The 143,156-nt window shown below is 39.0% G+C and overlaps 9 protein-coding genes across 10 annotated transcripts in view; 4 read left to right on the top strand and 5 right to left on the bottom strand.

Annotated features, from left to right (window-relative positions):
- Positions 1-25,088: 25,088 nt before the first annotated feature.
- Positions 25,089-31,350, bottom strand: mis18bp1 (MIS18 binding protein 1). Its single transcript, XM_054613722.1, is given in 17 exon segments — positions 25,089-25,343; positions 25,645-25,699; positions 25,804-25,891; positions 25,966-26,105; positions 26,199-26,332; positions 27,051-27,238; positions 27,322-28,051; positions 28,135-28,201; positions 28,328-28,488; positions 28,631-28,696; positions 28,699-28,751; positions 28,899-28,989; positions 29,104-29,225; positions 29,417-29,490; positions 29,734-30,038; positions 30,188-30,325; positions 30,424-31,350. Coding segments are annotated over 17 exon segments (3,336 nt in total). The 5' UTR covers positions 31,247-31,350; the 3' UTR covers positions 25,089-25,242.
- Positions 31,351-31,767: 417 nt separating this feature from the next.
- LOC129103317 (serine protease HTRA2, mitochondrial-like) lies at positions 31,768-35,736 on the top strand. Its single transcript, XM_054613724.1, has 8 exons — positions 31,768-32,426; positions 32,834-33,038; positions 34,018-34,212; positions 34,420-34,452; positions 34,678-34,786; positions 34,894-34,963; positions 35,075-35,170; positions 35,358-35,736. The coding sequence occupies exons 1-8, from the start codon at positions 31,978-31,980 to the stop codon at positions 35,521-35,523; spliced, it is 1,323 nt and encodes a 440-aa protein (XP_054469699.1). The 5' UTR covers positions 31,768-31,977; the 3' UTR covers positions 35,524-35,736.
- An 85-nt stretch (positions 35,737-35,821) lies between these two features.
- On the bottom strand, positions 35,822-49,975 carry hif1aa (hypoxia inducible factor 1 subunit alpha a). Its single transcript, XM_054613723.1, has 15 exons — positions 49,653-49,975; positions 42,520-42,710; positions 41,839-41,990; positions 41,544-41,628; positions 40,749-40,858; positions 39,464-39,669; positions 39,214-39,320; positions 38,934-39,081; positions 38,404-38,705; positions 38,115-38,317; positions 37,895-38,017; positions 37,528-37,775; positions 37,348-37,447; positions 37,165-37,255; positions 35,822-37,073 (listed from the first exon to the last, which is right to left on the bottom strand). Exons 1-15 carry the CDS (start codon positions 49,682-49,684, stop codon positions 36,904-36,906), a joined length of 2,268 nt encoding a protein of 755 aa, XP_054469698.1. The 5' UTR covers positions 49,685-49,975; the 3' UTR covers positions 35,822-36,903.
- Positions 49,976-53,022: 3,047 nt separating this feature from the next.
- prkcha (protein kinase C, eta, a) lies at positions 53,023-74,158 on the bottom strand. 2 transcript variants are annotated; one of them, XM_054613390.1, is made up of 15 exons: positions 74,049-74,158; positions 73,455-73,825; positions 69,145-69,208; positions 66,062-66,218; positions 65,937-65,971; positions 65,768-65,850; positions 65,032-65,161; positions 64,796-64,929; positions 64,568-64,696; positions 64,086-64,259; positions 61,562-61,716; positions 57,851-57,989; positions 56,994-57,182; positions 54,304-54,450; positions 53,023-54,139 (listed from the first exon to the last, which is right to left on the bottom strand). In XM_054613390.1, the coding sequence occupies exons 2-15, from the start codon at positions 73,803-73,805 to the stop codon at positions 53,990-53,992; spliced, it is 2,037 nt and encodes a 678-aa protein (XP_054469365.1). In that variant the 5' UTR covers positions 73,806-73,825; positions 74,049-74,158; the 3' UTR covers positions 53,023-53,989. The 2 variants fall into 2 exon arrangements, with proteins under 2 accessions (XP_054469365.1, XP_054469364.1); XM_054613389.1 differs by lacking the exon at positions 74,049-74,158 and having other exon boundaries at positions 73,455-73,860.
- A 6,454-nt stretch (positions 74,159-80,612) lies between these two features.
- Positions 80,613-92,145, bottom strand: slc38a6 (solute carrier family 38 member 6). Its single transcript, XM_054613979.1, has 16 exons — positions 91,804-92,145; positions 90,055-90,185; positions 89,860-89,933; positions 88,974-89,026; positions 88,811-88,850; positions 86,698-86,776; positions 84,654-84,739; positions 84,508-84,566; positions 84,357-84,428; positions 83,892-83,948; positions 83,291-83,370; positions 83,080-83,180; positions 82,843-82,967; positions 82,198-82,342; positions 81,749-81,843; positions 80,613-81,467 (listed from the first exon to the last, which is right to left on the bottom strand). Exons 1-16 carry the CDS (start codon positions 91,894-91,896, stop codon positions 81,384-81,386), a joined length of 1,374 nt encoding a protein of 457 aa, XP_054469954.1. The 5' UTR covers positions 91,897-92,145; the 3' UTR covers positions 80,613-81,383.
- Positions 92,137-95,544, top strand: trmt5 (tRNA methyltransferase 5). The gene is made up of 5 exons (XM_054613977.1): positions 92,137-92,212; positions 92,371-92,945; positions 93,648-93,772; positions 93,912-94,551; positions 95,272-95,544. The coding sequence occupies exons 1-5, from the start codon at positions 92,205-92,207 to the stop codon at positions 95,331-95,333; spliced, it is 1,410 nt and encodes a 469-aa protein (XP_054469952.1). The 5' UTR covers positions 92,137-92,204; the 3' UTR covers positions 95,334-95,544.
- Positions 95,545-95,621: 77 nt separating this feature from the next.
- Positions 95,622-128,550, bottom strand: mnat1 (MNAT1 component of CDK activating kinase). The gene is made up of 8 exons (XM_054613980.1): positions 128,362-128,550; positions 122,344-122,496; positions 121,891-121,964; positions 120,339-120,442; positions 119,975-120,115; positions 118,591-118,722; positions 107,871-107,992; positions 95,622-95,878 (listed from the first exon to the last, which is right to left on the bottom strand). Exons 1-8 carry the CDS (start codon positions 128,448-128,450, stop codon positions 95,758-95,760), a joined length of 936 nt encoding a protein of 311 aa, XP_054469955.1. The 5' UTR covers positions 128,451-128,550; the 3' UTR covers positions 95,622-95,757.
- Positions 128,551-130,144: 1,594 nt separating this feature from the next.
- Positions 130,145-135,035, top strand: six4a (SIX homeobox 4a). The gene is made up of 3 exons (XM_054613862.1): positions 130,145-130,998; positions 132,618-133,318; positions 134,180-135,035. Exons 1-3 carry the CDS (start codon positions 130,289-130,291, stop codon positions 134,779-134,781), a joined length of 2,013 nt encoding a protein of 670 aa, XP_054469837.1. The 5' UTR covers positions 130,145-130,288; the 3' UTR covers positions 134,782-135,035.
- Positions 135,036-142,826: 7,791 nt separating this feature from the next.
- The window catches only part of LOC129103574 (homeobox protein six1b), a 1,614-nt gene continuing 1,284 nt past the window's right edge, over positions 142,827-143,156 (top strand). The window contains exon 1 of the mRNA XM_054614102.1: positions 142,827-143,156. This exon is cut by the window's right edge and continues 230 nt beyond it. Coding sequence (XP_054470077.1) covers positions 142,827-143,156 — 330 coding nt within the window.

Genomic DNA, 143,156 nt, shown 5'->3' with positions numbered 1-143,156 from the left:
AAAGTCATACTATTGTATGTCGAAAAAAGTCATACTATTGTATGTCGAATTTTTTAAAAAAAAGTCATACTATTGTATGTCGAAAAAAGTCATAGTATAGTATGTCGATAAAAGTTAAAAAAGTCATAGTATAGTATGTCGATAAAAGTAATAGTATAGTATGTCATAAAAAGTCATAGTATAGTATGTCGAAAAAAATCAAAAAAGTCATAGTATAGTATGTCGAAAAAAGTCATAGTATAGTATGTCGAAGTTTTTTTGAAAAAAGTCATACTATTGTATGTCGAAAAAAAGTTAAAAAAGTCATCGTATAGTATGCCGATAAAAGTAATAGTATAGTATGTCATAAAAAGTCATAGTATAGTATGTCGAAAAAAATCGAAAGAAGTCATAGTATAGTATGTTGAAAAAGTTGAAAAAAAGTAATTGTGTAGGATGTGGAAAACCGTCCATAAAAAGCCATAGCTCCGTATGTGGAAAAAGACACAGTATAGTATGTCGAAAAAAGTCGAAAAAAAGTCATATGTCCAATTTTTTTTGAAAAAAGTCATACTATTGTATGTCGAGAAAAGTTAAAAAAGTCAAAATATAGTATGTCGATAAAAGTAATAGTATAGTATGTCATAAAAAGTCATAGTATAGTATGTCGAAAAAAGTTGAAAAAAAGTAATTGTGTAGGATGTGGAAAACCGTCCATAAAAAGCCATAGCTCCGTATGTGGAAAAAGACATAGTATAGTATGTCGAAAAAAGTCAAAAACAAGTCATACTATTGTATGTCAAATTTTTTTTTGAAAAAAGTCATACTATTTATTGTATGTCGAGAAAAGTTAAAAAAGTCATAATATAGTATGTCGATAAAAGTAATAGTATAGTATGTCGAAAAAAGTCATAGTATAGTATGTCGTAAAAAAAAAAATCAAAAAAGTCATAGTATAGTATGTCGATAAAAGTAATAGTATAGTAGGCCTATGTCATAAAAAGTCATAGTATAGTATGTCGAAAAAAATCAAAAAAAGTCATACTATTGTATGTCGAATTTTTTTTTTTTTTTGAAAAAAGTCATATTATTGTATGTCGAGAAAAGTTAAAAAAGTCATAATATAGTATGTCGAGAAAAGTAATAGTATAGTATGGCATAAAAAGTCATAGTATAGTATGTCGAAAAAAATCAAAAAAAGTCATACTATTGTATGTCGAATCTTTTTTGAAAAAAGTCATACTATTGTATGTCGAAAAAAGTCATAGTATAGTATGTCGAGAAAAGTTAAAAAAGTCATAGTATAGTATATCGAAAAAAGTAATAGTATAGTATGTCATAAAAAGTCATAGTATAGTATGTCGAAAAAAATCAAAAAAAGTCATACTATTGTATGTCGAATTTTTTGAAAAAAGTCATACTATTGTATGTCGAAAAAAGTCATATTATAGTATGTCGAGAAAAGTTAAAAAAGTCATAGTATAGTATGTCGATAAAAGTAATAGTATAGTATGTCATAAAAAGTCATAGTATAGTATGTCGAAAAAAATCAAAAAAAGTCATACTATTGTATGTCGAAAAAAATCAAAAAAAGTCATATTATTGTATGTCGAGAAAAGTTAAAAAAGTCATAATATAGTATGTCGAGAAAAGTAATAGTATAGTATGTCATAAAAAGTCATAGTATAGTATGTCGAAAAAAATCAAAAAAAGTCATACTATTGTATGTCGAATTTTTTTTGAAAAAAGTCATACTATTGTATGTCGAAAAAAGTCATAGTATAGTATGTCGAGAAAAGTTAAAAAAGTCATAGTATAGTATGTCGATAAAAGTAATAGTATAGTATGTCATAAAAAGTCATAGTATAGTATGTCGAAAAAAATCAAAAAAAGTCATAGTATAGTATGTCGAAAAAAGTCATAGTATAGTATGTTGAAAAAAGTTGAAAAAAGGTAATTGTGTAGGATGTGGAAAACCGTCCATAAAAAGCCATAGCTCCGTATGTGGAAAAAGACATAGTATAGTATGTCGAAAAAAGTCAAAAAAAAGTCATACTATTGTATGTCGAAAAAAGTCATAGTATAGTATGTCGAAAAAAATCAAAAAAGTCATAGTATAGTATGTCGAAAAAAGTCATAGTATAGTATGTCGAGAAAAGTTAAAAAAGTCATAGTATAGTATGTCGATAAAAGTAATAGTATAGTATGTCATAAAAAGTCATAGTATAGTATGTCGAAAAAAATCAAAAAAAGTCATACTATTGTATGTCGAATTATTTTTGAAAAAAGTCATACTATTGTATGTCGAAAAAAGTCATAGTATAGTATGTTGAAAAAAGTTGAAAAAAAGTAATTGTGTAGGATGTGGAAAACCGTCCATAAAAAGCCATAGCTCCGTATGTGGAAAAAGACACAGTATAGTATGTCGAAAAAAGTCGAAAAAAAGTAATACTATTGTATGTCGAATTTTTTTTGAAAAAAGTCATATTATTGTATGTCGAAAAAAGTCATAGTATAGTATGTCGAGAAAAGTTAAAAAAGTCATAGTATAGTATGTCGATAAAAGTAATAGTATAGTATGTCATAAAAAGTCATAGTATAGTATGTCGAAAAAAATCAAAAAAAGTCATACTATTGTATGTCGAATTTTTTTTGAAAAAAGTCATACTATTGTATGTCGAAAAAAGTCATAGTATAGTATGTCGAGAAAAGTTAAAAAAGTCATAGTATAGTATGTCGATAAAAGTAATAGTATAGTATGTCATAAAAAGTCATAGTATAGTATGTCGAAAAAAATCAAAAAAAGTCATACTATTGTATGTCGAATTGTTTTTGAAAAAAGTCATATTATTGTATGTCGAAAAAAGTCATAGTATAGTATGTCGAGAAAAGTTAAAAAAGTCATAGTATAGTATGTCGATAAAAGTAATAGTATAGTATGTCATAAAAAGTCATAGTATAGTATGTCGAAAAAAAATCAAAAAAAGTCATACTATTGTATGTCGAATTTTTTTTTGAAAAAAGTCATACTATTGTATGTCGAAAAAAGTCATAGTATAGTATGTCGAGAAAAGTTAAAAAAGTCATAGTATAGTATGTCGATAAAAGTAATAGTATAGTATGTCATAAAAAGTCATAGTATAGTATGTCGAAAAAAATCAAAAAAAGTCATACTATTGTATGTCGAATTTTTTTTGAAAAAAGTCATATTATTGTATGTCGAGAAAAGTTAAAAAAGTCATAATATAGTATGTCGAGAAAAGTAATAGTATAGTATGTCATAAAAAGTCATAGTATAGTATGTCGAAAAAAATCAAAAAAAGTCATACTATTGTATGTCGAATTTTTTTTGAAAAAAGTCATACTATTGTATGTCGAAAAAAGTCATAGTATAGTATGTCGAGAAAAGTTAAAAAAGTCATAGTATAGTATGTCGATAAAAGTAATAGTATAGTATGTCATAAAAAGTCATGGTATAGTATGTCGAAAAAAATCAAAAAAAGTCATACTATTGTATGTCGAATTTATTTTGAAAAAAGTCATACTATTGTATGTCGAAAAAAGTCATAGTATAGTATGTCGAGAAAAGTTAAAAAAGTCATAGTATAGTATGTCGATAAAAGTAATAGTATAGTATGTCATAAAAAGTCATAGTATAGTATGTCGAAAAAAATCAAAAAAAGTCATACTATTGTATGTCGAATTGTTTTTGAAAAAAGTCATATTATTGTATGTCGAAAAAAGTCATAGTATAGTATGTCGAGAAAAGTTAAAAAAGTCATAGTATAGTATGTCGATAAAAGTAATAGTATAGTATGTCATAAAAAGTCATAGTATAGTATGTCGAAAAAAATCAAAAAAAGTCATAGTATAGTATGTCGATAAAAGTAATAGTATAGTATGTCATAAAAAGTCATAGTATAGTATGTCGAAAAAAAATCATAGTATAGTATGTCGAGAAAAGTTAAAAAAGTCATAGTATAGTATGTCGATAAAAGTAATAGTATAGTATGTCATAAAAAGTCATAGTATAGTATGTCGAAAAAAATCAAAAAAAGTCATACTATTGTATGTCGAATTTTTTTTTTTGAAAAAAGTCATTATTGTATGTCGAAAAAAAGTCATAGTATAGTATGTCGAGAAAAGTTAAAAAAGTCATAGTATTGTATGTCGATAAAAGTCATAGTATAGTATGTCATAAAAAGTCATAATATAGTATGTTGAAAAAAATCAAAAAAGTCATACTATTGTATGTCGAATTTTTTTGAAAAAAGTCATACTATTGTATGTCGAAAAAAGTCATAGTATAGTATGTCGAGAAAAGTTAAAAAAGTCATAGTATAGTATGTCGATAAAAGTAATAGTATAGTATGTCATAAAAAGTCATAGTATAGTATGTCGAAAAAAATCCAAAAAAGTCATACTATTGTATGTCGAATTTTTTTGAAAAAAGTCATACTATTGTATGTCGAAAAAAGTCATAGTATAGTATGTCGATAAAAGTTAAAAAAGTCATAGTATAGTATGTCGATAAAAGTAATAGTATAGTATGTCATAAAAAGTCACAGTATAGTATGTCGAAAAAAATCAAAAAAAGTCATACTATTGTATGTCGAGAAAAGTTAAAAAAGTCATAATATAGTATGTCGAGAAAAGTAATAGTATAGTATGTCATAAAAAGTCATAGTATAGTATGTCGAGAAAAGTTAAAAAAGTCATAATATAGTATGTCGAGAAAAGTAATAGTATAGTATGTCATAAAAAGTCATAGTATAGTATGTCGAAAAAAAAATCAAAAAAAGTCATACTATTGTATGTCGAATTTTTTGAAAAAAGTCATACTATAGTATGTCGAGAAAAGTAATAGTATAGTATGTCGATAAAAGTTAAAAAAGTCATAGTATAGTATGTCGATAAAAGTAATAGTATAGTATGTCATAAAAAGTCATAGTATAGTATGTCGAAAAAAATCAAAAAAAGTCATACTATTGTATGTCGAATTTTTTTTGAAAAAAGTCATACTATTGTATTTCGAAAAAAGTCATAGTATAGTATGTCGAGAAAAGTTAAAAAAGTCATAGTATAGTATGTCGATAAAAGTAATAGTATAGTATGTCATAAAAAGTCATAGTATAGTATGTCGAAAAAAATCAAAAAAAGTCATACTATTGTATGTCGAATTTTTTTTTTGAAAAAAGTCATATTATTGTATGTCGAAAAAAGTCATAGTATAGTATGTCGAGAAAAGTTAAAAAAGTCATAGTATAGTATGTCGATAAAAGTAATAGTATAGTATGTCATAAAAAGTCATAGTATAGTATGTCGAAAAAAATCAAAAAAAGTCATACTATTGTATGTCGATTTTTTTTTGAAAAAAGTCATATTATTGTATGTCGAGAAAAGTTAAAAAAGTCATAATATAGTATGTCGAGAAAAGTAATAGTATAGTATGTCATAAAAAGTCATAGTATAGTATGTCGAAAAAATCAAAAAAAGTCATACTATTGTATGTCGAATTTATTTTGAAAAAAGTCATACTATTGTATGTCGAAAAAAGTCATAGTATAGTATGTCGAGAAAAGTTAAAAAAGTCATAGTATAGTATGTCGATAAAAGTAATAGTATAGTATGTCATAAAAAGTCATAGTATAGTATGTTGAAAAAAATCAAAAAAGTCATACTATTGTATGTCGAATTTTTTTTGAAAAAAGTCATATTATTGTATGTCGAGAAAAGTTAAAAAAGTCATAATATAGTATGTCGAGAAAAGTAATAGTATAGTATGGCATAAAAAGTCATAGTATAGTATGTCGAAAAAATCAAAAAAAGTCATACTATTGTATGTCGAATTTTTTTTTGAAAAAAGTCATACTATTGTATGTCGAAAAAAGTCATATTATAGTATGTCGAGAAAAGTTAAAAAAGTCATAGTATAGTATGTCGATAAAAGTAATAGTATAGTATGTCATAAAAAGTCATAGTATAGTATGTCGAAAAAAATCAAAAAAAGTCATACTATTGTATGTCGAAAAAAATCAAAAAAAGTCATATTATTGTATGTCGAGAAAAGTTAAAAAAGTCATAATATAGTATGTCGAGAAAAGTAATAGTATAGTATGTCATAAAAAGTCATAGTATAGTATGTCGAAAAAAATCAAAAAAAAGTCATACTATTGTATGTCGAATTTTTTTGAAAAAGGTCATACTATTGTATGTCGAAAAAAGTCATAGTATAGTATGTCGAGAAAAGTTAAAAAAGTCATAGTATAGTATGTCGATAAAAGTAATAGTATAGTATGTCATAAAAAGTCATAGTATAGTATGTCGAAAAAAATCAAAAAAGTCATAGTATAGTATGTCGAAAAAAGTCATAGTATAGTATGTTGAAAAAAGTTGAAAAAAGGTAATTGTGTAGGATGTGGAAAACCGTCCATAAAAAGCCATAGCTCCGTATGTGGAAAAAGACACAGTATAGTATGTCGAAAAAAGTCGAAAAAAAGTCATACTATTGTATGTCGAAAAAAGTCATAGTATAGTATGTCGAAAAAAATCAAAAAAGTCATAGTATAGTATGTCGAAAAAAGTCATAGTATAGTATGTCGAGAAAAGTTAAAAAAGTCATAGTATAGTATGTCGATAAAAGTAATAGTATAGTATGTCATAAAAAGTCATAGTATAGTATGTCGAAAAAAATCAAAAAAAAAGTCATACTATTGTATGTCGAATTATTTTTGAAAAAAGTCATACTATTGTATGTCGAAAAAAGTCATAGTATAGTATGTTGAAAAAGTTGAAAAAAAGTAATTGTGTAGGATGTGGAAAACCGTCCATAAAAAGCCATAGCTCCGTATGTGGAAAAAGACACAGTATAGTATGTCGAAAAAAGTCGAAAAAAAAGTAATACTATTGTATGTCGATTTTTTTTTTTGAAAAAAGTCATATTATTGTATGTCGAAAAAAGTCATAGTATAGTATGTCGAGAAAAGTTAAAAAAGTCATAGTATAGTATGTCGATAAAAGTAATAGTATAGTATGTCATAAAAAGTCATAGTATAGTATGTCGAAAAAAGTCATAGTATAGTATGTCGAGAAAAGTTAAAAAAGTCATAGTATAGTATGTCGAAAAAAGTCATAGTATAGTATGTCATAAAAAGTCATAGTATAGTATGTCGAGTAAAAAATCAAAAAAAAGTCATACTATTGTATGTCGAATTTTTTGAAAAAAAAGTCATATTACTATTGTATGTAGAATTTTTTGAAAAAAGTCATACTATTTGTATGTCGAAAAATGTCATAGTATAGTATGTCGAGAAAAGTTAAAAAAGTCATAGTATAGTATGTCGATAAAAGTAATAGTATAGTATGTCATAAAAAGTCATAGTATAGTATGTCGAAAAAAAAATCAAAAAAAAGTCATACTATTGTATGTCGAATTTTTTTTGAAAAAAGTCATACTATTGTATGTCGAAAAAAGTCATAGTATAGTATGTCGAGAAAAGTTAAAAAAGTCATAGTATAGTATGTCGATAAAAGTAATAGTATAGTATGTCATAAAAAGTCATAGTATAGTATGTCGAAAAAAATCAAAAAAAGTCATACTATTGTATGTCGAATTTTTTTGAAAAAAGTCATATTATTGTATGTCGAGAAAAGTTAAAAAAGTCATAATATAGTATGTCGAGAAAAGTAATAGTATAGTATGTCATAAAAAGTCATAGTATAGTATGTCGAAAAAAATCAAAAAAAGTCATACTATTGTATGTCGAATTTTTTTTGAAAAAAGTCATACTATTGTATGTCGAAAAAAGTCATAGTATAGTATGTCGAGAAAAGTTAAAAAAGTCATAGTATAGTATGTCGATAAAAGTAATAGTATAGTATGTCATAAAAAGTCATAGTATAGTATGTCGAAAAAAATCAAAAAAAGTCATACTATTGTATGTCGAATTTTTTTGAAAAAAGTCATACTATTGTATGTCGAAAAAAGTCATAGTATAGTATGTCGAGAAAAGTTAAAAAAGTCATAGTATAGTATGTCGATAAAAGTAATAGTATAGTATGTCATAAAAAGTCATAGTACAGTATGTCGAAAAAAATCAAAAAAAGTCATACTATTGTATGTCGAATTGTTTTTGAAAAAAGTCATATTATTGTATGTCGAAAAAAGTCATAGTATAGTATGTCGAGAAAAGTTAAAAAAGTCATAGTATAGTATGTCGATAAAAGTAATAGTATAGTATGTCATAAAAAGTCATAGTATAGTATGTCGAAAAAAATCTAAAAAAGTCATACTATTGTATGTCGAATTTTTTTTGAAAAAAGTCATATTATTGTATGTCGAGAAAAGTTAAAAAAGTCATAATATAGTATGTCGAGAAAAGTAATAGTATAGTATGTCATAAAAAGTCATAGTATAGTATGTCGAAAAAAATCAAAAAAAGTCATACTATTGTATGTCGAATTTTTTTGAAAAAAGTCATACTATTGTATGTCGAAAAAAGTCATAGTATAGTATGTCGAGAAAAGTTAAAAAAGTCATAGTATAGTATGTCGATAAAAGTAATAGTATAGTATGTCATAAAAAGTCATAGTATAGTATGTCGAAAAAAGTCATAGTATAGTATGTCGAGAAAAGTTAAAAAAGTCATAGTATAGTATGTCGATAAAAGTAATAGTATAGTATGTCATAAAAAGTCATAGTATAGTATGTCGAAAAAAATCAAAAAAAGTCATACTATTGTATGTCGAATTTTTTTTGAAAAAAGTCATACTATTGTATGTCGAAAAAAGTCATAGTATAGTATGTCGAGAAAAGTTAAAAAAGTCATAGTATAGTATGTCGATAAAAGTAATAGTATAGTATGTCATAAAAAGTCATAGTATAGTATGTCGAAAAAAGTCATAGTATAGTATGTCGAGAAAAGTTAAAAAAGTCATAGTATAGTATGTCGATAAAAGTAATAGTATAGTATGTCATAAAAAGTCATAGTATAGTATGTCGAAAAAATCAAAAAAAGTCATACTATTGTATGTCGAATTTTTTTTGAAAAAAGTCATATTATTGTATGTCGAAAAAAGTCATAGTATAGTATGTCGAGAAAAGTTAAAAAAGTCATAGTATAGTATGTCGATAAAAGTAATAGTATAGTATGTCATAAAAAGTCATAGTATAGTATGTCGAAAAAAATCAAAAAAAGTCATACTATTGTATGTCGAATTTTTTTTGAAAAAAGTCATACTATTGTATGTCGAAAAAAGTCATAGTATAGTATGTCGAGAAAAGTTAAAAAAGTCATAGTATAGTATGTCGATAAAAGTAATAGTATAGTATGTCATAAAAAGTCATAGTATAGTATGTCGAAAAAAATCTAAAAAAGTCATACTATTGTATGTCGAATTTTTTTGAAAAAAAAAGTCATACTATTGTATGTCGAAAAAAAAAGTCATAGTATAGTATGTCGAGAAAAGTTAAAAAAGTCATAGTATAGTATGTCGATAAAAGTAATACTATTGTATGTCGAAAAAAGTCATAGTATAGTATGTCGAAAAAAATCAAAAAAAGTCATACTATTGTATGTCGAGAAAAGTTAAAAAAGTCATAATATAGTATGTCGAGAAAAGTAATAGTATAGTATGTCATAAAAAGTCATAGTATAGTATGTCGAAAAAAATCAAAAAAAGTCATACTATTGTATGTCGAATTTTTTTTGAAAAAAGTCATACTATTGTATGTCGAAAAAAGTCATAGTATAGTATGTCGAGAAAAGTTAAAAAAGTCATAGTATAGTATGTCGATAAAAGTAATAGTATAGTATGTCATAAAAAGTCATAGTATAGTATGTCGAAAAAAAAAATCAAAAAAAGTCATACTATTGTATGTCGAATTTATTTTGAAAAAAGTCATACTATTGTATGTCGAAAAAAGTCATAGTATAGTATGTCGAGAAAAGTTAAAAAAGTCATAGTATAGTATGTCGATAAAAGTAATAGTATAGTATGTCATAAAAAGTCATAGTATAGTATGTCGAAAAAAATCAAAAAAAGTCATACTATTGTATGTCGAATTTATTTTGAAAAAAGTCATAGTATAGTATGTCGAGAAAAGTTAAAAAAGTCATAGTATAGTATGTCATAAAAAGTCATAGTATAGTATGTCGAAAAAAATCAAAAAAAGTCATACTATTGTATGTCGAATTTTTTTGAAAAAAGTCATACTATTGTATGTCGAAAAAAGTCATAGTATAGTATGTCGAGAAAAGTTAAAAAAGTCATAGTATAGTATGTCGATAAAAGTAATAGTATAGTATGTCATAAAAAGTCATAGTATAGTATGTCGAAAAAATCAAAAAAAGTCATACTATTGTATGTCGAATTTTTTTTTGAAAAAAGTCATACTATTGTATGTCGAAAAAGTCATAGTATAGTATGTCGAGAAAAGTTAAAAAAGTCATAGTATAGTATGTCGATAAAAGTAATAGTATAGTATGTCATAAAAAGTCATAGTATAGTATGTCGAAAAAAATCAAAAAAAGTCATACTATTGTATGTCGAATTTTTTTTGAAAAAAGTCATACTATTGTATGTCGAGAAAAGTTAAAAAAGTCATAATATAGTATGTCGAGAAAAGTAATAGTATAGTATGTCATAAAAAGTCATAGTATAGTATGTCGAAAAAAATCAAAAAAAGTCATACTATTGTATGTCGAATTTATTTTGAAAAAAGTCATACTATTGTATGTCGAAAAAAGTCATAGTATAGTATGTCGAGAAAAGTTAAAAAAGTCATAGTATAGTATGTCGATAAAAGTAATAGTATAGTATGTCATAAAAAGTCATAGTATAGTATGTTGAAAAAAATCAAAAGAAGTCATACTATTGTATGTCGAATTTTTTTTGAAAAAAGTCATATTATTGTATGTCGAGAAAAGTTAAAAAAGTCATAATATAGTATGTCGAGAAAAGTAATAGTATAGTATGTCATAAAAAGTCATAGTATAGTATGTCGAAAAAATCAAAAAAAGTCATACTATTGTATGTCGATTTTTTTTTTTGAAAAAAGTCATATTATTGTATGTCGAAAAAAGTCATAGTATAGTATGTCGAGAAAAGTTAAAAAAGTCATAGTATAGTATATCGAAAAAAGTAATAGTATAGTATGTCATAAAAAGTCATAGTATAGTATGTCGAAAAAAATCAAAAAAAGTCATACTATTGTATGTCGAATTTATTTTGAAAAAAGTCATACTATTGTATGTCGAAAAAAGTCATAGTATAGTATGTCGAGAAAAGTTAAAAAAGTCATAGTATAGTATGTCGATAAAAGTAATAGTATAGTATGTCATAAAAAGTCATAGTATAGTATGTCGAAAAAAATCAAAAAAAGTCATACTATTGTATGTCGAAAAAAAATCTATTGTAAAAAAAGTCATATTATTGTATGTCGAGAAAAGTTAAAAAAGTCATAATATAGTATGTCGAGAAAAGTAATAGTATAGTATGTCATAAAAAGTCATAGTATAGTATGTCGAAAAAAAAATCAAAAAAAGTCATACTATTGTATGTCGAATTTTTTTTGAAAAAAGTCATACTATTGTATGTCGAAAAAAGTCATAGTATAGTATGTCGAGAAAAGTTAAAAAAGTCATAGTATAGTATGTCGATAAAAGTAATAGTATAGTATGTCATAAAAAGTCATAGTATAGTATGTTGAAAAAAATCAAAAGAAGTCATACTATTGTATGTCGAATCTTTTTTGAAAAAAGTCATATTATTGTATGTCGAGAAAAGTTAAAAAAGTCATAATATAGTATGTCGAGAAAAGTAATAGTATAGTATGTCATAAAAAGTCATAGTATAGTATGTCGAAAAAATCAAAAAAAAGTCATACTATTGTATGTCGAAATTTTTTGAAAAAAGTCATACTATTGTATGTCGAAAAAAGTCATAGTATAGTATGTCGAGAAAAGTTAAAAAAGTCATAGTATAGTATGTCGATAAAAGTAATAGTATGTCATAAAAAGTCATAGTATAGTAAGTCGAAAAAAATCAAAAAAAGTCATACTATTGTATGTCGAATTTTTTTTGAAAAAAGTCATATTATTGTATGTCGAGAAAAGTTAAAAAAGTCATAATATAGTATGTCGAGAAAAGTAATAGTATAGTATGTCATAAAAAGTCATAGTATAGTATGTCGAGAAAAGTTAAAAAAGTCATAGTATAGTATGTCGATAAAAGTAATACTATTGTATGTCGAAAAAAGTCATAGTATAGTATGTCGAAAAAAGTCATAGAATAGCATGTCGAAAGATGTCATAGTATAGCATGTCGAAAAAAGTCATACTATAGCATGTCAAAAAAGTCATAAAAAAGTCATAGTATAGCATGTCGAAAATGTCATAGAATAGCATGTCGAAAAAAGTCATAGTATAGCATGTCGAAAAAAGTCATAAAAAAGTCATGGTATAGTATGTCGAAAAAGTCATGGAATAGCATGTCGATAAAAGTCATAAAAAAGTCATAGTATGGCATGTCGAAAAAAGGTCATATGTCCAATTTTTTTTGAAAAAAGTCATACTATTGTATGCTGAGAAAAGTTAAAAAAGTCAAAATATAGTATGTCGATAAAAGTAATAGTATAGTATGTCATAAAAAGTCATAGTATAGTATGTCGAAAAAAGTCATAGAATAGCATGTCGAAAAAGGTCATAGTATAGCATGTCGAAAAAAGTCATAGTGTAGCATGTTGAAAAAGTTACATAAAAAACACATAGTATAGCATGGAAAGATGTCATAGAATAGCATGTCGAAAAAAGTCATAGTATAGCATGTCGAAAAAAGTCATAAAAAACTCATAGTATAGCATGTCGAAAAGTCATAAAAAAGTCATAGTATAGTATGTCGAAAAAAAAATTCATAAAAAAGTCATAGTATAGCATGTCGAAAAAATTCATAAAGAAGTCATAGTATAGCATGTCGAAGAAAGTCATAAAAAACTCATAGTATAGCATGTCGAAAAGTCATAAAAAAGTCATAAAAAAGTCATAGTATAGCATGTCGAAAAAAGTCATAAAAAAGTCATAGTATAGCATGTCGAAAAAAGTCATAAAAAAGTCATAGAATAGCATGTCGAAAAAAGTCATAGTATAGCATGTCGAAAAATGTCATAGTATAGCATGTTTAAAAAAGTCATAGTATTGTATGTCGAAAATAGTCATAGTATAGTATGTCGATAAAAGTCATAAAGAAGTCATAGTATAGTATGTCGAAAAAAGTTGAAAATTGTCAGTGTCGAAAAAAGTCATAGTATAGTATTTCTATAACATAGTCGAAAAATAACTCATGCCGTAGTATATTGCAAAAAAAAATCATACTGCGGCTTGTTGCAAAAAAATCAAACCATTGCATGACAAAAAACAGTCATAGTATAGTATGACTACATTTAACTCACCACTTGGCCGTCCATGAACACAAACAATGTCTATCTGATTTAACTATTACCTTCATACAGTCAAATATTTCTGTGATTGATTAATATGAATGGACAGAGACAACCATTTAGTTCAGTTGTAGTCATATTTATTTTGAACATATAACATATAAATAAAAAACAGAACAGGAATAATAACTAAAATGAACAGTGAATATGGTAAACTGCAAATTAACATTTTCTTATAGACAACAAATAAATATTACATCTCTCAAACGGAGTAAAAAGAAATACACACATATACCCCTTCTCTATAACTCAAACAATTACCTGAATATTTATAACATAAACCTTTGTGATTGGTAGCCTATATTCCTTCTTTAATTGTATTTCCAACATTGATAAGAGGTTATATTTTTTCCTTGGTTCTTCACGTTTAATATGAGATCATTTTTTATTTGTCCCACAACGGTGAAATGACAGGAGCAAAGGTAATAGTGCAATTACAAGAAATATCAGAAAAAAAAAGATGAGCATGGGTTTAATAAACAGTAAAATGACAAATATAACTGAATGGTTGAATTAATATTACTACGCATACATTATATTGATATGAACACTTTATTGCACATAAGTGAATTGTCAGCTTCGATATGTGCAATCTAGTGAGAGCAGTAGGATTGTTAGGTGTAAAAGCAGCAGGAAGGAAGGATCGGTGGTATCTCTACTTCACACACCTCGATCAAAGCAGCCAGTCACTGAAGGAGATGTTTGAAAAGCCTGCACATGAACAATGACATAAACATTTGGACAAAATGGAGTATTGAGCTTTGTGTAGTCCATCTTCTTTGTAGTTTCTCCATGGCAGATCCACATTTTTAAAATCTACCGTCACATCATAATGCGGAAACTAAGTTGACGTGAAGTCAAATTCTCAAAGAACAAATCCTTATGATTCTTCCTCAAATCTTTCCTTGACCTCGTGACGTTTTGCAGTGAGGTCTTGGAAAAGGAGTTAGGAGAGGGTTACTTTAGGAGGATATTTGCCTTTTGCCAAAAAAGTAATACTATAGTAGATCATAAATGGTGATAGAAAAGTCATAACATTAAAAAAAAGTTATAAAAGGTCATAATATAGCAAGTTGAAAAATGTCATAGTATAGCATGTCGAAAAAGGTCATAAAAAAGTCATAGTATAGCATGTCGAAAAAAGTCATAGTATAGTATGTTGAAAAACGTTGAAAAAAAGTAATTGTGTAGGATGTGGAAAACCGTCCATAAAAAGCCATAGCTCCGTATGTGGAAAAAGACACAGTATAGTATGTCGAAAAAAGTCGAAAAAAAGTCATACTATTGTATGTCGAAAAAAGTCATACTATTGTATGTCGAATTTTTTTTTGAAAAAAGTCATATTATTGTATGTCGAGAAAAGTTAAAAAAGTCACAGTATAGTATGTCGATAAAAGTAATAGTATAGTATGTCATAAAAAGTCATAGTATAGTATGTCGAAAAAAATCAAAAAAAGTCATACTATTGTATGTCGAATTTTTTTTGAAAAAAGTCATACTATTGTATGTCGAAAAAAGTCATAGTATAGTATGTCGAGAAAAGTTAAAAAAGTCATAGTATAGTATGTCATAAAAAGTAATAGTATAGTATGTCGAAAAAAGTCATAGTATAGTATGTTGAAAAAAGTTGAAAAAAAGTAATTGTGTAGGATGTGGAAAACCGTCCATAAAAAGCCATAGCTCCGTATGTGGAAAAAGACACAGTATAGTATGTCGAAAAAAGTCGAAAAAAAGTCATACTATTGTATGTCGAAAAAAGTCATACTATTGTATGTCCAATTTTTTTTTAAAAGTCATACTATTGTATGTCGAAAAAAGTCATACTATTGTATGTCGATTTTTTTTTTTGAAAAAAAGTCATATTATTGTATGTCGAGAAAAGTTAAAAAAGTCATAATATAGTATGTCGAGAAAAGTAATAGTATAGTATGTCATAAAAAGTCATAGTATAGTATGTCGAAAAAAATCAAAAAAAGTCATACTATTGTATGTCGATTTTTTTTGAAAAAAGTCATACTATTGTATGTCGAAAAAAGTCATAGTATTGTATGTCGAGAAAAGTTAAAAAAGTCATAATATAGTATGTCGAGAAAAGTAATAGTATAGTATGGCATAAAAAGTCATAGTATAGTATGTCGATAAAAAAAAAATCAAAAAGTCATACTATTGTATGTCGAAGTTTTTTTGAAAAAAGTCATATTATTGTATGTCGAGAAAAGTATTAAAAAAGTCATAATATAGTATGTCGAGTAAAGTAATAGTATAGTATGGCATAAAAAGTCATAGTATAGTATGTCATAAAAAAAAAATCAAAAAAAGTCATACTATTGTATGTCGAATTTTTTTGAAAAAAGTCATACTATTGTATGTCGAAAAAAGTCATAGTATTGTATGTCGAAAAAAGTTAAAAAAGTCATCGTATAGTATGCCGAAAAAAGTAATAGTATAGTATGTCATAAAAAGTCATAGTATAGTATGTCGAAAAAAATCGAAAAAAGTCATACTATTGTATGTCGAATTTATTTTGAAAAAAGTCATACTATTGTATGTCGAAAAAAGTCATAGTATAGTATGTCGAGAAAAGTTAAAAAAGTCATAGTATAGTATGTCGATAAAAGTAATAGTATAGTATGTCATAAAAAGTCACAGTATAGTATGTCGAAAAAAATCAAAAAAAGTCATACTATTGTATGAATTTTTTCGAAAAAAATCTAAAAAAAAGTCATATTATTGTATGTCGAGAAAAGTTAAAAAAGTCATAATATAGTATGTCGAGAAAAGTAATAGTATAGTATGTCATAAAAAGTCATAGTATAGTATGTCGAAAAAAATCAAAAAAAGTCATACTATTGTATGTCGAAATTTTTGAAAAAAGTCATACTATTGTATGTCGAAAAAAGTCATAGTATAGTATGTCGATAAAAGTTAAAAAAGTCATAGTATAGTATGTCGATAAAAGTTAAAAAAGTCATAGTATAGTATGTCGAAAAAAATCAAAAAAAGTCATAGTATAGTATGTCATAAAAAGTAATAGTATAGTATGTCGAAAAAAGTCATAGTATAGTATGTTGAAAAAAGTTGAAAAAAAGTAATTGTGTAGGATGTGGAAAACCGTCCATAAAAAGCCATAGCTCCGTATGTGGAAAAAGACAGTATAGTATGTCGAAAAAAGTCGAAAAAAAGTCATACTATTGTATGTCGAAAAAAGTCATACTATTGTATGTCCAATTTTTTTTTTAAAAGTCATACTATTGTATGTCGAAAAAAGTCATACTATTGTATGTCCAATTTTTTTTGAAAAAAGTCATATTATTGTATGTCGAGAAAAGTTAAAAAAGTCATAATATAGTATGTCGAGAAAAGTAATAGTATAGTATGTCATAAAAAGTCATAGTATAGTATGTCAAAAAAATCAAAAAAGTCATACTATTGTATGTCGATTTTTTTTGAAAAAAGTCATACTATTGTATGTCGAAAAAAGTCATAGTATAGTATGTCGATAAAAGTTAAAAAAGTCATAGTATAGTATGTCGATAAAAGTAATAGTATAGTATGGCATAAAAAGTCATAGTATAGTATGTCGAAAAAATCAAAAAAAGTCATACTATTGTATGTCGAAGTAATTTATTTTTTTTGAAAAAAGTCATATTATTGTATGTCGTCATAAAGTATGTCGAGAAAAGTTAAAAAAGTCATAATATAGTATGTCGAGAAAAGTAATAGTATAGTATGTCATAAAAAGTCATAGTATAGTATGTCAAAAAAAATCAAAAAAAGTCATACTATTGTATGTCGAATTTTTTTTTGAAAAAAGTCATACTATTGTATGTCGAAAAAAGTCATAGTATAGTATGTCGAGAAAAGTTAAAAAAGTCATAATATAGTATGTCGAGAAAAGTAATAGTATAGTATGTCATAAAAAGTCATAGTATAGTATGTCGAAAAAAATCAAAAAAAGTCATACTATTGTATGTCGAATTTTTTTTTTTGAAAAAAGTCATATTATTGTATGTCGAGAAAAGTTAAAAAAGTCATAATATAGTATGTCGAGAAAAGTAATAGTATAGTATGTCATAAAAAGTCATAGTATAGTATGTCGAAAAAAATCAAAAAAAAGTCATACTATTGTATGTCGAATTTTTTTGAAAAAAGTCATACTATTGTATGTCGAAAAAAGTCATAGTATAGTATGTCGAGAAAAGTTAAAAAAGTCATAGTATAGTATATCGAAAAAAGTAATAGTATAGTATGTCATAAAAAGTCATAGTATAGTATGTCGAGAAAAAAAAAATCAAAAAAAGTCATACTATTGTATGTCATAAAAATTTATTTTGAAAAAAGTCATACTATTGTATGTCGTAAAAAAGTCATAGTATAGTATGTCGAGAAAAGTTAAAAAAGTCATAGTATAGTATGTCGATAAAAGTAATAGTATAGTATGTCATAAAAAGTCATAGTATAGTATGTCGAAAAAAATCAAAAAAAGTCATACTATTGTATGTCGAAAAAAATTTTTTTTTAAAAAAAAAATTAAAAAAAGTCATATTATTGTATGTCGAGAAAAGTTAAAAAAGTCATAATATAGTATGTCGAGAAAAGTAATAGTATAGTATGTCATAAAAAGTCATAGTATAGTATGTCGAAAAAAATCCAAAAAAGTCATACTATTGTATGTCGAATTTTTTTGAAAAAAGTCATACTATTGTATGTCGAAAAAAGTCATAGTATAGTATGTCGAGAAAAGTTAAAAAAGTCATAGTATAGTATGTCGATAAAAGTAATAGTATAGTATGTCATAAAAAGTCATAGTATAGTATGTCGAAAAAAATCAAAAAAAGTCATACTATTGTATGTCGAATTTATTTTGAAAAAAGTCATAGTATAGTATGTCGAGAAAAGTTAAAAAAGTCATAGTATAGTATGTCGATAAAAGTAATAGTATAGTATGTCATAAAAAGTCATAGTATAGTATGTCGAAAAAAGTAAAAAAAAAGTCATACTATTGTATGTCGAAATTTTTTGAAAAAAGTCATACTATTGTATGTCGAAAAAAGTCATAGTATAGTATGTCGAGAAAAGTTAAAAAAGTCATAGTATAGTATGTCGATAAAAGTAATAGTATAGTATGTCATAAAAAGTCATAGTATAGTATGTCGAAAAAAAAATCAAAAAAAAAAATGTCAAAAAAAGTCATACTATTGTATGTGTCATAATATGTTTTTGAAAAAAGTCATACTATTGTATGTCGAAAAAAGTCATAGTATAGTATGTCGAGAAAAGTTAAAAAAGTCATAGTATAGTATGTCGATAAAAGTAATAGTATAGTATGTCATAAAAAGTCATAGTATAGTATGTCGAAAAAAATCAAAAAAAGTCATAGTATAGTATGTCGAAAAAAAGTCATAGTATAGTATGTTGAAAAAAAGTAATTGTGTAGGATGTGGAAAACCGTCCATAAAAAGCCATAGCTCTATGTGGAAAAAGACATAGTATAGTATGAAAAAAAAAAAGTAAAAAAAAGTCATACTATTGTATGTCGATTTTTTTTTTTTTTTAAAAAAAGTCATATTATTGTATGTCGAGAAAAGTTAAAAAAGTCATAATATAGTATGTCGAGAAAAGTAATAGTATAGTATGTCATAAAAAGTCATAGTATAGTATGTCGAAAAAAAAGTAAGTAGTATAGTATGTCATAAAAAGTCATAGTATAGCATGTCGAAAAAAGACATAGTATAGTATGTCGAAAAAAGTCGAAAAAAAAGTCATACTATTGTATGTCGAAAAAAAAAAAGTTTTTTTTGAAAAAAGTCATATTATTGTATGTCGAGAAAAGTTAAAAAAGTCATAATATAGTATGTCGAGAAAAGTAATAGTATAGTATGTCATAAAAAGTCATAGTATAGTATGTCGAAAAAAATCAAAAAAAGTCATACTATTGTATGTCGAAATTTTTTGAAAAAAGTCATACTATTGTATGTCGAAAAAAGTCATAGTATAGTATGTCGAGAAAAGTTAAAAAAGTCATAGTATAGTATGTCGATAAAAGTAATAGTATAGTATGTCATAAAAAGTCATAGTATAGTATGTCGAAAAAAATCAAAAAAAGTCATACTATTGTATCTCAATTTTTTTTTTGAAAAAAGTCATATTATTGTATGTCGAGAAAAGTTAAAAAAGTCATAATATAGTATGTCGAGAAAAATAATAGTATAGTATGTCATAAAAAGTCATAGTATAGTATGTCGAAAAAAATCAAAAAAAAGTCATACTATTGTATGTCGATTTTTTTTTGAAAAAAGTCATACTATTGTAAGTCGAAAAAAGTCATAGTATAGTATGTCGAGAAAAGTTAAAAAAGTCATAGTATAGTATGTCGATAAAAGTAATAGTATAGTATGTCATAAAAAGTCATAGTATAGTATGTCGAAAAAAATCAAAAAAAGTCATACTATTGTATGTCGAATTTTTTTTGAAAAAAGTCATATTATTGTATGTCGAGAAAAGTTAAAAAAGTCATAATATAGTATGTCGAGAAAAGTAATAGTATAGTATGTCATAAAAAGTCATAGTATAGTATGTCGAAAAAAATCCAAAAAAGTCATACTATTGTATGTCGAATTTTTTTTGAAAAAAGTCATACTATTGTATGTCGAAAAAAGTCATAGTATAGTATGTCGATAAAAGTTAAAAAAGTCATAGTATAGTATGTCGATAAAAGTAATAGTATAGTATGTCATAAAAAGTAATAGTATAGTATGTCGAAAAAAGTCATAGTATAGTATGTTGAAAAAGTTGAAAAAAAAAAAGTAATTGTGTAGGATGTGGAAAACCGTCCATAAAAAGCCATAGCTCCGTATGTGGAAAAAGACACAGTATAGTATGTCGTTAAAAAAAAAAAGTCGAAAAAAAGTCATACTACTGTATGTCGTCGAAAAAAAAAAAAGTCATACTATTGTATGTCCATTTTTTTTTTTTTTTTTAAAAGTCATAGTATAGTATGTCGAGAAAAGTTAAAAAAGTCATAGTATAGTATGTCGATAAAAGTAATAGTATAGTATGTCATAAAAAGTCATAGTATAGTATGTCGAAAAAAATCAAAAAAAAAAAGTCATACTATTGTATGTCGAATTTTTTTTGAAAAAAGTCATATTATTGTATGTCGAGAAAAGTTAAAAAAGTCATAATATAGTATGTCGAGAAAAGTAATAGTATAGTATGTCATAAAAAGTCATAGTATAGTATGTCGAAAAAAATCAAAAAAAGTCATAGTATTGTATGTCGAAAAAAGTCATAAAAAAGTCATGGAATAGTATGTTGAAAAAAGTCATAAAAAAGTCATAGTATAGTAGGTCGATAAAAGTCATGGTATAGCATGTCGAAAAAAGTCTTAAAAAAGTCATAGTATAGTATGTCGATAAAAGTCATAATATGTATGAATTTTTTTTCGAAAAAAGTCATAGTATAGCATGTCGAAAAAGTTAAAAAAGTCATAGTATAGTATGTCGATAAAAGTAATAGTATAGTATGTCATAAAAAGTCATAGTATAGTATGTCGAAAAAAATCAAAAAAAGTCATACTATTGTATGTCGATTTTTTTTTTTTTTGAAAAAAGTCATATTATTGTATGTCGAGAAAAGTTAAAAAAGTCATAATATAGCATGTCGATAAAAAGTAATAGTATAGTATGTCATAAAAAAGTCATAGTATAGTATGTCGAAAAAGTAATAGTATAGTATGTCATAAAAAGTCATAGTATAGTATGTCGAAAAAAATCAAAAAAAGTCATACTATTGTATGTCGAATTTTTTTTGAAAAAAGTCATATTATTGTATGTCGAGAAAAGTTAAAAAAGTCATAATATAGTATGTCGAGAAAAGTAATAGTATAGTATGTCATAAAAAGTCATAGTATAGTATGTCGAAAAAAATAAAAAAAAGTCATACTATTGTATGTGAAAAAAAAAGTCATAAAAAAGTCATGGAATAGCATGTCGAAAAAAGTCATAGTATAGCAGGTCGATAAAAGTCATAATATAGTATGTCGAAAAAAAAGTCTTAAAAAAGTCATAGTATGTCGAAAAAAGTGATAAAAAAGTCTTAGCAGTCGTCGATAAAAGTCATAATATAGTATGTCGAAAAAAGTCATGGAATAGCATGTCGAAAAAAGTCATGGTATAGCATGTCGAAAAAAGTCATAAAAAAGTCATAGTATAGCATGTCGAAAAAAGTCATAAAAAAGTCATAGTATAGCATGTCGAAAAAAGTCATAGTATAGCATGTCGAAATAAGTCATAAAAAAGTCATAGTATAGTATGTTTAAAAAAAAAAAGTCATAGTATAAAAAAAAGTCAGTCTAGCATGTCTAAAAAAGTGATAAAAAAGACATAGTATAGCAAGTTGAAAAAAGTCATAGTATAGCATGTCGATGAAAGTCATAAAAAAGTCACAGTCTAGCATGTCTAAAAAAGTCATAAAAAAGACATAGTATAGCAAGTTGAAAAAAGTCACAGTATAGCATGTCGATGAAAGTCATAAAAAAGTCATAGTATAGAATGTCGAATAAAGTCGAAAAAAGTCATAAAAAAGTCATAGTATAGCACGTCGATAAAAGTCATAGTATAGCATGTTGAAAAAAGTCATAAAAAAGACATAAAAAAGACATAGTATAGCATGTCGAAAAAAGACATAGTATAGCATGTTGAAAAAAGTCATAAAAAAGTCACAGTATAGCATCTCGAAAGTATAGCATGTCGAAAAAAGTCATGGTATAGCATGTTGAAAAAAGTCAAGTATAGCATGTAAAAAAGTCATAGTATAGCATGTCGAAAAAAAAAGTCACAAAAAAGTCACAGTATAGCATGTCGAAAAAAGTCATAGTATAGCATGTCGAAAAAGGTCACAGTATAGCATCTCGAAAGTATAGCATGTCGAAAAAAGTCATGGAATAGCATGTCGAAAAAAGTCAAAGTATAGCATGTCGAAAAAAGTCATAAAAAAGTCACAGTATAGCATGTCGAAAAAGGTCATAGTATAGCATCGCATGTTAAAAAAGTCAGAGGTCCCTAGCGGCTCGTCCCTGCGGCCGATCCACCCGGTCACAGCTTTTTTCTGTCCTGGCCCCTCAGTGGTGGAATGAACTCCCCACTGACGTCAGGACAGCAGAGTCGCTGCCCATCTTTAGGCGCAGGCTGAAAACTCACCTCTTCAAGAAGCACTACCCTGAGCCTTCCTCGTAGCACTTATTGCATTCGTATTAGTTGTTGCACTTACTGTATTCGTATCAGTTCGCTGCACTTATTGAATTCGTATTCGTTTACTGCACTTATCCTATTCGTAGTAGTTTGTAGCACTTACTATATTCGTATTAGTCTGTTGCAATTATTGTTTTCGTAGTAATTTGCCTCTGCACTATACTTTTGCTCTGGTTTATGCTTTAAGATGCTTGTTTAAGAAAGGAGATGCACTTATGACTTCTGGTGACTAGTAGTTTTCTTGAATACCTATGTTGAATACACTTCCTGTAAATCGCTTTGGATAAAAGCGTCTGCTAAATGACGCTGAGTAATGTAATGCATGTTCAAAAAAGTCATAAAAAAGTCATAGTATAGCATGTCGATAAAGACATAGTATAGCATGTTGAAAAAAGTCATAGTATAGCATGTCGAAAAAAGTCACAGAGTAGCATGTCAAAAAAAGTCATAAAAAAGTCATAGTATAGTATGTCGAAAAAAGTCATAAAAAAGACAGTATAGCAAGTTGAAAAAAGTCATTAAAAAAGTCATAGTATAGCATGTCGAAAAAAGTCATAGTATAGTGAGTCAGAAAAAGTAATAAAAATGTCATACTATAGAATATGGAAAACAGAAATAAAGAGGTCATAGTATAGTGTGACAAAAAAGTAGTACTGTAAAATGTTTTAAAAAGTAATAAAAAGTCAAGGTATATTTAGTCAAAAAAAAGAAATGGTATAGCAAGTCAAAAAAAGTCATAGTATAGTATGACAAAAAAATCATACTTTGGCATGTTGAAAAAAGTTTTACTGAAGCGTGCCAAAAAAAGTCATTGGATAGTATGTCGAAAATAAATCACAGTATAGTATGACAAAAAGGTCAGACTATATTATGTTCCGTAAAAGTCATAAAAAAGCATGTCAAAAAAGTCATAGTATGTTGAAATTAAGTTATTCTAGAGCATTTCAAGAAAGTCATAGTATGTCGGAAAATGTTATAAAAAGGTCACTATAGTATGTTGAAAACGGTAATAAAGAGGTCATGTCTGACAAACAAGTAGAACTATAAACAAAAGACAAAAATCATAGTATAGTATGTCCAAATAAATATCAAAAAGTCATACCATAGCATGACAAAAAAAGTCATACTTTAGCATGTTGAAAAAAAGTCTTGCTAAACCCTGTTAAAAAAAGTATGTGGGAAAAAGTTATAAACAAGTCACACTATAGTATGTTGAGAACAGTAATAAAGAGGTCATAGTACAGTGTGACAAAAAAGTAGTACTTTAGCATGTTGAAAAAAAGTAATAAAAAAGCTCATAAAAGTCATAGTATAGTATGTTGGAAAAACAGTCATAGTGTAGCATTGCAAAAAAATGATACTAAAGCATGTCGAAATAAGTAATACGTTGTCATAGTATAATATGTCAATAAAGAAAATCACAGTATAGTAGATCTAAAAAAAAGTAATAAAAAGTAATACTACAGTATGTCGAAAGAAAATACTTCTCCAACAGGTCAAATTAAAATAAATTATATTAGCATGTCAGTTATAGGACAGCATGTTGAAAAACACTAATTGTATCGTATGTAAAAGAAAAAGGTGCATCGTAAGACGGCGTAAAGAATGCATAGCAAGTACAAAATAACATTTTAAAATCAAATTTCAATATCATATTGAAAAAAGTTAAAAAAAAAAAATTGTTTCCCGAATCTGGTCCTGTGCTCCAGTTGCCAATGTCCAGGCCTGAGCTGGTGCCAGCCATTGATCCTGATATCAAGACTGCCCATCTGAAAAGCTGTTCGTCTGTCCAGCGACCAGGCCACCAGCCTCAGATCTTTTGCTATGCCTCTGTCCAGCATCCCAGCCAACCCACTATTGAATCCCAGCTATGGATCTCCACCCACCCTGCTGAGCTTTTGACTAAATTTAAATCTTGCGGAAATGTCTGGGATCCGTCCCTTTAGAAGAAGGTTCTGTGTAGTATGGTCTTGTTGGGTTTTTTTAAGTTTACTTCTAATTTGTCATGTTTTGTCATAGTATAATTTCATAAAAAAGTAATAATATTGTATGGCATAAATCATCAGACTTTCCGCCCTATGATTTGTAAATGTATTGTTCATTTTTTGTGAAAGCTTTCAGAATGTACTTGTACTGTGTACTTATTAACACTTATATAAAGGGACAATTTGGAGGTGATTTTTATGGGGTTCATCTTATCAGAGGGAATTTCAGAAATTAGAAGTTTAATTTAAATTTAGTTTATTAGAAGATATTGCTTCATTTTGAGTGGTCACATGCCAGGAAGGTTGGGAACCATTTCCATAGATATTTCTTTTTAAAATATTTAATATACACAAAAAAAAACATAACTACACTACCAATTTAAGAATGTTTATTAAAAGAATAGTAGCAACTGAGTCTTGGGACTATGGCTTTAAAGAAAAACTATATTTACAGATACGCACTGTATTGATTTTAGTTATTGCAAACAATTTTACATTTTTTTTCTTAAATGATAGAACGTTTCAACTCTAATCAGTCGTTGTCTGAGAAGTAAAAATCTTCTTCTTCTTCGCTCTCAGACAGCACACCAGCGTTTCCTGGGAACATCTCCCAAACGAGAAAGGTGTCATTTTCTAGCAGAAAAAAGGGAAAGAAATGCACAGCTTTTGAAATGTGTTCAATCATTTCTGAGAATCTTACTTTAAAATACTTCTAAACACAACTACATACAATGGGGGACAGAAAAAGAGAACTCCTTCACATGTTAAATAACTACAGCCTTAATAATAGACATCAAGTTAGACAACTGTTCCTGGTTTATAAAAAAACAAGCATTATAAACTTCAAATTAGTATTAGATGTAGTGGTTTTGTTTGTATTGTGTAGTGTTTCTGTTATTTTGTCCCTCTCCTGCACATTTCTAAGAAATCCTACCTGTGTTACCACATCGTCTCATTGTTCGTTTAACGGACGGCGTGGGTGTGAAGCTCTGAAAAAAACAAAGGAGGAAATAAATATTTCTCAAATAAAAAATGTAATCCACATGCTTCAAGATAAGAGGAATCTCAGTAATGAATACCTATAAATAAGTACCTTTGAAGAAGGGGCCTGTTTGCAGACGTTAAACTGATTTTTTCTCATCCTCTTCTGGAGTTGATAGACGTACTTGTCATCATTGTTCCTTTGAAATCAAGACAGAGGTAAGTTAGTTATTGTACTGAGATGACTTCTTACAAGCTAGAACGCAGAAGTCACCTGTTTGGAGAACCCATCATGCCAGGAGTGATATGCAGACACTGAGGAGTCTTCACTTCGGGGAAACCTGACGTCATAGGTGTCCGTGGCTCCATTTCTGACAATGTGAAGTCGTGGTCACTCGGACACATGGATGGCATCTATGCATCAAAAAGGGAACAGCTCGGTATCATTTTGTGTGGTGTCATAATCACAAATTCTCTACTTTTTTGAAAGAACAGAAAGAAACAAACCTCAAAGCGTCTATTCTGCATGTACGCAGAGCTGAATACGTCCTCGACATCTTCACGGGGCATGGCATCCAGGAACTGACGCACCTGCTGCTTTCTCTTTAAGGTTCCCACTCGGGCAGATATCACCGGATGATCTGCAAAGATTACAGCTTGTCAAATCTCTGCATTTAACCATGTCCTCTCATTTACTAAAACAATAACATTTAGATCATTCTAGTTTAAGTAAAAAAAAGCACTATTAACAAAACACAAAAAGAAAAATAACTACCCAACTTACTACAATATAATGCAATACAATACAATAGAACCACAGTAACAAAACATAAGTAAAGATTACATCTGTCAGAGAAAAGTATAGTTTCAAACTAAATTTAGTCTTCAGACTGTTGTTTGGGTTGTTTTTAAGGAGTTCCTGCTATTTTGCATTTCTTCTCAATATCATATGTATGGGCCAAACCCTTTCCTTAATATTACGCACAAATAAACATGGAAGTTTACAAATTTTACAATCCACAAGTATGTTTACAAACATTATTAAAATAAAAAAATTGTTGGATTAAAAAAAACTGAAAAGACATTACTTAAATTGACATATATAAAATAATGTACTTCCCATGACAGTAAATTACATTTCAAAAGTAATTACATAAATAAACTAGAAAGGTGCACTAAGCAGAGTGAAGATTTGTCTGCAACGACCACTGATGAATTGTGTGATTGAATAAATACAACCCACAATTGGCTAACCCCCCTTGACTTGATAAAATTTCCTCAAGCAATGTCAACTGAATCAAATCTGGGGGGGGATTTAGAAAGAGTGAAATTACATCCCAAACTAAAAGCCTTCTCTACCTGGAACTTTTGGTGCTTCAATCTTCTCCTTTTTGGGTTTGTTGGGTTTCTTGGCTCTCTTAGCAGGAGTCTGGGAGGTTCTCTGGGATGTGTGCTGGAAGTGGCACTCTTCTGCAGAACGTGTCCCAACCATCCTCGCCACCTTTGCCCAGTAACCTGCCATGTGCTTAGGATAGTAGGACACAGCCCTGGAAAACACAAACACGCACATAAACACCAATGGGCCATGAGGTTATGATACTTTCTCATTCAGTAGGTTTACAAAACTTACTCTTGTAGCTTCACAAGCTCCGCCTCTGTCCACTCGTCGGCATCTTGCTCTTGTGGAATTGGTGCGTTGCCTTTGTTTGCTGTGTTTTTTTTCTTGCTGGACTGTGTCAACCTAGTCAAAGGCTTTGTTGGTGATGATGACTTGGTGCATTTGCTCTGTTTATGTTTTTTTGTTGTTACTCTGGTTCTCTTCCCCAGTTCCTTCTCAATCTCATCATCAGAGGACTTTGAGGAATCACTTGATGGAAACATGTAGCTTGGCCTTGACTTGTTAACAACTTTTCCGCCTCCCTTTCTGGGCACTTCTTTCCCCGACTTCTTTCTCCCACTGACCCCATCGTCTGAAGATGCTGATGTTCTATAATCATTAACAGATTCTGGGGGTGCTTGGACAGCCCGCTTGCTAGCCAAGACTCTCACTGAATGCCTTGTGGTGTTATGTGACTGTTTTTTCGACCTCTGTGTTGAGGACTTTTCGGGTTCCCTTTCCGTTTGAGGGAAAGTGTCCACACACAATGTTTTCTCTCTAGCTGTAAGCCTTTGGCTGGACCTTGTTTGTCTGCCAGACCACTCCTCAGGGCTGCTAAGTGTCTTCAAAGGAGGTTCAGTTGAATAAGAGGGCTTCTTTTCAGTCTGAATTTTGGCGCTATTGCGTTTGCGGAATGGAGCCTTGACCCTCCTCAGTGGTACTGATGCCTCTACGTTGCTGGCGGATTCACATTGCCGACGGTCTGGAAAACACAGAAGACAGTTTGTCTGCATGCAACTCGTATCTTATTTCACAATACTAAGACTACGGCGAAACTATTTTTACCTTCACTGCATGGCAGGAACACACGCGCAGGTTTCTGTGACGCCCTTGTAGACCCCGTTGAAGAGACCTCCAGTGAGATACAGAAAATTAAACAAGGTCACATTGATCCGAAATATCTGTTGTTTGTACATAGTCAAACAAATAGATAGCCTAGATTATTATGCAACTCATGAGCTCAACTTTGGGTGCTTACAGGGATGCAGATGGATGTATCATAACATTCATGGATGGTAACATTCATGTGTGCATCCACAATGACTCTCCCTCCTTTCCAGTACTCCAAAGGTGGCTTGATCAAACGACCACTTCGGGACACGTTTGGACGAGACGGGGAGGCAAGAAGACGGGAATCAGCTGGAGAAGGAGAGAGAAGAAGTGTATTTCAATACAACCAAAATTTGCAAATAATGCAAAACTGATAACATTCCATTTAACCTCAGCTATATTTTGTGTTTATTTGCTAGGCTGTTAGCTAAAGCATTTCATTTGTACTCACGGGTTTTCAAAGATTTTTGCCTGTGACGCTTCACCGTGCCGATGATGGAGGATGCCTCAGATTTTTCTTCGACATGACACTTCTCCCCTCACTGTTCCTCTCCGTTTCTCTGCTGGGGTCTCTGCCACACAAAAAATGTCAGCTCTTAAAAAAACAAAGCTGTGAATATGATTTTCATCCATGCTTTAAATTATTCAACATTCCCAGCACTAGACAAAACAATCTTGTATCTGTAACAGCACAAACAGAACAGTATTAGCATTCTTACTCTCTTGACTCTGACAGAGATTTCTCATAAAGGGCCTCCCAGTCTGGAGGAAACCCATTAGCAAACTTCTTCAAAAGCCACTTGGGTAACCCTGCAGGTAATAAGTGAGAGGTACATGAAAATAATATTAATCCACACAGTATTCACATTAACATACGTTTATGTTCTCATTGGTAAATATCTACCAACACATAATCTTTCTTACCAGAGTCAACACTCATTTTCATCTTATCAACCAAGATGTAAACCCTGCCGGAGACAGTCTTCACCACATTATTAGAAACCCTGTCCACAATGATGTTACTGTTCCAAGGTATGTTTTCTTCCCTGGGTTGAAGAAACAAGTAAAAAAAAAACAAAAAAAAACAGTGTTTGCATTAAACCACCCCAAAAACTTAAGGGGATTAAACCTAAAGCATGGACACGTCTGTCTCAGAGGACCGTAGCTGAGTAAGCAATCTGTTATAATGAACTTCGAACGCATTATTTTATTTCATGATCCCTCAAGAAACACTTACCGGTGGATTCCATCAACAAACAGGCCCTTGTGATTCTTCCTTAGGAACCACTTTTTGAGATAAATCACACTCTCCTGCCAAATAGGAAAATACACAAGCCCAATTAGGAACAACAGACAAAAGTATCATATAGAAGACAACTGTAATTGATTTCAATTTCCCATTAGATCAAATATGTACCTGTAAATCCAAACAATTAATTAGTGTTCTGATTTTGTATGATAAATCAACATAAAATACTCTTATTTTACCTAATACCACACTCTAATACCTCTTGCATTTAAGAGGTATTCATCTTTAAATAAGTTTCTACTCACACTTGGGAATTTTGTTTTCTGGGGCCACTGCTTTCGCTTGAACACAGCCTCTTGCTTTTTTGGTATGGAAATCCGTGGCGTATTGAGTACAAGTGGGTCTTCGAGCAAAACAGGTTGTGGAGACACAGCAGGGCTCAGGACATCCTCAGATGGATCTGAATCTGATTGGCTGTCAGCTGACTCTACTCTGGACCCATTGATACGAGCCACACTCTCTGGAACACCGCTAAAAGCAATGTCCTCCATCTCACCCATGTTGTGAACTGTGGAGCGAGGTGATGTGTCTCCAGACTCAGGGAATTTACCTATGGAGAAGAAAGTAGATGAAAACCTAAACAAAACTAAGCGACATAAAAACATGACGTAGAAAAACCTAAACTGAAACAATATCTACATACAAGCACAGTTAAAACATTTAGCTTTCCTGTGTATTTCAACTCCATAACATACTCACTTGTATCAAAGAGATCCCTTGTGCTGCTGCTGACTTTATTAACTTCCTGCTGCTTGGTTTTATTTCCCCTGTTCTTCATTAAAGCAAACATCTTAGCTGGAGACATTGGAGGAAATCTTTCCATAGGAACATAACAACCTGTTCAAAACAGCAAAGAGGAATCAGTCAATTAGTTCCCATTAATGATGACCATAAGAAAGAGTTTCACTTAGAATAAAACAGGAATACTATCTCACGTTTCATGGCGGTGGCTCTTGGTGATGGGAACACAGGTTCATGGGTGAATCGGTTCTCCTCTGATGGGTCGGCAGATAATCCTCTAACAGTACCCAAACCCTCAGTGCACCTGCTGTTATCCTCACAGAAAGCACTGGAGGTTTTCCTTTCTTGTGGCTGACTTATGGATTCATTGCTGACCATCTTTGTACTGCTGGTGACTTTGTTAAACCCCTGCGGCTCCCATGTTCTCTTTAACCTCTTCCTCATGGGGGAGAACATAAAGGCTGGAGACTGCAGTTTGTCAAGAGGAGCACACCCCTCCACAAACACACCGCCTTCATAGTCACTTTCCACGGGCTGGACCTTCACTGGAGTCCGGCTGATCACCTTGAAGCCACCAGAGTCCCTGATCTGAGGTGACTCCGTGGGGATCTGCTGTCTGCTGACCAAAGAGTGTCTTGACACCGCTGTTGACTCTAGGAAAGCTCTCTTTCTTGGTGTGCATCCAGAAGCCATTTCCTCCACATGTTTGCTGATGTTTGTATACCCGTGGGTTTTCTGAGGACTAGATATAGGCGACAGAGTCAAGGCCTGCGCTTCATTGCGATACGAACCAGACCTCCGAGTCTCCCTGAGCTCATCGGTCATCCAGGTGCTCTCTGCTCTCCCCCTCGGTGACTCAAACACAGCTCCATGCGTGTGTCTCACGCCACACAGCGGACCACTGCCTGTTAAAGTCTCCCCTTCTCTCTGCACTTTAGACTTCAGCTTGGCGAACACCTTGGCAGGAGATTCATACCGCGGTGTTGTGTGTTGTAATAAATGATGATACGACGCCATGGTTCATAGGAGAAAAGAAAAACGCTATGCTAGCAGCTAGCAGCTAGCCCGCAAATTTCAAATTCCGCATCCTCGCCGCGTTTGGATAGAACCCTGTGACGTAGCGCCAAAACAAACACGTCACTTCCGGACAGTACTTGACCCTTTCACACGACGCGGAAGGGAAATGTTAATTAATATTTTTGTAAACACATTTTAACTGGGAAACAAAAGATATGGAGCTTAGCTCATTAATAACTGATTTAAATAATTAAATATATTTTTTATACAAATATTAACCCACTAACGATGAAAATAAACTCAATAATAACAAAAGAGGTTGTACTTTCCAAAATGTTTTACCCTTACAAGTTGTTTTATGTATTTTTATTGACCGTATTGCCATTTATTATGAACTATTTTTACATTTTAATCTTTTTTTTTTTTTTTTTTTTTTTTTTAAACCTGTGGAGGGCAAGAATACAAAACGTAGAAGAAGAAGAAGAAGAAGAAGAAGCGTACTGCGCATGCGCGACTCAAAGTCACATTTCCTGGCTAAGGTTGATTTCTAAGCTGTCACTGTCTGTCTGGAAGGCACAGATAACACTGAGTTTCACAGGACATATTTGTACGGTATTGGTTTTATGTATATGAACAGTGCGACTGATATATTGAATGCACAACGGAACGGTTATTACTGTAAATATCTTTGGATTTAAAGTGTTGAACCTGTGTGACTGAAGTGATGCAACATGGCAGCAACTCCTCTCAATAGGTGTTTACTGTCGGCACTGAGGAGACACAGCCGTGGTCTTCACTCTTTGGCAGAGTGCACAGCCAGCCGGGGGTCCTCTGTTGTGATATGCAGCCACAGGAGAGCAGAGGGGAGCAGGGGCTTGGACAGGGTGCCCTCCGTGGAGTGGGACAGGAGCAGTGGTCGGGACAACAGCAGCTCCCCTCTGCTCAGGTCGGTGTCGGTGGGTTTGGGACTCTGGGCTGCGACACTTCTGGACAGTCAAAAAGATGAAAAAGAGGAGGACGAAAGAGCCTGGATATCCGGGCGGGTTTTTGAACTATTTCTGCCATCAGCTCAGTGTGCTTCTCCCTTTAAACCTGACAGCCCCCGGTATAAATACAACTTTATTGCAGATGTCGTCGAAAAGTCCACTCCAGCTGTCGTGTACATTGAAATCGTGGGGAGGTGAGTCGACTGAATACTTGCAAAATCATTTCATTTGAAGCATGTGTTACATCCAATTCTCAGCTATGTTACCACTGCAAATGTTTGTTTGCTTTTATCATACTTCCTATAGCATAGATTGTTATGATTAGTGTTACTCCCACAGTAAACAATTAAATCAGAGCAAGCAAACTGTGTGACTATCTAAATACCAATGTTTGTGCCTACATGAGTGTTCTCTACTAAAGCACGGTATCTAACAACATGATGAGGGCCTTAACGTGGGTCCTGTTTACTGGATCTTGTTAAAACGCCTGTTTGTCAATTGCTAAAACAATCATTATGGTTTTCCTATCTGTGCAGATTATCATTAAAAATACATTTTGCTTTCAGGGAGAATAAGATCAACTGCTTTTACTGTTTTACAGACACCCATTTTCAGGAAGAGAAGTCCCAGTTTCAAACGGCTCTGGTTTCATTATTAGCAGTGATGGTCTTATTGTCACCAATGCTCACGTTGTGGCCAACAAGAGAGGCGTCCGAGTGAAGCTCACCAACGGAGAGATGTACAATGCCACGGTGCAAGATGTTGATCCAGTGGCAGACATTGCTACCATCAAAATCTCTGCGAGGGTGAGCAACAATAATCTCTGCTCAAGGAACTGTATGTTTATTTGTTTTGGGCGGCTGTGGCACATGAGGTAGAGCGCTTGTCCCGTAACCACAAGGTTGGTGGTTCAAACCCCTCTACCGGCAACATGCCGAGGTGTCCTTGAGCAAGACACCTAACCCCAAGTTGCTCCCCGGGCGCTTCATTGCAGCCCACTGCTCCTCCGGGATGGGTTAAATGCAGAGAATTGTAATTTCCCCATTGTGGGACTAATAAAGGATTGATTATTATTATTACCTGACTGGATCCACATTTGCTTCCATCAGAATGGTGGAAGAAACCAGCCGACTTATCAACACTTTAACAGACAGAATCAGAAAACAAAAGTCAATACAGTTAAGAGACAGAAAACAATAAGTGGTTTCTTCAGAAACATGAAAACAGAGGAATGTCTAGCACCATTTTATGCCACTTTAATGAGACAACCTTCAAACTTTATTATTGTGATTATTTGAAATTTGTTTCAACATCCAGAGCAGTAGAGCATTTTGTTTTTTGCTATTCATCTCCTCAAGACCGCTTGTTTATCTGTTAGAAGACAGTAAGTGCCCTTTAATGTGAAATATATAGTATATAAAGCAGTCTCAAGGTGAAGATCATCACGTCCATCAGACCATTAAACTTTTGTGTTGTCGGTTAAATAGTGTCAATTAAACAACTGTTTCTTTTGCCTGACAATTACAAGGCTATGATTCATACTGTCTACTGAAATACCACAGAAAATGAATGGTCTTCTTCTTTTCCCATTGAAAAACATCACTGTGATTGACTAACTGAAGGCTTATTCAGCATCTTTATAATAAAGCCCTACACTGCATGACTGGGTCATTGCAGCTAGAAAAAAGGGCATTGATAAAAGAGGAAGCTCTGTTCTCTTTATAGTATGAATTAACTATGAGCTGTAAGGAAGTACTGTTGAACTGCTCTTTCTCTTCATCCCAGAATCCGTTACCCACGCTCACCCTTGGTCGGTCGTCTGATGTTCGACAAGGAGAGTTTGTGGTAGCCATGGGAAGCCCGTTCTCTTTACGCAATACAATCACGTCAGGAATCATCAGCTCAGTACAGAGAGGCAGTAAGGAGCTGGGCCTGTCCAACTCCAACATGGACTACATCCAGACAGATGCAGCCATAGATGTGAGTATTCTGCAACAAGTCTATTTAAAGAATATATATGTACACAAAATCTTTGCAAAGACAACACTAGTTGCTTTGACTTAAATTTAGCCTGATGGACAGACAACAACAATGTATCAGGAAAAAAGATCAGCTTTTGGAGAGGATTTACTGTGACTCAGAACTGTATCATATTGACGTCACATGTAACCGATTTGTTTTCTTCAGTTTGGAAATTCTGGAGGTCCCCTGATTAACTTGGTGAGTCACACGTCTGGTTTACATGTTCAATTGTCAGCAAACCATCTGATTGTGGTGTGTGATGCCTGAAAGCACAAGGGGTATTCATTTAGGTTTAATGTTTAAAGTTGCATTGGTTTACAACTGCAAGAATTTATTGACTCAGATTTACATTACTGGACTTTGACAGCCAAATAACACATTGGTGCACAACACGCTATCTGAATGTATTGCTTCTCTTATTAGGATGGGGAAGTCATCGGTATAAACACCATGAAAGTCACTGCAGGGATCTCTTTTGCTATTCCGTCTGATCGTGTGACACTTTTTCTTGATCAAGCAGCAAAAAAGAAGAGTAAGAATGAAAAGCTACACATTACACCCTCTCTCTGTCTCCCATATTCTCTCTAGCATCCAACCTTTCTCTCTTCTAATAATATGATTTTGCTCATCTTCTTCAAGATTCGTGGTTCGGTGAATCGGAGACGAAGCAGCGGTACATTGGTGTAATGATGCTGACACTGACGCCGAAGTAAATGCTTCACAATCAGAAACGGTTGCAGTAAAAATGAGTGTAGTTACAGCAGAGCTGGCACAACTGTCTCCAAACCAGATGTGTTTCTGATTTGTCCCTTTGCCTCAGCATCATTGCAGAGTTGAAGTTGAGAGACCCATCCTTCCCAGACGTGACACATGGCATCTTGATTCATAGAGTGATCATGGGCTCACCGGCCAACAGGTGAGCAGATCAAGCGACGGTGGATCTCGATGAGTGGTGGATGATCCTTCTTGCTCTTGACGTGTCAGTGTGGGAGTTGGTGCTTTTCCCTTGTCGCTTGGACATTGTTGATTTACAGCAGTAGGCAAGGAATTGAACTTGTATGATATGCTATTGCTAACCCGCGGTACTGTCGTACTTGTTTCAGAGCTGGCATGCTACCAGGAGACATCGTGCTGGAGATTAACGGAGCGAAGGTGAACACCTCAGAGGAGATCTACCAGGCCATCCGTAGCAGCGACAAAATCACCATGGTTGTGCAGAGAGGACAGGAGTTACTTCGACTGCAAATGACTCCAGAGTGCACAGAGTGACACTCACTGCACAATTTAATTTCTTAACTTCATGTTAAAGTGAGGGACAGACGGTCACATGATGAGTGTTAGCTCCAGTATTTGATTACTTTTGTAATATATGTGAACCTGCCACCCACTAAAGAAAAAGAATAGTTATCCACAGGTTTCCACAGGTATTGAGTACAATAAACAAAATGTGTTTTCTACCTCCACAATATGCTTCCTCTTAATTGGCAAAGTAGCAAAACTAGTCATGTGCCATGTAATGAATTGTGTTTCTTTAGCCCAAGAAAAGTGTTTCCAAAGTGCAAGTTAATTGAAATCGAAACAATGTACTTTATTAACGCCATTTAATGTTGGACGGCAATAAGAAGCATGAGAGACCCAACAATATGGCATGGATCAATGGTATTTAACTGACTATCATTAAACTGAGCAAACAAGTCTGACAACTCACAAGTGATACCATGATGACAATGATCACACAAGTAAAATATGAATACCGCACTAATTTTAAAAGACTGTTTTGAGTATGTCACACACAGTAAAAACAAAGAACATGAATTAATTTCATGTTCAAGAAAAATGCCAATCCTCCATGATGAGAAGCAAACAATAAAAGTGAAGGAGTTACTCTCTCTTGCTATGAAATCTGAGAGTAAGAGTCAAAGCTGTGAAGCCACACTGAGTATTTCCCTGGTATACTTACAGTAACACACACTTACAGTAAAGTAATAAAGTGACATGTACTGGACTGCTACACAATTAAATGCATTTACCTCAAAGACTGAAAGCTATTAAAATGGAGATAACATTCGAACCACCTATGGTCTAAACAATATGTTCATACTCGACTTGGACTTATGACATCTTGTTAGGTACGAGTACTACAACATACAAGTATGGGAGGAAAAATAAAATTGTTCAAATCCCATTAAAACGACTTTAAAAAGGATTAATATATATTGCTGGTAATATTTTTCTTTTTAAGAAAATATAAATTGTGCGACTGAAGCTTACAATACACTGCTGGCAGTAGAGCCAGGGTCTGTGGTGACCTGCTGGAAAAAGGGTCATCTGTCGAGGCGTTGTGCTGAGAGATTCCCCGGAATAGAGAGGGAAAAAAAAAGAAAAAAGAAAAAGGGACGACAATTGGACATCACATGATGCCTGAATCCCTAGCACCAAAACCCAGATGCTGCTATGGTGTTTGCCACGGTGGAATGCTGCAGATATCACGAGGTGCACAAACAGCAGCCAGACTATAATCTAACTCATACAGTTACATAAATAAGGGGCAGTGGGGTGAGGTTGGGGGTCTTGGAGAGGGAGTGACAATATGGGGGAGAAATTGTAGTGTCCAGTCTAGTCCAGCAGTGAACAGAGACTCCTTTCATTTTAGATTGTATTGATGTGGTCCAGAGCGCGGAGCAGCTCCTCCCCCTGCAGCAGGTACTGACGACCCTGCAGGGGGGCATTGACCTCGCAGTCGTAGCGGGTGAGCTGTGGCAGGCCGAAAAGGGAACCGGTGCACTCTGAAGTGCTTCCCAGCAGACGACTCGCCAGATCTAAGAATAAGATATTAAAGAGTTATGATTCTGCTGGTGTTAAGTCTCAAGCAGCAGTCTAATGTTTTTATTGCAGATCCAGCTTATTCACCTGAAGGCAGCAGAAATATGGTCCTGGTGGTTCCTGACTCTGAGGCCTTCAGCTTTTTGCCCTGCTTCACTTGTTCCTGGGGCAAAGTTTCCTGTGAAAATCATCAAATGCAGACAATCAAATTCTCCATTTTTAATATAAAGTAAGATCCATATAAACCATTGTTGGGTGTTGACGACCTACCTGTCCAATAAGGTCTTTTATGTCACCAAGCTTTCTTTTGCGCTGTGAATTCTGAGCTGCCAGGGTCCTGAGCGAGACTTCTTTGTCCAGCTGTGGAGTACTGCGACACAGCAATAGTGTGATTAGCTAACCCCAAAAGCCGTATAAAGCAAAAAATATGGAGCACTTGGGATAATTTACCTCTTAGCAATGATGGTGGCAAGATGAGGGGTGGTAAGTGGTGCTGGGGAAGCTGTGCGACTAACTGGTGCACTGAATGGGGAGCTGGGATAGCTGTGACTGTCCTGTGTCACATGGATTGGAGAACTCTGAGGGGATTTGACTGGTCCACAAGTTAGAGATTCTTCTGGGGTCAGACTGCGCAGCTGGAAGTCATCATCCATGGGGATGTAGGGAGCTAACATTTCCAGATCTAAGTCTTCCATTGCCTTCAGGGGAGGAAAAAAAGGTCTAATGAATAAGAATACAGAGATCCTTTTTCTGCTTTAGATCAATTCACTTGATTTAACTGCAATCAAATCTACAGTAGCTCCTGGCATTATATTACCTGTTTGGTGAAGGGGGCCTTGGGCTCTGTATCAATGGCAAACAGCTTCTCCACCAAGTCTAGTTTAAAATCTGAGCTCATCTCTGAGTCCATGGGAAAACAAAAGTCCAGCGGACTGTCAGCCTAAAGAGAAGTCAAAGGTCATTCCCTTCTCAGAACATATTCCTAAGTGGAGAAAAAGTGTATTGTCTAAACAGCATAATGACAACAATTGACTGACCTCTGAGGAGCTGTGGCTGGTCGGTGAGGTGGACCCGGCTGGATCATAGCTCTTAGCTTTGGCATCCTCAGAGCTGGTGGTGGTGACACGGAGAGGCTCGCTGAGCGGCAGAGGGGAAAGAGGCAGAGCCAGCTTGTCGCTGGTGGAGGGAAGCATTACATCATTGTATAGAGGGACCTCCTTCAGCAGCTGGATCTCTGAATCTGTACCGGAAGACAGAGGGAGGTAAGAATGGTTTCTAACTCTGGTTAATGCTGTGGAGAAGTTTAAGTGCTGTGAGGCAACAAACCAGGGCAGCTGAAGTCCAGGGAGATGATTGCGTCTCCAGCCGCTGGGGCAAGCAGTGTGAGGGCCTCGGGCTGTGCCTTCAGCTGGTCATACAGGCTAGCCGGAGGCTTGGCCTCTACTGCCTGAGTGAACAGTTTGATCACATCCAGCTCTGGGCTCTTCTTCTCATCAATTACGGTCTGAGACACGTCGGGCTGGCTGCTCTCAACCACAACCTTTTCTTCCTCCTGCTTCTCCTCCTTCAGTGGCTTCACATCCTCGATCTGCTCCAGGGACAATATCAGTTTCTCCTCCTGGATGCCACTGTAACAGTGTTATGCAGCCGTGAGATTGACTTTACTGAGTATTTTCAATGGCTCTGAAAATACCACCACAAAAATAACAAATAACACAGTCTGTAATCTGTCTTTTTTGTACAAGCCAGATCTTCAGCTCTCTCATTTTACTCAAGAAGAAACAACAACAAAATGACTGGTAAATACGTTACAGTCTCTTCTGAAAATAATAACTTCTTGAAGGGCCTTATAGTACCTGAGCACAAAGTTGACACAGACAACACACTGTGGCTGGGAGTTCTTGTTGCTGTAGATGACAGTGGCTTGTGTTTCCACCCACACAAAGCCTCCTCTCTTGGCCAACATCCGGTACTGGCCTGTGCTCACTTGGCCCTTTGCAAACACTAAGAGCAAAGAGAAACATTAGAAAAGATAGATTTAGACATTTGGTTAAAGGTTTGGCAAAAATAACAGCTTATACGTGTTGTATTTAAGAAGACTTTTTAATTTAATGCACTCTTGTTCTCCGTGCTTACAGTTGTGGTGAGTCTTGGTAAGATGGTCTGAGTCCAGAGCATGATAGTACTCGTACACAGAACGATTCAACAGGTCATCTGGATCATAACCCATGAGCTCAGTAATCCTGGTCAAGCAAAAAAAAATTATCTCAATTTCTCTGCTGACATGCAGACTAGGCTTCTGTAGTATCTATAATTAACACTAGGTGGCTCTGTGTGACTTTTTTTTAAATGTATTTTTTTACTTCTGAGAGTTATTCACACTCACCTTTCGTCACAATACGTGAACTTCATGTCCATCGTATGGCGGCTGAGAAAAGTCTTGGTGTCAAGAGGGACCTCAATGTTGGAAGGATGTTGGATTGGGTCACAGATCAAAACCAGGTAGGGCACAGGTGGCTCCTTGTGCCCGTTGGGAGTCTCCTCCTCGGTGTGGATGTCGTATATACGGACATGACCTGAGCAGTGGAGCACCTAGACAGCGACGACAGGAAGGTCATAACATTTGAATTATCATTTTCATACCCCAAGGAGAGTAAAATGTGTCCTGATGCAGCAGACACATAAAGATCACACACGTAAAGGCATGTATTCAAATAAGTTAGTTTTTGGCATGTGGGGTTTTTGCATGTCCAGGAGACAACACAACATTTGTGTGCCTGTGAAATCAGTTATACAATAATATTACATTTAACCAACACAAATTGATTATTTGTAATTATTATTATACTACATATAATACGCTTTGTGAAAGAGGATATGGGACATGTAAAACACAATTGAAGAGTACTTTGAGATAAACTTGTGATCAGGTGCTTTACAAATAAGTGATCTTCAAATTCAAAAGCTCATGTTTTAAGTGTATTACATTTGGTTGATGAAATAATTGAGTTCTAAGTTTTAATGCTTACTCAATTCCTTTTCATTTAAGTTCTTAACCTATTCAAGTAATGGCTGCATCTAATGCAGGTTTCCTGTATGTATTAAACCATGTGTCTGCCAATCACAGACACAATGCTGTCATGATGGTCCATTTCCTTTGCACATTAGATCATTATATTACTACTGATATAGACATGCGCTATAATGCTGTCTGTATCGTTATAATTACTGCATTTAAACTCCATAGCTTTTCTAAGTTTTCACCTAAAGGTCAATTTATTCAGATCTAACATCAGTACATTTAAAAAAACTTTTATTCTAAAATGATTACATGTGCCTGGCTGCTTACTTGTTGTCTTAGAGAGTCTTAGAGAGCATAGAGTGGCATTTAACACAATAACTGTCATTACACAATCTCATGACTTGACAATCCCTATAACTGCGAAGGGAGCCATTTATATTATTATTTTTTTAAATTATAGAAAATAAGGATAATTTATTTCCAATTAAAATGTTTACTGATTGTCTGACCTCAATAACATCCCAGGTGTTGATAGGCGTACTTGTAATAATTGTAAAAAATACTGTTATAATAATAATAATATAAATACTTAATGTAAAGCTTTTGATTTTTGAGAGAGCATTTTCTCCCTGATTCCACTACCGCCTACCTTCCATGTAGCTGATTTGACATTGACCGTGCGGCCCCTGCTGGTGAGAGTGCATTTCATTCGGAGGAAGAAGCTGCGCTCTGTGTTTGGTTCCTTGGTCTTTTTGGATCCTGAAATAACACAAACAGGAAGAGATGTTGTCTGCCTCCTTTTTATCTGTTCATTCAGTGTTTTATCATAAACTTTTGCCAACTGCCAAGAGTTCACATTTGCATTTTGAGGAAACATAAGGTTATAAAGCACTGTGGTCATTTAAGAGCAAGTAAAACAAAGGAAGTGGAGCTACCAGCCGTTGTAGCTGATATCTGTGTGTGTAAAAGGCCAAGCAGAAAAGCAAATGTGGACTAAAATGCATGGCATGCAGTGCACTGATAACAAATCATGTTATGAAGTACATTTCAAAGGGAAGAACTGGGGCGTTTTAGAACCTTAATTGAACTCACTGGAAACGATACAAAAACAACAAATTCAAACCACTGACCCAAAGCAATGCAAAATTGTATTATGCAAGCAAAATTGGATATGTGCCAATGATGTAGCGTACTGTTCCAGCAATGCTCTGTGAAAGGTCACTGTAGTCCAACACTAACCAACTCTAATCACTCTGACCTCTGGACTGAAGGGGGAAATAATAGCTTGTGTCGACAGCCTCCTGGTCTGAATTTGCCAAAAAATAGTGAATCGGATTCCCTGCTATCTGGAGCACTGACAGACCTGACGGAGTGACTGTGTGCCCGGTTCTGTCCATTAGTGAGGTCCTATGATTTGTCACTTCTCATTGTTGGTGTCACTCACCTGTTTTGTGGATCAGCATCTCCCTCAGCTCTTCCAGGTCACAAGGATGTATGTAGTCAAACACACTTTGTCCAGTCAGGTCAAACTGCAAAAGAGAGAGTGAGAAAGGGCAATTCCTGTTACCACGAACATGTATATACAGCAGGTTATAGTTGTTCATGGTGGAAATTGTGTTGCGAAACCCAAGATTATCTGTATTTCATTTTCTGCTTCTGACTCTGTTTCCCATCAATCTAATGCTATTTTCTATATGGTCCCTTTAATGTTTACACACAGCAAGTCAATTCAGACCGACCTGTGCCAGCCCGAGGCATTTGTTGACATTCTCGGAGAGATAGATCATATCTCCATCTTCCGACAGGACCAAAAGAAAGCCATCCAAAGTCTTTAGGTAGGAGCTTTTTAGCTGTGATTCAAGCTCTGTTTCCTCCTCTGTCATTGACTCATCTGGAGGAGATAACATAGAGGAGAGGAGGAGAGAGAGAGATAAAGGAAGGTTGGGAAAGACAATAAAAAAGTTAGAAAATTTGAATGAAAAACTGTCAAAAGCACACGTTCGCAAGGCAGGACCCTGCACTACGGTATATCTGCCAAAGGGATCTACAGTACATCCATGTCTGAATTGATTTACTTAAGCATCTGACTAGTGTTTAACCATGTAGCCGTGATTTGTTCAGTTTTCCTCTGCATCTAAAACTGTGCTCACTTTCACTTCCTTTAGGGTGTCATTTCCTTCTGCCAAAAGATCGTTTACATACTTTTGACTGTGGCTTAGCACAGTGTAAAAAATAAGCAATAAAAATGTAGTATCCGGGACCTATATCAAAACAATCCACTCTCAAGATGCCTCTAAGACAATAATGGAAATGCCTGCACAATTTAATCATCACATGGAGACCAAAATTAAATAGAAAATACACACTGTGCCCTAAGCTAAATGTTCTACTGACAGGTACAACAACTACAGATAACTGACCAGTGCTGAGCAGTTTTCTCATGCGCAGGTAGCTGATGATGAGCCTCATTATCGAGGCCTTGTCCAGGCTGGAGCTGACGCTGTGGGGCAGGGGCAGCTCCTGTGCCAGCTCGTAGAACACCTCAGACTCCTTCCCACGCCGGGATCGCGCAGCATCCCTCGACTTCTCCTTCCTCCGCTCCGAGCTCACCCTGCAGGAGAGAGGTGGTGGGTCAGTCAAATCCTGGCCACAAGCTGGTTCAATGCACACTACAAGAGCTGACATCATCCCCTCTTCCTCACTGAGTGTGTGCACAGAGTCTGGTTGGCCACTGTCCTGTCACTGGGGAGGCTGCAGCAGCTGGAGCCCGAACAAGCAAGCTCCCAGCCAAGCTTCCTCCTGGACCCCTGTCCGACTCATTTACATAAATGGCTATCTGCAACCATCTTATTGGCTGTTGACCAAAAGAAATGGAGTCCGCCCCCTCTGAATGATTGGCTGGCAGGTAGGGCATGGATTCTCCTGTCTTACCCTTGGTACACATTGAACAGCCAAGCTACAATGCGACACCAATTATCCATCTAATTAGACATTTATGAGTCTAGCTGAACAGGGAAGACAATGACAATACTGGCACTAACACAGATATCACACACACACAAACACAGAATGAGTGACACCTTCAAAAACAGGAAAAACAAACGGTCATGTTTTCCCATTAGTTATTAGATAAGCGTGCTTCATATCTGCTTACCGTATTTGATCAAGCATTTATCTAGGCAGTTCTCCAAGGTCTGGTTAATGGACTCTAACCACACTGTAAACAAGTTCTTAAGAACTTATTAGTATTTTAAAATGGGAACAGCAGACTTTAAAAGGACACAATTCACTTATTGACTTTATTTTACTGATGTCTAACAATGGAACAACCTTGGCTTTTAAGCTAAGTACTGCTTTGAGTTTTATTTGGATTGGTGATCGGGCAGCTCTCATGATTACCACTAATATAAATAGACTGTAATTATGTGCAACATTATTGCAATAGTCATCCTGACTGCTGCTGACTTTCTGCCATTATCGCTCTCACAACCACGACCTCAAAAGCATTTAGATGACACTGAAGCAGCATCACCACAAAATAGATGGCAGCTCAAAAGCCCTTGGCTTTGAAATATACACCTAATTGAAATTGATCTGTGATATACTTACAGCATTGTCCAAGGCTATGTTGTTATTTATGGCTCTCTAAGAAGAACATGGACCAGCTGACTAAAATCAGCCTCCTGCATATCAAATCAACTGGCAGGTTTGCAGACAGATTTTTCATTGGGTAAAAAAAGGGAATGCTTTTGGTTTTGGATCAAAACTTTTCATCAAATACAGATAAATAAATAAATCCTCTGGGTAAAAAGTCTGAGCGTGGTCTTTATCTCTTAGGCAGCGCCAACCCGGAGCCCTAACCCTTAGAAAAACACATGCGAGTCTGTAAACACATGAGGATTTTTTGTGTGCTAGCAGTTGTACATAGTTGTGCTTAGCTCAAATGGTGCACTAGGGGGTGGTTGTAGAACTGCAGAAATCAAACAAAAAAACTAAATAGAAACCACTTTTAAACCTAGGAAGTTAAACAAAATCCCAACCACTCAACCCATCTTTAATAAGGGCTCAACCATAATTCTACTGGATACCTTTCTTTCCTAATCTTATTCCCGTTTGATGACAAATGCCCGCAGAGACAAGGGTCTCGGTGGTGCATAAACCAAGAATCTTCCTCCTCTCGAAGATTAGTTAGCTGATGTGTACAGTTAGATAAACATGTTTCCACCAAGACTGCAATTACAGCTACAACTGTATACAGTCACCCACATGTTTGCACATTTGCAATACAATTGACAAATATTTACAATATCTTCTGTCAACTCCACGGGACATAGCCAGAATACCCAGACATCATGTAAGCTGATCTGGGAGTTATGCTACGTCTGTATTGTATAACATTTATTTTCTTATAGTCTGACTTTTGGCTCTTACTGTAACAAATACCGCCAACCTACATTCATGTATACAAGTTAATTTATCATCACAGGGTGAAATTATCCCAAATGATTAATAAGCTATTTTACTGGCTAAGCTTCTGATGATCTAATGACAGGTAAACTCCACACAGTGTTTTAAACTGTGGTGCCACTGGAGAGTAAATGAATGATTAGTACAGGCCTGTAGACAAATTAATTTCCTCCGTAGTGGCCGTACCCATATTGTATCACACACCTTCATGCAAATCCTATTCAAATAAAGTTTAGCTGTTATATTCCACTACAATACACCTCCACTGAATACAGGTGGGAATCCTGCATTTAACATGACAAACTGCACAGTGTCTGAGCCACTGTGTATTACAAGCAATGGAGGATAAGCAAAGTTTGTTCTCCTCATTTAATTTCAAATTTCCCCGCTGCGGGACTAATAAAGGATTATCTTATCTTATCTTATCTTATACAGATCACAAAAGACACAAAGAAGTGCTGTTTTCAACTACGTGGGAGAACAAAACTGCTTATACTTATTATACATGAAACATGCAATGAAAACAATACAGTTCGCTTGATGTTAAAACATCGAGCAGAGAAGCCACCGTTACACAACACTATTAATGCACGTGGTCATGAATGCCCAGCAGCCCTCTGCCTGATATGCCTCACTGAATACACAGTCACATGTCCAGTTTCCGCCAGCTTTAATTAGACTTGTTTTCTTTTCTTTTAATAAATATATGTTATTATGTAAACAAAATGTATTTAAGTTATAAACAGATGTGAGTGAGTGGATTACAGATTATTATGAAAACACAGAACAAAAAGAAAATAAGCCTTGCCAACACTACCAGTTGCTTTGGTATTTTGTAGGCTGACCTATTTTTCTAGAGAAATGTTCTCACTGTCTGTCAATCCCGTGTAGTGCCATAGTAAACATTGTCTTATCTATTATATAATCCAGTTCTGGGAAGCACCACAACTAAAACCTCTACCCAATATCGACCATTTAAGGAAACTTTTACTGACTGTATTAATATATTTATCCTCATATTGGGTTTAGAAATTCCTTGTTGAGAACTGTGTATTTTTTGTTTCACTATGCTTGATTTTGCAAGTTGATATTATTTTGTCATATAATATCAGAATTTTTCTTTCCTTAAAAAGGAATGAAAAAACTAGCATACGGGGCAGGAACAGGTTTTAAAGTTGCTATTACTGCTTTGTAGAGCTATTTGTGTAAATTTGAAGCAAAATCAGTTTTTTGTTTTTCTTTGTATACAATATAAGCACTAAATAAGTTCACAGTACAAAATAGTTAATATTATTATTTACTACTTTCAAAAGGGGCTCTTGCGTATAAGTCTCCACTGGGAGGTCTGGTCCTGGCAAACATTATTTAATTCACCAAGCTAACGTAACTCAAAGGCTACTACATCTGAATATAGATGTTTATCCCACGTACATCCACTAAGTGCACCATACACAATTCATTTTTAATAAAAAAAGAGCCTCTCCATTGGAGACTCTAGACTGACTCAGCAAACAGGGATTGTACAGCCTACTGATCAAGTATGAGTTATTTTACTTCAACTTTCCATGTGTCGTCTTTAAAAATGCTTCATCTCTGACGTGTGTTCAATGGAAACGGAAATTTGGAACGTTAAAAATACTGCCATGGAGAAACTGACCTATACTTTGCATGCCAATGTGATTAATTAAAATAGCAGACGCTCATAAATGTACGTTTGAGCAGGGAAAGATTATAGAGAATAAAAAAAATAAAAAATGTTTCCCTTTTGACAAGGGAAAGATGGGGTCCTGGGAGACTGGTCAAAAGTCTAAGTTTTGAAACTTTAAACATTGACGCTGCTGACCTGCTTTGGCCTTTCAACCCATGACCAATCAGATTACAGTTTGCCAAAAAAGCTATAGTGCTATGGTGTCTCAGAGTTTTCAAAACACATAAGTCTAATTTAAATATGGCTATTCTTCAGCATCATCTAAACAGTTATTTGTGGCAATTTGGCTTTATAATGTAGTTCATAGTTATAGCGATTTGTCGACAGACAGTGGCATCATCCACGAGCCCAAAACCCAAAGAGAAACATGAAATAAGTCCCAATATGAATCCAGATGTAGGTATTGTCAATGAGTCCAGGGAAGAAAAAAAAAACATACAAACTTAAATGTTATTTGGGCACATTTTGGACACTTACCTTTGTAGTAGTAAAGTATATAGTTGAATCGTACAACTTATCAGCACAGTGGCAAATGTTTTCAACAACAAATTTTAAATGTGTGACGTGTACAGGTATTGTTTTCATACTTGCTTCCTTGCATTGTTTTTGAAACACTTTGTCAAAGCCATTATTACAGTGGCAAATTTGTTAATAACGAAAGTGAATAAAGATGCATAATTACACGGATAAATGTGGGATTAAATATCTTACTGCACAACACAGAAACACAGAAACATCCTAACTCGATTAACTTTAATGACCATCAATAAGCAGAACCAAGAGCAGAGATTTATGAGTCTGAATTATATTTAAAAAATGTCAAACAGTACAGTGCACATTTTTTTGTTTGTCTTTAGTCACAAAATGTGCACACACAACCGATACCTATGCCCTGTACTCACTTTCTTTTCAAGTTCTGACTAGCCTGACAGTACATGAACAATGAAAAGCAGGTCAACTTGCATATTGCCAGGCAGTGAATAGCAACACACAATAGTGAATCGCAACACACAATTGGCCCCTCCTATTGACGTCAAGCCCAAGTGATTAAGAGATGAGACTGATATTACACAACAAAGACACCTCAAAGACACCAGCTTAAACTGCATAAAACCGACCACAACTCTTGATTTCTGCCAAGATATAAAAAAGAAGAACATACAGCTATTTATTAAGACTAAACAAGTTATTGAACCTTTTCTCTTCCTACACAAAGTGCCAAAGTTTAAACTGGCAGAAAATGGGTAAAACCCACCGGACAATGGGATGCAAAGACCTTACTTGACAAAAACACATCCCCTCCAAGGCAATTACTTGAAACTGAATTTAAGGGCGATAACTACAGGCATGCTATTTAACTGTTCAGTATACAGATAAGACATTTTAACATATTACAAGCAACCAGTTTGGTACAAGTGCATAACACCAACAGCCATTACAAGATCTAAAAAAACAGCTCAGGAGGATTTTAGCATGTAGGAGGACACCCCAAGGTCATTTTGGGGGTACCTTTCAATTCCATTTTACACTAACTGTACCTTGCCAATCAGTTAAGAAATTGTACAGGGAACCCTGATGCAAAGCACATCATCCTCTATGACAACTTTTAAAATAAGAATACAACACTCTACTACATCAGGATTTACATAGTGAAGTTTTTTGTGTTGTCCTCTGCGGACGAATTTCATTGCTGCTATTTGACCCCCTAATCTGACAGCAAAAGGATTCCCATGTTCCCTGCCCACTAAAAAGACTCTGCTGTCCATCTGTTGATCACCTCTATTACATGTATTTAGTTTATCTCAGGACTGACTTTATTTCAGATTGCTAGCAGCAGGTGCTAGCATTGGAACCACCTTTCCCCTTCATCTGAATTTGTACAGTAGGTGTACACCTGAACTGGAACCAGGACTGATATGTTGCAAAAATCAAGATTTGCGCACTGAAGTCGAGAAGTCTTAGGATACCTTCAGCAGTTGTCCACATATTTATTAGTGTGTCTGTCAATGATAGAAAGGCCCTCAGTAATCAGCTGGATGCCGAATCATGTGTTAATGAGCCTATTCTAAAGTCATTACTAATTAATTACTATGTTTTTAACAAAAGCATGTCAAGAAAAACCATGAGGGTCAACTACACATTACACTAAATGCACAACATGCTAAGTTTGATTAACAGTTTTACTCGATGATAGTCAATAAAAAATATTTTTTTTAAAATCAATTATTCAGTAAACATGTATTTTGTTTGTGATTAACAGTTGATCATTAATATCATGTATTATATCAAAAATATTTAATACATCATCTCAAAGTTTTGAATATCTGTGGTTCAAATGATTACAACTTGAGTAGCGGGTTTTTTTTGTGTGCTTGTTGTTGAGATTACTTTTGTTAGCTGATATGGTATTCTTTTTTAAACATTTTATACGCAAAAAAAGTCATGAAAAGACTCATCAATAATGGAAAGAAATTCAAGCTGCAGCCCTTATTTGCATATTCCTGTATATTCAAATTGGCCAGGTGAGGAAACCAGCTATTGTCCTGTCCCCTGTAGTAAGTTATAACAAATAACTAACTGATTAGGTTTAGGCAGATAAACAACTGAATGATCACTGATAACCCAACTGACTTCTGGTCCAGACAGACTCAGCAGTATATAACTGATGATTTAAAAGTAGTGAAAACAATTTAGTGGAATTAAAAGTAGTTCATCTAACTATCACTAATTATTATTATTAATTATAATAACTTCTCTGGTTAAACTTGACCATAAACTGCTTCAAAAGAAGGCCAACTTCACCAAACCCTGAATATTTCATCAGACACCTCACCCAACTGTGAAAGGGCTGCTCACGTGATGAGCTTTTCCCTGAACACACCCCCCACACACACACACACACACACACACACACACACACACACACACACACACACACACACACACACACACACCAACACCAACCCCCACACACACACACACACACACACACACACACACACAGCAAGTTACACCATTAATTACATAGTTTATATTAATTGGATTTACAGCTAACAAATAAGACATAATAAAAAAGAAATGTAAATAACATTTACATTTAGGAGAAAAAAAGTTATCTCAGGTGTGACCACAATCACCAGTACGCTGACCTGCAGCTTGTGACGTCACCGCCCTACGTCAGCGGCTCTGAAGCAGCTGGCTAGCCTCGTTAGCATTGTGCTAACGATAACAGCGTCGCTACCGGACGCGTCTTTGTCGAAAAAAACAAAGCACACAAACGCCAAATCCCGTGTTGGGGTGGCGATCTAACCCCGCATGGAAGAGCAAAAAGCTGCTCAGTCAGCTCCTAACACAACAGCACACGTTAGCAGTGGTTACCTTTTCTTTTCTGGTACGACTCCTGTGTCCATGTCAGGACGAAAGGACCGGAGTTGAGTCTCTCTATCGGGGGGTCGGGCTGTCTCCGGGCCCGAAGAGAAAAGAACCAAAAAAAAACCCCTGCTGTTGTTTAATGATACGGATCCGTCAATCCTCACACGCTTCGCATACGAGTTCTCACGGTGTAAATGTCTCGCTTTCCTCCGCTAACACAACACGCCACTCCCGGCTGCTCTTCGTCAAAGGCAGTGCCACGCTGCTACGAGGAGCCTCGCTGAGACACAAGCTCCTCCCCCTTTCTCCGCGGGGACGCGCAGTCACATGCTTTCTCCCCCCGAGGACGCGCAGAGAAAAACCGGGTAGAGCAAGAACAAACATGAACTGACCTGTCATGGCACACACAGTGTTTGATTTATCATTTAACTGTCTGTGTATGACACCAATATGTAATTTACAGGGTTATTCACAGATCACAGTGCTGGTGTGTGTCTTTTGGTTTTACAATAATACTCCTATCATGTTTCTCCAGGTTTGACTTGTGTCAAAAAGTGTCCCAGGGTGCACGAGGGGGCATGGGACAACTGCTGCTTTGCTTTTACTAAGTACTCTTCAAATGGGCAAATTTAACAGTTTTTTAACCAAAAATACATAAAATGACATACTATCAGATTTATTCTGTCTTCCATCCATCAAATTGACCCTGTCCCCCTCCAGTTCCCCGTGTGGCATGTCCCTCTCTGCCCAAATTATTTTTCTTAAGCATTTGTAACTTGAGGGTAAACCATTTTTCACATGTTAAAGCGTATTGTTTTGAATTGAATTAGTTGCTTGTGTGCAAACTCTACACATAAAAAGGAGCAAGTGGTTTTTCTGGGTTGGTAGTCTTCATGTCAGTCCACCAGACTGCCCACTTTTTAAACAATATTCACAACGACATTTTCAGGAAGGAATTCTTCATGGTGAAGTAAAAACATTGTGTTTGAATATGGTTTTAATAAGAAAGGAGTGATTTTAGACATATTTTCTCCAGTGCCTCATCCAAAATAGCATTTTAGCATCAGCAAGATGAGTGCGTTTTAGGGGTTTCAACTTGAATCCACTTCACACTCACTGGCTTGGTGATGGTTTTGGTTATTTTCCTGGTTTGGAAATTTCTGTCCAGTCAAGCTCCTCCTCCCATACCACTGTTTGACAGCTATCCACATCAACTGTATTCAGCTATTGCTTTGGAAAAGTAAAATATGAAGAAATTGATTTCCCATCTAAAACACATGATGGTTCACTCCTCCTTAAATGTCCTCTTTGCTATATTGCCTTATAGTTCTTTGTCATCTTACTTAGCACATATTAGTTGTTACATCTGGGTGATGACAAATTTAAGAAAAGGTTGGTCACTTCCCAGACTGTTGGCTGGGTGGCACAACACCTCAGTATGTGTCAGGGTCAGAGCTGTAGACTTTGACTTGAGAACAAACAAATATATGACCAGGAAGGCCATGAGTGGCTTTGCTATACCTGTTCAATTTACTTTTTAGGCCTCTGAACCAGAGTGTGACTAAGGAAATCAGTGAAAATCATACAATGGTTAATTTGGTTCTAACACTATGCTAGTGGCAGCGCTTCATCAGCACTGACTGAGCCTGTATTCAACCTTGAGTGTTACGGATTACTCAGCTGCATCAAATAATGTCTATTTATTTAGTCATTCCGATTAACTTGACAATTGTCTGGAAGTTGTCTAAGGTGCTAGCCACACCTTTTCCTCTGCTATTGGTCACTTCAGAAAGGTGACATTGTTATGACACTTATCTCTGTGAAAGCAAATGGTGTAAGATTATTATTTTTTATAACATGTTTCTAGTGTCCAAAATTATGAACAGCTACACAGGTTGTTTTTGTGGCATAAACTTTTCTTATGTCTTGGGGGTTCAATGAAAATACACTGATGAGACTCTGCTGTGTAACAACATTAACAAAATACTTTAAAAGATAAATGTTGAAATGAACAAGAGAGACTGCATTGTTATGGTAAAAACTGTCATCGTCTTATTGGATTCTGCTTTGTGTTGATGCACAAAAAGCCCAACAAGTAAGAAACATTAAGATTTCTACAGGGAATCACTTAGGTGATGCCTCTGTAGTCTTTTTATTTTATTTTGCTACTTTTGGCGTATCAATCATACAGGCGGGACAGCAGGGTCAAACACTGATTCAACCAAGCAGTGAAGAGGCAGCGCTGGCAGCCATCAGTTAGTCTCAGTAATGGAAGCTGAGACAAGTCTCCTCAATCTTTCCTCTCATTCAGACATTACCTGAGGAAAGCTGACAAAAGGGGTCACGTTAATGGGTAAACAAAAGCTTAAGTCATTTAATCCAATGCCCCACTTTTTGAATAGAACTCGAAGCTCATTTTTGTTAAGGAAAGCCTAAGTATATTAGTTGGATGCTATTAAATCCCTGAGATCAATACACTTTTAAAAGTTAAACGTTTTAAAGGTAAAATGATGTTCAACAGGATTAGTTAGGAAAGTTTAGTTGCATTATAAGTCTCCATTTCCATTTTTTTCCTGGTAATAAACATAGTTTTGCATTAGCTCTTGTTTTGTGCTGTAAAAGCATAGCAGTCCTGCTCCCAGTTTCAGATAATACACTCATTTTTGTGTCAGAAGCCACTAATTTACAGCATTTAGCTACACAGTCCTCAACAGGATAGGGGGTTGAAGAGATAAACAGATGTAATGTGGAGCCTGAAGACTTCCTCCTTGAAACTAACAGGAAGAGATCATCTCCGTTCTAAAAGGTCGGCACAGGGAAAACAATATACCTTTCAATGCAAGTGTCTTTCTTTTCTTTTGTTTTTGTCAGCAACAGCACAACCTGTACAGCATTCACCCTTCTTAAAGGGTCCCAAAAGCATAATTCTTGTCTTCTTGTATCTTCCTGTTACGATCAAAGGTCACAGCAATGACGTTGTGTGGTTTCCTGTTTAGTCTCTGCAAGTCTGCAATGACAAAATGAACTGTTGAAGGCTCCCACCATGATGAAACCAAAGTTAGTGTACCGAAGGGTTTTAAGTTCTCTATCTGTCTAGCTCCTCCTAATTTTAATATTTTTACAGTGAGGGTGGTGTAAGTGTTCAGCAGGGAGGGTATTCAATAACTTATTTGGGATTTGCAAGTTTGAAAATGCCCCTGTGTGAGCTCTCATTAGCCAGGCAGCCTACCTGGAAGGCTCTGTGTTTGTTCAGAGAAAGAGAGTGTCTGTGTGTGTGTGTGTGTGTGTGTGTGTGTGTGTGTGTGTGTGTGTGTGTGTGTGTGTGTGTGTGTGTGTGTGTGTGTGTGTGTGTGTGTGTGTGTGTAAGCAGAGAGCAGAAGACTGAATGACTGTAACGCTTGAGAAACCTTCAGATGCACAAAGACTCAATTGAATATGGCATCTGGCAAAAACACCATGCTAGCATTGTTCTTCTGGCCCTGACAACTGTGTGGTGTAATCTCAAAAGTTTTGGATATTTCAGTCAGAGTGAATCACCACAGAGCTTTCACCTCATACGAGATGTTGCATAATCCTAAACATGACTGGTTTATTCAATTACATGGAAGATCATTGAGACTGATGCCAAGTTTTCTTACGGAGTTTGACCTATAAACACAAAATAAACATCATCTATTATCCAGAACTGACTGCAGCTACTTAGAAAAAAATCCTCCTTGCAATTGTTTTAACTGTCATTTAGCCAGGGTGTGGGTTGGGGAGTCACATCATTGACAAACTATTTCATCTGCTCACTCAGTTCTTCCAGGTTTTAACTGGCAGCTCGACTTTTCTGGGAATCTTTGGCCGGCTGGCTCATTATTTCTTCCTTTCCCTAGACAGCGTTACAGCAAAAATAAAACACAAACTATGGCTTTGTGCTCAAAAAAGTACTTTGTTTTCATTTGAAGTAACTGGAAACGAAATCATCCAGAGCAAAATGTACAATAAAATTCTGAGGTTGTACACTTATTTCAAGTTTACAACATACCAACATGTCAAATAAACCATTCTACACAGACACTTGAATGAAACTGTCCCAACAGCAAAACTAAATGTCATTTCACAACATGATCCTGTGCCGCTTTTTGGGGAATTATAGGAGTGCTTAAGAGTTCATCAGGTGCAGCCGCAGTTCTTGTCGAGGATGTGTTTGACTGACTCCTTGGCAATTTGCACCTTCATGTCTCTGGGGAATGTGACAGCATCATACTGCAAGTACCAGTGGGAACTGTCTTAGAAAAAGCCACAGACACTGAGAGGAGTGAGAGTGCAGGATGACTGGTGGATCCATGAGGAGACCCTTAGCTCTCCAGCAGTTCAGTCGAGGTGTAGGAGAAGTTACGAAACTCTTCCTGGTTGATGGAGGGGATCAGAGGGTCATCGATGGGCGTGAGGGTGGGCTCTTCCTGAGTAAAATCTGGGTCAAAGTTGTTGACGTCTTCTGGTGTTTTCTGGAGGGGAATAATAAAGAATTACTCATCAGCAGCAAGATTTTTAGCAAAAAACACAGCAACAAGGTAAGACAAAGTCAAACACTACATAATGTCTCAAGTGTACTCATTATCATTTATACACACACTATCATGAAATTAATAAAGTAATTCATGTCACTTACGATCCTGGGCTTGAAAGGTGGCTCTATTTCTCTACGATTCAGCTTCTCCCAATCGATGCCAGTGAAGAAGGTGTGGCTGGTTACAGCGCTCTCTCCAGCCTCTGAGGCCACACAGCCCAGACGCCGGGCCGGGTTTTTGGTCAAGAGCTGTGAAAACCAAACAATGGATGAATTCAGCGAGACTAAATAAGAAATTAACAGAACAATTATTTATCAAGGGAAGATAACACAAGCAACAGCAACAACATAACATCAAACTGTTTGTAATCAAGGAATTTCAGCAGATTATTTATTTGTGATCTGTACATAGTGAGGAAATGGGAAGTAGTTATTCAACTAGATCAGACCAGATTTCTTGGGGAGTATTGCCAAACTGGACTCCAGCCAGGATGACATCCAGGCAATCCCCGCCTTCCAACTCAGACAAGACAAACACACCCTGGCTTGTATCTGGCCCCTCCCACGAGTTGAAGAGATTTCAGCTGGGTTCAAGATCAAGTGCAACTAAGGTGTCTCAACTTCCTGGTGTTGTTAAAGGCATTAACACATATTGGAACAGTGCTCTATTTCTCTGCAACCAAAGGTCCAAACAAAACAAACGCAAAATTGAAAAACTTGTTGGTTTTAACTTGCCTCTGGGACGAAACTGAAAACACAAATGTGTTTTGGAAAGTTTTCTCTTGGCCGAGGAGTCTGTGCACACCTAAGGGCCGGTGGTGACATTAAGAGTAGACAACAACAAACTGACGAGTCGCCGTCTCCACAGTGACAGTGGCCAGATTAACCCGAAGTCATTGGAAAGATCAATAGGTCTTCCTATATCAGCTTCAAGACACTATTAAGTACCAACGGCCTAAACGACACCAAAGGCCTCAGCAAAACTAAGTTCACAGAGAAAGACATAGAAAATAAGAGAGACGTCAATGCAGATGAAGAGGTACGGCACTAAAAGGGGAGATAAGGAGATAAATAGGTGGAGTTGACCTTGAAACACCCTATTCTTTACGGCTTTGCATAGTTTATTTCTTTAACCCATAAATCCCACATACCTCCCACACATACAGTTAATAATTTTCAAAACTATTCAACAGCTTGTAGGCAGCTTTTTTTTCTCAACTAATGCAAGACCACCATAATAAATCAACCTGCAGAAACGTGAATCCTGCATCAACAGGTAACACATGGCTGCTTACATAAAGACATCTCTTTGGGGAGAAAACATTGTTATTCCATGCTTATGTAGTTGCGTGCATTGATTTGCAGCTGCAAGCATGACTTTGATGACTTGATTTGTAGTTATTGGGTTGAAAATATATATATTTTTTTAAAAACACACCAGTACAACAGTTTGGCCCTTGAAGTGGAAATAATGAGTGAGGCAGACGAGAAGGGTTCAATAAGCTCAGGAGCTTACAGACCACAAAACTTAAGAAATTCTATTGCACTGAATTTGGTGCCATCTTTCCATGACTAGACGTCAGCTGTGCCATCCTCAGCACCAGACCTGCCATAACCATTAACACATGAAGAGGCAGTTCTCCACTAGACCAGCAAAAATAAACGAAAACTAGTGATGAAACTCTTAGTTGGTTGTTTAATTAGTAAACTGGCAGAAAATGTATAGTTGAATGAACAATCTCTTTTTGAATCGATTAATTATTTAAGTCATCTATAAACCAAAATGTTAATCATTTGCCGTTTCCAGCTTCTGTAATGTGGGTGGGTTTTATATCAATGTAAGTCAAACTTATTTGGGTTTTGAAGTGTTTCGACAAAAAAAGGCAATGTGAGTACCTTGGATATAGGCATTTTTATAATGTTTTTGGATATTTTATAAATTAAATGATTAATCAAAAATCAACAATGAAAGTAATTATTTGTTTCAGCCCTGATTCATAGCTGTTTAAAAAGCATCTTTATTCAAACCACAAAAATAAACTTCAGTTATTATTTAAAAAGTAATTATTGTCAACATACTGAACTGAACTTCATCAACTTGCTTATTGGAACAAGGAGAACCCTGCAACGGATCAACCCTCAGTATAAATAGTGCAGCAGTGTCGAAATCCACTCACACCAACAAGCATCTTTACATAACGTGACAGTGGCAGCAGTGACACAAATCACCAGGGGAGGTCGGTCCTATGCTTCCTGAAGCATGTTGGAATGACAACAAGGATAAGAGGAGGAGAACTGGGTGCAAAGAGGGGAGGAGTGGAGGGAGGAGATGTCGTCGTATTTATAGCTTGTGTGCTGTGTCTGGGCAGTGGCCCATGCCTTAATATAGTTATGTAAGAGACCCTGGCCAAACAGCTGGCTGGCAGAGCCCCATGGTCACTCTGCAGTCAGAGAGTGTCAGTCAGTCTGAAGGACAACAAATAACAAACCTTGATCAAAGAAATCAAGAGCAAACCTGCTCCAACCTTCGCTATCTTAATAATTATGACACGACAGACTCATGTTACACTGTCCGGGAATGCAGGTACTTGGTCTTTTAGTAAATGTTCATATCTTATTGTTTATATTCTCCACAATTCTGGTCACAGGGCCAGTGAGCAATTGATTTCCTCTGTAATTATGTCTGCTTAAAAATAGGTTCATAAACATTTCCTGCAATTGTCTACTGTGAAAAAAAAAATGTCTGCCAAACAACAAAGACTACAACAACCATTATAAAGACGCCGACTTACAGCTTTGAGTATATTCACCGCCTCTGTGCTTAACCAAGACGCATAAACAATCTCTTCATTGAGGATGGATTCAAAGAGGTCATCTTCATTTTCGGCCTCAAAGGGAGCGTGTCCGGACAGCATCTCATACAAGAGCACCCCGAGAGCCCACCAATCAACAGAGGGCCCATACAGCATCTCCTGCAGGATCTGTGGAAACATTTCACAGCATACAATTAAAGTTAACCATCACAGCACACAGAGGATTACAGCAAACCTAAAAACACTACATGAGTTCATGAGGTTCAGTAAGTAGACGTGTTGGATTTGTGTGCTGCCAGTAAGACTGCACCGAGGAGCAAGCAAATAACAAATAAGCCTTTCATAAATCCAGACACTCAGTCTTGGTCAGAGAAAAATCTCTCAAACATGAGGACACATACTCAAACCCTCATTATGAAAACCAAGCAGGTCTGTGAAGGTGCATTCTGATGAGGAGGTCGGGATTTGCCTTTCACGAGCTAACCTCACAGGTGCGCTGACTTCCAGTAAGTCAGGAGGGAGTTGTGAGTGACTGGCAGTGACCACAGTGTTTGTTTATAGTGAGGTGGTGTGATGGAGAGAGGATGGGATTTGGAACTGCATCATATGAACCCAGAAGACCTGGGCTGCAGGAAGCTAAATGTGTTTGAATTTATGCTTTGCTGGATTCTGATGATGCTAAGAGAGAAATACAGAAAACAGCACCAAAATATATGAACATGTCCTGTCTCACAGGTGGGGTGGATAAAGGATCCACACGTCTGAGTAGTTATGGGTCTCAAACTGTGTGTGTATAAGGTACTTTATATTACAGTTAGGTATGTGGAGAAGCTGACCTCGGGGGCAATGTAATCCGGGGTCCCACAGAAAGTTCCTGTGGCTGCGCCTTCAAATATATTCTCTCTGCACATGCCAAAGTCCGCCAGCTTACAGTGACCGTCTTTGTCAAGAAGAACATTGTCCAATTTGAGATCCCTGAAAGGCAAAGACAAACACAGAAAGTAAAAGAAAATTAGACATTTGTTTTGGCCATTTTTATCCAGCAGAAATAAATCGACCACCAATATACCGTCGACTCCAAAAGCTGCTAAAAATGCACCTTGTTAGTATTGTTTCTAATTATATTGAAGGAGGCAAAAATTGGTAGCAAGACATAAAGAGATGGTGTTCTGTGGCAGCAGGAGAAAATGACAGATGACTTCCTAACAATATTTTTTCTCAATCCAGAAGAAAACCTGAGCTATTGTTTATTTTGGTGGAACATATCCTTGCAGGCTACTACATCAGATGTAATCAGATGCACTGGATGTAAATAAAGATCGAAAAATATTATTTTGTTGATTAATTATGCATTTTGGAACACCTATTTATGTGGGCTATCAATGGGGGTTGTTTTCCTCTAGAATCAAGTGTGATTTGGGGGTACATCAATAGAATTGATTTAATTTAACCACAGAAATTAATAATTTAATTTTCCTTATTATTTATTAAGTTATCATAATTACATCACAATATTAATTTAATTGAAAATCATATGTATTGTCATACAAGTGGAAGTATTTTCTCCAGTGCTGTCTGTGCATGTGGCTGTCTCCCCGACCACACAATGAAAAAGATCTCCTGCGAGCTGTTGCTTTGTCGTCTGACAGCGAGATTAAACCCTCTAAGTGTGTGCTCTGGAGTTTAGCTCTAATCTGCGATCAGGTGACCCAACTTTGGACCAAGGTCAACGTCTAAAGCTGGACAGAAGATACTATGTTACAACACGGCTGATGCAAAAGACAACGGATAACATTTGGGAGATGCATACAACTTAAAAAAAGGAACCGATCTTTTGTGTTTCCTGTTTTCCCCAGCAGAAAAGAAAAAAATATTCATAAGGTTACTGAGTGATTTCCTCAAACAGACAAATACAGTGAGACTGAAAATCAGAATGAAAAAAAAACACTGGTTTGGACGGATTAATCTGGTTGGCTCTTTTCTAACGTAAGTCGATTGTGTAACAGTGACTCAGATGTTCAAGCTGACTGTCCCTTGCAGCCTTTCAAACAGGCCAAAAGATAGCAACTCTGATGCTAACACAAAAAGACCACAGTTAGAACATGTAAGGGCTTAATACAACAGGAACACCAGAGCTGTTGAGTCCGGTAAATTAATTTATGTTTAAGTGGGTGTCTGTGATATATGGGCAGTTCTGCTCAATTCAATGTCATGCTCCAAAGTGCTTCAAGTACTATTGGTGTGTATATTTCAGAATGAATGTGTCCACTGAGAAATGTATCCCTAACCCTGCCGGCTTTACCACCATTCTCTCATAAAACATCACTATGCAATTAACACCCTGCAACTTAGTGGTCCTGTTCTCCTTCACCGACCCACTTCAACAAACTGGAAAGACGTTCATGACTTAACTTTGAGCCTCTTTCTATAGTAAGTGGGTCAGTCAGGCAGATTGGTATCCACAGTAACAACATTTACAACGCTGAGGTACTGAACTGTATCCCACTGCAAGGACAACTCACTGGGTAAGAGATGGAGTTACACTAAAAGAAAATTTCCAAAGAAGAGAAAAGGAAGGTCTGACAAACACTATGACGCACACACTGTGCAATTGGTGTCTTTTGTGGTTTCACAGGGTAAGAGCACATTTGGACAAACTACCAGGCCTTCTGAAAGTCTATACAAATACACAACAGCTTAAGGTTATACCACTGTGATACAAATCCCAATTTAGCAGTGTCTTAATATATATCATAAGACATTGATAAGATGAATTAAAGCATTGACATTATTGAATCACACCACAGCATAACACTCTCGCACAGCTGCAACAAAACTTTAACAGATTCACAAAGGCAGTGTTAATTGCAGAGCTCTTTACTGGATTGCATTACATTGAGCAGCTGTCCATGATAATGTGTTTACCCTGTTCAGACTCTTCACACATAACTGTTGGTAAAAGTCAGCCAGCTTGGGTTCAGACTGTTAACTCTTAAGTCTTCGACAAAACCTGATGTATTGTATGTCATGAATAACCACAGGATTCTTCAAAACAATATTTTTAAACTTCTTTTTGAGAAGGACGATAACAGGAAACGCGGTTCAAACAACTGAACGCTTCAAGCTAAAACAGATTATACCTAGAGATATAGCTAGTGAAGACTATTACACAATACAGTGACTGAAGCTATAATCTTATTTTAAAGAGGCAGCATAAGCTCTGCTCTTCTTACACTGGCCTGATGTGCAAGCAGCTCTTTGGCTTGTTATCTTAGTATTAGCATGCAAACTGTGTGTGGACTCTTAAGCTAGAGTCATGCCATGTGGTGCACTTGGACCACTAAATATAACTCAGGATTTAGCTCACATGATGCCACCTTTCCTGTCAACATGCATCGGCAGGGAGCCCCAGGTCTGTCACCCAAACCCCTGCAAGTACAACAGCATTTAAAGAATGTCTCAAGGCATATACTCAAATGTCCGATGCTGGAATAGGAGCATGTATTGTATAAAACATAAAAAAAACATAAAAGTATTTTATAAAAGTGCTTTTCTCACAAAATGAAAATGGTAACCATGCTGTTATAGCGTCCACTATCTGTTGTTACACTGCTATTATAGGGCATGAGCCTTGAGGAAAGTACAGGTGACAATGAGTTAACAATGAAAATTTGGGTTCACAGTCCAAGTGTTTGGCTGCAACACACTGTGCTGCAAGAGCTGCTTGGAGGATTTTAATGGTAAATAAATTCATTAAGTGATAACAGTTGTTTAGGAGGAGGCTGAGATAAAACCACAGGGGCAAACTCAATATGATTGATGACTTCAAAAACTGCACTGATGTTTCAACTGAAATGTGAAGTGCAAGAGATTTAGTATTGCACTCCCGCAAATTCGCAATTTGCCAAAGACAGATTGAACAAATGGAAAACATTGATGCAGCAGAAGACAAAAGCAGAAGACAAAATATTAAGGTCTTTGAATTAAGACCTTAATATTGGTCAAGATCCAAAAATGCTGGATATTAAAAAGTCCATAATGCATATTAAGAGTGTCCTTTAGTTAGTTAGTTCCCTGTTTGATAAATGCCCACATTTTTTTCATGCCGCAAAGGTTTTCTGTTATAAATTTGTAGTCTCCTACCCCAAATCGATATATAACCCTGATTATATTATAAGAAGTAATGAGATCAAGCAAGACCTTATACAGACGCTTTTATGAAGGCTGTGAAATTTTCTTTTTGATAAATGTTTGGGGATCTCCTTTAACAAATCTTTAAATGATCTTTATGATATTCAGCAATTTTTTTTTTTACTTCAAACAAGAAAACAATCCAATCATCTGTGTGAGACAATGCAATATGTCTACATCGCAGTTTCCCTATTTCCACAAATGTTCAGTTTGGCTAATAATTTAAGGTACGATTTGTGTAGTGAAAAATGTTTTTTTAGGACTCATTAAAAGAGGAAATATCTAGTTAGGATGAAGACTAACTCCAGGAGTCTATTACATCAAGCTTATTGTTATTTGTGTTCCCTGATTCAGACCTGTAGAGGATGCCTTTGCTGTGGAGGAACATGAGAGCCGAGGTGATCTCTGCTGTGTAGAAACGTGCTCTAGGCTCTTCAAACTTCCTGGACTTCTGGATGTGGAACATAAGATCGCCACCATTCACAAACTCCATCACAAAGAAAAGACGGTCCTGCAAAAAAAAAAAAAAAAAAAAAAAAAAAAAAAAAAAAAAAAGAGTGAATGAGATTTACACATGCGCATTCAAACCACGCTAGCCTCCTTGTTATTATCCAGTTCAAGAACCCATGACCATGGTCATGCCGACATTGCTTCAAGGATGATACATGTCTGCTTCTCATATATTTCAAATGTCCGTTTATTGGATTCCTGTGCAACTAACCGAAGTTAAAAGTTAACACGGAAAAAAAAAAAATATATATACTGCTCAAACCCATAAATCTTTCTACTTCATTACAGGCTATGGTCGATATGTAATCTAGAAAATGAGAGCCTGGGGGGAAATCAACGCTGCAGGAGAGTGTGATGTACAGATCTGCTCATGAAGCTTCCTGCAGAGATCAGGACATTCAGCCACAGCTGACTGTTGAACTGCTCTGTCGTTTACAGTGGTCTGGTATTTACCCTGAGATGAATAACGTTGCATAGTGTTGCACAAGTGAAGCAGGCAGCCCTCTGTGTGTGTGGTGTAGCCGTGAAGCTGTAAAGGAAATCTTTAAATCCCCACTAGAATAGTGTCTTAATTGTTCACATGACAATAATAACATGACAATAAAAACCTGTGCAATACATTACACATTACACTGTGCAATAATAGTTAAAAAAGTTAAAAATAGTTGAAATAGTTGTTGTTTTTTTTCTCTGTCTGTAAATATAATATTTCAGTTATTGTTGTTTTTTCTACTGTTTTTTTTTTTATTGCTTATTTATAATACTTGTTTTATTTTATTTTTATTTTTCATTTTTTTATTTTTATCTTGTCTTTCTTTACTATGTCTCTTGTCTGCACTTTACTCTCTGCTGTTGTAAGCCTGTAAATTTCCCCGCTGCGGGACTAATAAAGGATTATCTTATCTTATCTTATCTCTCTTCTTCTCTATTGAGTCTTATTGAGTTGAATTTCAAAATTCTGAACACACAACGTTTCAGTTACGAAGTGCAAGTACATCTTTTCACAATAAAAACTGGTTCACTGTTGCAGTTACTCCAATTAAATTACACAGTTCTAGTAGAACATTTAGGTAACCACAGATGCCATTTCCTGTGTGAGTGTGCATTTTAAATTCAATGGTTGCCTCTGGGATTTCCAGAGTTAACTGATACTAATGTATTTTGCAAGACTTTCTCCAAACCTCTGTCAGCTTGATGAGCTAGATGTCTAGTAATGCGAGACACAATTTAATCAGCATTTTAATGGTCAAGATGAGCAGATGATGATAAATTGCTCCGTTGAAGGACTCAACATTTGGTAAAAGAAAAAAATATGGATAATGGATAATAAATGACTCAATATGTAGTACTTGTTATTATAGCAATGTTATAGCAAAATCTAAAGACTGATCACTGTTACCCTTTTTTGTACATGTTTCAAAACTTTCTTTGGTACTTTAATAATAAAATGTCAAGTCATTAAAAGTGATGTCTTGCTCAGAAAAAGGATGGTGAGACATCTAAAAGTAAAAGATGATGTGAAGTGGAACAAAGGCTATTCTGTGGTTTTGTGTGGGTTTAAAAGGAGTCATTTTATTTTGTGCTACTCTATTTTGATCCCAGGTGAAGCAGGTCAGTGGCTATTCAAACAACGAAAACAGATTAGGAGTGTCCTGTCTGCTGGGAGGAACAGCTCTGCTAGCAGAACCTTATACACTCCATCACGCCTTCTCAGACACAACGTGGGAAACTGCTGCCACCTGCTGACCAAAGTACGCATTACAATGCTGTGTCCTAATAACATACCACATACTTACTGTATACACTACACTGTGTCTTAACTGAACCGTTTTAGGTGAAGGTACAGATTAATGGATATGATAATAGTGTGGGGAATAATTCATGATATATCACTCAAGTGAATGCCCTGCTATAACATGTACAATATGTATTTATTTATATGAATATATTGCTAAGCAAGGCTGTAAGAATGAAACTATATCCCATGAAGACCACCAAAGTACTGCAGCACTAAGAATATATTTTTTTAATTATATAAAAACTTGTGTAAGGCATCAACGTAAAAACATATAAAGGAAATGTAAATTAATACCATAGTTTTATTTTATATATTGTTATGCGATTCTAAAAAAAATAACACAAACGTTATTAGAAAAGTATTATACTAAAAGTAACATATAAACTGGCAAACAAAGTATTATTTATGCCACAACTTGTTTCAAAAACACATCTTTAAGAAAGCAACATAAAGGGTATTTGGTCTGAGATGAAAACATGACCTCTGTTAATTTTCAAAATGCACAGACTGCCCTCACAATAAAAGCTTAATGTATTGTTACACAAATGCATGTGTGCGTAATCTGTACTGACCGGCGTCTGGAAGCAGCAGTACAACTGTGTGAGGTAGGGGTGACAGCTGGCCAGTGACAGCACCCTCTTTTCCGTCATGGTACACTCCACATCATCGTCCTGCAAAATGATGTCCTTCTTCAACACCTTGACGGCAAAAACCTGATCTTTGCCGTTTAGTCTCGCCAGCATCACCTGCAGATACAACATTCACAGAGTAGGACTGGTGAGAATTCACTGCTTTTTCCAAATTCAGCATCATCTTGATGCAAATCTTATCAGACTATGAGGTTTATCTATTTAAGTAAAGGTGTATTGGTACGCAAAATACAAACTGACATGCTTCATGTTACAAAATCTTTTTGAAAAGATTTATTAAATATTTCTGAATTGAATGCCTCTTGACCATATTTCCCATTCTACCCTCTTCCCCATTGTTAAATTAGGTCATCATCACTCCATTACACAGGGCATTTCTCATTGTACTCTTTACTCATTCCCACCTTGCCAAAACTGCCCTTGCCAAGGACTTGAAGGAACGTGAAGTCTAAGATGCCCAGTCGAAGAGTCTGCTGCTGAGTGCTTGTACTCTCCCTCCTTTCAGTGGGTGCCATCTGACTTGCACTTTTGGCCTGTCGTGCAAAAGTGCATACATTTAACACCACTCATAAAACACCGTATTAAGCCACAATTAACTTTTAATGAACACTCATTTGAGTCAGCCTTTGTACCACTGAGTTGCGTTTAGAGAGTCCTCCGGCCTGCAGACCCATCTCTGCCAGCTTACTGGCCAGCTCCACACTGTTGACCCCACAGTTTGGAGCGACGTTGCCTTTGCAGCGGATGTGAACATTCATTTTACAGACTGAAAAGAGAAACCACACAAACAGACAGGAACACTGAATAACGGACAAATGAAAACATTTGGGACCAGATTTTCAGAGACAAGTTTTGACACAAGTCTTACTTTTACAGTGCAGCCCCTGCCTCACTATTCCCCACAGCAGGGAGCCACAGTGGTCACAGAAGGTGGGCGTCTTGTAGTTGTGGATGTTGAACATGTGAGGGATGTTGATGCTGAAGCCTTGGGTTGTGGGCTGTGGAGAGAAGACATACTGTAAACTAACCACTATGTGTTGCAACAGTATGTTCAACCATGTGTGTATTTATTCTAAATAACTTTTACTTTCCACACTGAGTGCATTGTGAAAAATGTTTCTGTATGTCCCTATTTTTGTCATAGTTCTTTCTGGTTTTTTGCTGCATTTGCTTCTCTCTGAATTTCCTAATGGAAGAGAAACTTGTAATGATCAGCAAAATACAATAAGACAGAGCAAACATGACATGTTCCAATGCTAAAACAAGCACAGATGTATTTATGGAAACATATGAAAATGCAAGAACAAGCATGTGTGGAAAAAGTGTTCTAGTTCAGTGACCATTTAAACTCAAAAACAGGAACCTGTGCAGTCTGCGTATCACTGCAGGTGTTAATCAGGGGTGTGTGCGTGTGTGTGTGTGTGTGTGTGTGTGTGTGTGTGTGTGTGTGTGTGTTTGTTGGAGGAGGGGGCTGTAGAAGGTCTGCTATGTTTTGCACATCCTGTATTACACACAAACTGCTTTAACGGCGAAAAATAACAAGCAACAACATACTGGAATGCCTGAAACCGTCGTGTCTTATCGGAGAGTCAAGCTGCTCTTACCTGTTCTTTTTGTGGCTTCTTCATGCGTGGACACACAGTGACGACATGCTGGTGGCATCGTTTGTGGACCACACAGGTGCACACTGGAGAAAAGAAAACAGCTCAGTTTCAAACCCATGTATGTATGTTTAAGTAACTTTGACAGAGAGAGAAAATAAGGTCTGCTCACCTTGGCACTGGTAACCCTGCTTTCCAAAAACACCCCTACAAAACAGAGAAAGGCACACAATCAGATCCAGTTTACACACAGATACGTGCAGGCTGCAGTGATTTTTCCTAGCTGGATGTTCTCACCAGATGAACTCTTTGCAGTGGAAACAGAAGGTGGGCTGACGGAGGAAAGTGGACATGAACTTGTGTCCGTTCACCTGGTGGATCTTCCGTCTCAAGGCCCCCTGTCTCTTCCTTGTGAACTGCTTGAAGTTCTTCTTCTCTTTCACTATGGCGTCATCTGACAGGAATAAAAGAGAGCAAAAGTTTGTGCTAAAACAAAATGAGTCAGAACTCCTTACACTAATTCCTAGACCATATGCCATAAAGGCTAAGATTTTAAAAACACAAAAAATTGCATTTGAAATAGGATTACTGTGATCATGTTTTGGGATTTCTTTATAAGGAACTAATCAATATCTCTATATTAAAAATGGATCATATCAATACTAAACCCACAAATTATTATTATCACGCTTTAGAGCTCTATAACATTTTTCAGGTCCTCGTTCTGGTTTTGCAACCCCGAACTTTAGTGTCACGTTTTTCAGGCTGCTACCGGTAGCTGGTTTCAGCTCAAAAGCCCCGACTAAGCACAAAGTACCCGACATGCTCCGCCCCGGACAGTGGACAGATAAATAAAGCAACTATCTACAATCGACTCATTGTGGCATAATTCTGAGGGTGTAAAAAATGTTACTGTTGGATAAAAAGTTTGCCAGTTCAACTCAAAATATTATGTAACCAGAAAAACAATTAAGATTTTTGTGACATTTACATAAAAGTGACGCTAATATGTCATATTGCAATCACATAAAGGAACGAAAGTCCTGAGAGGCAAGGGAGAAAAAAATTATTCTGTTGACACACTTTCTAAGTCGATCTAAATTGTTCTCTCAATTTTTTTTAGAATTCTTTCAGAATTAAGTGTGTGATGTTTTAATGTAAATGTATACATTTTTAATACAAGAGGTCAAAGTGCACCACTGCCACATGTTTTCTAAATAGGAATCTTTTGTATAAAGGGTTATGGAATGACATTAAACACAGAAAAGCATAACATCTTCACATTTCAGAAGCTGGCACAAGCGAATGACTTAAACAGCAAATCAATGATGAGAATTGTTGTTAGTAAATTTTAATTTAATGGATAAAATGAATTCATTATTTTCCAATGTCAGGTGCAAAATTCGCTGTTTGACTTGACACTGCCAACTGAACCACCATATAACAAATGATTATCCAAACGTAAACAAATATTGTGATATCATTATCAGAAGGATATCTTCAATTTATTGTTCTTTATATCATCCAACCCTAACTGTTGATAAAATGTCACTAATATGAGATACATATCAGACAGAAAAAGGGAAGATAAAGAGAAGACAGATGGAATGAGACTGATTTAGAGAAAAGTCTAAACAATAGTCCGGAAATTCATGTGCATACTGTATCACCTTTGTGCACATCAGCATTGTTTGGCTCTATGTGTTTTAGTTCAGAGTAAGTGTAGTCGAGCTATTTGTGAGATGGAAAACCACACATGCATTACGGAAACCTCTTTGCTGAGCCCCCGCCAGCCCCCTGCAAACAACAGTCGTACAAGTGTGAGAAGAAAGCTTCACACTCTTAATACAGTGTCTTTGTACACTGAAAAACCTCATAAGTAAAACTGCTTAGTTACTTACTGTAAAATGTCCAAAATAAATAAACATTAATTTGTTGCCTGCCCCGACCAGGTTTTTGGTTTGCTTTCTATAAATGTTTGCACGAAAATGGAGTTTAAAGTGCATGTTCAATAAGGCAGCACAATAATTACACATTATGCATCAACCTTAAGTGGAATCATATTGTATGATGTGAACATACTGTTATATCATTTTGCAAAGGCAGATTTTCCAAATGAATGACTACCAGAGATTTGAATGTAAAGTAAGAGTTGTTTGAGTTTTTGTTTCACTTGAGCGAAGACTTTTGTCTGATGTTACACATAGCAGGGGAGCAGTTCATTGCATTAAACATTATTTTAATATCTATTCTTAATTGTGAACAAATTTGCCATATGATAATGTATTTCAATAACATTAACTCATTTATTTCAACTATATCACCTAGCTCTTATGTTGAATGAAAATAATGAACAGAATGGTGCATTCACTGGCATCAGTATGAGCTTGTTTTTTATTTTATATTTGACCAGCACACAATGTGAGAATTTCAAAAGTTTTTTTGCCTTTAAGGTCACCTGTGTGTCAACAACAGTGATCTTTAAATTACATGACTGACGCAGAATTTACACTCTAAATATTCACATAAAGCTTATCTCCAATGTTTTGTGAGTAAATTATGATGTTTGTATTGCGACAGAAGGGTGCTTTTGTGGAAAACAAACATTCCACTGGACTCTGCAGAGGGGGGGAAAGTAAAAAGAGGCTATTTCAGAGGTGTGGAAGATTAGACACTTATGGTGAAATAAAAAATGAGTGGAAAACACTGACACTATTTTTGTTTAAGCTGTAAATTAATGCATTTCGTTTGTATTTTAGAGGTAAATTAAATGTTAGTGCTTCATGAGGTTTGGCTGGCAGTGAGGCATGTTGGCAGCAGATAAAAAAGGGGAATTTAGCCATCAGCTAAACGGACTTCTGCTTCAAAAGACTTGCAAGGTCACTTCCTACTAGGTGAATTTAAATAGTTACATGTACGTTCGTTAAAAGACCACGTAAATATCAAAGCTACTGATGCCCTCTGACGTCTGAAGAAATGAAAGTTTCCTCTCATCACAGGAGATTAGCTACACCAAACATACCTGACACATACTAACCTACTCGAGTCACACAAAAACATGCACACCTATTCTCAGAGCCTCTATAATTACACAATTGCACTCTGGGTATTCAATGGCTCACAGATAACTATTCAAAAGGGTCAGTGGTCTATCACAGAATAGAAAAGACAAGAGAGTGGTTACAGCTGTTCAAGATGTGTGAAAAAGTGTACTGTAGAGGAGGAGAAGAGCAACAGCGATGTTTATTGTAAGATACTTATTGTAAGTCGCTTTGGATAAAAGCATCTGCTAAATGACTGTAATGTAATGTAATGTAATGTAATGTTTCTGCATGGGGAGAAGCACTCGGCTGCATTTCAGTCTGCAGTAGCCAACTTACCATCAGTGAAGGATCCGGTGAGCGTAATATGAATGTAAACCTTGCCCTCTGGCTCCAAGTCCATCTGCAGACACATAAACTCACAATTACATTTCTGCAAACTCAAAATAGCTAAACAGAAACAGCATGGACAGATATAAGGATCCACTACAATTACAAAAATATGGCATATTCAATGCTTTTCAAATTACAAAACTAGGAATTGTTTGTGGTTTAGTTAGAATACCTGGGTTTAAACAGGCACATGAGATGGTATGTGACATTTCTCCACAGGAAGACTGGAACTACGTAACTGCATATTTTTGCATTCTTCAGTGTACACATAATGCCTGAGGAATTTGGACACTGTGGCCGAATGACAACAAAGCAGGTCTGGCAGGCTTGGCTTGTGGTGACCTCATACTGAGTTGAGAGTACAAGTTTAAAAAGCCCTCCGTACAGAAGAGGGTCTTCTTAGCGTCGGGGAAACAGAACGAGATACGTCCTGCAGCAACCACTGAGTGGAAACTTAGGTCACTGTGAACTTAAATAAAGATCTGTTCTATTTATAAAACACATACACCCACGTCTGGAAAATCCTGTCTGCCCACAAAACAGTAACACATTATTGTAAATTGTTGTGACTCGATCGGCACATCTAGTGTAAAACTCGTATTTCATGGAAGAGCTTGTTTCACTTCACCTCAAACTGTTTTGTTTTCGGTTACCTGCTCATATCCTGTCTCTTGATTTACTGTCTAGAAAGCAAGTTTGACTTGTCCACTGGGAAGTCTTCCTCTATGTGTGCTATCCGGGGTTTTTTCACCTTTGCTTACTCTGGACAAGCTCTAGGAACGAGCTAAAGAGCTGCAATGCATTCCTGAAATTTCTCTCTCAGCCGGTGAAACAACTCAGCTGTACAAAAGAATAAAAAAAATTTTTTCAAGGCTTTCTTAAAACAATATTTATATGTCCTTTTGTACGTAGGAAGAGTTATTGGTTGTTGTCAAAACCTCAAATTGGTTACTGGCTTTGCCTTGACTTAAACATGTATTTTAACACACAGAACGAAGTTTGTCCCCCATCAATTACATTATTTTTTTACTTTGGAAAGAGACAGGAGGAACAATTTCAGCGACCATTAACTCTACAAAAGGATATATGAGCTTTGAATTAAGACCCTCTTGGGTGGAGCAGATGATGATCTAAGATATATGTGGGTGAAGGCAGCATGATGCTGTAGATTAAAAGCAGAACACTAAATTCTGCATCACAAAAGGAGGAAGTGTGGGGCCCGTTTTAGTCAAGCAAGCAGTACACAGTGCTTGAAGGGCCATTTTTAACCTACTTTCAGTTACAATGATCTCAGATGGACTTGACAACATCCAGCCTGATAAATAGCGCCAACACCACACATACCCGAATACTGATTATTGACAACATATTGTGAAATTAAAGAGCTCAAAGGAACGAGTCCAAGATGTCACAATGTAGTGCCACGTAGTGTCAACGGGTGGGAGGCAAAGGAATCCGGCCCTCTGAGTGTAAATGTCATATGATAAATGTCTCAGACGCATGATGTCATTTTCTGAGAAAAACGTTAAGGAAGTTAAAAGAAGGAGACGAGTAAATAAGTGTTTAAGTGCCTCAAACTGGACTGTATGCACAGAAGGGGGAAAGGAGAAGTTTCGGGTAAGAGCTGATAGAGAGTGAGTATTTTCACGTTGAGCCCTTGAGCAGTGATCAGAAGGTGGGAACGCGGTCTTAAACAGCAGTGTGGGCGTGTGAGGGCTTGTGCCATAGTCTCTGCAGCCGCACATGTGAAACAAACCAGCCCAGCCCTTCTTCTGTACCACAAAGCGCAAAAACTCTCCACAGTTCAGATCTAACGGATAACAACTTCACGCTTGTGTTGAAGTGAGAACTACAACTTAGAACTTCTCGAGAAAACTGCGAGCCGGGCTCCACTTTCACACCACTTCCCCTAAACGTTTTGGGGGGTCTTTGTGACGATGTGTGCTAAAGTTGTCTCTAAAGGATATGCATTTCTCATTTATTGCACATTAAACACATTCTAAATGTATGTTAATGTGCAGAGGCCTGATTGCCTTCAATATAAGCTGATATCATAATTTATGTGCGTTCTTGTTGTATAACTTTGCTTATGTTTGCATACGTTTTATTTTCTTTTTATCTCTTTTGTACTTTGTTCTGTTGACCCGTCGAAGCAAAGGATAATATACTGACTTGTCCTGAATGCTGTTAAGTGCACCTTACTTGTTTGTTGGTTGAATTTATGTTACCGCATGCCACTGCGACTTTCTCACACTGTGTTGTACAGTCAATGTAAATGTCAGCAGTGAGGGAACTTACATTTTGTAAATAATTTGAATTTTACTGATTTTTAAAATGTTACTAATTATTGTACATATAGAGTTGTGATATTGAAGCAGTTTTTGATGCACAATGTTGTATTAGCTTTTTATGTTTTGTTTTTATTGGTTTTACACTACGGTAACTGTAAGGTCCCTTTGGGCACAGGCTGATGAATTTATTTACTTCTGAAACAACACAAGTTCTTTCACAGGTGAAATGAAGTGTTTTTCTGCATAGTATAAACCCACTGCGTGATACAAAAAAAAAACATGCTTAATTGACAAAAGCTGTTTCTGCTGAAGGAGAATATGTCCGTAGAAGAGAGACAATTGTGCATGTGACGGAGAGTTGTGGTTCGTAGTCGATACCACCTGAGCATGCTCCGGGTCTAAACAGGCTCAGGTTACATTCACCAACACCTGCAGAGGCTTAACGTCCAAGACGGATGAAAATAAGCAAGAGGAGGGAAACTCCAGTTTAATGTCTGTGTCTGGAGAGTGAGACTCATGTGATGCTCTACATAAGTCATTTCATCTAAACTTTGAGGAGGTTAATTTTCCTCCTGAACTGTCTAGTGAGCAATAGAAAGGCAAAAGTGTGGGGGTTTTATCACCATACACGTGTTTGTACAGGAAGGTCAAGTGCTGCTGTGCAGGCTAGGTGATGTGTGTCTGTCTGTGCACTCTACCTTGTGGTACGGCAATCTTTAAGCTCTGTTCTATTTGAGTGTCTGATTTCAGACCACATTAGCCAATGATCATAGTTAAAGCTATTAAGGCAATGAGTGCGCTGCATAAAAGGATTCTGTCCGGTGCAAACTGCCCAGACTAAGACGTGTCGATGTGAATATGTGAGGGTGTTGGCCTTCAGAGAGCCTGTGCGTACAAGCGAGTGTTGATGTTTTCAGGCAGAAAAACAGACATTGTTTCTCACACTGACACGTGTAGTGAACGTCACCTTCAGCTAAACTCAACTTTGAGGAAAAAAATTTACATTAGGAGTTTTACTGAACCTTTTCTGACCCTGACTTTTTTTATAATGACTTTTGTAATCTGAATCGATCATATTTTACAGTATTCTTCTAGAAAGTTTATGGGGAAATACTATTTTGAGACAATATGTCCCTATGCCAGAAATAACTGAAGAGAAATATATGATAAAATAATCAGATTGGATTGGATTTGGGTTTGAGGGTCCGCCCTGACTCCTCAAGCCCCTAGGATTGTGGCCAGCAAACCCATTAGGTAATTAATCCATGGATCTATTGGTTCTTATTGTAGAGATTGGATTACCATCAGAGAGGAGTGGGCCACTTGTCAAGGTTCTCACACCCACAAGGGCCGCAACATTTTCTTTCACCTCCTTTTTATATGTATTGATATTGTGCTCACCTACGTTCCTCAATAAAGTTGTATTATGTAAATTAGCACAAGTTAATTGACCCACAGAAAACCCGGGGCAAGATATTGTTTCAGCATATAAGTACGGCCTGGTTTCTGGTCTCTGGCAGGGGTGGTCGGATCAATACCCAATGTGTTCGTATTATTGATAATATGTATTCAGATATGGCCTTTTCCTCTGGTCCGTGTGCTTTCGGTTCATCTTCTGATTTAATGTTACAAATAAAAGGCCAGCATTGAAAATCTTACTCACATTAAAGAACATAAGTATAACAATAAAAATAAAAAAGGTGCTTACCATGCAGTTGGCATTACATCTGCATCTGGAAGGTAACTAAAGCTGTCAAACAAACGTATGTATGAAATGGATCAAAACCAGATATGGCATCACCCAGTCTGACTCTGTAAGCATGGTAGTTGGGTGGGGGTGGGTGAAGGGGGTACCATGGTAAAGGTGTTCCCCAGGGCACCCTAATAGGTCAATCAAAGTGCTATGCTTTGAGTAATAAAGATTAGTTCTCCAGTTTAGGCTCAACAGGTATACTTTCCACTCACCCATCCCTCGAAAGTCTCTCCTGTGTTGGAGGTTTTGATGAGGTCCTCAAACTGAATGATGCAGTTGGCCACAAAGTCATCGTATCCGATCGGGGTGTCGTGGAACACGGCCATCTCCAGCTGCTTCCCGTCGTTCACGTTGAGGCAGAACTCCTCGTTGAACGTCGGCGTGTTGGTTTTCTGCTTGGTGAGGGTCTGACCGATTTTAAAGTCGTCCACCTTCACCACCATGTAGGGGTCCAGGGCCGGCGCCGCTTTGTTGAAGATGACAGAGTGGCGCAGGGAGAAGGTTGTCGGTTTGAGTCCCACCGCCTCACCGATCCGGAGCTTCAAGTATCCATTAAACTTCATTTTGATCCAGATAGTTCAGCCTCACGTGGAAATAAAATAAAGAAATGGTATAAAAAAAAAAAAAAAAGGTAAAAAAGGTAAAAAAAAAAAAAAAACCTTCACGCCCACTTCAGAACAGCTCTGACCCACAGAAATGCTGCCATAAATTGATAGTTTTAGATCCGATGTCAACACAAATGCTTTATTGTGTTCGTCCCTATTTAACTATTTAACTATTGAACTATTGAACTATTTAACTTGTACCTCATCTACAGCACAGACATCTCACCGTCAGCTCCTCTCTGCTCTGCTCTGCTCTGCTCTGGCGGTCTGGACCTGTTTTGAGAAGTTTCAGTAAATAGGAAGCCACAACACACACACACACACACACACACACACGAGGAGGAGGAGGAGGAGGAGGAGGAGGAGGAGGCACAAGTTCCGCATACACTTGTCACGGAACTCGCACACACACACACATATAACCTGTCACCGTCGGATTGGCATGTCACATGGTTGAATTTGTAGTTCTGGTACTACGCTGACCATCATGCATCACTCTGTTGGCTGTGCTGAGTGGGGAAATACCGCCCTCCAGTGGCTGTTATTGTGAAGTACATGGCATGAATACTTCTTTCTTTCTTCTTAAGATAAGATAAGATAAGATAAGATAAGATAAGATAAGATAAGATAAGATAAGATAAGATAAGATAAGATAAGATAAGATAAGATAAGATAATCCTTTATTAGTCCCGCAGCGGGGAAATTTGCAGGCTTACAGCAGCATAGAGTAAAGTGCACACAAGAGACATAGTAAAGAAAGACAAGCTAAAAATAAAAAATGAAAAATAATTTCAAAAAACAAGTATTATAAATAAGCAATAAAAACAGTAGAAAAACAACAATAACTGAAATATAATATTTACAGACAGAAAAAACTATTTTAACTATTATTGCACAGTGTACTGTATTGCACAGGTTTTTATTGTCATGTTTTTATTGTCATGTGTCATGTGGTCTGCTGGGAGCAGAGTTGATTGTGCAGCCTTAACCTGACATATTTGAACATTTGTCCTAAAGTGTATTTGAGGGCAACATTGGAGACTTATTTTTAAGCTGAATATCTTGATATTAATAAAAATAAGGTGTAATGTAGTAAAAGAGATGTATTGTTCCCCTCCCAGAAGGCAGCAGATTGGATTTATCCATTTTGGAAATTAAAGGGGAATTAATTATACTGCTCACAACAGAGAGATGAAAAAAAAGTTTTAACTAAACTATGCATGGCAAAGGGAAGTTTTCGCTGTATGCATTTAACTTCAACATTATTCTCATATGGGCAGTTAAAGTTAAATGCTGTGGAGACACTTTGGCCAATCACCAAATTTGAACAACCCTTTTGACGGTTTGAACTTGTTCCGACATGATTAGTCAAATGAATCAATTAGCTTTTGTCTGTTTTGTCATTGTTAATTGAATGTTTTGTGGTTTAGGGTGTTGGTTAGACAAAACAAGTGTCGTGTTTGGTATCGTATAAATGTGATGAACATTTTTCACTTTTTTAACATTTTATTGACCAAAAGGAAAAAAAAAACATATATAATTCCATTTGCTATTGGGAAATACATCTTGAGGTAAAGGAAATAATAAGTATTTGAAACGAATTAATTCCCTTGTTTATTTTCTTCCCAGTGCTTTCCCTTTCTCTTTTCTTCTTTAAATGCCATTCTCTCTCTCTCTCTCTCTCTCTCTCTCTCTCTCTCTCTCTCTCTCTCTTTGTGCCTGCTCTATCCATAAATGCCACGATCAAAGTCCCACTTTATTGGTGTTAGACTTGACCTCTCACCCCACTCTGCCAAATGTCAGTGCTCCACATCTCTCTGCTCCAGCTGTTCTAAATAAAGAGCCCAGGTCCTAGATCTTACACATCCCTGGGATACAGACTGTCTTGTAAACAACGTCTCAGACATGACCTTACTGAGCAGAGAAGGTTGTAATGATAAAGCAGGCAGATAGCGGATTGACTCTGTGCCGGAGTGTTGAATACACTCACAGCTATCAACAGCAAAGGCTTGAAAGTTTCTGTTAGACCTGATGGGTTAAAGTGAAACATTTGCACCTGAAATTTGTGCTGTCGAACACCTCGACTTACAAGAGTAAAATCACTACTATGTTCACTCTCACTATTTGCAACCCAATATCTTAGAGCCAAGGTATTTTAATGGTATTTTTGTGCCTGGTCAATGTGGGACGAAGTCATAAGTTGTGCATTGACTACTGCACTGAGGCTCCATTGGAGTATGAAGATATTTTAAAATGTTTATGATTATCCAGCAGAGGGCAGAAAAAGACTGCTACATTATTTTTTTCCACCCTTCTCTTCCTCCCTGCTTTCCTCTCTTATGATGAAGCAACTTTAAAAATCCCCGGCGCCAGAGCTGGCATTTTTACGGTTGAGGATGATTTGTTTTGTTCCTTTGTTCTACCTACAGTCTCTCTGTCAACTCTGCGGCCCTGCAGCCCTTCCTTTTCATTCCAAGTCTAATTTTCTCCCTGTAAGTGGTTGTCATGGCCAAATCTTGAATTATGCACCCATGGGAGAAGTCTGCAACAACTTCACACGACTCTAGACACCTAACTGAGAACACAGACTTGTGGGCTACATGTGTGCATGTACACACAGAGCCACGTGCTTGCTATAAACACACACACAGACACACACACACAGACACACACAGGCATAAATACTTCTGATGTATCTCCTCGAGATGACAACAATTTATTGCACACAAGCACAAGGCCAGCTACCAAAAAGCCTCCCATATTTCAGAGCAGGCTTCTCTGTATACGACTTAATCTTAGCCACCTGTAGAGTTTCCACATTCACTTCACAGTCTATGCTCCAGTTTATGTCCGTGTAACCCGGGACAGCTCAATCCTCTGGCTCCCTGCCCAGGTACACCCTATAGCTGCATTTAATGAATCATAGCATTGGTGCCAAGCAGGACAGCGGAGAAAAGGAGAGTATAGCCCAGATATGGCGAAGCCCATTCCCAACTCTTTTGACCCCGGTGAGAGAAATCCTGCGGGGCCAGTATTCACCCCCACCACCCTTCCTGCACCACCACAAACTCAATTACATCCATCAGTCACTGGGTCGCAGCAGAACGAATCCCTACAGTCACAAGACCCCAGTCTCTCCTCAGGTAAGGCTGCATAGAAACCTACATGTTGAACCACACATGCAAACACACACACACACACACACACACACACACACACACACACACACACACACACACACATCACACACGGGGCTCTCCTGCATGGAAGCAGAGGCACTCCATAAATCACACCTGTAAAAGTGATTTGGTGCTAAATGTGTTATATTCACAAGTGGTGTTTACTGCCAGGGCTCTACCACAGGAAAGCATGACTTAAGATGGGAATATTTGAACAGAAATTCTACCGTGGTGTAGTGAGAAGGCCAAATTTGTTGTTGTTTTTAAATCAAACTTATCATACTCTTTTTTTAACATAGTATTTCTTACTTTTTTTTTTTAGAGCCTTTATTAGGAAATGAAGGTAGAGAGAGGGAATGACAAACAACAACAGGGGACATTAGGATTAAAGGTGTCTTAAATCTCTAAGATACTTTTCCTTTAGCAGCTGATTAGTTTAAAAGGATGTGTTTTTTTGCAATGCAAGGGAGACGAGAAGAGGAAAGAGGGACAAATAAAAAAGAGTGGTGTTGTGAAAAGTGGAGCTGCGTTGGACAGTGGAGCAGAGAGTAGAGGGTGGTGGTGGTGAGGTGGGGGTTTGGGGGGGTTGGGTTTTGTCACAGCCCCTCCAGGGTAATTGGCTCCAGATGTGAGGCAGCGTGGCCCCTGCGCCAGCGAGGCGTCAGGGCTGCATTAAGGGCTCAGCCCAGGGCTGATGGGATCGCAGAGAGACAAGCTCACCCCTACTCACCACCCCAACAACACAGACTGAACCCCACGCTGTGCTGCTGACCACTGGGCCTCCATCACTACCCTTCCTACCTCTCAACCCCTCCTCATCATCCGCCAATATAACTAAGCACTGCAATACTTCTTAAACATCGTCAAATCCCCGATGTTTATTTACCGAAGAGTTATTTCACCCTTGAACTTGATTTCTGCGCTGACAATATAAAATCTGACATTCTTTCTCCGAGGCTTATCACGTCTTGGTCACTATGGTGGCAGCAATTTTGGAGTCTATTTTATGTCATTGTGTTGCTGCTATTATGTTGGCCCCTGAGCGTGTCAGGCAATTCTTCCTTTCAACACTGTTTCAAGACGTTCAGTCCAAGACAGAAACACGTTTGCTGCACATAATGGTCAAGCAGTTTTCAGTTTTTCTGTTGAAAGACTGCTTTGTGCAGCCTGTATTGCTCTGACATCCACAATGGAAGTAAGGTGAAGGACATCACTCGACTACACACGTGCAACAAGAAGCATAGAGGCACACTGGCTGAAAAGCAGAAGATGAATATGGCAAACTGTTATACATACGGACCACTGAAGATAAGCACAGCCTGGTGAGTGTTTGTTGTGTACGATCAGACTACATTTGTCTCAAGCATTGTTAAATGACAATGTTCTAATAGTATATTCTTTCAATACATCAATACAATTACACAGAAAGCATGAAGAAATTCAAGTGTAAAAAGAGTAAACCCCACTTTGGCCATTGTATCTGCTGTCTCAAAGAGTCCTCAGAGCAAGGAATGCTCATACTGTGACCCAAAAAGCATGTTTACTGATAGAGTGTGGAAATCGATTAAAAGCAGAAAATCAGCATGAAGTGATGGTGGAGATGGAGAGTACGGAGAAAATAGAAGGAAAGAAAAGGAAATTAGAAGGAGAGCACTTCTTCAGTGATGACACTTGCATATCGATGGCATTTGCTGAACCGCAGTCCGCCACCATGACTAACAAGGAAAACCACTCATCATGCCAACCAGCATTAAAAGGCTCATGTGGAAAGACCCTTGAACCACCTTTCAGCCAGGAATGCCTGTTGAACAAGATTATGTGGGTAAACAGAAAGCAGATGTGCATGTTCTCAGCTTTGCCGCAGTTTCCGACATCCTCTCTGAAGGCACGCTGATCAGATGTTTTTGAAAGGCAAACAGGAAGAGGAAGTGCAATTCTGTTTATCCTTTACTTTTAGTCAACGACTTCAGCTGTGTATCATTTACTTTTAGCTATTTCCACTGTTTGTCCTTTATTTTTTGATAACCAATTTAACTGTTGTTCACTTTATTAAAGCTCATCATCACACATTGGTATGATTCTTGTTGTTAACTGGCAAAGTGGATGGCAACCCCCAGTTGGGAATTGGTGATCTAATCCATGAAGGCCGTGCTATCAAACAATAAGATGTCAAACTGTGTAAAAGGTCACAGTAGTGACATCGGGATCAGACCCAGCTGTTACCCCAAAAATCCTGATTTCCAACAACAGAAAATAATTTTCAAAGAACACAGACGACTCCTCTTAAAACAATAAGAGAGCTGAGGCTGCCGACAGGGGATTCATTTCAGCCCACCATCATTCCTCCGCCTCATTCCATCCTTTAACCCTAGGAGATGGTGTTGTCATACTGCTGGACATGGGCCCAGGGTGTGAGTGAGTTTAACTAAACAAAAACACTCCCACCCTGGGATGAGGACTCATGCCCCAGTCAGACCTCCATAAAAACAGCTCTGGTCTGTGTTAACATGCATGTTTCCAACACATGATAAAACCGGGAGAAAACTAGAACATCTGGTTATCTCTTCCTAGTTAGGCTTCATAAACCAAGAGAGGAATGTTAAATGAGTAGGAACCGGACTGCTATAACACAGTCTGACACTAGGTGGTAATCTTGCTTTGCAAATGGGTGGAGCTCAGCGGTTCCCATAGGAAACCATGACTAGGAGTCATAAGGTCGTTTTATTTTCTGAAAGATAAATAAGCTACAGTGCTGTATTAAAACAAAAACAATTAAAACTTCTAATGTAGTACATTTATATCAATGTTTTCATAAAAACTACACGATAAACCTTTAAAATTCAAAAGATTAAACCAGTCGTTGTCAACCTTTTCTCACATAAGAGCCCTAGTCACTTTCAGATGTCATCTTGTGGCCCTATGCAGGGGACTGACCCCTAGGTTGGGAACAAATGAACGACATATTTACCCTTTGACCTGCTACAAGAGCAACAGTCTACTTTTACATTGACACATCAGTATCAAAAATCGAATAGTTTTTTAAAAAGCAGTCACAGGGGACTTTTTCTTTACTTTAGGTCTTGGAAGGCAGGACTTGTAATGGAGTATTTTTTGCATTGTTGTATTGGTACTCCTACTTAATTAAAGGGCCTGAGTACTTCTTCCACCACCAACAACCAAATATTCAGTGTTGGTAGTAGTTGTGGTGCACTTTCTCTGTGGGAGTTTCCTTCAGAGTGGAGAATGGAGGGGATGGGGTATTTCCTGGTCTCGGGAAACTCTTTAAAGGGGCATGAAGAGTGGGCAGCAACTGCTTTTCTGCAGGGACGGCGGGGCCGGTCAGCCTAATTAAAAGCAGCAGTCGGGTGGCTGTAGGTTCCAGAGGCTGCATGAAGACAACCCAAGCAGCTTCATGATTAGAAACGTACCGAGCATGTGGCTTTCATTAGCTACAGGCTGAACCCACACCACTACGCTGAGGAGCAAGTTTCAGCGTCAATACTATGCCTGCCAATCAAACACAGCCATGAATGTGACATGTGATGGGACACTGATGGGCTTTTCACAACACTAATAAAGACAGGTTAGTGGTTAACTGAGAAAACTGACAGATCAGTACATAAAAAAATTCACTTGTATTAAAAGCCCGTAATTTGAACAATATAACTATACATTTCGACTGTACAATATAACCACATACAATTCAATGAAATTAACTGCTCAATCAAAAAACGTTGTGTTTTGGTCACATTCATTAAGAGGTAAAGAATACAAGTATCAGCAGTAGGGTACATGCATTACATTATATAAAACAAGTAAAAAAACAGGTTATAAAAGTTTGGGATTGTGTATCTAAAACTGTGAAAATGTTCCACAAACCAAATCTGAGAAAGAGGTAAACCTGAGTCATTCATGGTTTGGACTTAGGCAACAGCGTTTTTAAATACTGATGGGTTTACATCTGGTGCAGAATCAGACACACAGATAATACAAAGGCTGTCAGAAAGTAAAAAAGAGGTACATAAGATGAACTTTAAGACTTGCCTAACACTTTCTTGTATCACACAGTACATTTCTCCTATATTCCAGTCTTGGAAGATTACAAAAATAAAAAAATTCTCTGAATTCGGGATACGTCAAAAGTTAGTGTGTAAACAACGATGCGCAACAGTATAACATGAAAAGTCCTTGTCAATTTGGTCAGTGTGAGTTTGGAATTACAGAAACAAACACTGGTCTAGTGTTGGAAACAATTAAATCACAATAATCTGATTCAGGTGATATTGTCTTTTCCCTTTTTGTATCCACTGTTCAGTTTCTTTGGCACGCTTCACCCTGAGAGGGGAGTCAGACAGGGTTATGAGTTCTGTGCCCATGTGATGACAACGACGGAGAAGCTGATGATCCCCACAATGAAACCAAAGACCACCAGAAGTATAGCCTAGAGTCACAAAGAGCATAAACAACACAGCTAGCATTATTAACTTAAAAGGAAATAGTAATAATAAGTAAAAATGTAAGCAATGGCTGTGAAGAAAATAGGCTCAAACTTAAATTTAATACATTATTCCATATATCTATATAGATCTATAGAGTAGTTTGATTGATTATGTCAGTGTTTGGAGTTGGAATAATGTAAAATTTTGCTTGAATTTAACATTATTCAATATTTCTTTATAGATCTATAGATTAGATCGATATATTATATCAGTGTTTAGTTACCCCAATGCAGTCTAAGGATCTGAGGGGTTCTGTGCTGAGCTTGAGGTAGAAAATGCCGGGGAAAACAAATAACAGGCAGGTGGATGTTGTCGATCCTGCGGGGAAAAAAACAGGAAAGTCACTTGAATTGCACGGACAACATACTGTATGTGTCTCACAATAGGAGCTTCATAAACTCTTCGAGCAGGCTGCACCATTAATTATGTATAAGCAGATACTGTGATTTAGCTACCACAATCAATAACTGTGGAATATTGACATCTTCACTGAAAGCTTGGCTGCTTTTAATGTCTGCTGTACTTGAAAACAGATCTGAATATTTTAAGGTCACCGTTAAGCAAAATGATTGTGTCTATCAAGTCAAATTAATTATAATTACAGAATGTATAAAGACCAGAATATAGCAAAAACAAACATTTCATTTAAAAATAAGTAAAAACATCACATACCCACTACTCCAAACACATTTCTGATATCAGGCACAAAGATGGCCAGCAGCAGCACGACACCCAGGATGATTAGAGTTACAATGATGTGGATCAGCCAGGAAAAGGCCCGTCCTCCAAACAGCAGCAAGATGGCAGCTTTACGTGCCTGAAGCGTCCACGCAAACAAAGATTAATCTAACCAAACATACTCAAAGTAGATGTGCTGTGTTAAAGATATGGACCAAATGTCTGACAAGTGAAGAAGAAGGACACTGGAGTAGTGTTTGGAAAGGAAGGAAGAATTTGGTGGTAGTAGTTAAAGTGCTATTTTAAAAGTGACCATTTTGTTACTATTGCATAACAGGAACTGTGCAAATCCACAGGCATACATTTAGTAGGAAATTCAGTTTTATAAATACATATCAATTCAGACACAAATAACAGTAAGAAATAAAAACAATTCTACCTCAATTGAAATCATCAACTACATTGAAGTGAAAAACCTAATAATAATCAGTAATATTAACATACAACTTCGACCATTTCTTGTTTTTAACTAATTTCATTGAATTGAGTAAAGAATCTAAAAAAAGGATTTAGGAAATTTGGCAAGTCTAGGCTACTTTTTGGTTGCGTTGGAAGAAATGTTGGGGTTGGTGTACTCACAGGGAAGTGAATAAGAGGAACAGTCAGCAACACAGAGAACAGGATGGCCAGTCGAACAACCATCACCATGATGTCCCGAGGCATATACTTATCGTAGCTAAGCAACAGCTCAGAGTCCACATGAGCTATGAGCAGGAGACAAGGATAGAGTGAGGGTGCAGTGTGAACTGATATGAGAGGGCTTGAAAAAGTAGCTACAGCAAGTAGTTGCATTAAAGTGCGTCACTACAGGCTTACCGTAGAAGGTGAGGTAGCCAAACAGCGCAGAAATGAGGTAAAGCAGGAAGCTGAGGCTAATGCTGACATTTGCAATGTTCTGCATCCTGGCCTTACTAGGCCTGAAAGACACAAGGAAACAATCAGTGAGCGTGAATCTTTACTTGGCTAGTGAACAAATTATTCAATGTTTTAAATAAAAACAGTAAAAGTGAGAGTCTGCAATGCTGACCGGTCCAGTTCGCAGTAGATTGGCAGGATAGCCGTGTGGCACAGGAAGGAGAAGGCCATGGTGGGAATGGTGTAGCCACTCTGCAACACACATCAGTCAGAGCGCCGCCGTCATTAACGAATTATCAGCTTACTCTGTTACCCAGGAGTGAGGGGGCAGGTGGGTCAAGGTATGGTTTGTGTAGTAGCAATTAACTTGTGGGCTGCAGAGTGTGGCCTTTCAAAGTTCAGGAGTACATGTATTCAGTGTATTTAAATATACAGCATTTAAATAAATACTTTGCAGATAAGAATATTTAGGATTTTCTTGCAAAACACTGTCAAGCAGTGTTTAAACATCTGGACCAAACATGTGGTTTGTGTAATTCTGCATGTACGTACATATGGCCTTTACATGTAACATAAATGTGAGTGGCAGCTGTGTAGTGCACCCGAGCTCCTTACATATGCAGCCAAAACTTTAAAAAAAACAAAAAACTGTGTGACTTCTCACCAGAATCAAAAACTGTGCAGCAGACCTACTTTCAACAACTTCCCAATGCCACCTCACAGGTTTTTGCACATGCAGCGTTTATAAAAAAAGGCTGGTTTCAAAGACGTACCTCACTGGAGATGACAAAGAGTTTGGGTGTACATTCTGAGTCAGAGGAATTTGATATCTGGAGAAACAAAGAGAGAAGTGTGTTATTTCTGAGAGGAGATGCTGCTGCAGACGGGGAAACATGAAGCTGGAATCCATTGCCTGGTTTCAGAGCTAAAAAGAAAACAATCAGCTAAGTAAACCATGCCAGGTCTGCAGCTATACTATGGGCAGTATAATTCTAAAAGGCCAGAGGTCACTTCCAGACTGATGCAAGGTCACCTGAACTTCCTTCCCCTCAGGACCAGTACCATTCACCCTACAGAGCTTTCTGCAGCTTCCTCTGGTCCACATCAGCCAGAGTTGACATATTCAGTAAACTCAAGTCTCCTGGGTTTTCCTCATAATCCCCTGGCCGTGACCGTCTGGTCCACACTACCTATATCAAACCTGAACAAGAAAAAAAGGAAACTGGCGTTTTTGTTACCTGGAAGGCACTTGAAAGTGTTGTCACATTGTGAGGCAGAGGGCAAGGGATGGACCATTTCTTGACCACAACCTAGAAAGGAGACAAGACAACATGTCAACAACAGAAAGGTTGAAAAAAAAGTGTTTTGAAGGGGTTCATTTTAACTCACCACAATCACAAAGTACAGTATGAAGAAAAAGGCAATGCTGCTCGTGTAGCCAAGGAAGCCTGTGAGGGTGACAGAAGGATCTGGTGAGAAACAACATTTCAATCCAGTCAAAGCAAATCAAGGCGCCACTTGATCTCCATACTTACCAATTTTGGGCAACATTGACAGAGGTAGTACAACACAAAGTGTGACTAGGATCAGAAGCAACCTGCCATCTTCATACCAGGCATGTCTGGAAAACATGTGAGAATGAATTATTACAACTGAATCAAGTCACATTTCCCATCATCACCTCCCCGGTCCTGCAATCTCAGGGATGACAAGAGATGAATCTTCAGAGCCTTAAAATGGACCAACTCTGGAAATTTGTCTCCATTTCGTGCTTAAACACAGAACGACAGATTCATCATGTGGTACGAATTAAGGGCTTTAGTTCTTGCAAACCATAACAATTATGTAATTCACATGCAAACGTTGTGTCGCGCCGTCAGAAGAGACCACATTTCACTGGCCCGGTTTTTCGCAGAGGGGGAATAATATTTTCCTTTGCTGAGGGATAGCCATGGCGGTTTACTCGGGATTGGGGAGCTAGAGGAGCAGAAGGAGGAGGAGGAGGGGGAGGGGCGGTGTTCGAGGTGACACATGTGGAAGGCATGTCGGCTCCGCTGGGGTCGGGGTCGGGTGGGAAGGGTGCTGCCTGGTGCTGCTGTATGTTGGACTGCGGGAGTCATGAGGGACTGGCTCCACCACTCTTTATGGGGCTCCCACAGTCAGCAGCACCTGCTCCGACCACATCAACACCCACTGACCCCTGTTTGGCAGTTTCACAGCTGTGGCGTTACCATAGGCGCTGATGGATTTGTCCCTGCGTCTACTCTGTTTCTGCCCTGTAACTGGATGTCAGGGAGACCTCTGCTCTGACCCTGACTCTCTCTTGTCCAATCACTTCTACTCTCACCTTAGTTTAGCTGAACCACTCAACCGCAGTTTAGCTAATCCCCCTCCCAACTTTTACAGAATGTTATGCATACACAGGGATGTATAAAAATATCCACCACCACTAGGTCCATTCTCTCGAGACTCGAGGCTTACTATAAAGGCACAGGATACCTAAAAGACCCATGAAATGTGGAACATTTCACGCTATGATGAGATGCTGGATAGCTCTCAGTTACGGTTGGAGAATGACTGCCAATGAGTCAATCTCCACAAAGTGTTGAAGATCAGCATAAATCTGACCAGTGGAACACAAACTCAAATACAGTTGTACTCGTCTTTGGCCAAGTTACTGCACTGTAACAAGACATACAGCCCATTAGCAAAGATAAAGACTTAAAGATTGAGCTGTTTTCACTCTGCCGTATTATGTTAAATGGCCCAGAAAAACAAAATGCATTTTAATATAAAACAAGTTGTTTATTTAGGCTTTGATGGAATTGAGTATGTGTCCGTTAAAATCCCAAAGTCACTCATTAACAGAATTGTTTTGTTTCCCTCAGCAGTGAGCTGTAATTAGAATGGCAAAACTGATATCCCCTTGTATCAGTCTGATTCCGGGGAAACATGTGCGAGAGATTTGGGGGTGAAAGGAGAGCACTAATACAAAGCAGCTGTGTGTGGAAGATTCAGATGTTGACGGATCGGGCTGAGAGCGGCTACAACTCTTGCTTAAACCAGTGTGGCCAATAATAAAGTGATAGAAGTTACATTCTTGGCCTGGGACTTCGCTGTGAGGGTGAAGAGCTGTAAGCTTATCCACATAGACCAATGAAAGACAGGGAACTGCTCATGAATGGTGATGTATGGCTCTCCATCATAAATACATTTCCTCTGGGCATGCTTCAGGCCTGATAGCCCAGAGCAACGGTTTCCTTCCAGTCACTCACAGATAAAGTATAAGTCATGTACTGTGGTTTGGTGAGAGGTCTTCCTTTACCGCAGCGATCATATATTTCTCATTTCCCTATTAATTCCAGTTTGTTAAGCTTCGTGGTGCTGAAATGTCAAATTTGACTTATTTGAAGGCCAAAGGTATAATCTACAACATCATGGGAACAGAAATGACTCATTCTTTATCTTAGTGTAGCTAATCTAAAAGAATGGCCTGGTTTTACCCGCAGCTGTGACAGATTTTGAACAATTTTTTTATTATTGGCGGAGAAGTGAGTTTAGAGTGCTGCATGTACCCACCCTGTGCTTTCTGGTCTCAAGAGGCTGTTGATGGCTGCAGGAAGCTCTGACTTCAGGATGAACAAATAAGATGACATGGCTGAGGGAAGAGAGGGAAAAAAGTTTCAGAAAAGATATGTTTTCTGAATAAAATAAACAAAAAAAAAAGCACAAAATCAAACCAATCGATTGAATCATAAACATAGCCGATGACTTTATGTTGCCACAAGCAATCCTAAATATCTGTGTGAGGGTGCTGTGTGTTTTCCAGCACAAGGAAATGGAGGCAGGGTGGCGGGGGGAACCGAGGCTCTGAGTTAATGCAGATGGGTGGGGCAAGCAGCTCAAAGGGATCACCAGAAAAGCCCTCGCTGTATAGGAGCAGACATTATGCAGATCTTCCAACTGCTGGAGACTGGGAGTAGCAGCCAGGATGGAGAAGTGCGAGGGGGGAGGAATGCTAACAATAATGATCTCTGACGCTAATCCAGGTATTTCTCCCACTGCTCCACCTCACTAGGAAACAGGATATTATCAACCTCCGACGGGCTCCAATATCCTTCCAACAGACGGCCAATCAGAGAGGGGATCAGGGTCACTTCCTGAGGGTCTTACCAGCCCCAAAATCACCAGGAGATAAAATGGGAGAGGGGAGATGGAGACTGCACACGGTGGAAAGGACGTTTCTGGCTGAAACAGGATTCAGATGCAGTGTGTGGTCAGTAATAAAGGGAGATAATGTTAAGGGATTTAAATTTGTGAAGCCAGGCACAGCCGTAGTTAGCTGGGACCTCAATGCCCCCTAGGCAGGTCTTGCACTCGCCGTTAAATAAGCCAAAACCATAATCCCTCAGATCCTGTGTTTGTTTATAAAAGAAAATTCCTCCAATAACCCTCCAGCCCACACAGACACAAGGACACTCACTCTGTGAATAACTAATGCCATTTACGAGCTCTAAAATCTGTCAATAGGGTCGCTCTGAGACAGCAGTTGCTTTAGTGTTTAAGCCAAAAAGTTTGCCTGCAAAAGTAAATCCAACAATTTAAACATACCGCAAAAACTAAAAAATATTTTCAACCACACTAGCCCCATAAAGACACACTGACAGGGATCACACAACAGGCCATGATGCAATGGTTTAATTTCATGCAGTAGGTTGCGGTAAGCACAATAACAATTTGATGGGAATTCCTGGTGGGATAATACTTACATCTCTCGACAAAAAACGCCCTTGAGTGAAGGAAAGTGATTGTTATTGGCCAAGAGGTAGGAAACATATTCTAATAATAAGCATGCATGTAAAAAAACAAGAAAAAAAAGTTGCAAACCGCCTGTGTGTGGTAAGTGAACAGTAGGAGAGTGTGTTCAACATAAGACAGAGCCACTTTCATTTCATTTAGAGTGAGGGGACAGGCAGTTTGTGAGAGCCCTGGGCTGGTCAGTAATTAAGGTCAATTGGCCCATCAGCCTTTGGCAGTACAGATGAATGTTTACCCAGAGTGAGGCTAATTGCACTCTTATAAAAGGGGCCCTGGGTGTAGACAGATGCATGCTGCAGTGCTGGCTCTCACACTCTCACACATACTGCCCCATGCTGGGAAAACCACAAACATACCAGAGGGCACGGCCATAATCCACTCAGCCGTGCCACTAATGACTGCAGAGGAGCGATCACCTTAGCTCTCCACTGTCTGAGAAGCGCAGTTTGTGGCTGAGGGACGGGTGGAGAGATGGCAGTAGGAGAGAGAGAAGCGTGGGGGGTTGGGGGAAATAAAGGGAGGGGTCCCATTAGGTTACTCAACACTGGGTGGGTTTACCATCAGTGATCAATTAGACGAGAAGTCAGATTTCAGGCCCAGGGGAGGGGGCTGAGAGGGCAGCAGCTACAGAGTCAAAGGTTATCAGGGAATCCGGATAATAGCCTCGGAGGAAGGAGGGAGCAAACCTGAGCACAGGGGTTCTGATCACCAGTAGGAGGCACTATCTGCCTCCAGAATAAACTGGCCATAGTCTAACCCTGCAGCACTGTGCACCCTCCTCAACACTCTGCTTCTAAAAAACCACAAAGTCGGTTTATGTTCAGCATGTCAAAGAAATGTATGTAACTGTACAGTGAAATGGGAGCTGACTTACCACCAATGTTTTGGATGATAATAGAAATTCCAACCAGAACCTAAAAAGATTTTTTAAAAGGCAGTTAGTGCGAACATGTCTTCTGGTCATGTTGAAAATATAAGTGAGTGAATTAATTTTTTCGACAGGGCAAACTCAAACTAATCCAAAAGACAACACTTACTTTTCCTGGTTTTTGCAAAGCTCGCCCTCCAACTTCTTCATATGAATTTATACCTACGAGAGTCAAATTAAAAAACAATCAAACCAACTCAACTACTTAAAAGAGTGTTCAACAAATTCAGCATTACACGCCTATAATATTGTCGGACTCACATTGGACAGTTTAAAACAGAAAGGGTAAAAATTGATGCAGCAGAACCAGAGGTATTGTCTTTTTTGGTCCAGGCATTCTTCTTCCTTGTCAAAACCTGGCGCCTACATTACCCACAATGCAACTCTACTGCTGACGGGTGTGGATTTGAGTTATGCTTATAGTTTCTAATATAGTCTTGAGCTGCTAGCCTCAAGCAGAGATGAGAGGCCAGCTACAGAAGTGTGATAATGTCATCTCTTCCTAACACCTCCAGATTTTTACCGTTTCAGAATTACAGTCTTCAGAGCCAACTGAACTTGAGGCAATTTATCAGACAGCTCCAGTCTGGACCCTCCAAAAACTTTATACATGAGACTGAAAGCTGAAAATACACTTAAGTGTGTAAAATTGGTGGAGTTTACTTTCAAAGATGATAAAAAGAAAAAAAATCAGGATAGGATGTCCCTACCTTCAGGTAACTCGACAGTATTTGGATAATAATTGACAGACAACAAACCACTGTCATCTCTTTTTATCTCATGGCTATTAAACATCATTAACACATCAACTGATTAAATTACAACTAGGAAGTGAGTAAAGACAAGAAAGAGATAGCAATAGTGATCTAATCATGAGTGAATTGACGGGGACACTACAGGATTTGGGTAAAAGAAATCTGCATGAAACCCCCTGGATAAACACAGAGGAAGTGATAATCTAAAGTTAGACTGCGTATCCATTGTTAGTCTCTCACCTGTTTGGTCACATAGCTTCAGTAGGAGATGTATAGAGTACGCTGCCAGGCTGGACACGAGTACCAACAGGATACTACAGAGGATATATACATAGTAGAAATAAGTTTTTAGGTAATTTTATGTCTGATATATTTCAACATTCTTCAAATATTTAAACAGCAATGTGGTAAAAGGTGTTATGATTGGATTCTCACCAAAAACCCAATATTCCCGTGTTAGCCATAGCATAAGATAGACCCAATATGCCGCTGCCCATGATGGTATTCATCATGTTAAACACAGAGGAGGTGAAGGAGGCTCCTTTGGTTCTAGTCTGCACTGATTCCTGCAGGTACAAAAGAGATAACATGTGGATAAAAGATGAAGAGGTAAAACAATGAGTGTGAAGACAAAGGAGCAGAAGAAATCTGATTATTTTTGTAAGAGCTTTAAGAGAATTGCTCCTGGCAGTATTAAGAACAGCTGGCCAGCCCTGATGATGGATGTCATGAAACAACACTGCAGTGGCATGTAGGATCATGGAATGGAAATGGGAATGGATGGGGTGGGATTTGAGCAGCTAGCTGTGGGACAGCTGCCTGAGCTCAGGATAAGGGGAGCTGCCCAAACTGCTTGACCTCTCTAATGGGGGATATCCTGGAGAGAAAGAGTGGCAACTCTGGTGTCAGTGTCACAACAAGCTTGGATTGACCTGAAGGCCGCTGAATCAGATTCACGATGGGTTACAGTAATGAAAGACAGGAAGTTCACTGTGACACCAGATGGAAAAGTAGACTAGGTGTCTTGTTAAATTATAATGTGGTTAATTCAATTTGTGGATTTGAAGAGGCTAAGAATGTGAATTTTAAATAAAAATGTACTGGCAAAATTATGGGATCTGACATTAACACTTTAATGAACTCAATAAAGATATATCCATCCCCAGCTTATTCTTGTTCATGGTCACAGTGGGGTAAAGAATATCCAAATTTGCAAAGTCACCAGTCCAGCACAGTGCTGAGTGAAACAACAAGCCTACCAGTGTAATAAACAAATCACTGCTCATCTCACCTGGTTCCTTTTCTATTTTATGTCTTGCCCTTGGTTTCAGATTGATGATAGGATTAATCTAGATAACATGTTCACTGTAAAGTAATTTGAGCCATGAGTGTTGTAATTAATTACCATCACATTACAATGTTGGATCTACATTTCTCTACTTTACCATTTCTTCAGTATATCTAATGTTAAGGATATTGAACAGAAAATAAAAATTAAAAAAAACTTTCATATGTTGTTCCTGTACTTTCAATAGCCCAATATTTCTTTGATAATCTGAACCATTTACACCTTTGTTCAACATCAGAGAAAAATACTAAATACTAAATGTCTTTCTTAGTCAATACAACTCTTTGAACCTCTAACAAAAAGTATTTGAGCTCACAGAATCTTATCACTAGTATGGTGTTACAGCCACTGATTGATCATCAATGCATACCTTGATTGGGATGTTCTACATATGAATATATTGGGCAAACAATTAGTTTAGTTAGATCTAAATAAAATTAATGGGTAATAAGGGGAACATTACATGTAACTTCTTTTATGGACTGAGAGGTAATGATCATTTTACGCAAACTGAATGTCTTAAGTCTTCCCCATTAAAAGTAAAACTAACATGTAACATTTTTTTATTTGCATAAAAATAAAAAAAAGTATTTAAATAGAGATGAAATCCTCAGTGAAAAAAAACAAAAAACATTGAAATACTATTGTGCAATTTAAGTGTTAAAGTGTGACTTTCCCTGTAAGTGCTGACAGAGGCAGACAGCAAGAAAAAGCACGTGATGTCAATCATAAACAAGACTTTGACAAGTCTGCCTGTGCATGGAAAAACTGCGTGATATCCCATCATTTCACATATTTAGACTGAAGCACTGTTCCTTAGCTTTTTAAATACTTACATTTGTTAATAAAGGTGTCGTTTCGTTTCCCTCGATGTCCCCGGAGACACATTCACTGTATAAGTCTGTGGTTGCATTTCTATTGATGCTCATTTTCTACTCAGGACACTAAATACAACTAAATAAACTCTCTCTGCCTCTCTCCAAACCCGCTCTCCAGTCAGCGTGAGGACGTAACGCGTTATGACACCGTCTACTCTTAAATCACTCTTTAACTTCCCCTTTTAGCAGAGTATCAGCTGCTGACTGTTGTTGTTCATGAAGCCTCTCGTTCCGTCGCATGTGACGCGTCAACAAAGAGACCGTCCAATCAGAGAGCAGCTCTCCGCTCGTTCGACCAATCACCGGCCAGCTGTGGTCGCCCGTCGATGACGCAACTCAAGCATGCCGGCGAGTAGAGGATGTTGAGGTGAGCTCTGAATGAGGGGTTTTTCTCGAAAATAATAGCATAAATACCTTTAATATAACACTGTGTTGCTTGGTTTTGTTAATCTAACACTCAGTTCACAGTTATAATGTGTTTTTTTACTTTTCTGCTTCATAACATCGTTACTTCTGTCCTTTCAGGCTCATCTCCAGAGTCTTTGCGTCTGCACCCATTGAAGGAAAGAGCTTCTGCTCTGCGGCCTCACTGCCAGACTCACTTTGTTCTGGCTTTGCTGTTAAAAACATCATGGAGCCTAAACTGTACCGGCCCCCTCCAGAGGTCCGGGGTATGACCTCTCTGGACAAAGAGGCCTTCACACAGACTATTACTGTCCCCGCTCTACGGGTGCCCACTGGGGTCTTGAACAAGGTGGTAAAGAGCCTGAGAAAGGCGACCATCCACCGCCCAGGGGTTCCCAGGGTGGTGCAGGATAAAGAGGAGAGTAGTGACTTTCGTTTAGTCCTGTTGGACCCCCACAGAGTGTCCTCTCCAAGCTCCTTCACTGAAGCCGAAGCTGAGGCTCTGAGGTCATTCAGTGTCCCTGAAGAGCTGCAGCACTTCGAGCTGCGACTCACCTATCACAACCTGAAGAGTGAAGAAGTGCTGGAGGCCGTGCTCCCTCAGGGTCAGGACGTGGCCTCTGGCTTCAGCCGGGTGGGACACATCGCACACATGAACCTGAGGGACCACCAGCTGCCATACAAGAACCTCATAGGTGAGAAGCAGAGGTTACGAGTCAACGATGTCAGCACAAATAATGAGTCATTTAAGATGAGTTACAAATGAAAGGAAAACCAATAAGGTGTCTTTAGGCTCCTTGTCATAAAGTGTACAAGTCTCTGGAAGTTTACTATTCTATCTTCTAGAAAATATTCCTTCAATTTGGTTTTTGATGAGACACAGCTTCCCCACAGCTGTTCAGTCCTTTTGAGATGTGACGATGAATGTAATTCACATCCTTCTCATACTGAGCTAACCATTTTACTGAATGGAAGCCTCTGCATTTATTGTTTTCCATACATTTATGACTTGTCCATATATAAGTGGGTGAGTGAGTCAGATCTTTGTTACAGTGTGCTCTCAGAATTATTACTGTGGGAAATACATGTCATAGTAGATGTTTAGCAAGTCAAGTCTCAAGCACACACTTCAGAGCCTTATTGTTACTTTAATGCTCAATGCGTTGCTTTAATCAAGCTCCTTCTTCCTAAATTGGCAAATAATGTAAACTGTGACATACTGTCATGTGATCAATCAATTCTTATCAGTGCCATCAACACAATCAACTTTCTCCTTCTTAAATTCTTATAAATGTGTAATTTTCTGATAGGTACCTAACTTAAAGGACCTTGGTTTAGTAAAGAAAAGAGTAAGAAAGTTACATTCATTTCTAACTTTGTGGCTGCTTCCATTGTAGGTCAAGTCATCATGGACAAAAACCCCGGTGTCACCTGTGTGGTCAATAAGACAAACATGATTGATTCCACCTACCGCAACTTCAAGATGGAGGTGCTAGCTGGAGAGGAGAACATGGTCGCCAAAGTAGGTTTAATCACAAATGTGCAATTATTTCATGTATTTTAACCTTCATTCCTAAATTGCACTATATATTTGCACAGTACCTCTCAGATATAATCAGATCATTGACTGATGGATGATACAATCTTGGTCTGTGCTGCAGGTGAAAGAAAACGGGGTGACGTACGAGTTTGATTTTTCTCGTGTATACTGGAATCCCCGGCTGAGCACAGAGCACCAGCGTGTGGTGCAGCTCGTGAAGCGCGGCGACACTGTGTTTGACGTGTTTGCTGGTGTTGGACCTTTCGCCGTCCCGGCTGCCCGCTTGGGTGCAAACGTCCTGGCCAACGATCTCAACCCAGAGTCCCACCGATGGCTGCAGCACAACTGCAAACTCAACAAGGTGGAGAAGAAAGTCAGAACCTTTAACCTCGACGGCAGAGCGTTCATCCAGGGGCCTCTGAAACAGGAGCTGCCCGCGCTGCTGAAGGGAAAAGCCAGCGTTCATGTAGTGATGAACCTGCCCGGCTTGGCTCTGGACTTCCTGGATGCATTCAGAGGCCTATTGCACCAGGAGCCTTCCTGTGATGAGAACCTACCCACAGTGCACTGCTACGGCTTCTCTAAAGATGACAACCCTGAGGCAGATGTGGCGGAGCGGGCTTCCCAAAGCCTCGGGTTTCCCCTGAAGGACCGATGTTCTGTGCATTTTGTGCGTAATGTAGCGCCCAACAAAGATATGCTGTGTGTGAGTTTCACACTCCCGAAAGAGGTCCTCTTCAGCGGTGATCCTGAACAGACAGGTGAGCGTTGATCCATAAAACAGTGAGGAATTTAATCATAACTTGATGATAACTTCAGGGAAAATATTCAAACGTGAACATGAATAGTTTTTATAGTAGAAGCTAGTGGGAAGTCTCTGGAAACATAATTACAGAGGACACTTCACATCCCCATACTGTATATAAGAAGTAACTTATGCTACAGGTAAAACGGCTGCTCAGTTCTTATTAACTCAAGTGTAATCTGTCTGCTTATTTTTTGCGTATTATATTTTAGTACTTCAAAAAGAGCTGCAACAAAGTCGATTTACCAAAAAAAAGGCAACTATTTTAATAATCGATTAAATGTTTGAGTGATTTGCAATCAAAAATTGCCAAAATTATCTGTTTCCAGCTTCTCAAATGTGATAAATATGTTTTTTTTTTAACTTGCATGAAAGTAAACTAAAGATCTTCCCTCTTTGGATATTTTACTATAATAATGCCAAGGCAATTTCTTGGTAAGTTAATACCTACTTGGCAATAAACCCGTTTTAGATTCTGATTTCCAATGAATCAATCAGCAGATTAATCAATGGTGAAAATGATGTTAATTTGCAGCAGTTACCCAAGAGTAGTCACGCTGTTGCTGTTGTTGTATTTGCATGTTTGAATGTACCAACAGATGGGCCAAAGACTATTTTGTGAACTGTAACATTTAAGAGTATTAAATTCTTAACAGATTTTTTGGTTTCTCCACAGAGGCTTCAGCAGAACCAGCTCCAAAGAGACAGAAGTGTGAAGAAGCTACAGATTCAACTTAATTAATGACCCACCATTATAAAGAATACAAGGAAACATTTGAGTTTTCTTTTTCACATTTTTATAATTGATGCCATTGCATCCCGTCATAAACCATGACCCAGCATTAGTTGAATACATGAATGTATTTGTTCATACTAAAATGTATTAGAACTACTATTGTTCAGAGCTTGGTCATACGTCTTAAGTTGTTTCACTTTTAAATAAATAAAAAAAATGATGGAGCTTTTCAGTGTTCATTGTGATTTATTTAAATATAAAAATAACACAAAATATAAAAAGTCATATACACCTTGACCAAAAATCAGTCATAGCACTACCATCTACCACAGCAGCTTTTGCCCTCTCCATAGTGGTAGCGGTGCAGCTTTTATTGTCCTTTTTAGTCACATTTCTAACCAGTGGCTGTTGGAGCTCTGGATGTGCTCAGCGTTTCAGAGGGAACAGCCCACTGAAAGCATCCTGAATAGCTCGATGACATGCCAAAGCTGAGCTGTATCCTCCAGCTGTGTCCTGAGGCATGGCGGCCCGCACATGGTTCAGATACCTGAGAACACACAGAGAGCCCTGGTCAGTAACAGCAGTGAGGTATTTTGTAAACAATGTGACTGACTGGCAGCCCCGAGAGCTGCTTTCAAAAAGTAGTTCCTGTGAGCGTAACTTGAGTGTAAGTTTATTCTTCATTAAATCCACACTTAAAGTTATTTTTTCTGGCTGGCCGCGACCCTTTGGCCCTTTGATGAGATCAACTAAGACAGACGTACCCATACACTAACACTGGATCACCTTGTGCCTAAAAGCCTCTCCAACATGGCTCTATTAAAGTATTATGGGTGTCTTTTATTTTTTAAGTGCTTACAGATGTATCCTGCCAAAGCTCCTTTTCGGGGTTCTGAAGGAAAGCCAAAAGTCACTGTTTATTTTCACATTCATGCACAGACAGAAAAACAGTCGAGCTGTTAATTTAGTCTCCACATCTTGTCCCCACGGTGATAGATGCCCCTCTACTTATAAGTTGTGTGTGTGTGTGTGTGTGTATAGGGGGAATTGACCTGTGTCCCCACCCACTCTAATCCTTCCTCCACTGTTTTGTGCCGTCAAAAAGTGGTCATTAGGGTTGAAACCTGCACACATGTTCTGTACTGCTCTCTTGTAGCATCTTGACTACAAAGCTAAAAAAGCAAAGTCCTCAAGCAACTGAGACAACACGTAGCCTTGCCTGTCAATACTGTCTCCCCCCTACACCTCCCACCCTGCAGAAATCAGAATCCTGGCAGAGAGGGCTAAAGCCCTCACACGAGTCTGGCTTTGTGGCCCCTGTTCCTGTGAGCCGGAGAAACTTCAAAGTGAAACGGGAATCAAGAGCACAGACAGCCCTCTGTGATTTCGGTGCCCATTCAAGCTGCTTTACAGAGTAACCTAACACCTGTGGGGAGGCTATGTGTGTGTGTGTGTGTGTGTGTGCGTGTGTGCGTGTGTGTGTGTCTGTGCGTGTCTGTGTGCATGGGAGATGGACCGGGAGAAAAAAGGTGTTGGTGAGACTACACGCTCAATAGATCATATTTTGCTTTGGTGTTTTATGATTGCTGCTTTCCTCGTAACAAAATAAAGCCTTCACTGAAAATAAAAGCTGAAACATATTCTCTAGCATGACTGTGATACAAACACATTAAAGTGAAACATTCACACAAGATGACCTCGTCTTGTCTCACAATAGACAGTGAAAGTGAGAGGAAGAGCAGCAAAAGATGTCAATCAGGATCTCGCACACAAAGGCCACTCATCACCCACTAGAGAAACAACACACAAGTTCAAAACAGGAGGCCCAGTGATTAATAATAACTTCATTAGGACCAAGCTGCTGTAGCCTGTCCTTCAGAGCACTTGAGGGAGGTCTTCTCATATGGCTTCCTGCATCAGATGAGTGCTATCTATTGATTATATTGTACTGGGCCTTTTTAATGGTGAAAAAAGTGGGCTATTTACAGCCCGGCTAAGTCTGCTCTTCCTGCTAATCTAATCCCCAAGCTACTCATGTGGTCATTCCTTCCAAGAAAGCTGAGAGCTCTGTGTAACTTTATACCTGCCTGCCCCTAAGGAGAGAAAGAGAGAGAGAGCAGAAAGAGAACATGAAGGTGCGGGGGGAGCAGGGGGGAGTGGTGGGAAGTAGAAAAAGGAGGGAGGATATGAGGTGAAATCACCTTTGGGTATCATCATCACAAACCCTCTTCTCTTAAACCAACCCCGTCTGCCCTCTGCTCACCCCTAACACCCGAGGTTAGTTCAGTTCTGCTCCATTAACTCAGCGGCCGTATATCCGCATCTTCCTGTAAAGGCCGGCCGCATACATGTACATACACATGACCGGCTACAGGAGAAAGCTGAAAGATAAACTCGACTCCTTTCACATGACTGTACTTGAAAACGCTGAAACATTAAGAGTGGACCGACACCTAAGACGTGCAACAACATGAAATGCATTAAAGATGTGCAGCACATTTACTTCCTAAAACAGGCAGACTCTTTACACTACCTTCATCATAAAACAAGATACATCACACACACACACTACAGTAAACCGCTCTGAAACGCTTCGAGACCCTCCGACGCTACTGTTTCAGTGTGCACTCACAGTCTCCACGCCCCTCCCCCCATCCCCCCCCTCTCTCTCTCTCCCTTTCTCTCTGAGGACTGGACTGCCTTTTGTTCGCAGGGCCGTGAAACCCAAGCCGTGTCGGCCGGTAACATCTTTCACTCTCCGGGCCCCACTGGAGCATTAGCTGCAACTCGATATGGGTCTTTTCAAAGCTTCGTATTATTGGGTAAATATGGGTCACTTTGGACTGGCCCATTATGTCGCCTTGGGGGGAGGGGGGAGTGGGGGGGGGGGGGGGGGGGAGTAGCAAAAGACGAGTGCAGGTGATGAAGACAACTGAATGACACAGTATGACAGTGTGCGTGTCAGACTGCAATAGCCACAAGGGGATATGACAGGGGTTTTCCATTATTATACACCCTCAAAGGAGTGATATACGTTTTGTCAGATTTTTTCTCAGAAGAACTTCTCAGCATGAGTGTCAAATTTAGATTTTTATTTTTTTATTCTTAAAAGCATAATAGATGATGAAGAGCTTGCATTATTTTTCAAACTCTACTCATACCATCTGCTGTAACCCCCATTTCTTTCAAAAACCATGTGGATCAAAACTGTTCAGAGCCAAGTTGGCCAACAGCATTTTTCCACTTTGGTCTGGAACTCTGCATACCTGGGCAATGTCTCCTGCTAATGCTAATAACGGTCAGAGATTTTCCTGACGGGACCCCGAAAGTATTCCCCACTCCTGCTGACTGGAAAACGCCGTGCAGCCGCATCTCTAATTCAAAGTGAAAAGATAAGTGGCGAAATGTTCCGGTGGGGTTCTGCTTGATTTCCAGCTGGGAATGTGTGGCTCCTCTTTGTGTTAAGAATCTACGACGCTGCAGCGGTACGGAGGGTGTTTGGGTTCTTCAGGGAAAAAGCAGTGAGGTTGGGACTCTGGAGGGAAAACAGCCGATATCAGACGGAGGGGCAGGCCGTGTTGGGCCTCTTGTCTAGACTCCATGTGTTGGCTTGGGTTGGATTAAGAAGAGATGTGGAAGCCCGGGTTAGATGGAAAAGAAAAGAGGCCTGTAATGCTACAATGGTTATTTCAGCAAGCATACACTTAATCAACGTACAAACCACAGAGCAGACGCTCGAGACAATGGAGTAATCTGAATCAGCCTTAAACAGCGCTCACTGAAGAATGACTGTATGTGGTTTGGCTGCTTTCATACATAAAGATTTAATAGTTCAAAGAAGCTAAACCCAAGCTAAAATCGCTCTTTCCACAGAAACTTGAGGCAATATCTGTATGAATGAGATTTTTCTGAAAGAATCAGAGAGAAATGTCACAGTCCAGCTGCTCTTACATTTTTCCTTCACAGCACTGACCTGAGATTGGGCCTTAGCTTAGCAACTGTCCGCTTTCACAGCATCCTCGCTGATTCAGGATCAGCATTTCTTTACCTTCATAAATTATGAGAGGCTTTTTGAAATCAGCTTGTCGTCAGCATGATTCATGACTCAAACAGGGTATGCTGACTTTGAGGCAGTTAGAGAGATAAACTCTGTACTCTGTTCAATCAACACTGGACCGAAAATCTGCAAAGACAAATCAATAAAACCTACCCTGCCTGAGACAGTTCCAAGGACTGAAGCCTCATTATCTATGTTTATCAAAGCGAAGGCGCTTAGACTGGTGTCTTGGTTGCAAAAAGAGGGCAGCTGACAAGCACAGGGGAGGCTATATCTGAACAGAGGCTGCCCCATAGGTCTGAAAGGCCAGTCATGAGGCTGCTGGATGGCACTGTGAATGTCCGGAAGTCTTCCTTTAGCGCTCTGCTCCGGCAGCGGTTGAGGATTCCTGGCCTGGAAACGATGGGGGCTGGATGGGGGGGGGGGGGGGGGGGGGGGGTCAGAGCCACACACCTGCCAGATGATTTGTCATTATAGAGGGGTCAGCACTCAGCTGTCACCCCCTAATCACCCATCCTACCCCTTAAGTCAGCCCCCCCTTTACCCCCCAAACTCCACTCCAGTCCTCCAAAAACACCCCCTGCATTCCTCAGGCAGCTCCGGTTTCATTCACAGCACTGCTGCCCCATCTGCCCCTCCTTCCTACACTCTACCCTGAGAGAAAATGTACCCCTGTGAGAGACACAGCACACTGAGCGCATTGTGTAGACGTGCGATGTGTGCTTATGCCTCCATGTGCGTGTGTACACAATTCACATGTGTGCGACTACATGTTTTTCTAAGGGTAGGAACTGTTTGTATCGATACCGACAGCGAACTGATGGAGCAGGATTCTACCGGTGAAGAACGTGTGAATTGGTCCAGGCTGAAGTCCAGAAACAAAACCCCTGCAGACAAGCCAAACACAGAGGACTCTCACAGGTATACTATATCTGTCAACAGAGGTCTTTCATCACCATGGGTCATAGGTCACTCTCTTTTCCATTGAATGAAGCTTCCTCTGGGACGTGCGAGTGTGTGAGACAGATCCTCAGCCATCAGCCTACCCACTGTCCATCGGATTATCTCAAGTTGTCTGTGAGTGTGTCTGAGGGGGGGCTCAATACGGTTACATCATATCCTCACGAGCCTACAGACCCCTTATCCATTATCGTGTGTCTTATCATGACCACCGACGGGCTGAGTCGGCCTCTCTGCCTCCCATAAGGGAGGAGGTGAGGGAGGCGGCTGTAGCTAACACTTAGTTGAGGGGAGAACATGTTCAGAGTGTTAACAGAAGCTTTGGGTGACACTTGACATTAACGCTTATAGAAATACATTCTCATCTGGAGTGACGGACAATCTGTGAGCTGTCTTCAAGAAGGCAGCTTGTTAGTATCAGAGATAAAGACTAAGAGGTGCACTTGTTTTGTGTCTATGAACAGACAGCATTGTCGAGGTGCCCACGTTAAAGGCCTATTGTGCTTCTTGTGCCCGAACCCTCACTTCCTGCTCCAAGCGTCACCTGTCTCGACTCATCCAGGGCTCTCGTGTGTTGGCCCTGCACCTCCTCTGTCTGACCTGATGGGGGCAGTAGAGGTTGGCTGACTGACTGGCTGGCCCGGCCACTGGCCTCGCACCTAACAGTCAGCAGCCGAGGGGCATGGAGAAGGATCACGCATCCCGCTAGGATCTTGATACAGAGAGCATCTTTCCTTCGTCTCCTGAGCTGCTACTTGATAACTCTGCCCCCTGGAGAGCTTAGAGGAAGGAGGAGGAGGGGCAAACCAGACTGGAGAGGGAGGATAATGACATGACATCAGTGTCATCGTTAACCAAATGGGGCCGTAAACGGTGGAAGAACATATGCTGTTCAGTGAATGGCTGCTAGCACAAGGCACACCCATACACACACAGCAAAGGAGCCTTGACAGGTAGATGTCACATGTAGAGCACCCATACAGAGAGGAAGAAAAGAGTTTTCCCGAGGGGGTGAGTCACCTCCACAGGTATCAGTTACTGAAGCACCTCAAGCACTGAGGAGATTTCAATTAGGGAGAAAGATAGGAAAAGAGCAAAGAAGGGGGGGGGGGGGACAAAAAGGCAGGGAAAGGTACAGCAGGGGGAGGGTGATAATTCATACATCATAGTGGAGAAGTACCTCCTTCAATGACGTGTGCGTGGCAATTCCCCACAGCCAAGCCCCACAAGACGGGAGTTTGATTTCTTTCTCCAGCTCTTAAGAGGGGAAAATGAGCCAGCTAATCCCCCTGTACACTGCCGGGCCCTTTGCCCCAGGGGCGAAGAGCAGGAGAGAGGCTGCAGAGTGCACAGGTCTGTTGGTGTTTGTGTGAAAGACACACACAAAAAGTATTGGGTGTGTGCAAAGAGTTATGAGCACCATCATGCTCAAAATCAAAGCATGCTAGTCCAGAAAGCATGCGGCTGCTTTACAAACCTCTGTACAGATCAGTGTGTGTGTGTGTGTGTGTGTGTGTGTGTGTGTGTGTGTGTGTGTGTGTGTGTGTGTGTGTGTGTGTGTGTGTGTGTGTGTGTGTGTGTTAAAATAGTCGGGAGACATCCCCTCAGCCTGCGCTGGGTGTTGACCCTGTCGCCTCTCGGCCGTGACACAAATAAACCTGGAGGTGAGAACACTGTTATACTCGGAGTTCCCTGTCCGCTGGTGTCTCCTTCGCTGGCAGTGGCCTGGTTTGGCCTGGCCCCGGTTCATCTTGGGAGGAGACTGCTGGTCTGTCTGGCACACAGCCCACAGAGGGAGAACAATAACACTAAAAGCAGCCCTCTTTCAGACGACCAGAATACTCACAAGACAAATGTTTCTCCCGCCCTATCATACTGTAATGCTCCCTCTGTTCCCGCCCGCTCTTTGGGTCAGAAATGACTCACCCACAAGTAAAAAGCCTCCAGCCGACTACAGCGCATGCTTATTTTGACGCATACTTAAAGGGAAGATCAATATTTGCACAGATCTATGGGAGGGAAAACAATAGTGATCTGGCCTCCACCAGCTCTGTCTGTTAATGGTCTGTTTACTGAGACAGACAGGATAATGGCCTGGGTGGGGGCTGGTGGAGAGTCGGACAGTGGCCACGCTCCACTCTGTTTCTGATCTGGTTAGTAACGAAGAGAGTAAGCGCCTACTGCACAAGAAGCCGAGTATGAAAGCAAGGTGGTGGCTGTATGCTGTGAATGAAGATGGGGCATCGTGTTGACACAGACAGGTTTGCAAGTCAAATAGCTGTGCTTGAACCTCCACAGTTTTAGTGTGCCTACACTCTCTTTTGGTTATGCAAATTTTAAATCGGAGAGCCCCGCGGCTGCACTCAAGCTTTTAGATCTAAGCTATGGAAACACTTTAATTGTCAGAGAAGCACTGCATTTATGTTTATAGTTACTGGCTGTGCTGAATCTAGTAACAAGACAATGGCATGTGTGATGAGTGTGGAGTGTGAAAGAAAGGAGGATATCAGATATCTGACAAACCAAGTTCAGCTTTAGGTCTTGGTTATGGTGACGACCCCGGACTATTTGAGGAAAAGCCCCCCTGTTATGCAAGAGCCAAATAAACAAATTTCCCCATAAATGGAACTATTTGGCTACGTCACAGAATGTTTTAATTTGGTTGAATGAAAGCAAAATATGTGCCGTTAGACATTATCTAATAGTAGTAAAAGTAGATCAAAGCAGACCACTCTTGAGGGAGTTCATCTGAGGTCATGCTAACAGGCGCCTCGGTCTCCAGCACATAACTTAAGCATCAGCGCTGTGTTTGTGTGAGCGAGAAAGTGTGTGAGTGCATGACTATTTGAGGCCAAGAATACGAGACCCGTCTCTCCAAGGTGCCATCATTCTGCTCCCATCAGTCTTGGCACTCTGACGTCCCGGTGCTGAACCTGAGGTCCCCCGTGGTCAGTGACCTCTGACCCTGCCCCCCTCTCCCCCGGCCCTTCCAGCCCCGTCAGGCCCATCAGATGGATATGCGCCCTGCAGGGATCAGAGAACCTGGGATGCTTGGAAAAGCTGTTCATGGCTGTTTGTAGGAATTCCTCTGGAGAAGTTGTTCTCTGCATATTGAGTGAAAAAGAAGAATATGATGGCTGACTTGCACTTTCAATCCCAGAGTCAGAAGGGAAGGCAGGGGAAGGAAAGAATGATTTGTATGCTAGTTAAACCTCATTTACTTCAATTTACTGATGGCAGAAATGGATTTAAGAGTACTCTATGGAGCATGTCTAGTGGTCCCGCTATCTCCATGAGCCAAATCCAGGGTCACTGGTAGTGCTCTTGGCCAGCTAGGCCAGAGCTGGAAAGATGGAGAACTCAGACCTGGAGTCAGGCCAACCAGGCGGGAAGAGGCTAGCAAAGCCGGATGCCAGGAACTGAGGGCTGCGATGGCACCACTGACTATTCTTGATATCTCCCTCCCACCAAAGCACTTAACATGCAGTATAAGCCAACACACAAACTAACAAACAAACAAACAGATACGCAGCATTCACATAAACACGCAGACGCCAAGGGATGCTTGGAAAGCTGAAGAACACAGGCAGGAGGAGAGCATCACTCAGAGACCCATTAACCCTTGGCTCCCAACCAGAACAGTGAGCAGGCGTCCTTTAAGCACACGGTAAACATAGCTAGTCTATGTTTGTATGCACAAGTGATTCAGGTTCTTCTGTGTGTCCATGTCCATGTACATATGTCCATTAAAAGACTGAGCTACATTAAACTATGAAATAAAGACTTGTGGGTGTTTTTTTTAAGAGGATGAAAACAATTTGTAGTCGTCTGCGTTTATGAAAAAACAAAGAAAGCTATCCATCGCTATCAGACCCCTCAGATAGTCACAAGTTGTCAGTTTTGATGAGAGAAAGTGCTCTGAGGACTACTTCCTGGTGCAGAGAACTGTAACCCCAGGAGACCAGCTCCAGACTAAACACTCTGCTCATTCAGCTGCTCCCCTTCACCCCACCGACAAGAGATGGATCCTTGACAAGCGCTCCCAACAGAAAAACCTCACTTTTTCCACCAATTATAGAAAGCAATGCGTACGGGGGAGGAGGCAAAACTTCATAATATTATACACACTGGCATTTGGCGAAGCACATTGAGCAACCTCTGTCAGAAAGAGATGGGCTAATTTCAGGGCGACCTGTGCCAACACAAACAACTGTTCTGGCTAGCTTTCATTGTCAGCACTTGAGGTTTGAGTCAAATTTTTCAACGCTCCGCAGCCAATTTCTCTTTCCCCTCTTTTTTCCCCCACATATGATTTGTCCCTGTCCAAGATCCCAGTCAGTCTTTCATCGCCTACGCAGTCAGCGCTTAAAAAGTATTCTGGTAGAGAACAAACTCAGACCCAGATGCTCCTCTACACACACGTAGAAAAATAGGATGTAACTTTTTCTCTCAGGTCGTCAGCATCTCTGCGAGCACATGTACAGGAACATACTTATTTCATCTATAATGAAGGCGCGACTGAATTGGTGCTGTGTACTTCTGATCTATCCAAGTGCTTCCATTCGGGTTATGTCCGTCAGCAGGCGCAAGGTCTGCTTGAGTTGAAACAGCTACTGCTTCAGTCTCTGGCTGCCGTGTGCTGGGATTCATATCACAGCCATGTCAACGTAAACATCATATGTTTCCGTTTGGGTCCCCAAAGCAGTATTTACTTCACTTTGATTTTGTTTATTAGAGGCTTTTACTGTTCAACATAAAAGCAAGGAGCCATGGCGGTACATTTGGAGTACAGGCTGTAATGTTACGTTCATAGCCCACTTATAATTCTCATGGCTCACGCATGGTTCTGGGTATGTGCCAGTCAATGAGATGGACAGAACTATACTGCCATTATAGAAACCTCACACAGTAGGAGTCCTATCCTTTGTGGCAAATCAAACGCACCTATGCACATCAGGGGAGGAGCGTTTGGTTACGTATGTGTGTGTGTGTGTGTGAAGGGGGGTTGATGTTGAGGTGGAAGCTGAATGGACACTTTCGGAGGCCCCTGTAGCCTGAACATGCAGCCTTTCCTCTGCTCCAGTATTGAGGCAGCTGTCTTTAATATAAGAGCCCAGCTCAGCCCATATTTATTCAGGTACAGCTGACAGAGAGGGAGAGACAGTGAAAGAGGCGTGGCCCTTCTTTTTCCTGGCAGCAGTGCAGCACTCCTGCGGTTTTTGGGGGCAAAGGGACAAGGCGAAAGAGACACAGACACTGGGACAGAGGGAAAAAGAGAGCGGCGTAAAAGAAAAGAATGAGTTGAAATAAAAAAAACACGGCTCCAGTGAGTCCTGTGTTGACTGGACATCCTGTGCAACAGACCAGCCCCAGAGGCCCCAGGGCCACCAGGGAGGGGGTGTGTGAGCTCAACTCTCCAGTCTCTCTTGATGGCTGTGTCCAAGACAAATCACCAGCGGTGCTGCTGTCACCGTAGGCCTTGACCAAGACAAACAGCCGTGTTTTAAAATAAGTACCTGCCCCCTCACAGCCCCTTTCACCTCATCCACGCTCAGGCACATCCATATCTCTTCGCACAATCAAGCATATTCCCTTCACAGGTCATAGGACTGGAGCTGTAGTCCAACGCTCCACACTGGGGAATCACTTTTCACCCACTCAACGCTGTCTGCATTCTCTCTCCGCTGCACACACACTTGTGACGTTCTACCACATCACACAACTTTTATTGTTGCCATAATGCTGAGATTGCAATAACAGGGGTGAGAGTGAGTGCGTATGACACAAAACATGTAGCGGCTTTAAGGAACACCGTCTGTATGCATGTGTATGTGCAAGCTCGATCGTCTGTGTACATCTGAGCTTGCATGCACAAAACCTCAAACTTAGCTGAATCACAAACTGCCAACTGCGCACAAGTGTCAGCACAATTCCTTGCTTTTACTTAACAGCACATTGCATCTTGGGAGTTGTGGTTTGTCTGAATGAGCCTGACTGTGTCGCTGCCTGCGGCCTGCACCAGTGGGACTGGTGCTCCTCACTGAACTGAACCTCATTTATCTCTGTGGCAGAGCCCTTCCTCTCCAGCATCGGTCCTCCTGGACCCCTGAACTGCTGACACCAGGCCCCCCCTCCTCCTCCCTCCTCTGAGCTCCAGCATGCGGCAAAAATTGTGAGATGTGTTTCATCTGCATATTGATCAGCCCTGGCCAAAAGAAGAAGGACCTCAGCACTTCACTGAATACATAATGTAAATAAGTACCAGTTATTCTGCTTAAACTCACCTACAATCCTTTAAGGAAAAAGTTTCACCTTAAGTACGTGATTTTCCAGGTAATTAGGTAAATGTGATTGTGCAACAAAAGTCAATAGGAGCTTTTGTCTAAAGAATAAAGAAGAACAAACTAGAAAACCCTTACACTAAACATGCTGACAATATGTACAAATCCGCACATCTCAGCCAAATGAAGGTTATAGTCAGGGTGAGGCAGTGCTGAAAGTCAATGAGCTTTCCCAAAAAGAATATGACCCCGTTTTGCTCCTGTCACCCAATAAAAGCAGGCCGCTCTCAGTGTGTGGGCAGACTTCTGTGCCAGCCAGTTGCAGTGCAGATGGCTGGGCGCTGGGCTGTCTGATGGATAGCTTACATTCGGCAAGGACTGGACCTATGGCGTCGTGGATTGATTGGCCCAAAGGGGCCGTCGGGGAAAGCACTTCCTGTGTGTGTTAATGGACACTCCTACAGAGGCACTGTGGTGGCTTGTGGCAGGGTGAGGGTTGTTACTCCCTCTCTCGCTCTCACAGCCCTCCTCCTCCTCCTCATTTGCTTTCACTCTCCCAGTTAATCAGAGGAGAGTCAAGTGAGACGAGCCAGGCTTTCCAAGCAGACCGACTCTCCAGCGGCTTTCTAACCCAACATCAAAAACCTTACCAATAAACTACAGTAGCTATGTGGGGAATTATAAAACTTACGTTTAATTTAAAAAAAAAAAAAAAAAAAAAAAAAAAAAAAAAAAAAAGGTTTTATAACCAGCCCCATAGTTTTCCTCAAATGTCCTATAAAGGAAATGTTAATTGATAGGTAGGTGTTTCTAAAAAAAACTTTTTAATTTGGTATCAATTGCAAGGAATATTGAGACAGTATTCAGTTGGTATATTTTTAAATCATGAATTACGATTAACTGCTCTTATAAATAAGTGCATGACAGGCAGCTGAACTTTTACTCAATATTTACTTGGGTTTAAAAGCATCAGTTCTTCAAGGAAATATCACTGGAAATCAATGACTTTTCAGACATGGGACCCAAGTAATTAATATCAACAGTCTGAGGCGTGTTTTGGCACTAAATTACATAGTTCTTTCTATTAAACTTCCAAATAACTTTTGAGGAAATGATGGACCCATTGTTTTTCTTCTATCATTCAACCTGACACCTGAGCTCATCTAAAGGTAAAAAATAAAATTCATAGTAGATCAGTTCCTGGCTGAGGCTAATATGTGAGTGTGTAAATAAGTTTGTACCCGAGTCTGCCCAGCTGCTCCAGTTCAGGCACTGGGGGTCCGTATGTCTCAACTTGAAGGGCCTTGTATTGGAACAGGACTTCCTCTATCTTGGGAGGAAGCTGAAGGGTCACCGTCTGACGCTGAAAAAAAACGTTAAAAAGACAGTTAGACAACATTCAACACATTGTCTCATTTAAGTACGCAGTGCAACACTGGAAACTGCAGCTATGGAACAATGAGGATGAGACAAACAGAAACAATTTTGAAAAGGCTTAATGTCAATCAAACCGCAGCATGAACACCCACCAGTTCTTGACTAACTGGTTTGGCAATAGAAGTTTTGTCTGAAAACATTTTCCCTTTCCCCAGGCAGTGCTGGGACAATGACTGGATATGTTTTTGGTTGTTGGCTATTCAACAACTATTCTTGATGGGAATCTGATTAACAAGAAATGGAAATAAAACCATGCAAGAGATCTGAGGAAGTTGATGGGGAAATGTAATTCCTGATAACAGTAAGTGTGCTTTGGATCAAAAATGGCTGTCTGCCATTTCCATGGAAATCCCCCAAACACATATCAACTGATAATGTAGAAATGTAGAAGAGAAAGATAGTAATTAATAAAACTTAAATTAGGTAGGCTAGTGTAAGTTTGAAGGAAACACTGGGATTATTTGCTACTTGCGTCCTCTTCCCAACGATTCACCTAAAGCAATGTGGATCTAACCTGGATGAATCTGAATGTCACTGTAATTAGGCAAATCACAGGATTATTCAACATAAATTAAACAAAAACATTTCACTGCTGCGTCTCCCACAGTCATAAGACCTGCAGTGTCAAGCTCAAAGAACTGTAGTCTGTTATATAAAAAAAACCTTCAACCCGTAAGTACTCGAAGCTGAGATTTCAGTCGGGCTACTCCAGTTCCTAATGCTCTTGACCATGGTGATGGAGCGAGAAACATGATACTTCTTGAGGACACTGTAGAATTGTTCGATTTGGGGCTCTGCCATCAAAGGGGAATTTCCACACAGCGTCAGACCGCTTTGTTTTCTCCAGCATTACAGTAAAGATACTCAGAAGACGAGCCAGACTCATGAAACAAGCCTGGAATTAAAAAGATGATGTCTAAACAAACATTGACTATTTTAGAGAGTAGCAAAGGAACTCGGAGACAAAGGAGAGATAAAAAGATAAGGGAGAAAGCAAAGAAAAGAGTAGTGGGGGAGTGTAAACAACAGAACACAGAGGGGAGCTGATGAAAACCAAACTAAACGAATAACATGTGCCCCGCGGCCTCAGACTGCCCGCCCTCACACATGCTTTGGCCCGTGCGAGCACACACACAGGAAAATAAAGCAGCCAACGCTGAGCTAGAAGTTACAAAAGCACCAAGTGATGAACACTGAGACACCAATGGATGCAGAGTTTCTGAGCCAAACACAACATGGTGGTAATTGTTTTAACCAGACAAGTGTGTAGGATAGTTAGACAAAACAATAACCACACAGACCCCAACAGACACACATACACAGGAAACTTATACTGTACTCTTCGAATGTCATACATCATCAATATCTAGTGTTACAGCAATCCAGGTTTTATTATGCGATTGTTTTTCTACACTTTTTTCTTCAACGTGTCTCATCAACTTCTACTTTGGTGTGGGGTTTCCATAATTTCTCAGTAGTTTCGGGCGACTTAATAATAAATACCATTAGATGATATGAATGTGTATCGACAGAGACTTTGTGGCTTTGTCTATACAGAACTACCTACTTTTTAATATCTCTGGCTGTATTAGGCTATTGTAGGCAATGTTGCAAATCAATGAGCAGGGCTACTTTACAGAAGCAGGAGGGTAGTACCACCGTCTCATCAACGCTGGGTGGAGGAGGTTATGTCACACCTCAAATTTGATTAAATCCACCATCCGTGTCTCTTCTCAAATGTTTTACAAAGTCTGGCAACCTTTTCCATTCTATCTTATTTTGAACACGCATTCCCCATCTTCTATCATAGTCCAATTATGATTCCCGACCCTCTCCCTCTTTTTTATTTATTTATTCATTCTATTATTATTTTATTTATTTATCTATTAATTCATCTATTTTCATCCACTTAATATGGACTAGTTATTCAGTTATGTTTTTATCATATTTTATTATATATGATCTAAGTAGTGATGGCAGGTATTTATCTCAATATGAAACCATATTTCCCAGAAAGACTTTCAACTTTCTTAACAGAACGAGCCTGAACCTGTTGCATTCGGTGTTTATACATGCAGGCGGGGCGAGCAACAGGGATAGCGACAGTGGGATTATATTAACAGGGGAAAGGGAGTTTTACCAGAAAGAAATAGTGAGAGAACATTTACTCAAAATGTATTTTTTGTATTTTTGAAACTACCGTTTTTGAAATAACCAACTAAAAAATAAATATCATCTTTCCCATTATTGACTGATTTTCTTGACATAATAAATCAAAACATCAGTCACATCAACTGTTGCTCCCTGACTGTAAGGGATGCCAACATGTGGCATTAATCCATGTTGGGTCACTTACTGTATGCAAAATAATACACAAATAATGGATAGAATAGATTTTATTTTAGTCTATTGCCCTTATCGTCAAGCCTTTTTTTTTTTAAACACTATTTAAATGCCTTAGATTTTTTAATTTTTCCTTTAAAACATACATGCTAGACACACACTTCTCTCTGGTTCATTCAACCTTTAACCCCAAGGTGCCAGTGATCCCCTATCCTGTCCCATCCATTCATCCAACACAGTGGAGCCCCACCACAGGCTAATGAAACCCAGACCAACCAACCCAAACCCAGTCACTCTCCCTCACTTCTGCACTTCTCCAGTCTCTCCATCCATCTTGTTCTAAACTTTCAGCACTGTTTAACTCCTCTACTGCGCCAATCAAAGAGACGCACTGGGAACGATGGGGTGGGGGGGGGAAGCCAGAGAAGAAAAGTTTACAGCTTTGGAGCGGTAGAGAAAGAGAGAGGCAAATTGGGAGTTGCAGATAGCTAAAAAGCAATAAATCAGATTTTGGAGCGACAGACAGAACAGAGCCAACCCCCACTCCGGAGAAATTATTGTTGCATTCCTCTGCAAGGGCACCTTGAACCCTGGCAGACACATCATCATGATCAAACCCAGCATAAGACATGCATACACAAGAACAAGCTTAACTCTTCTGAATATATTTATTAAAAAAAGTAAATAAATGAATTTTCAGTTCTCCTTAGCTGCTTTGATGAAAGACAAGCCGTCTGATTGTCCATCTAATGCAGAGCTGTGCGGTTTCTGACATACTCCATCCTCCACTCCACCTAATAATACTCCTGAAGCTTTCAATCATGAACTCATCATGTCCTATTAAAAGCCTGTGAGAATTACAGCATGCGAGTGTTGTTTTCCAAATACTGCGGTAAAAGAAAGCAACAGAAGGGGAGAGAGACGGGACCCCCAGCCGGGCCCGGCAGAGCAGAAATGGTTAAGGGACTAGGGGCCACTGGAACAACACCGATGAAAGAGCCAACACAAACATCTGCTTTTCACATCACGGAGGCCCACATTACTACCTAAACGACATTATGTGTTCCTTCATGATGCTTTTAAGTTTGTGTATAACTGGTATTTAGGACTCTTATGATACCCCTGTGACACTAAAATGAAACTCTGGGGGTCATCAATCTCAATAAAACCACAGGAGAGGATGATTTGAGGAAATCACCATTGCACCAGAGAGAGCAGTGCTGCTCTCCTGGTATTGTGACCCTCCTACATTTAACTTCAGATCCAGATAGAGTTATATTCCTGTGATCTATCAATACCAGCTTCAATTTCTAGGAGTCGAATATTCTAAAAGGTCAAGTCACTGTTGCCTGTCCTCATGTTGTTGGAGGGGACAGGTGTGCTGGCAGCACTCTTTGCCTCTTGGGGGGAGGGGTTGAATTCCTCTTGTGATGTGCCGTCACGTTACCTTTTCTCAACTCTGCTGTCAATCTTAACAGTGCCTTCTGGGAAAGCAGCAGGGTTAACCCATCTGACAGATTGATATGGCAGACATTCATGTGACTTTTATGGGACAGGGGTCTCATAAAAGTCACTTTCAAAGTATGAGGGGGGTCTGCCCCTGAGGCACAGCACCAAAGTCTACATTAAAAACAAGAGATGGATGGGGTCAGCTGTGCTACTAGATTTTGAAACAATGTAACAATGACAAGCTAGATTTTTCAATCACTTTCTTAAAAACTCACTTTTGTAGATGTCGTAACATTCTTCGTTTTGAAGTATTACTTCTACGACTACTTCTATGCTTTGCCCATTTGAACTTTCAATTGTTTGTAAAGATAGAAAGTGATACTCAGTGAAGGAGGGGGTCTTATCCAATGTCCACACACATCAAGGTCGCTGAGAGACTCACACACACACACACACACACACACACACACACACACACACACACACACACACACACACACACACACACACACACACACACACACACACACACACACACACACACACACACACACACACACACACACACACACACACACACACACAGCAGAGCTCCAGAGGCGGTGAAGCTCTCGTCACTAATGCACAAAGTGATAATGAGATCAATGGAAAGGGAAACAGCGGTCAGCATTGTACAGGGGATGAAATTAATAACCCTCATTAGGGGCCATACTAGTGCCATCCCAGCCTGGGCCCTCACTTCCACAGTCTGCCCTGGCACCGCCAGTGCTTCTGTATGGATAAAGAGCTTTGTGCTGCCCACTGAGCAGCAAGTAGCAAGTGTAAAAGCTGCTGCCCACACAGTGCCTCCCCTCGCCTTACGTGTTTAAATATAACCTGTCTGTCTGGTGGCAGCTGCCCCAGCGCAAAGCCCCTAAAGCTGACAACTCCTTTTTCCGCTGGGCTGGGCTAGGCCTGCCGGTGGGTAAGGGTTGCTGAGGCCAACCTAACAGGGCCAAGCCAGGGGCAGGGGCAGAGGTGTGAATGTCCACATGTGCTGGTGCCAATCAGGGCTCAAGGTTCTCTTTACCCCCTGAGCTGACCCCTTCTCCACAAGCCCCCGCAGCTATCAGCCAACATGTCAGCAATCCAATAACAATGAAAAAAGCAAACTCACCGGCTTAAAACTATTGTTTTTTGTATGTGTCATACCTTAACATTTGTAAACAATACCACATTTATACAAACAACAACGAAGACATCTGTGTCTGGTACTATTTGTATAAAGAGGGTGAACAAGAGAAATGATAATAACACTGAAGATAGTAAAAGAGTGAGTAGGGGTTGGGGGGAGTATGGAGAGACACCTCGCTGGTAAAACAGGTTAGGCCAGTCTGCCAGAGTAAAGGGAGGCAGAGCTTGGCCTGTGCTGACGAGTACGTCCGCCAAGCAGAGGTCATTGTAGAGGACAACTTAACCAAGTAAATCAGGCCCGAGCAAACAAGCTCACACCGTGTGTGTGTGTGTGTGTGTGTGTGTGTGTGTGTGTGTGTGTGTGTGTGTGTGTGTGTGTGTGTGTGTGTGTGTGTGTGTGTGTGTGTGTGTGTGTGTGTGTGTGTGTTTTCTATGGTAGTCAAATATCACTGCCTAAGTGTAGAATGGAATAAAGCCAGAGAGAACCCGGGGTTATTTCAGTCAGCTACACATCTATGTTTAGGGATATACTTTCCACCCACAGTTGGCTCACTGTGTATGCGAGTTGCTCTTTGTTTATGTGTGTGCTCCTTCTGCTTTCATTAGGTGCCCATGCCGGCCTCGTCAGGTATGTCAGCTGCTCCGCCGCCTGTGAGGAGTGGAGCAGTGCTGGAACCTGGGACCTTTCATCTAAGATGGCGCTGAAAGCTGCCCCAAGGTGGAGAGATTCCCCATCGGTCACTGCTTTCAGGAATGGGAGGCTGTAGCAGCTGGGTACAACCCCCGACCTCACACAAACACGCTTAGACTAGAAACCACGATAACTTCACTGGCAAAAACATATAAAGCCAGCATGCTTTAAAACTACCAAAGACACATTTACTCATACAATTCTTAAATCAAATGTATATCATTTTTATTATAACCCTTATCCCATGCCCATGTTTTGCTCTGAGCAGGTGCCAAGCACGACAACTCTTGCCATCATGCCTCTTGTCATCGCGCCTGGCAATGAGGTTGCTCTTATGTGTCAGACAACAACAAGCAAACCTGTTTAAACAGTGAATAGTTGCCTCCCTCCTTCACAGAGAGTCTCTTTTGATATCAGCGGACGTCTATTTCAAAAAGACACTTTAGTCTTCAAAGGATGTTTACTCAGACTGGGTGAGGGGAGTGTACACTTATGTGTGTGTGTGTGTGTGTGTGTGTGTGTGTGTGCATGCACCCGCACAAGGGTATGCATGTGTCTCGGTTCAATAGAGTGCCTACAAAGTGAGGGATTAGTGAGGGATTCTAGACCATTCCTGAGGCAAGACCAGGCCCATCCCACCTCACATCACACCTGGACCAGGACTACTTTCCCTCAGGATTGGTTAACTTCCTCAAGCATCCATTCACTTAAATGTTCAAATGAAACCAGAATAATCAGGATCAGGGTTGGAGTCTCCTTCACCAACTCTTGGAAAATCACCCAGGCAAAGAGTAGTGCCAGAGAAGCTGCGATGTCCCCTTGCATTTTCCCAGTAAACAGCATGACACAGCTAGATGCAATGTTAGATCACTCTTTAAATAAAGACTGGGGAAGCTGAGGAAGAATCGGCATCCTCACGTTCCGTGGATCAAATGGCTTAAAGACTGGCAGATATGTCATTCCTGATGGCTGAAGCCCTGGTGGGGTATGTAGTGGTGGGTGAGGGGGTGTTAAGGTCACAATGAATTTCCCCTTCTGTGACTGGTGAACTTGCACATCGACAACAACATCCAGATGAAAAAACAAGAGGCCCTCTGTCCATTCATCACTGTCACAATCTGTTTCTTCTTTGAGTACTTCTTTCTTTTACAAGAAAATATTGCTACTGGGGCTTCTACTAAAGATCATTTTGATTGTATATTATTATTTGTTGGGTGCCATGTTCTTCACAATTTCCAAGAGCAACAATGTGAAATGGCTTGTTTTGTCAAAGACAATCCGTTTACAAAGCAGAGAAAAACTAATAAAAACCTTACAAGATTATCAAAATGGATGCCCAATTTCAACTTCTTCCTTCTGGATGGAGGTTTATAGTCCCAAGGTGTAGAACAAAGCGTTATAAGAACAGTTTTGTTCAAGCAGCCATTTCTCAGATTGCACAAGATGTAGCAACATTGCACAGATGCTAGAGAGGCAAAGCATATTTATGATTCTATTTTTGTGGTTAAAGTGAATATTGGAGCCTTCAGCACTTTAATCATTTTTATGTGTAGAGATGGATGCCTTGTCGACTGCAAACCAAATCTACCTACAGGGAAGATTTCAACACTAATTGATATTCCTGTCAGTGAAGAGAGGAACAAAAATCCTCTTAAATGTGAAAAAAAGGCATATGATGGAAAAGTGTCCCAGGTTTAGAAATGTGTTTTTACGTTTGCCTCCCCTAATTCATGCTGAAGAAAAACTGAAACCTTGCTTGGAACAAGGGACCACAAACTAGCAGATAAATGAATTCCAGCAATCTGCAGGAATCCACCGCTCTGTGCTGAAACCCCACCAAGTCAAACAGAAGTCATTCTTATGGACTCTGAAGTGAAGGGAAATCCAAACCCACACGTTCCCCCGACTCAAGTCTCACAGTCCAACAGAGCAGATGCATGGTGAGAGCTCGGCTACACCAACGGGAGCTAAGGGACAGGAGGATGAAGAGAAATGGGAAGAAAGAAGCGAGGAAAAACAGCCACGGACAGAGCCAAGAGCAACACAATCGTGCTGTTTCTCTCTCCATCAGCAAGTTTAACTTCATGCTGTATATCAAAGGGGTGAGAGTCAGAGTACCAAATCCTCTATTTGGATCAACTCAATGCTTTTCCACTTGCGGTAGATGTACCAGTTGACTCTTTGGGGTTTAATGAGTTAATTAATGCTTTTATTAAGTCTCCCTGATTATTACTGCTTCGGATTAGCTATGCCAGTGGAAAACACGTTAAAATGGTCACAATAGGCAAACAACGCATGTCCAAACCTAGATCAAGATTGGGCCTAGGTGAGTACTAAACAGATATCTCTCACACGCATCACTGAACTGTGGGAAGACAACCATGCCTCATGTGGGTTGCTGTGGAAGGGGTGGGGGTGATGACACAGCCTATCTCATCACAGTAAAATGAAAATAAACGACTGAAAAGCTGAATGATAGCCAAATGGAAGCTCTCCTCAGACACGGCGAGCACAAAGCTGCAACCCTCAGAGTGACAAGAGCCCTGAGCCCACATGCCCCCTCTGTGGGTCCCACCGTTCACCCACAGGAATGTGATGACATGACTGAAAGGGTGAGGGCCCTGTTCCCACAATGAAGAAGCACCAGACACCAAGGAAAACATCTTCCCTTTGAAGGTCTGGACTCTTATCACCACTCTATTGTCAACAAGCACGTCACATAAAGTTTAGATTAGCACTAAACTAAAATCACAACAAAACCATAACTGTTGGGACCTACTGTACCACCAGAGGATATATTAAAACACCATGTGAGCTCAACCTGCATGGGATCATTGTAAATATAGTAGCCATTTGTTATTTACGGTACGTATAGCTTCTTCAAGCTCTCGTGTTTCACTCTGCTCACCCTGCTTAACCTGCAAGCAGCAAAGCCCACGGTGACAAATGCATGAAAGGTTGTGTTCAGACTGACATTACTCCTGTGCGAGAAAGTGTAGCCCCCTCATCAATATTGGGTAGTGCACTGAAAATCTGTAATTAAGTAAAAGTACAATTACTCCCATAAAAAAATGCTAAAATAAAAGTAAAAAATAACCATTTCACAAACCTACTCAAGCACTTATATACAGCACAATAAACTATATAGTACAAGTAACTTTGTGTTTTTACAAGTTTAAGCCAAGTCTCAAGTCTTTAGTCACGAGTCTGAATCAAGTCCAACGTTTTTTTTTGGAACATAAGTGTTACATCCGCTGTGTATCAGATCAGAAATAGTGTACAACATGGTTATTTATAGGGATGCACTTCGTTATGCAAGTTGATTATCTCTAATCAAGCCATTTCTGTTTAACACCATTTTTTTTTAATCTACATGAAGGCATTGATATGATTACCTTAAAATATCACTCTCTAGCTGTGAAGCCGACCTTTGTTGACCGAATCGTTTGTTTTCTTGAAATGGACATGTAGGAAACCAAACTACTTGCTTTGATATGAAGGGTGATGCATATGATTTCAATATGCAGCATGCATATATATAATATATATATATATATATATATATATATATATTATATTTATATATATTTATATTTAGACGGAGACCTGTGTGTCCGCGTAAAGCCAAACAGGACTGTTTTCTCCATATTTGCTCTCTTCCTATGCTTTTCAAAAATTGTTATCCGATTATATAACTGGCAGCCAACTTAGTGAAATCCAAGATAAGTTTCGCCAGTATCATTCTATTTAATAAATTTATCATCGGGCATTCCTATAAAACCGAGAGCAACCAATGTGAATTAGAGGAAAGAAACAGGCTAATTTTCATCAGAAGAAAGCCATGCTCTACGCAACGAGAGGATTCTGTTAATATATTGAAATCAATAAAGTGATCATCTGACTTAGACGTTTGTACTCTGTGTAGCCTACATTTGCAATGTGAAGATTTAAATACACTTTTAATACGGCATTAATGGAAAGTCAAAGTATTTCTGCAGGCTTGTGAAAGGGTGATGCCGGCTGTTTTCCAACACGGCAATCAGTGTCAAACTCAGCAGTTACTGGATTGATGTAGTAGAACAACCAAAGCTGTAATAGAAAAGATATTTCCCTTACTTTCTCTATTTTTTGCATTTACCCAGCTCATTAATATCTGACAAAGGTGTTGTGTCTTTGTGCTGGGAGGGGGATTGGTGAAAGATCTCCTGTGTAACTGCACACAGCTTTGAAAAACAGCTCATTTCCTTTAATGTGGCAAAATGCATAGTAGATATAAGTCTGAGTTGTTATAAAGGTATAAATGGCAAATAAAGCAAAGTAAAAAGTAAAAGTCCAGTTTTAAAAAGAAACCTAAAATGTTTCAATTCCTAAAAAAAACTACCTTTCTACTCATTTGTTTAACTCATTTGTTTCTACCCAGGCCTGACCCTCATTAATTTAAATGAGCCCACTTTGTTTATACAGTGTGGGTGCCAATGCAGAAGGATTTGACAAAAATAATCACACCTGGGCTAATTTTTGCACATTCCTGGTAGGTTACTATGTAACATGAAATCTGTATTTGGACTGTTTACATCTCGGTTGCCAAAGAGAAAAATAAACTAATTGCTGTTGAAAACTTTGCAGAGTTGTAAAACGCATCCTCGCAATATCATAAAGCACTGTTCAGTGTTTTGGCATCTGATAAGCCTTCAAACTCCGACTGATCTGACTGGAACTCCTGGATTGTAATTCAAAGTCTCACAAGTACCTGAAATAACACGCCCCCACCAACGCAGCGCCTTGCATTTCTTGAGTCCATCAGTTTGAATTTGTATGTACAGTTTGAAATGGTGTTAAAGGATTAATAAGTTTAAAGTTGCACTCACCATATTGATTCCAGTTGAGAATAGACTGGTAGGTTTGACTGCCTGTTTCTGCTGCTCTATCTGGGTCTCCAGCTTGGCAGCACGGACCTTGTGTTGGGCAAGCAAGATGGTGGCAGGAAGTTGAGACTGCTCCTGTTGAGACAAATGGGATATGGTATATTTTTGAGAATGGTAATCTGGATGTGTGATACATGTCACAAAGTGCCTCATCAGGAACTGCTCATCAAAAACAGCTGACACTTGTATGTATATGTTGAGTCGTCCCCTACACCGCCCCCCCCTCTTCAGAATAGGGTGCTTTCAGGCCACATTATTGATGCAAGCCATATCAACATAACTGTGGCACTGCAGGGGACGCTACTTCAAGTGCACTGCGATGCCTTCACCTACATTAAAAGCAAGGTCAGACATTTCATTTCTCAAGTGGAGTGTTGCCAAGCTCTGAAGTCTAAGAACACAAGCTTGGACACTTTGTCCCCTGAGAGGGTAGGACATTTCTGATGGGGTGAACAGTCTAGAGGTGTCTTAGCATTTAACAATGAACCAAAAGCGATTTAAATGGCTTCCAAAACATCTGACTGCAAACATTTATTATTTTCACTCACACGAGTTGCACTTATTTTTGACAGGTGAATTTACTTGCTTTATTTGGACGACATCACATGATTAACATAATTCTTATTTTCCAAAGAAAGAATGTCATTAAGTGCAATAAAAAATGAGGCCTTCAGACTAATAATGTGATATCTATGTTTTCATTAGATAAGAACAATAATAAAGAAGTGTGTCACCTGTTCCCAGTGATGTGTTTTATTTAACCACTAGTTCAGCAGAGACCAACAATAAATCTAAATATATGCGTTGTATGTGTATGTGTATGACAACAGTGAGCTCTCTGACGACAGGGATGTACAGATGTCGAAGCTCAGGACAGTTCCCCCAGGGGGGCAGGAGCTGATCTCATCTGCCTACAGTCAACAGGCCCTGTGCCTTAAACAAACAAACACACAGCTTAGCCTGCTATCTGTGATGGTCCTTCAGCAGCCCGCTCTGCAGGAACAATCACTTCCAAAGCCTGCAGCTCAACACAATGGAGCCAGGAGGCTTTGGAATCACAGAATGAAAACAATGCAGCCCCTAGCACAATGACTGGTAATAATCTCTTAATGATCCACAGCCATGAACCCTCAGGCTGAGGGTGTGTGTGTGTGTGTGTGTGTGTGTGTGTGTGTGTGTGTGTGTGTGTGTGTGTGTGTGTGTGTGTGTGTGTGTGTGTGTGTGTGTGTGTGTGTGTGTGTCAGATATGGAACATCTGTCATAATGTGACTGCTTCTGTCTTCACCAGACTGTGGACAAATGTACATGGAACATGTGTGTATCTCACCAGTTCATCCAGCAGAGCCTGCTTGTTCTTCCTCTTGGCCTGTAGCTGCCTCTGCTCATCCTGCAGCAACTCCAGTCTGCGCTGCTCATTGCCCTGCTGCTCCAGCAACAGCAGCTCCTCCAGCTCCTCCTGCTCTCTTGTCTGAGGAGAACAGGGATGTTGCAAAAACTTGTGTCACATCTTTGACCAAATGGCTGAATTCCCACCAGCCCTAGCAAACCAAATTGTACTTGACGCTACACGCTGACTTCTCCAAGTTTGGGAGCAAGCAAAAAAAAAGTTCCTTCCAGCGTTTTTTTTAAAATATCTAATAATCATAATTAATGAAGGTATGATACATGTTTGGGAAAATACTAGTACATACCAGTTTAACCTTATTCTTCTGGATGAGATCTCTGTTCTCCCTCTGGTACTGCTCCATCTGCAGCTTAGTGTTCTCCACATCAATGTTGTTTGTCAGGTTATACACTACATGGACGAGACACAAACCAGCGTTAAAGGGACAGTATACTCCATTTGAAATGCCTGTTGGATAGTCAAACAGCTTTAGAACCCCCTCACTGACACATTTTTCCTACGCCGGACAGGGGGACTGTGCGTCCATTTCTATAACCTTCCGAAACCGACTGTTCAACATCCAGTGACACCAGAATACTGTTATTTTCAATTATAGTCTAGATCCAAAGACTTTCAGATATAACGAGTTGCCATCTGAAATACCCAAAAAAGTGTATAAAATTACGCTCAAGACATGTAACATTTTTTATTTGATGCCCTATAAAATTAAATCTGGTAATATTCTGTTGTCAAAAATATATAAATATAACCTTCACACAAAATTACAGAAAAGCTTATCTAAACTCTTCGAAATATTACATCTGCGGCCCAAGGGTCCAAATTATTTTTTTTCTGTTTTTAAATGGGGAGTTTTTTAAAAATAAGCTATAGTACATCTTGAGCATATTGCTAATAAATTGCACTGTTTAGACATTGCACATCCTAATTAAAACACTACATTTCGACTACATTTAGTGATATCCCCTCTCCGTCTTAACCTCTTGGCACAAAAATCAATATTTTACCATTTCTGCCTTTTCTGTTTTTAACATCGAAATATTAGACTTAAAGATTTACATCTTACAATTACATTGCAATCTTTTAAGTGGGAGCTTAGGCCACGACCAGGATTTGGCAATTTCTGTCTGATTTATTTCGACTTATTTACAGATTTAGATAGAACATCAGAGGCCATGCACTTTATTAGAATTAAAGGTATTGAATTACTATTAATTAAATTTAAGCGCAGCAGATACAGAAATAATACTGTTAGTGCAAAGATCAAACTTCTCAGTACTGTTGTGAAGTAATTTTGATAGGTAATACATTTATCTACGGCACACAATGTTTTTCTGGTCTAGAAACATAGATTTTCTTTCTGTGTAACTGATCGCAAACTACGCATTTACTATTGTTTGGCTTGTGACTCATTTTATTTTCCTTTATAAGGCCCACAATCAAAACAATTTGGCCCCAACTGTATTTAACCTTAAGATAAGATAATCCTTTATTAGTCCCGCAGTGGGGAAATTTACAACCTTCATGGTTTAGAGGTGTATAATACAAATGGTAATAATCAACCTTATTTGTAGTTCGAGGTGTCCTGTCAAAGGTTTTACAGACATCTCTAATGCTGGTCTGTAGGAGAAAATGCTTTTGGGTTTGTTTGAATTTGTGGCTGCAGCTTCGTTGGCCACTAGGACAAAGTAGCAGAGAGGCTGACTGGCCGTTTCATATCCAGCTCTCTTGATACATCCATGATTAAAGTCGTGGGTTGCCAGTCAAGACGTGGTAGCATTAGAGTTAAAGGCATCCCTTCTGCTCTTTTTTTCAGCATGAGGCTTCCAAGTGGGTCCTACCTATCTCCTCCAGTAGCTCCAAGTAGTCGTTGTACTCTCTCAGGCTGGGGAAGTCAAAATCTCTCTTGTTGTATCTGCAGAGGAAGAGCAGAACTGATGAGACAAAGAGTAAAACCCGATGAAAGCAAATATGCGCCGGCATTAATAGTCTCCATTAAATCAACCATTTTAAAATACCATGTCTGCATACCGGCTAATAGACACACATTAGATGTCAATTAAGGGGCTATTAAAGAACAGATGAGAGGGAGAGAGGGAAGGCAGGGAGGGGCTGAGAAGTAAAAACCTGGCAGGGAAAGAGCCTTCCCGTTTGAGCCCCCCCAGGGAGACTCATTGTCTACAAAACAAACAGTGTAATGAGAAAGACAAAGGTGGCTTAAGAAGTGGGAGGAGGCATGAGATGACACATAAACACGAGCCCAACCCAATACCCTCCTGTTCCCCCTCACTCACATCTTCAGCACCTTCTTGCGAATCTCCACCTCCTTATCTACGGTCGGGTCTTCGAAGAGCTGCACGCGGAAGTTGCTCTTCCTCAGGGGCGTGTCGCACTGCACGCAGTTACCCGAGCCACGCACGAACAGCATCTCCACACAGTTCTCGCATCTGTTGGGGAGAAAGGACAGCGAAACAGGAAAAAAACATTAAGCTGAGTGAATGTTTCCAGTGGTGACCCTCCCAGGCAGCAATTAGAGGCAAGCATGGGTGGGCGTGTGTGGCTGCTGAAATAAGATTTTCCTCACAATAAAGTAAATTTGTGTTTTTTTCTTTCATGTCTGTAAGTTATCATCAGGCGCAGTGGGTGATAATGGGGCATATGAATATTTCCTCTAAGTGCTCAAAGATGGCTGGGATTATTATTGGAATGTCGATTAGGCTGCCTCCTACTCTCAGACAAGAGGAAATTAGTCTGACACCCCATCAGTGGTGTGTCTGTCTGCACTGGAAAAACATTTGCTTTATTGTTATTTCAACAGACCTCAGTCACGCCACGTATACTTAATATGATAAAACCCAGCTCTGTAATTCACAGTGTAGTCTATCATTATAATATTGGACTGAGTCTTTAGGAAAGAAATACAAATGTACAATTGCAATGTTTTGTTTATTCCTTACTCCATTGGTAAATTTGAGTATTTTGAGATGCATAGCTATTTGTGCCTAAGGCTTTCATTCATCTGAAAATGTAAGTTTCAAATCTAAAAGAAGCATCAGTATTTTCAAATGCAATTCCAACTTTTCTCCCTTTTCTACCCGAAAATATCATTATCATTCTGCACGCAGTGACTAAATTAAAGGTTGCTGTATTATGGAGACGCTGATGCAACATTTTTAAATATTGTGGAAATACAGGAAGTTTTTGATCAAAGAATCTACTGTAAATCTTTTGAATGGACACAATTACTTTCCTAGACAAATATGTAGCAGTACAGCACAGTCATGATTAGTTTTGCACGCAGGAACATTCTTCAGAACATTTCTTGAGAAATTTCAGGTAAAGCCCAGATTCAAACAGGAAGGTTTACTTCATGCACCATGACAACATGACTCCATGACAACTGTCAGACCTAGCTAGGGGCACAACCGACAGCCTAGCCATCAATCACACCTTCATGCAGGTAGACGTTTACCCATCAGTCACACTCAAGTGAGGAGTGGACGCTGAAGACAATGGGAATGTTCCTAAATCTCCCCTGATAGGGTGGAGGGCCTGGATAAACATTTGCACAGTATACTCTTTTAATTAAGTCTCTGCAGAGCTTTATTTCCACAGGAATTCACCTTCCTGCTTCAACCACCTTCACAAAAATGGACCATCTGGTTTCCAAATGTCACTATCTGCTTTTAGCCCAGATAGTTTTCATAATAAAATATAGCAAATTTCCTGGGAGAAAGCAAGATTTTTCAACAAACGTCATTGATGGTATGGTTGAGTCATTTCTTTCCAAAGTCAAGGACTTGGCTTGAGACCTGGGCCTTGTCAAAAGCCAGAGAACAATCATGACAAAGTCATCATGCAAGACATTTCACTTCATCAGCAGGATTCAAACAAAAAAAAAAGCAGTTAAAGGAGAAACTGCAGAGCCATGAAGTTTGGCTGTTTACATCTAACTTCTCAGATATGGGTCAAACAAGCCCAACCTGTCAAGTGTGACACCAAGCTTCCACAGTCATACAACAAACATCCGTAACCTGCGTTGAAGGGGACCATCTTACAAGCATGCCAGATTAGCTGGGCTTGGATGAAGCCACGAAATAAAAATGAAAGCTGAACGCCAGACAGAAACATCTGCGTTGTCCAGTTGGTGCTTAAGAGCACGAGGAGTCCCTGATCAAGTGCGCCATGGAAGAGGCAGATGTTCACTGTGGCCCCAGGCTACAGGAGATGTATAGGCCTGGCCATATGGAGGTAGATGGAGGGATTCAGCTTGTTTCCACAGGCCCACAAAGAGCCCATTCATCAATACGGGATGAGAAGTGGGGCGTAGCTTGCCCCCTGCCCCATAAATGGACCACACATCAGAACTCTCCAAAGGGGAAATCCTGTGTAACTCTAGAGCAAAGAGGTGAACGTCTAAGAGGGAGGGAGGAGATTCTAGAGTCAATTTGCCATCTTTCTTCTGAAATGCCCCTTCTCTAAGTGACAGCTTTCCGATTGTGTGCCTGTTGCAATTTGTAATCAAAAAGGGGACTCAGAAACCTCCTGCCAGGCTACGCTGTATTGCCCAAGCATACTGAACAGACCATTAAGTGAGCCAACAGATCTCTAGCAGCTTGCCATCTCTGTGTCCTAGGGCTGTTCTAGTCGCTGACTGAGTCCTCCCTGCTCCTCCCTCTCTCACCTGTCCTGCTCAGAGCTCGAGGCTCCTATCAGTCCCATCTGCAGCTGTCAGCAGGTCAAATAAGGGGGTTAAAGGGGAGGGTGAAAAGGGTCCTGGCTCAGCAAAGAGGCCTCCACACCATCACCAGTGACACACATATGCCTCTTTCTTATGCAAAAAAGACCAAAAATAAAACGGCACTATAAACACCCAGGAGTATGATTCACTTGTTTGTGCCATAAGACTCATGCTCTTCACAGAGCGACCACTGGGTCCTAAGAGGGGTGGCTTCGTGTCAAATTTAAACCTGCTGTGACACTCTGTCCTGCCCTGTGACCTACAATACCTGCAGCAGCAGAGTCAAAAAATGCTGAGGCCCAGGAGTATGATTGCTTACACAGGGAGCTCGCATAGGCTTGTCTGATCTTAAAAAAATAAAGCTTAGATCTGGTGTACTTTACAGAAAGGGTTTTTTTAACCTTTAGACGGAGCCAGGTTAGCCGTTTCCCCGTGCTTCCACTCTTTATGGACATATTTATCTTCTCATCTAGCTCTCAGCGAGAAAGCAAATAAGTTAATTTCCCAAATTGTCTATCTATTCCTTTAATTTTTTATGTTACCATTAGTTTGTACGGATTACTCAGACAAAAGTATGCTGTGCCCATCCATGTCTATCTATGGAGAAAATTAACAGAGCCTTGACTTCTGGAACTCTGCACGCCTAAAAATATTACAGTATATGAACCTAGAACACACAACTACCAGATGCAGAAAACTATCTTCTACTTAACAAGATGTGTCTATCCTCTCATCCTTACTGTAGAGGGGGGTGGGGGCTCAAATCCCCACTGTATGTCTAAGCAACTATCGTTTGTGTGTTTGTCCAATGTCAAATGCCAAAGGACATGGGTCCGATGTCATTGTGCAAAGGTAGTAGAAAAAACATACACATCAAATGCCCCCAATGACAGGAATACAAAATGTGCTGTGGTGGGGTTTAAATTTAGATGCACGCTAGAGGTGGAGAAGCTCAATACTGCATTGCATCACTTGGTCAGTGCGGACTGCAACAGCCACTCAATCAGGCCAAGGTAGAGCGAGGCATACAGTCTAAATGCCATTGACAAGTGCCTTTACCATTAAAGTGTTGATTGTAAAAAGAAATGTTAATTCTTTCAAAAAATACAGAAGAAAATACCTGTCGCAGTTTCCCAAAACTAAAAGTGACATCTTCAAATTGCTTGTTTTGTCCAACCCAGCCCATAACTTAAAAGGTATCTATTTTCCATCAATTAGCTTATAAAACAGAGAACATTTGGGCAATGTTCTCTGTTTTATACAAATTTATACAAAAATGTATAAATTTTGCAAAATTCTAGATTTACTTTCTGTCAATCAGTCATGCGAGTAATTGTTCATTTTAAAGTTCAACATGAACAAGCAAGCCTTAAAATCAAGTGACACAAAATAATACGATGACTGTTAAAGGTTGTTATGTCATACTTTACTTCAGAAATAGTAATAAAATACGCTATATGGTCAGATTGTATACTGTGATGTTTCTGCCTACTAGAACAATTGTAAACGGAGATACATCACTCTGCAGAAATAGGCAGGAACCAAGAATTGCACTTGGTACTCTGTACTGTGTGTGGACATACACATTTCCCTTTCTAATTTCATATTTTTTATATTTCCCTTTCTTTTTTAGTCACTTTTTCTGCATAGAGTTGATAACACCAGAATGTGAAATCGGTAACTGTGAAATTGAAACACATTGCTCATGCTACCGTACAGACTTTCATATCTATCAAGTCCTGAGGAAACTCCAAACAAAAAGCTAAATGACATCAGTGATAAAAAATACTGATGCAGTTTGAGAGTACGGCAGTTTCCAAGTGGTGCATTAATTCACTGTTGCACCAGCTCTGAGGAACAAATCCAAGGTGACCTGGGCTAGGACATCTCTCCAAATTGCTTCATTGCAGAATCATTTTAATTTTCTGTGTGTAGCCCTTCACCCAGACAGAGCCGATGAGTTATGAGCTTGCTGACCTGATGACAAAGCATGACCACTTCCTGATGGTACGGTCAATAAACAGACAGGGTCAAAAAGATGCTCGCATCAGGCAACCACCGTCACTGCATGATGCTCATAGAGAACATGTACCCCTCAATTAAATGACCAGCTTTTTAAACAGATGACGAGGTTAAATATTGGAGAATGCCCAGCAGACAAGATTCACTGAATACTGACACGAGGTTGACACACAATCAAAAGTGACTTTAGTGGGATGATACATAGGATCTGTGTAGAAGAGCGCTAAAACAATTTGATTCGAAGCAATTCAATCAAACGATTCTTGTGATTATTTGTAACTTTTTTAAATAAAATACCATATATTTGCTGGTTTGTCAAAAGCAAAGACTTGCTTACATTGTTTTATGTTATTGTATTGAATTTACTTAAAATGTAAACTAATTAAATTTAATAAAATGAAGGATCTATAAGCAGGGTTATGAACAGCTGAACTGACACACCACATGCTGGTTCAGTAGGTGAGTAAAAAATTGTTACGATTAGGGATCAGTCTTGAGATGGTTAAGTAAAGTTATTAAGGCTGGAAACGATTATGTTTAGGTTGCATTTTGAATGGCTCAGGTTAGGTTAGGGTATGGTCCAGCATTAGACATTTAACATTATTCATCAGTTTTATAGTCTAGTCATACCTGTGATCACGCAGTGCAGTTCTTTTGAAGATTAGATTGTATTAGATTACATTGTTGTACTCATTTTGTGGTTAAACTTCAGCATACACATCATTAATCACCATTCTCTCTGAAATCGTGAGCTTTGCGTAATTTGCAAATAATGTCATATTTCAAAGGACTGAACACTCCATCAGTGGTCAAGTGAAAAAAAGGTGTGTCTGATTGAAGCACCAGCATCTGCTAGAAGACCTATTTTACTAGTGTTTAAAGAAGGGTACAAATGCAGGTTCTGTTATGAGGAGTTAACATACTGTTATGTTTATTAACAATGATTATTAAGATTGGCTGTTGTCAGGCAGCACTCAAGGCTGTCATAGAACATAAACCCACCTATAAAACTGTGCCAACTCGCCTGTTCATGCTAACTATACAGTACCAGTCAGAAGTTTGGACACACCTTCTCATTTTTCTACTTTGAAGAATCTAAAATATGAAACATATTCTGGTTTGTTGAGCATTTGTTTGTTTACCACATAATTCCATATGTGTTCCTTCATAGTTTGGATGTCTTCAATATTAATCTACAATATAGAAAAAAATAAAAACAAAAATAAAGAAAAAACATTGAATGAGAAGGTGTGTCCAAACTTTTGACTGGTACTGTATAAATATTGGGATTTATAACTGTAAGAATGTCATTGTTCCTCCTTATTTATTAACATTATGAGTCACAATATCAGAGAGCAAAGAAAACAGTTTCCGGCTTAACAATAGTTTGCAACATCTTATGCACGTTAAGGGCCAACATTAAAGAGGATATAAAGAGAAATAAACACGGGGATAGTTGTATGATGATACTGTACCGCCTGCTTTGGGGGTGATTGTGTCAGTAGGTGTCTTTTAGGGGGACATTAATAACTTAAATAACTTTACTCACAGCGTGTGGCCGCAGACGTTCACCATCAGCTTCAGAGACGGGTTCCTGTATTTGGTTGTTTTGCATCTCGGACATCCCTGGTCGTCCATTTCTGTCTGTGCAACACAAGAGAAACGCTTCAGAGCAACAACAACAACGAGCAGCTCTCTCCTCCTGTCACTTCAGCGCTCCTGGACCTGTGTTACACTAAATGCGGTCCGACGGGCAACGCCATTAATAACAGTAGTTCCTATTTAATGATGACCTCTACAGCTCTGTGGTGCCGGCACACCCCGGGGTCCCACACGAGTCCTGCGGGGGGAAAAAAAGAAGAAAGTGGTTTATTTCACGTTTCCACTCAAAAGTAGTATTTACAGCTAATGTATAAAATGTCAGTTTTGATTGTAGGGTTGACTGTCTGCTCTGTGTGGTACCCTATAGATTACCCCCATATATTCCATGATCTAATGTAACCCTGGACCGAGACATGATTAAAACCCAAAACCTCTCCAGATGTTACTCCCCAGGGCGTCTGACATCATGTAGATTTTGGTTGGATGTGTAACTGTTTGCATTGTTTATTTAAGATAATAAATCACATGAAATATCCACCAAGTCAGCCGGCTATACCATGTGATTAATTATCTTAAATAAACAATGCATTATGAAGCCGGAAATGATGAAGTATAATAGTTATAAAGAGTAACACTTACAGGTAGGTCTTTTCAAAGGTTAAAGCTCAAAAAATGTATATATTCTAGTACAATCAATAAAAGCCCAGGCCTATATGGGTATATCGATTTGATAATATACATTTCAGTTAATGATCGACACTAAGTTAGACTCAGTGCCACATGAGACTGGAAATGATTATTTGCAAAAGGCAAAAAAGACCCATTTTTCAGCTTTCAAGATAAGTTTTGACAGGATGAATACAATGCTGCAAGACTGATATATGTGTTTTTAGCGATTTCACATGACCCTCAGTGGATTAGTATCCTTATTTTGAAAATATCCAAATAATTTTATTTCAAATGATATTTATGGGAGACCAATACGCTGTAGGGGTCTAAGAAATGTGAAAGGTGAAAGTAAAACTGTATTGAAACATATAATTAATGTAATTGAGGAAATGTTCTGAATTTGCATCAATGTAGAGATGTTGGTTTCTAGCCATTACTAAATGATCTATGTTTATGAATGGGATGTAAATTGACATTCCTAATTAATCTTTATGTGTTGGGTTGTGTGAGTGGCTTCTGACAGACAAACTGGCAAACTTCAAATATTATCTCTCAATCACAACCACCTTGAACTATATGAATTTGTACTGAAAGTTATAAAAAGTGAAGTTCATTTAAAAAAAAAAAGTTACAGCAGGCCAGTACATCCAACAAATACATTCTCAGTGTCAAAAATGTATTTATGTTTTGTGAGGTAATATAAAATTGTAAAATAATGTCAGGCTGACCAATGCATATGGTCTCAGGATTATTCCCCCCTTGGAGTCTCCTCGATATGAGAATAAGACTTGCTTTGATGTTTACACACACACAGCTAAGTCAGCTGCTCCTGACAATACAGAAAACAAGGAGATCCCGTTCCCACGATCCCAAAAAGCACTCACCTTGCACAGGTGAGCCACGGGAATATACTGTCCTATGACTGACAGCTGGAAACCAAACATTCGTGTCTGAATCCCTCTCGCTCCTCCCTTATGAGGCCCACGGCGGCCAATAGCGTGGCTCTCCTGCCGATAGACCCCAGTGAGTCTCCGTCCAGCTCCAGTCCCCGCAGAGTAAAAGTCACGTTGGGAGGAAAAGGGGGGAGAGAGAGAGATATCTACTTACAGCTGCTGTCAGACATCCGATCGCATTCGCATGGCGAGGAGGTAACCTGATCGAGCTGGGAGGAGTGACTTTACCAGGGAAGGTTTGAACAAAAAAAAATGTCTTCTTCTTCTGCCGGAGGAGTCACAACAGCAAATGACATCAAGAGGGAAAATGTGAAGGAGGTGGATACGAGGGAGTGCATCAAGCTTGTGGCTCTGGACGGGTTGTCCATGGAGCGCAACGTGGACGCGGAGCTGCTGGTGAGCGCCTCCTCCTCTCTGGCTTTCTCCCCGGAGCAAGTGGCGTGTGTCTGCGAAGCTCTGCAGCAGGGAGGCAATGTGGACCGGCTGGCCAGGTTCTTGTGGTCCCTGCCTCAGAGTGACCTGCTACGGGGCAATGAAAGCATCCTGAAAGCACAAGCCCTTGTTGCGTACCACCAGGCTCGGTATCAGGAGCTGTATAGTATTTTGGAGAACCATAGTTTCAGTGCGTCCAACCACACCTTTCTGCAAGATCTGTGGTACAAGGCCCGGTACACCGAGGCGGAGAAGGCGAGGGGGAGACCCCTGGGAGCCGTGGACAAGTACAGGATCCGGAGAAAGTACCCTCTCCCCAGGACTATCTGGGACGGAGAGGAGACCGTGTATTGTTTCAAGGAGAGGTCCAGGAACGCGTTGAAGGATCTTTATACCCAGAATAGGTACCCATCTCCGGCCGAGAAGAGAAATCTCGCCAAGATTACAGGACTCTCCTTGACCCAGGTCAGCAACTGGTTCAAAAACAGGAGACAGAGAGACAGAAACCCGTCCGAGGCTCAATCCAAAAGGTGAGGAAACAAAAGGAACACATACTAGACTAAGTTTATTAAAAATGAGTGTGTTGTGCGTAAAGCGCGCAATAAAACAGAACCAGGATTAAAAGTATTAGAAAGTTTTTTTTTCCCGTGGAGGAGCGCTTTTAGTTTACAACCATTCTCTCTGCCTGACAATACTCAGTGTCGGACTCCTTTGTGAGACTTGACAGATTGAATCATTAACCGCTGATAATTAAGAAACCAAAAATAGTGTGCGTAAAAGGGTTTGGAGCATGCTTTTAATGTTTTGAAATATGAAGCGGTTGCCATTCAGATCCGGTTTCAAGTGTGTTGGTGCTAAGGGGCATGGAAACCATAAGCAACTAAATAACACAGTGACTTCCACAGTCCAGTGATGTGACTGTCAGACACTTTAATTACTTTAATGTATTCTCTTCTATTTGTAGTGTGTGTGTGCGTGTATGTAAGTCAGAGATGGAAACACGCAGAAACATACGCGCATTGTCCCTATCCCAGCACATAAATCATTTTCATTCTCACTTTTTTCCTCTCGAACCAAAAAAGGATCTCAAAGCCTCCATCAGCTCCTGCGTTTCATTTCATAATCCTCCACAAAGACGGAGAAAAAAATTGCTTCTTTCATGTTTCTCTCTCTGTGAACAAAGCTGACGCACACCTGGTGGAGGTGACCTCTCTCTGTCTCTCTCTCTCTCTGACTCATACACACACACACACACACACACACACACACACACACACACACACACACACACACACACACACACACACACCATTATAGATTGCTTTAAGTCGCTACAACAATTATTCAGAAACGACTTTTAAGTATAAGTTTACGACCTGTAAATATTGTTTTTTGAACTAATCGTCTAATTTTTACTTATATCTTTTTCTGGAGAGTGGTCGTGAGACGTTGTAGAGTGTGTGTGCGTGTGTGTGTGTGTGTGTGTGTGTGTGTGTGTGTGTGTGTGTGTGTGTGCGTATGTAGAGTGTGCTGGAGGGGATGCAGCTGTTTGGATCAATCTTTAAAAAAAATTAAAAAAAAGTCGTTCATTACGTATTTAACTGTACCAACTACTTCTTTATTGTCTTAAGTCTTCATAGAAATAGATAAATTGGGGTTTTGAATTGCATCACCATTTTAAATTGAGAATGAAGCTGAAGTGAATCCTCTCAGCCATTTGTTTTGTCATGCCACAAGTGCTGGCAGTCTGTCACACCAGAGTTTATTGGCCAAATGGTTGCACGGTTGTTGACGTTGGTTGGTTGTTGTCAGTGCAGCTCTCCATGAGGTAAGAGAGGGCTAGACATTCAAAAACACAGCCTACTCTTCAAAGCTGTGCAGTAACCCAGCGCCAAATGTGACTCTGGCAAGGTGTGGGTGGAAAGGAAATAAATGGCAAATTGTATTTCTATTTATTTGTGTTGTATTAATGCTATAGAGTGTGTCTTCTTTGCCAAAAAAGTGCACAAATGAAAGAAAAAATACTTCATATCTATATTTGGACCTATTTTTTCTTTCTCATTAGTGACTTAAGTAGTTAATAGTTTACCACTAATAAGAAAAAAATTCAACCTTGTTTTGTGACAAACCAAGTGTTTTTTTTCCACAGTGAATCTGATGGAAACCACAGCACAGAGGATGAGTCTAGCAAAGGCCAGGAGGAGTTGTCTCCCCGGCCCCTCTCTAACTCCTCAGATGGAGTCATCACCCATGGGTCCCTGCCCCTTCAAACAGGGCCTCTGGACAGTGGGGTGGTCATCCAACAGATCGGGGACATCAAGCTTCCCCCTGGATCCAGCAGTGGCGGTCTCTACAACGGAAGTCTAGTGACAAGTAACACCCCCTCCAACGTGTTTCACAATGGTGGCTCGTCTTACCTCCACACATCTGGAAACATCCTCTTCAACGGGCTCAATTTGGGCATCCAGCCCTTGGCCTTCAACCCTCTGAGGCCGTCTGGAGGGGTGCTGCTGGGGGGCTCTGGTATGGACATGCAGATGCAGACCGGACAGGAGAAGGGACTGGGCAGTTCTGCTGAGGACTCAGCCCTGCAGTACGGCTCCTACCCAGGCTGTGTGAACGGATCAGACGTGAAGCTGGAGGGGGTTCACACCATGGCGGCCCAGAACGGAGGCTCCTCTGTGCTCACGTTCAGCTCCTCGTCAGGTGCGCTGCAGCTGGGTGGCTACAGTCTGGTCCAGGTACCAAGTGGAGTCTCTGACAGCGATGGCAACTCATTACTCAACAGCGACATTGGTCTTCCCCCACTGCAGCTCTCTTCTGCCCCATCTTCCTCAACAATCACACACGGTGGGTTCAGAAAACTACATGATTATTTGAATTTAATTGTTTTTATGTTGTTATAACCTTGTTATGTTTACTTGAAAGTTGAATTATTTACTAAGGCAGATACAGTACAGTATTCATTCTTGATTAGGATTTGGTGATATAGTCTGAAATGGGGATATACTGCTTAAGGATTTAGAGTCCCTGTCATTTTACCCTTTTTTAAGCAGTCAAGTAAATCCATTAAAATGTATCACTTTCTATAATAATGCTGGTATCATATGTAGTGCAATGACCAAAGACAAAATTAAAATCTATCACTGTATTCCAATAGTAAAAATCCAGACATAATCTACTCTACACTTATATCAAAGTATAGATGTTTTATCCTTATATTTCTTAGCCTGATAGCTAATCAGTGACAGAAAGAAAGAGGGTCGGGCCACACACACAGACACACACACACAGAAGAAGGTGGTCCTTTGAAAACCCCAGAGATGAATAAAAACAAGCTCTGAAGTCACCATCACTCATCATCATTTTCAGTTTTGATCTGCAGAGCCGGGAGGAGGGGAAATATGTTTCAGACAATCTGAGGCCATGAAACGCACTAACAGGGAATGAGCCATTACAGCACTTACTTTGACATAAAGCAGAGAATCTACTCCATGATGAATAATAAGGCAAAACAGAAAATTGCAGCTTGCTGTTGAGTCCTGGCAGGCTTCTGCACTCACTCGCTCTCTGGGGCACCGCCGGGTCGAGCACAAAGTGTGTGAGACACACAACAGCAATTTCGGGGGCCAAGGCCTGCTGTAAATGAAACGTATAATACTGTGAGGAATGAGGCACTGTATGTATTGATCCATTGTTGTGTTACCACAGGTACCATGCCTATGAACAATGTAGCAGTGAGTTCCTCTGGCGACTCGTTCCAGCAGCAGGACAAGCTGACAATGACGTCTCTGCACCACAGCACAGTCCTCTACAGCATGAGCAACGTCGGCCATGCAGCCATCAAGAAGGAGCCTCTGGAGGGAGGCGTCTACTCCTCGTACCACCACGGGCTCCACCTGGACCCCAGCGGTCAGCTCAGCTACAACACCCCCAACTCAGAAGAGGTTCCTTCCAGCCGAGGCCCCACCTCGAACACCGACGTCTCTGCCGTCAGCTCGTCCAGCCCTGAGCCGGAGGTCTACACCACCCTAACCGTCAGCACGCCCCTGATGGCCCACACGGACCCCAGCGGTCACCACCTCCAGCCCACAGAGTATCTCGGGGGCCACGAGGTGCGGGGGCCCTCCTCACACCTGATGGGCCCCGGCATGAACAGCAACTACATGAACCTTTCAGAAAACAAGGTTTCTGGCTCAGGCGGCGTGAGTGAGATGGTGCGGGCCATGTGTGGGGAGATGGAGGCTGTGGAGAGGAAGGACCTAGCCAAACTACAGACAGTGCAGATGGAGGAGAACATGGCTGACCTTTAACCTCCAACCTCTCCCCTCTTGTCGAAGCCCTCATGTCTGCCCAAGCAGGGATATAGTGAAATCTTTGAACATTAGTGTGAGCGTGTGTGTGTGTGTGTGTGTGTGTGTGTGTGTGTTTTTTTTACCATTCAATTCCTTTAAATGTTAAATTATTTTTGTTCATTTGACTTTACAATGCACTCTAATCAGAGGGGAACCCTGTAGGTGCACATTATCTGTCCATCATAAAATAAAAAAGTCTACGACGTGTTTAATAAGCCCCGTTCATAAGATGAAACATAACGACGGTGACGTACAGAAGAAGTCCCTCCATGTGTTTGAGCCGTGTTTAAATATGCATTTTTATAGACAACACCTGCTACTTCCTGTTGAGTGGATTTGATCTGCAGGAGCAGGTGCTGGAATGCCTGGAGTCATGTGACCAGGATGTTCCTCCAAAACTAAATGCGTCATATGGGTCAAACCAAAAAGGTCATTCAGTAGGGGGAAGAGGGAGAGAGCCTCTGTGAAAACGGTCATTTAAACAGCAACAGCTTCACTAAAGGACTGCACACGTACAGAGAATAGGTCACTCAATGAAGTCACTACAAACCCCTGTTTTGTGCTTTATATCTCATTAAAAAACAAACTAGGAGTGTCGGACTAGAGTTAAGACAAATGTGCCTTTAATGCTACTTAAAATACACAACGGCATTGGTCTGTTTTGGCGTTTGCACTACCGTAATGACATTACAATGTAACATGTTTTAAACAGCCTTTGTCATGTGTGACACACCTCAACAAATGCACACTATTTCAGTAATAACTCATATTTAAAGCCTCATCGTCAACCTGTGAGTCCAAGATATGAATGATGATCTAAAGGTCAGGCTGTCGGTTCACACGTTGTTCATCATATGTTGTTTATAATGCTGCAACTCATAGTATGTTAACTAGATGTGATGATGCTATACTATATCCTGTTTCATTTTGATGTGTCTCTCCAGAAGTCAGTAATCATTAATACTATTTTTCTATAGAGGGAATTTAATAATCTCTCCTTGCATGGCGTCATAATGTTTTGGACACTAGTGCCTTTTACTTTTGTTTCGTGAATAACACTGAAAGTAAGCCTTGTCGTAGCTCTTGCGTTGGCGTGCAGGCGGTGACATTGCAGCGTCAGAGATTTACCACCGCTGCCCGCAGCCGTCACTGGCACATTTGTTGGGTGTCAGTTGAGGGAAAGACATGAGAATGTGGAGCCCATTTGTCAAGTGTGTCCAGTGCTTTTCACAACAGGAGCCCAATTCCTCGCTGTCATACGTGACCATAATAGCACATTTCAGCCTTACAGCCAACTCACACCATGCACACGTCTTCATACAAATGGACTAGAAATACTTTTCTTTGTCAAGATTTATGACATAATCCCATCAATTTGAATGGATGTTTCAATGAAAGTATCCTCAGTGCTTTAATGTCATATACCAAAAATGAGTCATGGGGCAAATAGTAAAACTGATGGTCATTTGTTTTTTGTTTTTTAAATCTTAGTTTGAATTATATGTTTGTTATCTGAAATTATGTGAATGTATTTTTCTAAATCTCCATACTGCAATAAAAGTTTATATTTATAAAAACATAAAACTGATATATTTTTTTGTCTTCCTAACAAATTCAGCCTCATGTTGACTGAATTAAGGAAAGATCTCTGAGGTTTTTCAACATTGGAGTCACAGAATATGTCAGTAAGTTCATGCCAGATAATAAGCACATCCTCCCAACATTTAGGAGTTCTACGTAGCCAAACTGTGAGGATCGGGAGGGGGCATGCAGTAATCCAGCAGGCCTGGTGCTGCTCTCTGCAAACCTGCAGTGATCGTTTACACATGCCTGGCAACCTGGAGTTCATTAGCCCTCCTTTTCTCATCGCAGCCCATGTAATTCAAATAAACAGCAATGAGATTTCCAGAGGTAAAGCTCCTTTTGGGTGGGGGGTCTGCAGCTCCCTATAGCTCAGTCCGATCCAATGGCCTTTTCACTCAGCGAAGGCCGAACACAACCCCCCCAGCTACCCGCTACTTCAACATGTGGAGGAATGAATCTGAGGTGCTGTCACTCACAGACACTGAGGCTCTATCCAGAAAAGTGCCTGGAGTCCTCTCGGGGCTTGAAGGGATTCTTCCTTAAATTCATGAATTTCCACGTAATGCTTGTTCACTCAGTGTGCACCCGACCAAACCAACAAGGAGATAAGATGGAGGCAAAGTTTGACAAATGGACGAACAGCGGGGGATTTTACTTCATTCACAGCGTGTCTGTGGTGGATTATAGGAGTTGTCCTTTCAGCGGCTCCTGGCTGGAGGAGTTATATATGATCCAACTGATGACCTAAATAAACAGAGGCTGTTTGTCTGTGCTCACTGTTGAGGCACAGAGAGAGAGAGAAGAAAAAAAATGGGAGAGACCAGCGGGAAAGGGAGGGAGAGGCAGGCAACCAGGATAAAGTTACCTGTGCACAGGTGACCTCGTCGCCATGGGCAGTGGATTAGCTGATTGTTAGGTATCAGGTAACTCCTCCTGTAATATTGAAGAGGGTGAAAACAGCTTTGTTGGAGCCCAGAACAATATCCCATACCCAGCATGGTCTGTGGGTCTCACGGGGAGGGGGCAACAGAAAACTCCAAATTCCACCTTTGTATTGTGCCTATAAATTAGACAGGAAAGGAGCACAATTGTTCCCTCACAGAAGATGTGTATAATGTTTTTCATGGGTGACTGAAGACAGCTAGTTGCTGATTTTTTTATATCTTTTTTTTTTTACTACTCCCTTTATGTGTGAAAATCCAGACATCCCCATATCTAAATAGTAGTGGATCATATTGTCCACAATTTCAAATATGCGACGTAAAACATACTTGGGTTGCGCAGTAAAAAACAGGGAACTCCCCCAGAACTCTGGCCTTATTAAAAACACTGACCTCTGATCTTTCAGATGGTTTCAAAGCTGACATTTAATGCGGCGCAGCAGACTGCAAGCCATATGTAACATGACCTGGGGAGCACGGTACTCCACTGCTCCACGTCCCACTAATGAGAGGGCAGGGGTCAGCGGGTACCGGCACAGACCCACCACTACTGGCCGAGGCATGGGAGAGGAGTTCTCCCTCCTGGCAGAAACTAAATCTACTGGAAAGTAGGTGGTGTTTATGAACTAGACGGAATAAAAGTCCTCAACCCTTGTGGCTTTTTCTCTTACCTCCACTTAAAATAATTGAGTTGTTGCTTGGCAGAGTAGAAGGTATTTGCACTTCATCATCTGGTAAGGGAACGGGAAGATGCGAACAGCGGGATTCACTGGTTTGTTCTGGTCTACAAGGACAGAAAGCACAAGTCAGAGGGGCAGTTTCAGGTGTGAGCATGAGTGTGACTGTGACACACTCATGCTCACACAGAGGCAGCAGCTGGGAGGCAGCTTCAGGTCCACACAACAGTTTTTCCCAAAGAGAAAAAAAACAGCACTTTGTAACAGGAGCAGTGGCAGATGAGGCCCGACGTGATCAGTGGCGACACACACACACACACACACACACACACACACACACACACACACACACACACACACACACACACACACACACACACACACACACACCTGCTGCTCTGCCTTCTAAAACGGTGTCATTTGCTAAAAGACACGAAACAACTCACCCTCTGAGGAGTCACATCTTATCTTGAGTGATAGCACTGTCATGGCGCCCCCTCCCTGCCAGCAGGCACAGAGGTAGCAACACATGCCATTTCAACCCTTCCTGTTGTGTTTGGTGACATGTTTGCCTGCCGGGCTGGTTTGATGACTTACTCCAGCCCTGCAGCAAAACAAAAACAACAAAAAAAAGAATTTCTCTAAAACAAAGCATCTATATTTACCACTGTAAAAGCCGAGGCCCGTAATTGCATGTTGGTGGAGGTGGTCCTCTGAGGAAATGGGTAATGATTTTGATGGGGGCTAACCCCAGTGCACTTGTACCAGGTCTAATTTTCCAACATGACAGGAAACTCTGTTAAGCTGATAATTGCAGCTCCAATTTCATTTAACTCACTCATGTCAACAGTTGTGTTTTGTTTTGAGAGAAGTTTTTTTTTTCACTGCCTTACACCTCACATAATAAACCGCTTTAACTCTTAATTAAAGACACATTTAGGACTTCTTATTACCAGGAACTGTGAGCCCATAGTACAGCCTACCATTGATTAGGTCAATTAATTTATCAATAAATGTGCAGTTAATCATATGTAAAGCCAATTATTATGTCTTTTTTTTTTTTTGATATAAGACTATAAAAAATAAATAAATGCATTTCCACGTGTGAGAATGTTTTTGTAACATAAGCTTGGCTTATAATTAAGACGCTTCATTGTTGGTTTTGCTGATGTTTTGGATAAATAAATAAATTATAATTGTGTTTTTTCAGTGCAGTAAGAGAACACCCTTGACTGTCACCAAAATCCCTCCACAAAAAATAAACCCTGGGGACCAAATCGGACACTTTTTCACTTCATTTAAACAGTATCGGCTTTGTGCAGTCGATACAGCTGAAATAGCACTTTGGGTTTAGATGGAGTGAAAACCATCTGTTCAGTGAGCCAGTGGCCGTGTCACCCTTTTTCTCCATCTTTTCAAAAAAAATAAAATAAACTCCAATAGGAAACGTGAACTTTTTGATGATGACATTTTTATGAAGTGTGTTTTCTGGTGCTTTGAGTTGGAGCATTTTTCTTTCTCTCTTTTTCTCCCACAGTCCACCGTTACATTTATTTCGTTTTTTTACTGATTTATTAACGAATTTTTTTTTTTATTATACGACCAATGCTTCTATCAATAAATAATCAGTCGTTTTCCCCTTACCAAATTTCTCTCATGAGGTGGAATAATTAAACATGCATTCCTCCTTGGCCTACCTCACATTTAAACAGTTTAATAGGAAATAGTAACACGTTTATTTGCTCGTGGTGAAAACATTCTGACTCATTTGAGTTTGAGGACTAAAACCTATAATAATTTGTTTTTAATTCTCTATTTTTTGTTTTTTGCATTATTTACATGTAATGTAAATGTTGGTTACTAAGTTTGTGTTTTGGTCACCAACAATGATCATGCTGTACTGCACTTTTTTCTTTTAATCTGTATTGTAATATCTTTTGCCTGGACCCCAGGAAGAATAGTCTCCACTATGGTGTGTAGACTAATGGGGATCTTTAATAAACTAACTAACTAACCTGGACCATCCAGGACAAGCATCAGCCCTGAGCCTCCAGGATGGGAGGTGTTGCTGGAGGTAACTGAGCAGTTTAAAGGAGAGAATGAAGAATCCCTGCTTCCTGCTCCTTTAGAGAGGAGGAACGACTGATAGCCTACCTAAGTATTGCATTACTTGTCGGGGAATGAGGAGCCCACTGGCCGTGTTAGAGGCGGAGAGTCCACATCTTGAAATAATCTGGCCCCCCGGGCTGCTCGGGTTAAAGGAGGAGGCGCGGCGCAATGTGGTGGAGATATTAGAGAAACCCGAGAGGTGCTCATCAGACAGCTCATTTACTGAAGCACTGAGGTTTTACACACAGCAGAGAGCAGCTACAGACCCGGGCTCAAGTGGCCTGAGAGCCTGTGTGTGTCCACTGAAGACACAGTTCATTTGCATCAGGAGATACACAGACATAGTCATGTTTAAGCAGTATGGCATCAATGGGTGTTTTCTAAAAACATGGAAAAAATAAGCTGTTGTATGTGTATTTATAACACGTAAGAGAAATCCGCTTTTATTCATTATCGATTAAAATATCAGTGTTTATTAGTCCACTACAGGGTGATAACACTGCTAAAAAAAATATTGCTAAAAACGCAATTAAAATGAAGCCAATAACTCAGGTATTGTTGAATAACAGAGACTTCAGGTGTGATTCAGCCAATGAGCTGATATTTCATCCAGACAAACATTCATTCCTTTAGGAGGAAATGAACTGTTTAGGTCCAGTCTTCTGTCTGATAAATAGTCAAATAAATCATGCTAAAAATGTGGACAGATGATCAGGTTTTAACTTTTACTTCTTTACACTAGGCCAACAAAAAACAAGCATATTCACCAACCTGACCAAATTATAGTCATTCGACCTAAATCAAATTGTATTTTCTTATTAGCCTAAACATACCCTCAATCCTAATATTTAAATTTGTTTCTATGTTGACTTAAATAATAAAGGATTATCTCATCTTAAACGTACTAGGTTATAATATAAAGTAGGTTACATTAGAAATATAGGATATCCCAGAACAGATCTCTGTTTCTTCAGGTGTTTAAACCAATTAAACCAAAAGTTTAATTGGTTTAGAAAAATATAGGTTGGGAAAGAGGTTATCTTCTCTAAACGTTTTGTGTGATTTTGTTTTAGTTCAATATTATAGGTCAAATCTTGTACCTTGCCATAGGCCCTCTGAAAGGGAGCTTAGTTTCAGACCCTGGTGCAGATAAAGAAATGTGATCTATATGGCTCTAACCAACAACTGCGCCACCAAGATCCAGTGTGGCAGAGAACTAATTTACTAATGGATTGGTTTAGTGTTTCACCCCACAGAAAACACTGGAGCCAGTCTAATCCTTGAAATATAAATGCAGGCTGCAGACTCTACAGAAACACGTGATGTTGTAGGAAATAAGCATTAAACAACAACAATCTGTCCAGACGGTATTTAATATTGATTTGTAAATATATAAAGAAAAAGCGAGGGAAAAATACTTATTCTCACTAACCAACAAAATTCTGAAACCTCTTTATTTTGCCAATTGGAGGGGGGAGTGTGAATGCTGCTGGAATGTGAGTTTGTCTGTTATTTCCAGTCATGAAGATGTCTAGAAGCTCTAACCATGTGGCATTTCATCTCAGCCCTTCTTCCTCACACACACGAACCCACTCATGAAGCTGATCTCCTGGTGGTCTACGTCCAATAACGTTTGCCAGGTAGGTTTCTCATATAAAAGACCCAACAATCATTGGAACTTATTAAATTATATCACCTCATAAAATAAACGGCTTCGGTAATTAGACTATGAAAGGTGGGGATGCAACCAAATGTTAAATCTGCATGTGATTAAGGTAGTGGGTGTCGACCATGCTCAGCTGTGTAGGTTACATTACATTACATTACATTACATTACAGTCATTTAGCAGACGCTTTTATCCAAAGCGACTTACAATAAGTGTATTCAACATAGGTATTCAAGAGAACTACTAGTCACCAGAAGTCATAAGTGCATCTCCTTTCTTAAACAAGCATCTCAAAGCATAAACCAGAGCAAAAGTATAGTGCAGAGGCAGATTACTACGAAAAAGGTAAATAAAGCTTGGTGAGAAAACACAAAAGTAACCAAAAATCAATTAGGATTTTTAATCTTTATGAAAAAAAATGACATGTGGGCTGATTATGTGATTCAGCCTCTAAACGTGGACAAACTTCCCATCCCAGATTAAAAAGCTTTGTGTCTTCTGTGGCTTTACCCTCCACTGACTGTGATCACTGATAACATATCGAGATGTGTGGTTTGACCCCCGTGGGAAAACTGGTAGCCTAGGCTATATACTCCAAGATGTATATTCAGAAGATGTGTGTTTTTTTCCCCTGTGTGTTAAGAGGTCTGTAATAATTGATTAGTGTTTAGGTGCTTCTCTGCTCCCTCTGCTGCAGAGGAGAGAGGCTCTGTGGGGGCGGGAGGTGGGAGAGCTCCTATTTCAGCCCCTGACGCACTGCCTCTGGGGAGGAAACAGAGCTGCAAACTCAGTCCTGCTCTGCTGTACACGGTGCAGGGCAGAGGGAGGGAGAGCCAATCACCGGAACGCAAAGGCTCCCTTTAAGCCTGACATATCTCCTACAGGAACAAATTGTCCCAACAATCAACATCTCCAATCTGCTGCACGCATCAGGGGCCGGAGTGGAGAGGAAAGCCTGCAGGCTGGAGAGCACTAACACAGAGAAACTAAGCTCGTTTTTTGGGATAACAGCGTGCTCGGACATCATGTCTATATTACCCTCATTCGGGTTCACGCAGGAGCAAGTGGCGTGCGTTTGCGAGGTGTTGCAGCAGGGAGGAAACCTGGAGAGGCTCGGTCGCTTCTTGTGGTCTCTCCCAGCCTGTGATCACCTCCACAAGAACGAGAGCGTCCTCAAAGCCAAGGCTGTGGTGGCTTTCCACCGGGGGAACTTCAGAGAGCTGTACAAGATCCTGGAGAGCCACCAGTTCTCTCCACACAACCACCCGAAGCTGCAGCAGCTGTGGCTGAAGGCGCACTACGTGGAGGCGGAGAAGCTGCGAGGACGGCCGCTGGGAGCCGTGGGGAAGTACCGG

The sequence above is a fragment of the Anoplopoma fimbria genome, chromosome 15, assembly GCF_027596085.1.
Source record: "Anoplopoma fimbria isolate UVic2021 breed Golden Eagle Sablefish chromosome 15, Afim_UVic_2022, whole genome shotgun sequence".
NCBI lineage: Eukaryota > Metazoa > Chordata > Actinopteri > Perciformes > Anoplopomatidae > Anoplopoma > Anoplopoma fimbria.
The sequence above is the reverse complement of the archived record's forward strand: the minus strand, read 5'-3'. Positions and strand labels throughout refer to the sequence as shown.

What these genes read in the sequence shown, in the direction of transcription:
- LOC129103317 (XM_054613724.1), top strand. Translation starts at nt 31,978, where the DNA reads ATGGCAGCAACTCCTCTCAATAGGTGTTTACTGTCGGCACTGAGGAGA. An exon ending in TCAAGCAGCAAAAAAGAAGA is followed by an intron (nt 34,787 to 34,893) that starts GTAAGAATGAAA and finishes ATCTTCTTCAAG; the next exon opens with ATTCGTGGTTCGGTGAATCG. An exon ending in ATGCTGACACTGACGCCGAA is followed by an intron (nt 34,964 to 35,074) that starts GTAAATGCTTCA and finishes CCTTTGCCTCAG; the next exon opens with CATCATTGCAGAGTTGAAGT.
- hif1aa (XM_054613723.1), bottom strand. Translation starts at nt 49,684, where the DNA reads ATGGACACAGGAGTCGTACCAGAAAAGAAAAG. An exon ending in TGTGTCAACTTTGTGCTCAG is followed by an intron (nt 38,706 to 38,933) that starts GTACTATAAGGC and finishes ACACTGTTACAG; the next exon opens with TGGCATCCAGGAGGAGAAAC. An exon ending in TAAAAGACCTTATTGGACAG is followed by an intron (nt 37,256 to 37,347) that starts GTAGGTCGTCAA and finishes TGATTTTCACAG; the next exon opens with GAAACTTTGCCCCAGGAACA.
- prkcha (XM_054613390.1), bottom strand. Translation starts at nt 73,805, where the DNA reads ATGAAGTTTAATGGATACTTGAAGCTCCGGATCGGTGAGGCGGTGGGA. An exon ending in GCAGGGTTACCAGTGCCAAG is followed by an intron (nt 65,851 to 65,936) that starts GTGAGCAGACCT and finishes TCTTTTCTCCAG; the next exon opens with TGTGCACCTGTGTGGTCCAC. An exon ending in GCAAGGGCAGTTTTGGCAAG is followed by an intron (nt 64,260 to 64,567) that starts GTGGGAATGAGT and finishes TTGTATCTGCAG; the next exon opens with GTGATGCTGGCGAGACTAAA.
- slc38a6 (XM_054613979.1), bottom strand. Translation starts at nt 91,896, where the DNA reads ATGAGCATCAATAGAAATGCAACCACAGACTTATACAGTGAATGTGTC. An exon ending in CGACACCTTTATTAACAAAT is followed by an intron (nt 90,186 to 91,803) that starts GTAAGTATTTAA and finishes TTGTACCTGCAG; the next exon opens with GAATCAGTGCAGACTAGAAC. An exon ending in CTTTGCAAAAACCAGGAAAA is followed by an intron (nt 88,851 to 88,973) that starts GTAAGTGTTGTC and finishes AAATCTTTTTAG; the next exon opens with GTTCTGGTTGGAATTTCTAT.
- trmt5 (XM_054613977.1), top strand. An exon ending in GCCATACAAGAACCTCATAG is followed by an intron (nt 92,946 to 93,647) that starts GTGAGAAGCAGA and finishes CTTCCATTGTAG; the next exon opens with GTCAAGTCATCATGGACAAA. An exon ending in CGGTGATCCTGAACAGACAG is followed by an intron (nt 94,552 to 95,271) that starts GTGAGCGTTGAT and finishes GTTTCTCCACAG; the next exon opens with AGGCTTCAGCAGAACCAGCT.
- mnat1 (XM_054613980.1), bottom strand. Translation starts at nt 128,450, where the DNA reads ATGGACGACCAGGGATGTCCGAGATGCAAAACAACCAAATACAGGAAC. An exon ending in CGCAAGAAGGTGCTGAAGAT is followed by an intron (nt 121,965 to 122,343) that starts GTGAGTGAGGGG and finishes CTTCCTCTGCAG; the next exon opens with ATACAACAAGAGAGATTTTG. An exon ending in AGGCTCTGCTGGATGAACTG is followed by an intron (nt 118,723 to 119,974) that starts GTGAGATACACA and finishes TTGTCTCAACAG; the next exon opens with GAGCAGTCTCAACTTCCTGC.
- six4a (XM_054613862.1), top strand. Translation starts at nt 130,289, where the DNA reads ATGTCTTCTTCTTCTGCCGGAGGAGTCACAACAGCAAATGACATCAAG. An exon ending in TCCGAGGCTCAATCCAAAAG is followed by an intron (nt 130,999 to 132,617) that starts GTGAGGAAACAA and finishes TTTTTTCCACAG; the next exon opens with TGAATCTGATGGAAACCACA. An exon ending in TTCCTCAACAATCACACACG is followed by an intron (nt 133,319 to 134,179) that starts GTGGGTTCAGAA and finishes GTGTTACCACAG; the next exon opens with GTACCATGCCTATGAACAAT.